We start from the raw sequence: 144,179 nt of genomic DNA, 5'->3' as shown, positions 1-144,179 counted from the left end.
GTATGAAAGGACTGACGTTTAGAGGTCATGCAGCTCATGGGAAGTGATGCCAGAATCCAAGTTTCCTGACCCACCATACAGGGCTGCCTTGCAATACGTCAGCAAACAAGAGAAATGCCTCCCACAGCAGAGAAAGATACAGAAAGAGATTCTGTGGGTCCCAAAGAGACAGCAAGCACATCTGAGTTGGGCTGAGGGGTCTGCATAAGGAACTAAGGAAAGCCTCTCGGAACAGATGACACCGAGGCTGGGATTTGGAAGACAGGTAGGGTTTTGATAATTCAAAAATTATGAGAGTTGGGATACCTGTGTGGTTCAATGGTTGAGTGTTTCTTTCAACTCAGGGCATGATCCTGGAGTCCTGGGATAGTGTTCTGCATCAGGCTTCCTGCATGGAGTCTGCTTCTCCCTCTGCCTATGTCTCTGCCTGTGTCTCTCATGAATAAATAAATAAAATCTTTAAGAAAAAATCATGAGAGACTCCATGAATCAGTTTGTCTTATCTCAACAAAGTCTAGACTTGGGATCAATGAGGACAATCTGATGGACTCTGGGTATTTAAAGGTGTGACCTGCTCTAGCCAGTCTGAGTTTAAGAGTCATGACAGGGGGATCCCTGGGTGGCTCAGCAGTTTAGCTCCTGCCTTTGGCTCAGGGAGTGATCCTGGAGTCCCTGGATTGAGTCCCACATCGGGCTTCCTGTATGGAGACGGCTTCTCCCTCGGCCTGTGTCTCTGCCTCTCTCTCTTTCTGTGTCTCTCATGAATAAATAAATAAAAATCTTAAAAAAAAAAAAAGTCATGACCCAGGCTTACACGCACTGGCTCCTCCCACTTGGATAGTCTCCACCACTCCTTGATGAAGCACTTCTGCATATATTATTTCATTTGATCTCTATAAAAGCTTTGGGGGAGGCTGTCATAGTTCCTATTTCATGGAAGAGGAAATTGAGGCTCCAAAAGGTTAAGTTAGAAAGTGATTATTGGAGACTGATGACTTAGGAGACAGCGGTGGGAGGAAAATCATGGTTACTATATATCCTTCTATGCCTTTTGAGTTTTTTGCTCTGCATGGACTAACGATTCACCAAAAATGGTTTTTGTAAATGAGGTCACATAACTTTTCCAAGGTCACAGAACTAAGAAGTGGTGGAACCAGGATTCCAGTTTCAAACATTGGGTTCCAGAATCACATTTTAGCCATAATGCTTTCTGCCCTCTTAGAATATGCTATTTTCCAGCTTTAAAAACTATGAAATGTGGACACAAATGGAAAACATTTTTATCATTATTAATAATAGCACAGGAGAGAGGACTCTGTGAGAAGCTGAGACTTGGGCCTGGCAGGAGCTGCTTTTGTCTAATCAATAATGGGAAGTCAGGCCAGTTAAAAGGAGAGGGGACACCATCCTTGCACATCAGGGAAGGACAGCTCCTCATCAGCCTGGTCCTGATCAAGCAAAGAAAGAGAGCAGGTGAGAGACAACTGACCCCTGAAACCTATGGTAGGAGTTGGGGTTCACCAACTCACTAGCTGGTTCCTAAATCCAGATTTCCTTCTGTCTTATTAACCTTCTGGACTTTATTTTTATTTTATTTATTTATTTATTTATTTATTTATTTATTTATTTATTTATTTATTTATGAGAAAGAGCAAGCTCGCATGTGGGGGTGGTGGGAGTGGAGTAGACAGAATCTTTTTTTTATTTTATTTTATTTTTTTTTTCAGAATCTTTTTTTTAAAGATTTATTTATTTATTTGAGAGAAAGAGAGAGTGAGAGGGAGAGAGAGAAAGTCTGAGCACGGGAAGGGGCAGAAGGAGAGGGAAAGGGGAAGCAGACTCTGCTGAATCTGGGGAGCTGGATCCCACGACCCTGAGATCATGACTTGAACTGAAACCAAGAATTAGATCCCCAATTGACTAAAGCACCCAGGCACCCTGAGCAAGAGCCCAATGCCTAACTGTCTGAGCCACCCAGGTGCCCCTATTTTGTTTAAGATTTATTTAAGTAGGGGATCCCTGGGTGGCTCAGCGGTTTAGCCTGCCTTCGGCCCAGGGCGTGATCCTGGAGTCCCAGGATCAAGTCCTGCATTGGGCTCCTTGCATGGAGCCTGCTTCTCCCTCTGTTTCTCTTTCTTTCTCTGTGTTTCTCATGAATGAATAAATAAAATCTTTTTTTAAAAAAAGATTTATTTAAGTAATCTCTACACCCAGCATGGGGCTCATACTTACACCCCCCAGATCAAGAGTCTCATGCTCCACCGACTGAGCCAGTCAGATGCCCCTGGATTTGACTTTTATTTTATTTTTTAAAAAACATTTTATTTATTTATTTATTCATGAGAGACACAGAGACAGAGGCAGAGACATAAGCAGAGGGAGAAGCAGGCTCCATGCAAGGAGCCTGATGTGGGACTTGATCCCGGATGCCAGGATCAGGACCTGAGCCAAAGGCAGAACTCTGAGCCATCCAGGCGTCCCTTATTTTATTTTTTATTTTATTTTTTTTTTTTACTTATGATAGTCACAGAGAGAGAGAGAGAGAGAGAGAGAGAGAGAGAGGCAGAGACACAGGCAGAGGGAGAAGCAGGCTCCATGCACCGGGAGCCCGATGTGGGACTCGATCCTGAGTCTCCAGGATCGCGCCCTAGGCCAAATGCAGGCGCCAAACCGCTGCACCACCCAGGGAGCCCTTATTTTATTTTTTAAAAGATTTTTTATTTTTAAGTAATCTCTACACCCAACATGGGGTTCGAACTCATAACGTCAAGATCAAGAGTGGCATGCTCCACTGAATGAGCCAACCACATGCTCCTGGACCTGACTGTTTTAACTTGTGACAGAGTGAATGGGTTTCTGCTCCTGGAAATCAACCCAGTCCTGACTGAGTCCCTGTATTAGGCACCTGCTGGGCCATTCACTTTGCTCTCACACTTGATATGCTTCTCTGGCTGGGATTATTGTCACAGTCTTCCAATTTCAGACCTTGCCACTTTGTTTATTCTCTGCACAGCAGCACACACAGGGGATTCTGCTAAAATGTCACCAGATCACATCATTCCTTTGCACAAAATGCTCTAGTGGCTCCATCTCACTCCAAGCAAAAGCCAAAACCCTTCCTACAGACTGAAAGACCCTGAACAATCCAGGTTTGATGCCTGTGACTTCATCTCCCACCACTCCTCCTTCATCCAATAACAGCCACATTGACCTCCTTCCTCCTTGAACACATTGACCTCCTTCCTCCTGTGTTCCTGTCTCAGGGTCTTTACACTTGCTGTTCTCTCCATTTGGAACCCTCTTACTCCAGAGACCTGTGTAACTCACTCCTTCACCTCCTTAATCTTTACTAAAGTATCATCTTCTGGGCAGCCCGGGTGGCTCAGCACTTTAGCACCACCTTCGGTTGAGGTCGTGATTCTGGAGAACTGGGATTGAGTCCCATGTCGGTCTTCCTGCCTGAAGCCTGCTTCTCCCTCTGCCTGTGTCTCTGCCTCTCTCTTTCTGTGTGTCTCGAATGAATGAATAAATAAAATCTTTTAAAAAAAAGTAAAGTATCTTCTCAGTGAGGCCTTCTAGAGCTACCCTGTTTGAAAACTGAACCTCTCAATTTTTGAAATCTTCTTACTTGCTTTATGTTTTTAACATAGCACAGAGTATTATGGAACATACCATATATTTTATGTTTATCCTAAGTCTTTCTTTATTATCATATAAGCTCTATGAAGATGGAGATTTTTGTCTATTTTTTTCAATATCCCTTAGTTATCTAGAGCAGTGACTGCTAAATGGTGTGTGCTCAATAAATGTACATTGACTTAATGCATTATCTAATTTAATCTTCACAACAAGGAGAGGAGGGGTCCCGTCACCTCTCATAACCCATGATTAAGTGGCTATGTACTTGTTGAATAAGTCCAAAGACATTGGATCAGAAAATTTTCCCTATTGATCTCTTCAGGAAGAGGTGAAACTATGTCTCAAATGAAAATATGTCACCTGGACAGGTCATAACCAACATATCATCAGTGAATCTTGGCAAAGATTCACTTATAAACTGTAATTCGGGGCACCTGAGTGGCTCAGTGATTGAGTGTCTGCCTTCAGCTTAAGTCATGATCCTGGGGTCCTGGGATAGTATACTGCATCAGGCTCCCTGCAGGAGCCTGCTTCTCCCTCTGTCTATGTCTCTGCCTCTCTCGGAGTCTCTCGTGAATAAATAAATACAATCTTAAAAAAAAAACCTGTAATTCAACTTATTGGAATTTTTTTCTTTTTTGGTACTTCTACCATATGGATAAGCTAAGAGCTATGGGAATTTCCTAAATGAAGCAAAAACATAGTTATTGAAGCAATAGCAGAGATAGTATTGAATCATAAAAATATTCAATCAGAAAGAAGGTAGGAGAGATGTTTGGGTGGCTCAGTGGTTAAGCTCTGCCTTCAGCCCAGGGTGTGATCCTGGAGTCCTGGGATCAAGCCCCATATCAGGCTCCCTGTATGGAGCCTGCTTCTCTCTCTGCCTATGTCTCTGTCTCTCTGTGTGTGTGTCTCTCATGAATAAATAAGTAAAATCTTAAAAAAAAAAAAAGAAAAGAAAAGAAAAGAAAGAAGGCAGAAAAATGAACACAGAAAAGTAGAAAACAGGGGTGCCTGGTTGACTCAGTCAATAGAACATGCAAATCTTGATCTCAGGGTTGTGATTTTGAGCCTCACATTGGGTATAGAGATTACTTAAAATCTCAAAAAAAGAAAAAAGAAAAAGAAAGACAGGGGGCATCTGGGTGGCTCAGCAGGTTAAGCATCCAACTCTTGATCTCATCTCAGGTCTTGATCACAGGGTCTTGAATTCAAGCCCTGTGCTGGGGTCCAAGCTGGGTGTTGAGCCTACTTAAAAAAAAGAAAGAAAGAAAAAAAAAAAGAAAACACATAGCAAGATGATACATTTAACCTCAAATGTATTGATATTTATTTATTTTAAGATTTTATTTATTTATTCATGAGAGACACATAGAGAGAGGCAGAGACATAGAAAGAGGGAGAAGCAGGCTTCCCCTCAATGTGGGACTCGATCCTGGACCCTGGGATCACACCCTGAGCTGAAGGCAGATGCTTAACCACTGAGCCACCCAGGCGTCCCTGTATTGATATTTACATTAAGTATAAGCAGTCTAAATATTCCACTTAAAAGGCAGAGATTGTCATTTTATTGAAAAAGAGGAAGAAATTCATGTTAGTTTTTTTAGTAATCTCTATCCCAGTGTGGGCTCCAACTTACATCCCTGAGATCAAAAGTTGCATGCTTTTCCAACTGAGCCAGCCAAGCACCCCTAGATGTCCACTTTAAATATAAAGATATAGGGATCCCTGGGTGGCGCAGCGGTTTAGCGCCTGCCTTTGGCCCAGGGCGTGATCCTGGAGACCCGGGATCAAATCCCACGTCGGGCTCCCGGTGCATGGAGCCTGCTTCTCCCTCTGCCTGTGTCTCTGCCTCTCTCTCTCTCTCTCTGTGACTATCATAAATAAATAAAAATTAATAAAAAAATTTAAAAAAAAAAAAATAAATATAAAGATATAGATATATTAAAAGTGAAACAATGGGAAAAGACACACCATACAAACACTAATCAAAAGAAAGCTAGATTGTGAAGATGGTTTTATGGGTGTATACATATATCAAAATTTATTTTTTTAATTTTAATTTTATTTTTTAAAAGATTTTATTTATTTATTCATGAGACACACACACACACACACACACACACACACACACACACACACACACAGGCAGAGACACATAGGCAGAGGGGGAAGCAGGCTCCAGGCAGGGAGCCCAATGCGGGACTCGATCCCAGGGCCCAAGGATCACGCCCTGAGCTGAAGGTGGTGCTAAACCGCTGAGCCACCCGGGCTGCCCTATATCAAAATTTATAACCAAATTGTATATTCTAAATATACAATATATTATATGTCAATTATACCTCAACAAAGCTGTTAAATTAAGATAAAACTTTGGGAACCTGGGTGGTTCAGTCAGTTAAGCATCCAACTCTTAAAATAAACTCAGGTCATGATCTGAGCATTGTGAGATTGAACCCCACATCTGGCTCTGTGCTGGGCATGGAGCATACTTAAGATTCTTTCTCACTACCTCTGTCTCTCCCCTCTCCCTCTCTAAAACTAATTAATTAATTAATTAATTAATTAAAATGAAACTTTAAAAAGACACTGAAGCATTTATTCATTATTTATTTACTTTTAATTTATTTTTAAAAAATATTATATTTATTTATCCATGAGAGAGAGAGAGGCAGAGACACAGGCAGAGGGAGAAGCAGGCTCCATGCAGGGAGTCCGATGTGGGACTCGATCCCGGCTCTCCAGGATCACGCCCTGGGCTGAAGGCAGGCGCTAAACCGCTGAACCACCCAGGCTGCCCTGAAGCATTTTTTTTTAAAAGACAAAGAATAACAAATATTACCAAGATAAAGAGGGACATTTCAAAATGATAATCAATTCATGAAGAAGATATAAGAATCCTAAATGTATATATACCTAATAATAGAGCTTTAGAACATATCAAAAGATAAAATGGAGAAATTAGAAGATCCATAATTATAGTTAGAGATTTCATTATTTTTCTCAGTAACTAATAGAATAAACAAAAAATAAGAATATAAAATAACTTGATCTAATTGATATTTATAATACGTCACTTAAGAACAGCATTATAGAAGTTCCTTTATAACCTATGAAACAGTCAACAAAACAGACCATATTCTGGACCATAATACAGTCAAATAAATGTAAAATGATTGAAGTCAGTCAGAGTATATTCTCTAACCACAAGATTTTTTTTAAAAGACTTTATTTATTTATTCATGAGAGACACAGAGAGAGAGGGGCAGAGACACAGGTAGAAGGAGAAGCAGGTTCCATGCAGGGAGCCTGACGTGGGACTGGATCCCAGGTCTTCAGGATCAGGCCCTGGGCTGAAGGTGGTGCTAAACCGCTGAGCCACCAGGGCTGTCCTCCATAAGGGATTTCAACTAAAGACCAATAAGAAAGATTTCTGGGAAGTTTTTCAAATACTTGGAAATTTATTTTATTTTTTATTTTTATTTTTTTAAATACTTGGAAATTTAAAGAACACTTCTAAATAAACCCACAGGTAAAAAACAAAAAACAAAACCCAAACCATAAAAAATCCAAGGGACATTAGGAAATATTGTGAATTGAATGAAAATATATCAAAATTTGTGGTATATAGCTAATGCAATGCTTAAAATAGAGCTCATAGTGGAAAGCCTGGCTGACTCAGTAAGTAGAACATGTGACTCTTGATCTCAGAGTCATGAGTCCCAGCCCCATATTGGGTGTAGAGTTTACTTTAAAAAAAAGGGGGGGGGGGATCCCTGGGTGGCTCAGTGGTTTAGTGCCTGCCTTTGACCCAGGGTGTGATCCTGAGGTCCCAGGATCAAGCCCCACATCGGGCTCCCTGCATAGAGCCTGCTTCTCCCTCTGCCTGTGTCTCTGCCTCTCTCTCCCAGTCTGTGTCTCTCATGAATAAATAAATAAAATCTTAAAAAAAAAAAGATTTGGATATGTCAACTATATCTCAATAAAACTGGGGAAAAAAGATTACAAAAATTCATAGCATCAAACACTTATATTTAAAAATCAAACGATCTTAAATGAATGAACTAAGTTTGTACCCTAAGAAACTAGAAAAAGAAGGGCAAATTAAATTAGTCCATGTAAAAAGAAGGAAACAATAATAATGTGGAAATTAATGAAACAGAAAATGAAACAAAAATTAATGAAACAAATAGAGAAAATTTATGAAATCAAAAGCTGAGTCTTTGAAAAGATGAATAAAATTCATAAACATTTAGATAGCCTGATCAAGAAAAAAGAAAGGAGACATAAATTATTTCTATAGAAAATGAAATTAAAGACATCAATGCAGATCCTGAACATTAAAAAGAGAATAAGCAAATATTACAAACAACTTTATGTCAATAGGTTTGTCAAATCAGATGCATTGTACAAACTCCTCGAAAGACACAAAATACCAAAGCTTATTTAGAAACAATAGAGAGGGCAGCCCAGGTGGCTCAACGGTTTAGCGCCACCTTCAGCCCAGGGTGTGGTCCTAGAGTTCTGGGATTGAGTCCCATGTCAGGCTTCCTGCATGGAGCCTGCTTCTCCCTCTGCCTGTCTCTGCCTCTCTCTCTCTCTTTGTGTTGCTCATGAATAAATAAATAAAATCTTAAAAAGAAAAAAAAAAAGAATCTATGGAACTCAACACCAAAAGTCAAATAATCCAATCTAAAAATAGGCAGAAGACATGAACAGGCATTTATCCAAAGAAGACATACAAATTGCCAACAGACATGTGAAAAGATGCTCTATAACACTCACCATTAGGGAGATGCAAGTAAAAAAACACAATGAGATATTACCTTACATCAATCAGAATGGCTAAAATAAAAAAAGAAACAAGTGCTGGCAAGGATGTGGAGAAAAAGAAACCCTAGTACACTGTTGTTGGAAATGCAAACTGGTGCTGCCACTGTGGAAAACAATATGGAGGTTCCTTTAAAAATTAAAAATAGAACTACCTGGGATCCCTGGGTGGCGCAGTGGTTTAGCGCCTGCCTTTGGCCCAGGGCGCGATCCTGGAGACCCGGGATCGAATCCCACGTCAGGCTCCCGGTGCATGGAGCCTGCTTCTCCCTCTGCCTATGTCTCTGCCTCTCTCTCTCTCTCTGACTATCATAAATAAATAAAAATTAAAAAAAATAGAACTACCATATAATCCAGTAATTCCAGTATTGGGTATTTACCCAAAGAATGTGATAACACTAATTCAAAAAGATATGCACCCTCGTGTTTATTGCAGCATTATTTACAATAGCCAAATTATGCAAGCAACCCAAATGTTCACTGATAGACAAATGGATAAAGAAGATGTGATATATATATATATATATATATATATATATATATATATATATATAATTCAGCCTAAAAAAATGAAATCTTATCACTTGCAACAGCATAGATTGAGTTAGAGTATAATACTAAGCGAAATAAGTCAGAGAAAGACAAATACTATATGATTTCACTCATGTGTGGGATTTATGAAATGAAACAACCAAACAGAAAAAAAAAAAAAGAGACAAACCAAAAAAACATATTCTTACCTATATAGAACAAACTGATGGTCACTAATGGGGACACGGGGGCGGGGGGATAGGCAAAATAGGTGAAGATTAAGAGTACAATTATCTTGATGAGCACCAAGGAATATATAGAATTGTTGAATCACTATGTTGTACAGCTGAAACTAATATAACACTGTAAGTTAACTACACTGGATTTATTTTTTATTTTTTAAAGATTTTATTTATTTATTCATGAGAGACACAGAGAGAGGCAGAGACACAGGCAGAGGGAGAAGCAGGCTCCATGCAGGGAGCCCGATGTGGTACTCGATCCCGGGTCTCCAGGATCACACCCTGGGCTGAAGGCAGCACTAAACTGCTGAGCCACCTGGGCTGCACCCTGGACTTATTTTTTTAAAAGATTTTATTTATTTATTTATGAGAGACACAGAAAGAGCGGCAGAGACATAGGCAGAGGGAGATGCAGGCTCCTTGGGGAGCAATGCAAGACTTTATCCCGGGACTCTGGGATCACACCCTGAGCCAAAGGCAGATGCTCAACCACTGAGCTACCCAGGCATCCCATAAAGATTTCATTTATTGTTTGACAGAGAGTGAGCAAGCACAAGGAGGGGGAGATGGAAAGGCAGATGCCCCACTAAGCAGGGAGGCCAATGTGGGGCTCAATCCCAGGACCTTGGGATAATGACCTGATCGGAAGGCAGAGGCTTAGTTGACTGAGGCAGCCCAGGTGCCCCAGCTACACTGGATTTAAAAGAAAATAATCAATCAATCAATCAATCAGGGCAGCCTGGGTGGCTCAGTGGTTTACCACAGCCTCCAGCCCAGGCAGGGCCTGGTCCCAGAGACCCGGGATCGAGTTCCACGTCACGCTCCCTGCATGGAGCCTGCTTCTCCCTCTGCCTATGTCTCTGCATCTCTCTCTCTCTGTGTCTCTCATGAATAAATAAATAAAAATTTAAAAAAATCAATTAATCAATCCTTCCTGCTGAAGTGCAAGACATATTAAAAACCATAAAACACTGCTGAAGAAAATTAAACAAGACATAAATAAAATGGAAATATATTTCATGTTCATTGGTTGAAAGAGTTAATATTGTTAAGCCAGCAATACTTCTCAAATCGATCTACAGCTTCAGTACAACTCCAGTCAAAACTCTATTGGCCTTTTTTACAGAAATGAAGAAGCTCATTCTAAAATTCATATGGAAATGCAAGGAACCCAGAATAATCAAAATCATTTTGAAATGGAAAAACAGGGGGCTCCTGGGTGGCTCAGTCTGTTGAGTATTGATTCTTGGTTTCAGCTCAGGTCATGATTCCCCAGTAGGGAGACCAAGCCCCACATTAAGTTCTCCACTAATTGGGGTATCTGCTTCCCCTCTGCCCTCTCCTCTGCTTGCCCTCTTTCTCTTCTCTCAAATAAATAAATAAATCTTAAAAAAAAAAAAGAAAAAATCAAAGTTGGAAGACAAACACTTCATGATTCCAGAACACACTACAAAACTAACAATTAGGGATCCCTGGGTGGCTCAGAGGTTTAGCACCTGCCTTCAGCCCAGGGCATGGTCCTGGAGTCCCAGGTTCAAGTCCCACGTCGGGTTCCCTGCATGGAGCCTGCTTCTCCCTCAGCCTGTGTCTCTGCCTCTCTCTCTCTCTCTCTCTCTCTCTCTGGGTCTCTCATAAATAAATAAATAAATAAATAAATAAATAATTTTTTTTAAAAAAACTAACAATTAAAGCAATGTGGTATTGACAAAGGATAGACAGGTCTATCAATGGAATAGAATGGACAGTCCAGAAATAAACTATATGATCAGTTGATTTTTTAAAGATTTTATTTATTTATTTATGAGAGAGAGAGAGAGAGAGGCAGAGACACAGGCAGAGGGAGAAGCAGGCTCCATGCAGAGAGCCTGACGCGGGACTTGATCCTGGGTTTCCAGGATCATGCCCTGGGCTGAAGGCGACACTAAATCGCTGAGCCACCCGGGCTGCCCAGATTAGTTGATTTTCGATAAGGTTGTCAAAACCATTCAATGAGGCAGAAATAGTCTTTACAACAAATGGTGCTGGGACAACTGGATATCCACATGCAAAATAATAAAGTTGAATTTCTATGTCACACTATATTAAAAAGTTAACTCAAACTAGATCAAAGATTAAATGTAATAGGTAAAATTATAAAACTCTTGGATATAAATGTGACCTTAGATTATGTAGCAGTTTCTTTTTTTAAAGTTTATTAAGAAAGATTTATTTATTTATTGTGTGAGAGACAGAGCAAGTGGGAGGAGACACAGAAGGAGAGGGAGAGAGAGACTCCCAAGCAGACTCCTCACTGAGTAGGGAACCCAACATGGAGCTTGATCCCATGCCCCTGAAATCATGACCTGAGCTGACAAGAGCCAGAGGCTCAACTGACTGAGCCACCCAAGCACTCCCACATAGTGGTTTCTTAATTATGATACTAAAAACACAAGCAACCAAGGGGGAAAAAATAAATTCGATTATTATGCATCAAAAGATACTATCAAAATAGTGAAATTAGAACCCACAGAATAGGATAAAGCATTTACAAGTCATGTATCTAGGAAAGGCCTACTATCTAGAATATAGAAAAAACACAACTCAACAATAAAAAGACAAACAGTCCAATTTAAATTTAAAAATGGGCAAAGAGGGGATCCCTGGGTGGCGCAGCGGTTTGGCGCCTGCCTTTGGCCCAGGGCACGATCCTGGAGACCCGGGATCGAATCCCACGTCAGGCTCCCGGGGCATGGAGCCTGCTTCTCCCTCTGCCTATGTCTCTGCCACTCACTCTCTCTCTCTGTATGACTATCATAAATAAATAATAAAAAAATATACTTTAAAAAAAATGGGCAAAGATTTGAATAGATATTTCTCTTAAAAAAGATATAAACATGGTTAATGTCAAAATCATTAAAGAAATGATAAGATATCACATCAATGAAAAATCACAATGAGATATCACTTCACACACACTCCTATGACTATAAGAAATGGGAAATAACAAGATGCCTCCTATATTTCTATTGGGAGTATAAAAGGGTGCAGGCATTTTGAAAAGCAGCCCTGGCAGTTCCTCAAGAAGTTAAACAGAGTTACCATATGAACTGCCAATTCTACTCCTAGGTATATCTAACCCAAGAGAATTGCAAAGACATGTTCACATGAAACTGGTTATGAATGTTCATAGTGGCATTATTTGTAATAACCAAAAAATGGAAACAACCCGAGCATCCATCAACTGATGAATGGATAAACAAAATGTGGTATATCCATACAATAGAATATCATCCACCAATAAAAATGAATGAAGTACTAATACATGATACTCATGGATAGACCTTGAAAATATTATGCTAAGTGAAAAAAAAACCAGACACAAAAGGCCACAGATCATGTTATTTCATTTCTATAAAATATCAAGAGTAAGCTAATACATACAAACTGAAAGTAGAAGTGGTTATACAGAGGATTGGGGGAAGAGGGAATTGGGAAGCATGTGGTTTCTTTTTAGGATAATAAAAATGTTCTGCAATTAGATAGTGGTGATGGTTGCACAATGTTGTGAATGTAGTAAAAACCACTGAATTATAAGCTTTAAAATGGTTAAAATGGTGAGTTTTATGTTACATGGAATTTATCTCAATATAAAAATTGTTTTTTTTTTTAATTTTATTTTTATTTTATGATAGTCACAGAGAGAGAGAGAGGGGCAGAGACACAGGCAGAGGGAGAAGCAGGCTCCATGCACCGGGAGCCCGATGTGGGATTCGATCCTGGGTCTCCAGGATCGCGCCCTGGGCCAAAGGCAGGCGCCAAACCGCTGCGCCACCCAGGGATCCCTAAAAATTGTTTTAAAGTAAACTGATTAAAAAAAATCTTCCCACAAAGAAAACTCCAGGTTCAGGTGGCTTCAGTAGTAAATCCTAATATTTAAGGAAGAAAGAAGTTCAGTTCTACACAAACTCCTTCAGGCAATGGGAGAAAAAGGTTCACTTTCCAGTTCATATTTTAAGGCCAGTACTAACCTGATATCCAAATCAAACAAAAGATTTAATTAGAAGATTACAAGAAAAGAAATGAATCCCTAATAAACATAGACCCTTAACAAAATTTAACAAATCAAATCTAACAATAGATAGAAAGGGAAATGAGGCATGTCCAAATCACGTTTATCCCAGGAATAAAATGTTTGTTTACCATTAGAAAATTAATCAATGTAATTCCCCATACTAGCACAATTAAAAAAGAAACTATGTGATCATCTCATTAGAGTCATAAAAATTTTGACAAAATTCAAAAGCCATTCAGCAAAAAAGAAATAGAAGGGAATTCTCTTAACTTGATAAAAACATCCTTTCTTTTCTTTCCCTTTTCTTTTTTCTTTTCGGGTGGGCATGGAGACCAACACAGCGCTTGAATTTAGCACCCTGAGATGAAGACCTGAGCTTAGATCAAGAGTTAGATACTCAACAAATTGAGCTACCCAAGTGCACTTGGGTAACTCAAGTGCCCTAATAAAGACATCTTTTAAAACTCTTTAGCTAGGGGTGCCTGGGTGGTTCAGTTGGTTAAGTGTTTGACTCTTGGTTTTGGCTCAAGTCATGAATCTCATGGTCATGATTTCATGGTTATGAGATTGAGACCCACTACCTCCATTATAATGTGAAAAAAAAGTGGTGAAGCAAACATGTTTGCCATTTACCCAATCTTTGGAGAAGAGCATTCAGTCTTTCACCATTAAGTATTATGTTAGCTGAAGATTTTTAATTTTTTTCTTTTCTTTTTGTTTTTAAAAAGATGTATTTGAGAGAGAGTGCAAGTGTGAGTGAGGGAAGGGGCAGAAGGAGAAAAACCTTCAAGTAGACACCCTGCTGGGGGTGTAGCCTGACACAAGGCTCAACTCAGGGCTAGATCCTAGGACCCATGAGATCACAACCTGAGCTGAAACCAAGAGTTGGATGCTCAATTGACTGAGCCATCCAGGTGCCCCTTACTGTGAAATTTTTAAGAACACCCAATAAAATGGACAGATATACCATGTTTATGGATTGCTAGACACAATATTATTAAGATATCAACTCTCTTCAGGACATCTGGGTGGCTCAGTGGCTAAGCATCTGCCTTTGGCTCAGGTTGTGATCCTGGGGTCCTAGGATCGAGTCCCGCATCAAGCTCCCCACAGGAAGTGTGCTTCTCCCTCTGCCTATGTCTCTGCCTCTCTCTGTGTCTCTCATGAATAAATAAATAAAATCTTTAAAAATATATATCAATTCTCCTCAAATTAAGCTATTTGTTCAAAGCAATCCCAATAAAAATTTCAGTTGGTTTTGTTTGGAGAAATTGACAAGCTGACTCTAAAATGTACATGGAAATAGAAAGTATGTAGAATATTCAAAACAATTTTATGGAAGAAGAACAAATTTAGAGGAGTTGTCACTTGTTACTTCCCTCGGGTGGCAACAACACCAGAACTCTAGCTGGGGACCCAGGAGCCTCCCTGATGTCTACTGGAACACAGCTTGAGTCACAACATGGTACTTTATATATTCGTTCACTTATTTGTCATCTGTCTGTGTCACGATTTCTAGGGGGACAGGGATCCTCAAAGCAAGCAAGTGACCCCAGTTTTCATATTATGAGCAATCTCGCAAGCCCCCCTTCTTCCCCTTAACCCTGTGAGTACCCTGGGATTCCTGAGGAGGAAGTCAAAGTGGAGGGCCAGATGCTGAGGCACACAGGTGGTTCAGGCTCTGGGAAAATACTTGAGCAGGGGGTGATTCATAAGTCTCATCCCACACAGTGAAACTGGAGACTAGGCTGCATATTCTTTTTTCATGTAGCTCTCAGGACTGCAGTATAGGGTAGGCTATTGTCATTTCCCAGATGAGGAAGACCCAGCTCAGAGTTTAGGTAACTTCTCCAAGGTCCCATAGCTAATAGATTGCAAAGCTGCTTCTCTCCTGCACCCAGTGTCTTTCCATGTTCATGCACACCTGCCAGGACACTTGGCAGGCTGAGCTTTAGAATGTGGTTTATGGCAGTCAGGTTTTTTCAGGACATTGGGGTGGGATGGTCAAGGTGAACTCTGATAGGTGTTCCTGTTAGACACCAGGAATCCTTGGATAGGAGAGGGGCCTGGGTTAGAGCCTGCTACATATGTAGGTAGCCACCTTGCCCTAGAAACACTGCTACTCTGAGGATCACATAAGAGCTGGCCAAAGGCAACAGACACAAGAGCAAATCCAGGCAAATGGAGGGAGGATCTTGTGACAAAGGGAATCATTGGCCAAAGACCTAGCTTGGAGCACCTCTGAACTCATAGGGGGTTTGGCACACCTAGTAAGTCATCAAATATAAAGCACTTGGTGCTGCAGCTGACTCATAGTAGGTGCTCAATCTCTGGTTGCTGTTATTATAATAACGACTTAATTTCCTTATACAAAAATTGAATTGGAAGCTGAATTTCCTTCTGAGCTGAGACCCAGAGAGCTCTTCAGGGCGAGGGCTATGGAAACCAGATGAAATTTGTCCCTAATGGGGGTTCTGTGGAAGCTCAGCAAATAGTTCTATCAAATTAGCAGGCCCAATGGACACAAGGGAACAGATTTCTTCCTGAGCCTGGGCCCTGCTATCCCTCGTCCCTTGGAAATCAGATTATCAGGAGGGCAGGGCCAGGGAGGAATTGAACTAACATAATTATGAGCCCTGGCTTGTCCACATCAGCCTGGGAATAGGGCAGGGAGGAGGGGATGCAGAGCCTCTCTCAGAAAGCTGCAAATCCAAGAAAGTAGATAGGATCAGCCTGTTCCTGCTGCAGAGCCCCATCTCCACCATCCCATCTTGGGATTAGTTGTCTCATCACCACACTGTTCCCATGTATGTCAACAACAGAGGCTTCTGTCCTCCCTTGGAGAGCAGTGTGGTCATTCCTTTTACAACTTTGATACCATCTAGTCTTGGCTTGAATCTCTCTAATGATGGGGTTTTTGTTACCCATTAAGGCCTTCTACTCCACTATTGATTCAAAAGCAGCCAACTCTAGGCAAGACCATTGATATCTGGTCTTATATTTGTCACAAACCGGACACACAAATTTTGGTCCCAATTTTCCCATCTACAAATGAAATATGTGGTTTTGTGGTAGGCATTGTGTTCATGTTCTCAATGTCCTTCCAGCCTCTCCCATTGTGAAGCAAGTTGTGATGTTCTAGGTGAACTCTGACTTATCAAAATACATCAGCCCAGCACCATGCCTTAGGAGTAATTATGGCCATTGTGGTCCAAAGAGAGAAACTGAGACTTACAGAAGTGGCATTTTAAAGTCACACAACTGGGGCACCTGGGCGGCTCAGTCAGTTAAGGGTCTGACTTCAGCTCGGGTTGTGATCCTGTAGTCCTGGTATTGAGCCCTGCATTGGGAGTCTGTTTCTCCCTCTGCCCTTCCCCCACCTAATGCTCTGTCCTTCACTTTTCCCTCTCAAATAAATAAATAAAAATAAATAAATAAAGTCACACAACTGGGGTATCTGGCTGGCTCAGTCAGTGAAGAGTGCAACTCTTGATCTCAGGGTTGTAGGTTCAAGCCCAACATTGGGTGTAAAGATTACTTAAAAAAAAAAAAATTTCTGGGCAGCCCTGGTGGCCCAGAAGTTTAGCACTGCCTTCAGCCCGGGGTATGATCCTGGAGACCTGGGATTGAGTCCCACATCAGGCTCCCTGCATGCAGCCTGCTTCTCCCTCTGCCTGTGTCTCTGCCTCTCTCTCTCTCTCATGAGTCTGTCATGAATAAATAAATAAAATCTTAAAAAAAAAAAAAGTTACACAACTATTGCTGGCAAAGCCAGGAAGGAAAAACCTGTCTTCTTAGAATCACACTGTTGACTAATGATAAACTATGTTGGTTAACTGACGTGAAGGCCCTGAATATGTCCCTTCTAACTTCCTTTTTTTTAAAAAAAAAAAAAAAAAAGATTTATTTATTTATCTATTCCTGAGAGACACACAAAGAGAAACAGAGACTTGGGCACAGGAAGAAGCAGACCCCCACCATAGGGAGCCTGACATGGGACTTGATCCCAGGATCCCAGGATCATGCCTGAGCCAAAGGCAGATGCTCAACAGCTGAGCCACCCAGGCATCTCCCTTCTAACTTCCATTGTGAGAAAACCCTCCATTTCAGTCTGGCTGTGAGCCACTTTAGGCAGAGGAGGAAGGCAGTGAAGCCAGTCAGTCCTGCCCTGGAATCAGCTTCAAATCAGATGTAGGGAGCCCTTGGCCAGTGTTGGGTTTTCAGGCCGGAAGGTCAGAGGCATGTGTGCAGCACTTTAGGGCAGTGGCCCTTGGGCAGGGTTAACATAGGTGAACCTCACCCAATTCCAGTATGAAACCAGAAGCACAAAGGGGAAGGACCCAAGGACAACCATGTGAGCATATTTTCTCCCTTCTGTTCTTTCTTTCTCTCTTTCTTTCTTTTTCTTTTCTTTCTTTCTTTTTCTTCTTTCCCTTCTTCTTTTCTTTCTTTGTTTCTTCTTTCTTTCTTCTCTTTTTTAAAAGATTTTATTTATTTGAGAGAGAGAGAGATAGCTGGGGGAAGGGCAGAAGGAAAGGGACTCCCAAGCAGACTCTGAGCTAAGTGCGGGGTCTAACAGGGAGCTCCATCTCAGGACCCTGAGATCATGACCTGTGCTGAAATCAAGAGTCGGGGGCTTCACGGACTGAGCCCTCCAGGTACTCCGTTTTTCTTTTTAAATATCTTTATTGAGGGGTGCCTGGCAGACTCAGTCGGTGGAGTGTGTAGCTCTTGATCTCCAGGTTAGGTTCAAGCCTGATGTTGGGTGTAGAGATTACTTAAAAATAAAATATTAGGGCAGCCTAGGTGGCTCAGTGGTTTAGCGCCACCTTCAGTCCAAGGCATGATCCTGGAGACCCAGGATCGAGTCCCACGTTGGGCTCCCTGCGTGGAGCCCGTTTCTCTCTCTGTCTCTCTGTCTCTCTGTCTCTCTCTCTCTCTCTGTCTCTCATGAGTAAATAAATAAAATCTTAAAAAAATAAAATAAAATCTTAAAAAAACCCTTGAGAAAAAACAAAAAAAACCCCGAGATAAAATTTGATGAAATTCATCAAATGAGATGAAACTCACCCATTTAAAGTGTACAATGACTTTTAGTATATTTACTGAGTTGTACTGTCACTACAATCTAAGTTTAGAACATTTTGATCACCCCTAGCCCTAGGTAACCTTAACTCACTTACCTTCTTTAGATTTGTCTATCCAAATATTTCACATTAATGGAATCATACAATATGTGGGGTCTTTGGTGACAGGCTTCTTTCACTTAGCATGATGTTTTCAAAAATCATCCATGTTGTACGTAGCACACATTTGTACATCATTCCTGTTTATGGCCTAATAGTACTGAATTTTATAGATATACCACAGTTTATTCATCCATTCACCAGTTGGTGGACATTTGGGTTGTTTCCACTTTCCGGGTATTAGGCATAATTCTGCTATGAACATTCATCTACACATTTTTAAAAATTTTTTATTTATGATAGTCACACACACACACAGAGAGAGAGAGAGAGAGAGAGAGAGGCAGAGACACAGGCAGAGGGAGAAGCAGGCTCCATGCACTGGGAGCCCGATGTGGGATTCGATCCCGGGTCTCCAGGATCGCGCCCTGGGCCAAAGGCAGGCGCTAAACTGCTGCGCCACCCAGGGATCCCATCATCTACACAGTTTTGTGTGGTCCTCTCTTCTCTTTGGGGGTTTATTCATCTGTTCATCTCATTTTCCTCCCTCCACAGGAATACATACTTCCAGTGTATTTAATGTGTATCTTTTGTGTTGATGATAAGTGTGTGTTCCTCTTGTGTGCATGCATTTTTAATTTGCCGGTATACTGTTACAGTTCTTATTCTGTTTCACTTTCTTCCCTCAGAGTTGTATTTTTAGGATCTATGTTGCCATGAGTAGTACAACCTGATCCATTACTGCCAACTGCTGTGTGACCCTCAGGCATGGCTGCTACCACATTTTGCATACCTACTCTCACAGGGACAAGTACTTCCCTGGCACCACACAGGAACTCACAATGGACATCCTGATACAGGTGCCCTTCAAGACCTTGGTGAGAATGTCTAGGACATATGTCCTCCACACATAGAATACATGCATACTTACTTTGAGTAGTGCCAGCAGGGAACAAGATCGGGGACAGAAGGAGACGGAATTGCTTTCATCCATTTTTCCAAAGAGAAATAAGAGCCAAGACATACATTTGCCATCCGGCCTTGCAAAACCTCAGGACCATGTCTACTGAAGGATAGAGATAGACCTTCATTTCTCATATCTTTTTCTTTCATGTCTCAAAGTTTTTAACTCCACTTAAATGTTCTGGTCTCATAAAGCAGGGTTGTTCTTTATCCTCGAGGGTTAAAATTCTGTCAGAAAACTACTGTTCTAAAGACTTTTATTGTGGTACAAAGATCTTTGACCCTATAATGACATTTTCTCATTTTGTAACTGGGGAGAAGGTGCTGGCAGGGAATCAGGTCCTGAAACCCTGGCTGGCACTCAGGAGCTCCAAGGAACGGGAAGAAAAGGGAGGATCCAGGTGATCCACTGGGAATTTTCAGCTCTGATTTCAGTGACTTCCTAAAGAGAGAGATTAACATCCTTATGGGCAGGGATGCCTGGGTGGCTCAGGGGTTGAGTGCCTCCCTTCGGCCCAGGGCGTGATCCTGGAGTCCTGGGATTGAGTCCCATATCGGGCCCCTTGCATGGAGCCTGCTTCTCCTTCTGCCTATGTCTCTGCCTCTCTGTGTGTCTCTCATGAATAAATAAAATCTTAAAAAACAAAAAAATCCCCATGGACATGGAACCTGAGAAATTCCTTCCATGGGGGAAATTCCTACATTTTGGAGCAAGCAATCATTCCGGCAAAGTTCAGGGTTAACAGATCACTGACAGTCTACTGAAGAGGAGTGGTTTCTTGGCAAAGTACTCACTCTGAGCTTACCTTACATGCCTGCACCCAAGGGTGCCTCTTTTTACACAGCAGATGGGCGTCATCAAAAGCCTTTTGCAACCAATCCATTTGTATGTAATGTGAATCCCTTTGTCCTCGTTTTGGTTTCCTAAGTTTGGATTTCTCCTGATTGGCTTTTCTGAAAGTGAAGGCCATACTCCTGCTGGACAGTCCCAGCAAGCCCCTAGGAGGGCCTGGTAGGCAGCTGGGAAAGGATATAGTGGCTTTGAGTCCCACCTGCTTCCTTGGCCTGCTGCTGCTTCTTTCCCCTCGTGAGCTGTTGCCTTTCAAACTCTACCTCTGTGGGGCGGCTTTTGTGGCTGGCTCTACTCGGAAGTATTTCAGACAAAAAGAGAACCCAGCATTTCCCAACACTGAGCTTTATCTTCAGTGTTGAGTTCTCGTAAATGCCGAGAGGGAATAGATAGGAGAAGGAGGTGACACCTTTGGAGAAGTCACCAGGACTCCCTACTTCTACTTGTCTTCAACATCGTGCTTAACACCAGCATCATGGACATGGGGTCAATGGTCAGCAGGTCACTGGACCTGAAAGAAGACATGATTATGATGACAAGTAGCTGCTGCCCTTATCCAAAGCCTCCTGCATGCTGGACAGGAGCTTTACGTGCACTTTCACGAGTCCACATGATAGCATTGCAAGGCAGTCCTCAGCTCAACTTTGTTAAGTGACCTGGTCTATGTCACAAAGCAGAGTTTACTGAAGTCTTTCTGGCTTTACTTTCTACTTCCCTGGGCTACCTTGGACCCCCACTTTCTACCCTACCCGGGGTCGTCATCTCTTCCTGACTCACTACTTCTGCTATTCTAAAGTGACTGGGCTCTGACTCAGAGCATGAGAGAAGGAGGTTTCTTGGCACCAGGAAGGGACATAGGGCTCAGGAGACAGTTTACAGATGGAATAAAGCTTGTTCCCTTTCTGCTGGAACTGAGGGGGAGCAACGGCTAGAGAGAAATACCCAGAAGTGGGCAGGGAGGGGCAAAAAAGAGTCTGGTCATAAAAAAGCAGGACCGATGCAGAAGCCGCTTCATGCCCTCTGACCCCGCTGCCCCTGCCAAAGCAGGCTCCACTGTGTGCCCTGGAGGGAGGCGGATTGAACAGCAGAAGCAGCCTAGGAAACTGGGCAGCTGAGCCTCTCCTAGGCTTTGAAATCACACTGGGACCAATAGGAAGAAAGTCACTGTGACCGTGAGGCTCAGCAGGTGTCACAGATTTGTGCTGGGCTCAAGTTTTCCCTCCCGTTCCCCCTTCCACCCCACCCACTAGGGCAATGACATGGGCTCCCAAGCCTGGCTGGCCATGGGGCTGGCTGCCCTGTCAGGAAAGAGGAAAGGAAGAAAGACTGGGTAGAGGAATGTGCAAAGCTTCGAGGAGAGAGCCCACAGTGCACTGGGCATGATGGCAGGGAGAGAATAAAGCAGCAGAAGGGAGGGGCTCAGGTGGCTTCCTTTCTGGACCAGGAGCTCCAGCTGATGGAGCCTGCAGGAATGTGGTATATAGGTGAGAGGTAGTGCCTCCCACAATTCAGGGAGGTATTATTCATGTAGACCACACTGGAGGGCAGCCCTCAGGGATAGGCACACCACAGGCATAGGCAGAAGCATAGGAGGGGTCTTGCCCTCGAGTGCTTAGTGATCATCCTAAGAGGCTTCCCATCATTCCAGATCCTGGGCACCCTATAGTTTGAGTACCGTCCAGGAATTGAAGAGGTCATCACTTATTGTGAAGTCAGGTATCTCCAGCAAAGGCCTGGACTGAAAAAGATCCCCTCACCCCACTTTATTTTTTTTAAAGAATTTACTTTTAAGTAATCTCTACACTCAACATAGGGCTTGAACCCACAACCCTGAGATCAAGAGTCACATGCTCTACCAATTGAGCCAGCCTGGCGCTCCCAGAGATCCCTTTCCTAACTGCTAAGGCCTTGTCCCCGGCCCACAGGCAACTAAGTCTGATGTCACAGAGTCTTTGATCTATCAGTAATGACAAGAGCCAATCTCAATTAAAAACAAAATCTAAATGATCTCGCTGGACACAAGCAAGCTGACCATCTTGAATGAAGACAGAGCTTGGTCTCTTGGGCCTGCTACCCCAACTGCTCCAGTGTATCTCATAAATACGACTTTTTCTGAAGGAGACCCCAGAGGCACATTCACCTTGGTCTTCAGCCTTTTGAGGCTCCCATTTGTCCTCCGGGCTCCCCCTTGCCCCTGTCCAGGGTACCAATATCAGTATCAGACCAGCCAACCCTCGTTTTCCCTCTCTTCCCAGAGGAATCCAAGGATTTACCCCCCCCCCCCGCCCAAGTTCTTCATTTGAAACATTAACATGAGGAATGAAGAGGCAAAAGCAGTGTAGGTGTTTAGCAGGCAGGAGGTCCAAACCCCATTCCTCAGGGCTATCTCTAGCATACCTGCTGGTCTTAGCGGGAAGGAAGGTTGCTACCTGGATCCTGAACCAGGGCAGGAGGAAGAAGTGAGTGGGTCTGGTGTAGCTGCCGACTAGACTCAATGGGCCTCACAAGCAATACCCTAGTTCAACAGGAGCCCATGCTTGGGACATCTCCATGGGTCTCTCCATAGAAGCACAAACTGGGGGAGCTGTAGGATTTGTACATGGCCTGAGCAGGAGTGCATGCTTGCCTTTATGCCATCCCTTGCCCCGCAGTCAGACAGACTTGGAATGAAGCAGTCTCTACCAGCCTTCCCCAGGAAGGCTAAGCTTGGGAGCTCCTGTTCAGGAAGTTCCAATCTGCTGTTGAGGAACTAAATGCAGGAATTTCCTTTGGCCAGGAAAGTTTAAAACAGGAATAAAGATAAAGGGATCTGAGCTGTAAGCTGCTTCTCCCAGTTCATTTCGGAAAAGGATCTCACCAGGATCTGACAGCTAAGAAGAGCACGGTGATTTGAACCTGTCTTCCTGGGCCTGAAGCTGGACAGACACTATTTAGAACGTGTTCCATCCTCTTTTGGTCCTGGAGTGCTTACAACTTGAAGGGGTCTGCTTCTATTCTTAAGTCCCTGCATACCTCAGACCTTACCACCTTAGCTCCCACCCTTTGGTTCTTTTTATATTTCCCTCCAGTTACCCAGCAAGTTATTACTTCTCTGTCAGTCTTCCAAGGGATTTACTGACATTTCCAGGGGTTGAAACATGAGGGTGGCCATTCAGCAATCTGTAGCTCAGGTGGGGGTGAGGGTGGGGTGGGGGGGAGGGGTCAAGGATGCTGAATGATGCAGGGACAGGTGACGTTAGTCTGAATCTAAGGGACCTTGTGTTGATTTTCTGGGGGTGAGGGTGGTCTGGGTTAGGCCGACCTGGTTATTCCTTTGGACAAGGCTTTCCTCTTCTCACTGTGCCTTCTTGCCAGCCATTTTCAATCCCTGCTGGTGCTGCAGAGTATATTATAATCAGAGTTTGGAGTCACACTGGGTGAGGGTGAGGAGATCAAGGTAGCTCCTCCACCCAACTAAAAACCACATTAAGAGCAGCAAGATGTCAGGGGAGTCCTAGCCTCAGATGCCAGGCCAAGCCATTTTCTCTCTCACATGAGGGGACTGAAATAGATGATGCAGCTAACTACCCCCCCACCTCCTTCAGGACAAGGTCAAAAGTGCTAATTTAGGCCTGAACACTTCCAGGCCCTCCCAGTCTCCCCGACCCTTGCTCTGGCTTCTCTTCTGGCAAATGTGTTCATTTTGAAAAGCTTTTTCCCCCAAGTATAATTCCACTGCCTCTTTCCACCAGCAATTCAAAACCCTCCTGTCTCATGTTTCTCTGCTTGTCCTCTCCAAGTGCCACGAGTGTGCTTAGATCCCTATTCCAGATCTGTCCTGGGGTTTTAGTGGGGTGGGGCCCAACTGTGACCCCTTTACCCCTTGGCCTCATCAGACCACTGTGGGCTTTGTTATGGCTTAGCTTCTCCTTGAATCAGATGTTACAGAATATTACACACACACACACACACACACACACACACCAATCCTGCATGGAAAACTGGTCAAAACTTTTCCTTGGCACAAACACAGAGCATTTCCATGGCTTGCCACTTTCCTGATTCTCCAGGGCTGATCCAATACCAGATTGGGGAATTTTAGCTCTGAAGGCCTGAGACAAGTTTGCTGTCCCAGCTCCTGAGGTCTGGGTCATCTCCAGCACCACCATACTAAGACTACAGTTTAGTGAAATCTGCCACTCCTTCCTATCCCCTGCAGACTTACTGTTGTAAGCAAGGAGATGAGGCCCCAGTCAGCCAGGCCTGCCCCCCACTTCTGCTTTTTTTGAAAGCTCCCAGCTCACAGGCATAGCCCTTAGCTGGCTTCCCAAATTGGAGGTATGTCCAAGCCCCCAGACTCCACTTTAGGCAGGTCTATTTTAATGGGGATAATGTATTCTTTTCTTACAGTTTCAGATTAATAAACAGTAAATTCTTTCTCTGAGAAACTTACTTTCTATACTCCTTGGCAGACCCCATTTAAGAAAGCCTCTACATGGTGTACACATTGTTAGCAATAAGCAATGAGAGCAAAAAAGAGAGGATGTGTTAATTATAGCAAACATTTTAGTGCTTTCTATAAATCTGGCACTGTTCTGAGCTGTATTTATATATGCTCATTGAATCCTCTATCAATGTGCTCAGACAGCACTCTCCCCATTTTACAGATGAGGAGCTTCAGGCTCTGAGCAGTTGTACAGCTGCCAAAGATCTTGGCTCACCGACTGTTTCTGGTAGACACTATAGGGATGTCTCAGGAATGAGAACTCCACAGGATGGGACCTAGAGAGCCCATGGAATTGAAGGAATCCAGTTTCAGAGTTGAGAGGGACCTTCATTTCACAGTTCCCAAGAGTTTGAATGACTTGCCCAAGTCTCATGCAGCTACTCTATTGAAGAATTAGTATAGAATCCACTACTTTTGCTAGTTCAATGCCATTTCCAGGCAACGCAAAGGTCTCTCTTTGGAGGAAAGGAAAATAAGTTAGCCTTAAGGATTTAAGGTAGGGTCCTGGAGAAACTAGAAATGTTAGCAAACATTGACATGAAAAGAAAGTAAGGGATGGCAGTAGGGGTGGGTCCTGAATATCATCACTAACCAGTCTAGGACTAGTCAAGATGTTTGTTATCCTTTGAAAGCCTATGCAATCTCCAAAAGCCACACACTCATCTGTTTTTTGTGCATGCTTAAGTGTGCTGGTGTTCAGATCATTACACTATTTCAAGGAATTTATGCATTCTTGCAGAGAAAATTTCTCTCAAACCAATCCTGCATGTTCTGACCTCCATTTACACTCTTATTTCTTAAGATTTTTAAGTAATCGCTACACCCAACACGGGGCTCAAACTGACAACTCTGAGATCAAGAGCTGCATTCTACCAACTGAGAAAGCCAGGCGCCCCTTGACTTCCATTACAAATTAAGGATTTTACTTGGGGATTTTGGAGAATCTTGATGACCAAGTGTTTTAGAGGCTAGTCCATGGCATGTTCAGTGCTAGTTCTGTGGATCTGGAAAGCTGCTGAACTCACCTAGAGTTTCATTTCTTCCATCACAGTCTTCTCTCCTAATGTCTTCCCTAGAACGGCTAAAACATCTCTTGAGCCTGAAGATCCTGGGTTGGCATCCAGTTATCTCAGGGGTTTATTGCCTTTCTCCAGCCTTGCTGGGGGGTACTAACAAGGCCAGATGAGGGAGACTTGTAAGCTAGCATTCTGTACTTCAACTGGAATATTCCATTAGCTCATGGCTTTGGGTTCCAGAAAGGAGCTCATTTCCCAACTTCAGTAATTTGAAATACTAGCTATCTCATTTCTTTACAATGTGACAGTTTTGTCAACAAGCACTGCGGGACCCTTCCGCACAGCTCAAGTAAACTCTGTCCAGTGGAATGGAGTAACTCCTCCTGCTTGTCGCTGGCCCTGTTAGTGCTGGCTCCAGGGAAGTCTCCCTTTGCCTCTGAGCCTCTGTTCTGAGAACCATCTTATCACCTTCGCCTTAACAATGAAATGCAATTAGTGTGCAAATGGCTCAGATTTCTTTTCATTTTCTTCTGTTGCATGTGAAAAAATTCAAAATTACTTCCAAGCCACTTGAATTCATGTGCTTTCATTCCAGTATGAGCGCTCAAAGCACAAATGAGCACTTCGCCTGAAATATGCCATCTGAGAGAACCGAACACATCATCCAAAGCCTCTGTGGTAGGCAAGTCTGGACTCACCGAACCTTACTTCACCTTAATGCTTCAACTCTGGCCCATTGCCTTGCTTAGGTCATAAGGGGTAGATGGCCTTCCTTTAGAAGTGTCTATTTTCCTCATGAGAGTCTTGGTTGGCAAGAATTTTTCAGTTAATTGAAAGAGGCAGCTTTACAGGCAGGATAGAGAAGGTCTTTTTTCCTTTTCCTTTTATTTTTTATTTTTTTTAGGAAAGCATTTGCAAAGCATGCTTGGAACAGGGCAGAAAAAGCAACTGGATATTTGGAACCATCAAAAACTGTCTTTGGGGGCTATTTGTAATGTTGCTTCACTGTATCACTCTCTCAGTTCCAACTAATAAAAGGGTCAATTCTAGGGTCTCACTGTCCTGAGTTCATGTAAGCCTGGTAAAGGAGACCAGGTAGATACCTTCTCCAACCCTCAGTTTTGTTGTCTATGTGTGACCTTTGTTTCAAACCTAGAAGAGGCAGTGACTACTGGCATGGATATGGAATACCAGTTTGTCTTCAGAATGGTTTTGAATCAAGTTTTAACTAGGCAAGAATTAAAACAGGAAAGAAATTAAGGATAGGGTGGAGGTGTCTAAGCAACCAAGTCTTCCCTGGAAGAGAAGAGGAAGCCATGAGAAGTGAATAATAGGTTTATTTGCATATACACAAGAGAAGAGCTAGTGTTGCTGGGAGTAACAAGAGGAGGGGCTTGTGAGGAGATAAGGCTTCAGCAGAGGAAGGCACCTTGACAAACAAGGGACTCCTGGCTTAGTAAATCAAGCACAATTGCAACCTTCTTTTGCCCCAAGCCAACTACTTATTTAAGTCATTTACTGCTGTCCTAGAGACACAGGAGTCACTTACAAAACCAGGCAGAAAATAAAGTGGAGAGAAACAGTTGTACCTATCTGGACCAGCCACTTTAAAATTTATGTACAGGATGCAGGAAAACAAACAAACAAACAAACAAACATAAGAGGCACTTTCAAATAGTTCTTAATGTAATCAGTGCCATCTGTCCTGCTAGTAAAAATACCATCACAGAAGAATTGGGGGATCAAACGTACCTCCAAAGTTGGGGCCTCAATTCACAAGGATTTTGGCAAAGGGACTCTAGAAGTGGTTCTTGCTAGGTTTGCACGTCCATGATCACAAGACAGGAGATTTCTGGAAATGAGAAAGGAGTGGCTAACACAGACAAACAGTTCTCAGCCTGCTCCAGTGAGTATTTTATGGGCTTATCTCCTGGGAAGTTGAACATGGGGTGCTGGGGAGAGTCTCTTGTTGCTAAAAAATGATCTTTCTTGAACACTAAAATTGAACCAGAATGAACTTTGACTTCTCTTTGGAGTACCCAAATGGGATTAAGGCTTTTAACATGAAAAGACTGTGTTCTGCATTTGGAAACAGTAATCAAGTGGCCAGCTCCCAAGGGAACTAAACTTCTTTTTCTCTAGGAAAAGTGGATTGTCCTTAGAGAAATCAGAAAAGGGTAGCTACTGATTAGATTAAATAAGCCAAAGAGATGAGGTAGGCTGACTAGGAGGGGGAAGAGAAACAGACACTGAGTGATTATATCTGTTTTTTTGTATATAAATGATTAAAAAAGTCCAATTTAATAAATTTTGGAAAAGCAAATGTAAAATGACTTGGGCTTATAAAACCAGAATTTACAATTATCTGTGAATAGCCAGAGACAAATCATAGAGCCATTGTGATTACAAATCCAAACTCATTCTAATAGTTACAGAATCACTCTCCCACTCCCTGCTGTGAGATTACAGTTGTTAAATCATAAGCATCCCCACTGCTACTCACACTCCTTCATCTCTTAAGACAGTGTTTTCACACCCAAGTCACATCAACATACCAGCCACGTCTTTCCTTCCACAAAGCTTAGCCAGATGATGTCTCCTTTTGGCTTAGATCAACAACCTTCCTTTTATAAATAATCCCTCTTCCTCCAGTGCCTAAATTCATCCAAGTCTTCATCCTCCACATGGTCCCAGGCCCAGTAGGACAGGTCCTTCCCTAAAAGGAAGGCTGAGTTGGAGAGGCCACACCATTCACAAATTCGGTTCTCTCTATGCCAATGTTAGCTGCACACCAAGTGGTCTAGCACCTTTGCACACAAGAAAGTTAGTGTGTGCTTCTCTTCTCTCTCTCCCTCTCTTCCTTGTTTCTTGTATTTTGCCTTTTCATAAAATCTATGATGATGGGATATCTGGTCACCTCTAGGTATTCCTGTCTTGTGCAACCCTTCATTCAACCCTTCAACCAAGCGACTCTAACGACCACTGTGATGCTGAAAATCTCTTGGTCTTCCCCCCCCTCAGTGAAATAGAGTCTCTTCTAGGAGCCAGAAGTCTTAAACCAGAGTCTCCTCTCGGCCTCTTGAGACCTCAACTCAACAGGAATCCGTTACTTCAAGATGGCCACCACTCTGCAAAATCTAGTCAGGACACCACAGCCTCTGCTAATTGCAAGTCTGAGGAATGATGCCAGTTCCTTCGATTTTGACCCATCATTTTGGGTTGAATTAAATGAATATAGTACCACATTCTGCTCTTCACTACACTTTTTCATTAACATACCTAGAACATCCACTTAAATAGTCTTGAGCACAAAGCTCTTGAGGGCCATCTTTTCCCCCTCCTTTCATCACATGGGGCCAAAAAGGTGCCCACTGGCCTTTAGAGGGCCTCTCAGGAACTAGCACCTAACTGGTGAAAGGGTGCCCCACAACCAGTCATATGTTATGGCCTCCATAGGCCTCCGTGCTGTAGCACGGCTCCATTTGCCATGGGCAAAATTTTTCAGGGACCTGTGTTCTCTGGAATCTGATCTTAGGTGCTAACCTCTTACTGGCTTTAAAAACACTTCACTTTTAGTATGTCCACGTTAAATGCTTAATTAAGAAGTACTACTGAGAGAAAACATGGAAGATTTCTTTAAGAAAGAAACCATGCTTTCCTTCCCAGCACAGCCGATGGGCTGAAGGCCTGTTTCATTCTCCCCTTCATTCTTTCAGCACAGCACAGCCGGATTCAGCAGGCACTCACCGTTAACACCTACAGCATGTAAACAAGGTGAGATGGCAAAAGATACTGATCCATAGATCCCTTCTCATGGAGAACGGAAAGAAAAGCCTCGGAGACAATGAGCTCACACGTGCCGGTGAACACACACAAGAACAAGTCAAACGTCTCAACAAGGATTTACTTTAACAAAACGCACAGGTACGCGATGCTCAAGTCTTACTAGAAAGGAGTCACTTGGATCTTTTTTTCCCTTTCCTTACACAGCACAAGCCAACGGCCAGCTAAACATTCAGACCCATTACTGAACAGAAGGGAGCAGCATCAGACACAAAATTTCAGGCCCTGGTTTTATGTGCCTTTAATACTTTTTTTTTTCCTTTCCTCTGTGTTCACTAAACAGGATTAAAAAATTTTTTTGTAAAGCTACTTTTCATAGCTTTTTGTTTTCCCTTTGTATTTATCATGTTTTTAATTTCTTCTCTGAGGAGGAATTCTCTGAATCTGTATCTTCCAATTCGACTCGGTGCCTTTTGAGGCCACTATGGCCATGAACAGCCCTGCTGCTGTCTGTGTCTGGGGTGTCAGTGGGGTCCTCTCTTGTTCCAGCATTGGGGGTCTCACAGGCCATTTCAGACCCACAACAATCTTTGTGTAGGAGTGTCCCTGTCAGGGACAAGTTATCATGGTCAGTGTCCGAATGTCCTGGAGAAGAGCAGGCTACTGCCTCCAGCTCTCCAAAGTTCTGCCCATTGTTGTGGGGATGAGGGGGGCGGGGGTGTAAGCGTCCATTGTTGTGGTTGGCACAGATGGTTTCGAGGCTCCTCTCCTCACTGTCATCAGACTGGGTCCTGGGACAGCTGCCAGACCCACTGCTCAGAGTGGAGCCAGATGCCTTGGGGACAGGAGGAGAGGGCGGCTCCTCGGCCCGGCTGCTTAGGGCCTTGCTCAGGGCCTTCCCATTGAGCTTCTTGGTTTCAAAAGAGTGTTCTACAGAGCCACCATTGTTAGTGTCCTGTGAGGGGTCCTCTGGTGCCTCTGCCCAAGGGTGGCTGCTGTGCTCCTGGCCTGGGCCATTGCTGGGATTTCTAGCAGAAGTCCCTTCTTTAAAAGCATCCTTGTTGCGACCTTCAGGGGGCAGGTCCTGGTTCCTCTGGGCTATAGTCATGCTGAGACAGGCTTCCTTACTAGAAGAAGGGGCTGGGTTGTCCTTGTGGCTGGTTCCCGCTCTCCCTTCATCTGCCTCCCCAGACACGAGGGAGCTCTCTCCATCTTTGTTATTTGAGTAGGAGATATAGGAATAGCGGAGCCACTTGTAAGCCTTATAAATCTTTCGCTCCACCGACTCTATGTCGGAAGTTGGAGATGCCCGGTTGGGCTGAATCTCCAGCGTGGAAGTACTGCGCTCAGGGGAGGAGGGAGAGGAAGAGGAGAGGTCATCCACTTTGATCTGGGGGTAATCATAGTTGTCTTCTCCAATGTAGGTATTAGCGGGCTTGCTTGGGGGAGTGGGCCTCTCTTCTCGGGGGGTCTTCTGCCGCCGCCGCATGGTATTCCGCTGCCGTGTGGCTGCTCGACGCTCATTCAGCTCCTCCTCATCTTCAGAGCTGCTGGAGCTGCTGGAACTGCTGGACTCATCTTCAGGGCTGGGAGATCGTGGTCGGGGGAAGAGATCTGTGTCCAGTTCAACCTCACAGGCATTCTCTTCGGAATCGGACTCGTTGGAAAGGGCCAGGAGGCGTTTGTCCTGGTAGCGCCGCAGTGCAGATAGGCGCTGCTGGCGAGAGGCTGCATCCTCACACGTGGGCGGTGGTGGTGGTGATGCCACTGTGTTGGCCGTGGTGACCCGTAAGGGCCCCAGGTGGAAGGCGCTGTCGGCATTCTCGTCCACTGTGGGTGGAGGGGAGTGGGGCAGTGAGGCCGAAGACTCTGAGTCAGTATATCCCGAGCGCTCGCTGACCCCCGCGTGCAGCTGGAGGATCGTGCTCTCACTGAGATCGCTGTCTGAGTCAGAGCTCCAGCCCTCGATCTCACGACGCACCAGGGAATCAAAGAAGGCCATCATCCTGGGGTCTTCCTGCACAGACTGGTTGGCGTAGTCATGTGACAGGCCACTCCCACTGTTCAGCACGAGGCTGATGTACTCTTCGTGGGTATAGAGGCAGCGGGAATCATCCTCAATCCGACCGTCTAGGTCTCCTGTACATCCTGGCTGCTTGTATGGACTCCAGATCTGCACAGAAGGCAAAAACAAAACCAAGGAGGCCTGATTGGAAAGTACTCTAAAGCTAGTGGTGATAAAGAACACTAAGGCAGAGCTTCTCCAGATCCTTCCTGTCATTTAGCCAGGACTTGCTAACCAGCTTTAAAAATACATTCTTTACGAAACTGGATTATGTGGGTCACATAAGCAAACAGAGGCTTCTAGAGTCAGCTGTTGGAAAAAGGATTGTCTAGGGCTTAGCATTAGCTTAGTGTCAAGAAATCAAAGTTTTATCTCTTGCCCCAGGATAGTCACACATTATCTCCCCTATGAGCCCTCTCCCCTTTAGCGTTCTCTGTTAGTAGCTTGGAAATTACAATAACCCCCTTCATAATTGTGAAGAATAGGGGATGACTTGAAGATTGGCCAATGTGTTCAAAACTATCAAAAGACTGAAGCTGTGCACAGAGAGGTACCACTTTTCCAAAGTGAAAACAGACCCAGCAGTCAGTCTTCTGTGGTAGTTAATATTTCAGCCTATAACTCCATTTCTCCCCAACTGCAACATTTCTATTTTTAACTAATGGGAATTGCTTACTGGAGCTTGATAAGAATAGCCAACTGCCTACACTGCAGTTCCTCTTGGACATGCAGGCATCAGTTACCCAGGAAACTGGGTTCTCTTAACCAGGTTGCTGCTGGCCTGCTCCCCAACTCTCCTGTTAGCTGCAGAAATAGGCAAGACACACACCCCCAAGACCGTGGCCCCATCCCTTGACATTCCTTCACTCTATCATCAGACACATGGGCCGATAGCCAAAGGAACTTGGCAGAGCTGGGACTCAAACTCAGGTCTACGTGACTGCAAAGGCCCAACTTTGCAAGTGGAATAAGTTATGCAAAATTCAAGTTCAAGGTAATTAAGCTGTCACTGCAGTTGAGAACAATTAGCTTCACCTGACTACCAGACTGGTCCACAGAGCAGCACACAGAAGCTCAGTTACATCAGCCGGTAGCCATGGCAACTCAGATGAAATTCCAGGCGATTTTCTTGCCTGACAGGCTGGTGTCTATCTTTAGATGGCACCCAACCCAGAAAACAGGGCTCCTCATTCTCTATCCTCTATCAAGACAATGGCTTTGCTTCCCTAAAGCTATCCAAGGACACATTCACCTCCCTGTGAGCACCTTCATGAGGCCCCTTCCCTCCTATGCTCTACTTGCAACTTCTGGAAGGTAGCACCTTTTTGGAGGAGCTCTAGTTCAAAAGGGGCTGGAAAAACCTAGGTTAGCTCTCTTAATCAATTCCCAACTCAGATTTCTTTCTCCTTTGACTCTGTTCCCTACCCACAACTCCTCAGGTGTTCTTCTCTCTCCATCCTCACTACATGACGGGGGGGGGGGGGGGGGGGCGGGCGCGGATTTAGGCAGTGGTTCTCCCACTTGGAGGTGCACAGGAGTCACCTGAAGAGTCCTAACAGTGCTGTCTCCTGAGCCCCACACTTTCTGAGGTTCAGATTCACTAAGTCACCAGCAGGTACCAGGGCTCTGCGGTTTTCACAAGGGGGAAGAACAACTTTTTAAGAATATAGTTAGAAAATAAAGAGAAAGAAAAAAAAAAGAAAAGAAAGAGGAGAAAATAAAGAATTTGTCTGAAGAGATTCTCAAGTTCTTTGTGAGACCCTATGTTTGGGAAGCAATTTTATTTACTTTTTATTCTTATTATTTTTTAAAGATTTTATTTATTTATTCATGAGAGTCACAGAAAGAGAGAGAGAGAGGCAGAGACACAGGCAGAGGTAGAAGCAGACTCCATGCAGAGAACCCGATGCGGGACTCTATCCCGGGACTCTAGGATCACGCCCTGGGCCAAAGGCAGGCGTTAAACCGCTGAGCCACCCAGGGATCCCCTGGGAAGCATTTTAGACATGGCCTTAAACAACAGGATCAAGGTACAAATGACTGTCAATTCAAACAAATGTCCAAGTGGATAAAAATCTGGTGGCTTAGAAAGGAAATTGAGGGGTCCCTCAGGACTTTTTGGGGTCTTATTCTATATTCTGGGCCAGATCTCTTACTTTCCCAGTTTAAAAATGGTAAAACGTTACCAACCATGTTGTCTAATATAAAGATAAATCTCTACAGACTTTACAGAAACACAGATTTTGTTAATAGAAGTAAAAAATATTAATGGTGGGATGCTGGTCCAACTATCCAACAAGCCAGTTTCTAGGTTCTAATCTACCATCCAGACCCTTATGTCTTCCCTTCAGGAATGAAAATCATTAACATGGAAAGCCAGCTTTCATTTGGGCTCTGGAATGTATTAAGCGGAGGGAGACTTTCATTCCTGAAGTGTGGAGTAATGGAACAAAATGCTGGATCAGGAGGCAGGGGACTTGAGTATGGGTTCCCACTCAGCTCAGGTTGACCTTGGATAAAGCTCAGCTCCCCAACCTAACAGTGGATTAGATGGGTCTCATCCAATCCTAAGGTTCAGAGCAAAACAAAACCATCATCCCAGACAGCTGGTTTTCAGTCCTCAAGGGATTTGTGGCCCAGAGCTGCCAGGGCAGGCAGAACGGGTAGGAACCCCAGCCCCACTGCCACATGTGGCCCTTGGCAAATGACTTCATTCTTGAATGCGTCTTCTCATCCGTAGAAATGAGATGGATGAAAGGACATAATCTCTACCATAGCACAAAAAGATGGAGTCCCAGGATGGAGTCCCACATGGGGCTCCCTGCAGGGAGCCTGCTTCTCCCTCTGCCTATGTCTCTGCCTCTCTGTGTGTCCCTCATGAATATATAAATAAAATCTTAAAAAAAAAAAAAAAGAGGCTTCTGAGGAAAAAGGTGCAGTTCAATTCTTATTCAAGCACTGCTGAAATGGAAGAAATTAAATAGCAAGTGTTCTGATATATACAGGTAACCATGACATGCTTGAATATAGCAGCTCTAAGCCCTCTCCTTTTTGTGCTATTGTACTAATTTAAGACATGTGACCGTACACTGAGAAAAATCTACGCTGATAGGGACCTAACTTGCTATTTAAGGGTTCTCCGCCCTCTCTAATCTGGCTTCCGAGGCCTTCTGGGCCAACCTCCTGCCCACATTCCTGCCTTGTATCTTAGTCCTCCCTTCTTGTGCTCTTCCCTTTGGCCAAACATGATCATTTTCTTAACAGGTCTTACGCCTCACTGCTTCTGAGCATTTATTAATAAGTATGATACCTGGAGCACAGTAGATGATCAATAAATATTTATTGATTGTCTCTACTTCAAATGTTTCTCATATTTTACACCTCCCTTTAGCAGTCTTTATTTTTCAAAATCTAGTTGAAATATTACCTGCCTGAGATTATTCCAGATGGGAAAAATCTTTCCCTCCCCTAGAGCATTCTGTTTCTATCTCTTGTGTAGCTATTGCATTTTTTGTTATCTTTATTTCTTGTCTCTCTTACTGGGGGTGACCTGCATTACTTTTTTTTGCCTTTATGTTCCCCATAGGGCCTAGCACAAAAGGCACACACAGGTACATCATAAATACCACAAATATCATGAATAAATGAATATTGGTCTTTGAGAAAAAAGGTCTGCATTAGCCCTATCTTGCCTCTATTTATTTGTTTACTTATTTATTTTTAAATATTTTATTTATTTATGAGACACACACACACACACACACACACACACACACACGCAGAGGCAGAGGCAGAGGGAGAAGCAGGCTCCATACAGAGAGTCCGATGTGGGAGTCGATTTCAGGACCCTGGGATCACGCCCTGAGCCAAAGGCAGATGCTCAGCCACTGCGCCACCCAGGTGTCCCACCTCTCCATATTTAACTATAAAACAAATCCTCTCTTTTGCTAAGTATGGACATTCAGGGGGCTAGAGACCTGTTATGGGTGAGAAGAGGGTGGCCCCAACAACCAGGATTCTTTTCCTCTGGGCTAGAACGGCAGCAATAAAGGACAAGGGAGAAGGTGGAACAAAGTGGAGAGAAAAAAAGGTCTCAGGCTGAGTGAGAACATTATGCTCTTTGAACCACTGATCCTCTCAGAAATTGGAAGCAGGAAAGTGACTTATTAAAATAATCAGAAATTGTCAGGCACAGGTAATTCACAAGGCACTTCTGGATGGCAAGTCACTGTTAGCATCCTCACTTGACAGATGGGGAATAGACTTAAAGAACTGTTCAAGGGTACCAGCTATACTGACCTAAGGTTTTTTTTCTTTTAAAAAAAATTTTTTTTATTGGAGTTCAATTTGCCAACATTTAGCATAACACCCAGTGCTCATCCCGCTGACCTAAGGTTTCAAACGGCTGAATGTCCCTCCTGATGGGTCCGGGTTCAGACCCCACTGGAACCTGGAAGCAGTGAGCTCCATATTTCAGTCTGGATAATCTCCCAGAGAAAATATTTTCTTCTCTTACTCCTCTGAGAACTTGGTTAGTTTCCAAACTATGACCTTAAGGGTAAGGACTCCAGTTGACTAAACAATAATTGGGGAGACTAAGTACAGAAGCATCTCAGAGTGCATAGCTGAGCAGGAATCTCTCTTCTAAAGGAGATGGCCAAGCAGAGCTCTCTGAGAAAGAGAATGACATCAACAGGCCTAGAGGACATGCTACCGTGCCAACCCATTACTCATAGGCCAAAGGAGAAGAGAAGGCAATTCAAGGGACAGGGCCAATTTCTCAATTGCCCACTGAAGGATGACAGAGATGACCACCTTCAGTAGAGGCCTCTGGCTGCCTGCTGCCTTCCCACCAGCATGGGGAGTGTGATAGGCCACTGGGAACAACAAAGAACAAGGCTCTATCCTAACTTTACCACTAATTAGCTGTGTAATTAACCCCAGACGCGTAGTTTATAATTGAAATCTCATCATCTTACAAAAAGAAAAAGCCAGTAAAAATGATCTAGAAGTCCTGCTCCAGCTCTGTGAGAAAATGTGTGCAATCATGAAAGTTAGCCCTGATCCACAGGATCAACAAAACTTACATAAAGGCATCTGGAATGAGAACAAATAAATATTGACCCATCCTCCAACATTACATTTCTGATAGCTTCCCTTGCCTCAGATACAACTTGGTTTAATTCTAGATGGTGAAGAAGGAGGAGGAGGAGATGAAGGAGGAGGAGGAGGGGAAGAAGAGGAAGCAGCAGCAGTAGCAGCAGCAGCAGCAGCAGAAGAAAATAGAAAACCACCAAATCATCACAAACCAATTTTTTACTTTTTTCCTGATACCTCCCCCATCAGGTTTTCAATGTCATTTTGGGGGGGGGGGGTGGACTTTTAACTTTTAGGGGAGATTATCATCTATCCTTACTTAAAAATCAAGTTATCACAGAGTTCCAAAGGATTCATCATTTACCCCAAACCTTCATTTTTGCAGATGTGGAAAAGGGTTACTAGCAACTAGAATGTGAGTGGCAGGCAGTGGGCCATCCTCCTGTGGACACAGGCCAGGCTGTGTCTCTTCATTGTAGGCTCTAAATACATTCCTTGGCCAGGTTAAGTTCATTCAGTTGATGTACAATTAATGCAAGCGTTTAGCCTCAATCACAACCACATGCAGTGGTTTTTGATATGTTCTGAGACAATTTAGCTATGGTTCTGGCAGTCACTTAGTTATGTCTGTGCCACATTAGCACAGCAATTAATGCAAAGTACACACCAAGTAACTGAATAGATGGTGGCTTTCAGATGATGTTTGGAAAACAGAACTCAGACTCAATATCAAAGGCTTCTGGAAATGTAGTGGCATACAAGTGGGGTCTAGTTTCAAAGCCTAGTGACTATTTTAAAAAGTGGTCTTGAAAGGATTTTAAACCATGCTTTTTAATATCAATTTTTTAATATTTTGTGTTATGTCAAAATAATTGAGAAATTTTTAAAGTAATCTCAATGCCCAATGTGGGGATCAAACTCAGGACCTCAAGATCAAGAGTCATATGTTCTACTGAGTGAACCATCCAGGTGCCCCAAAATGATTGAGAATTTTGATAGATCTTTAGTATGTTTTGGTATGAGGTCCTATAAATATTGTTCTAGTTTCTTCCAATTATGAATTGTTAACAATTTGTCTAAAGGACATAAGGGGAAGGTACCTCACCTTGATAATCTTTTCTACACCAGAAGAGCAGATCATGTAGGTATGAGGGTTAAATCGGACCTGGTTGACAATAGACCGATGCCCTTTCAGCACCATGAAGGCTCCGTTGACCACCCTACCAATGCCACCTGGGAAGACAGAAGGAAACAAAAATCAAATGATGAAATGAATAAAAGTAAATAGGTTCCAATAATGGCAGACAAACAGCTCTGAACTGGAGCCAAGATTTTTTATTAACTATGCCACCAGCAGAATGCTTGCTTAATCTTACAGATAAAGTTGCTATGGAAAGAGGGAAGATGAAATATTCTCTCAGCATATGTGCTCTTACCAGGAGCCTTTATTTAGCCTTTAAGCATTGCCCACGCCCACCCACTGCAATTCCATTGTCAATGAAGCCACAGCCACTTAAAACATTTCTCAAGTTTTTGATCCCCAAGATAGAACCCAAGTGTTACCTTAGAAAAGGCCAGTCATGAGCAAAATGAGACTGAACTACTTGGGAACAGTTAGGCATCTGAGCCAGGGACATGCAGAACCAAAAGCATATAATTACTTAAATGCATAAAAAATCTCTGATCCATTTGCCCTTGATTTCTATGATGAAGGTAGCAAAAAAAAAAAACAAAAACAAAAACAAACCAAAAAAAAAACAAAAAAACAAACCCAAACATACCAAAGCCACTGGGAAAATAATGAAGAAAAATCCTTTTGTTACCCTGATAGCAGAGAGAGCTAGAGATAAAGGAGATTTGGACCACTTTCTAATAGGGAGAGCTCAAGAACTGAGAATCTGAATTGGAGTAAGGTGCTTAAAGATACCATGTATGAATAACAAGAGGACGCTAAAAGAAATCTGTATTTATTTTTCTTTAAAGATTATTTATTTATTTATTCATGACAGACACAGAGAGAGGCAGAGACACAGGCAGAGAGAGAAGCAGGCTCCATGCAGGGAGCCTGATGTGGGACTCGATCCTGGGACTCCAGGATCATGCCCTGGGCTGAAGGCAGGCAGGTGCTCAACTGCTGGACCACCCAGGTATCCCAGGAAGCTATATTTTAAGGACCATTGTGTAGGCTTTCTTCTTCAGTGACTGAGAAAAGCATCAGATGCCTGGAACCTACAATATGATGAAGAGGTCATCATTTATAAACTTGGAATAACCTCAAAGGTTCAACTTCCCTGGTAAGGGCATCACACAGAATATATGCACCCATGTTCTGAACAAGGTCACTTCTGAGCAACCATCAATAGCTCAGTACACATAGGCCAACCTGTGTGCCCAGCCAACTGGTAAAATATGATGCATTCAGACATAAATAAGCATTCATTTATCTAAGCAGTGAGTATCATCTATCAGGAACATGGCAACACTAGGGCACAAAGTATCAGTAGGCAGTTACTGCTCCCTGCACCCCATTGCCAACTCCACTTTGTTCAAACATTCATTCCAGACATTTCTCATTTCATTTTTTTTTAAAAAGAAACAGACTCTTTTTTTTTTAATATTTTATTTATTCATGAGAGACAGTGAGAGAGAGAGGGAGAGGCAGAGACACAGGCAGAGAGAAGCAGGCTCCATGCAGGGAGCCCGACGTGGGACTCGATCCCGGGTTTCCAGGATCACGCCCTGGGCCGAAGGCACCGCTAAACCGCTGAGCCACCAAATGTCGGGCTGCCCGACATCTCTCATTTCAGTGTCTACAGGACAATGACCAGCACAGCATCCCTTCTCTAGAAATAATCTGGTTCTAGAGAAGGTGTCCTGTGCTTTTGGCCTCCTCACACAACTCCCCTTTTTGACTCAGACTATATCCCTCTTTATTGCCATGTACATGCACATCTCTGCTATGACAGCAAGAGCTTTCAGACTGAATCATAAATGGATTTGCCCACTTAGCCAGCACTAAGTACTTACTCTACTTTTGTCACTTGGTCAGTGACAAAAATATTCTTTGCCTAATCTTTCCACCATATTTGACATTTTTCATTTATTTGAGAGAGAGAGAGAGAGAGAGAGAGAGAAAGGAAGAGCAGAGGGAGAGAGACAAGCAGACTCCAGGCTGAGCTCAGAACCTGATGGGGGGGCTCGATCCCACGACCCTGACATCATGATCTGAGCCAAAATCAAGAGTCAGCAGCAAGCATAACCAACTGAGCCACTCAGGCACCCCTGATGTTATTAGTATTTGAATTATCCAGGATGAATAACACACTTAGAACTATCCATGTCTCAACTCAACATCATCAAGTTTGCTAATAAACCATAAAGGAGAATGACTAGGCCATAGAATTGATGTGTTCTCATGGATCAGGAAATGTTAGGGACTCCTAGGTAGCTCAGTTAAGTGTCTGAATCATGACTTTGCTCGAGTCATGATCTCAGGATCCTGAGATTGAGTCCTGCATTGGTCTCCGCACTGCGCATGGAGACTGCTTAAGAGTCTCTCTCTCCCTCTTTCCCTGCACCCCCCCCCACCTCCACCTGTGCTCTCTAATAATAAAAAAAAATCTTAAAAAAAAAAATCAAAGAAAAAAAAAAGGAAAGGTTAAGCACCAAAGTAGGCTGCCATGATGGGAAACCCTAGGTAGCCTGAGTATACTGGGTTCCTAGAGTGGAATGGGAGGAGAAAATAAAGGAGAAAATTAAGGAAATGAGATTCATGGGAATCTAAAAAGTAGCATTCCCATTCATGGGTCTCTTCTGAATTCTGCATTTCCAACATCCTATTCCTACCTATATCTGTGGTGGAGTAGTCACTAGCAAAGAAACTCTGGGTTAAACCTAGTACCAACCTCTTATTTAATCCCTCTGCATCCAAGAAAAGTTAAGTGACTCAGAGAATTTGAGTGACTTCTTCACAATCATACAGCTAGTAAATGATAGAGTCAAGATTTGAACTAGTCTGTTTGGCTATCATGCCCAATATCCTTTCCATTGGAACAGTGGCCTTTATGAGATGAAAGGATTTCAATAGGGATGGAGTCTGAAATGCATAAAATATTTTGAAACCTTTCTGGCAGTTAATGAGTTGGTTTTCTTTTTAAGCCCTCAACTCAAAAATGGGAAGGGGGGAGACTCTATCCAACGGTGTCCTGAGCACAAGATATAGTATCACCACAGGACATTTCATCACATTGCCAACACTAAATAGTTCATGAGAGTAAAACTGGCTCTCTTGCATACCTAGAACTGGGGGTGCAATGCCTGAACTAAAGTAAGTGTTCAGAGTAAGCACTTTTTGACTGGACAGTGTTTCAGGAGAGGCAATTCTAGAATAAGTACTACCAAAGGAGGACAGATAGAGGGGCTCATGTCTTAGAGAATCAACTATTCACAGAACTAAAGTTTATCAATCAAACTGACTTGTCAAAGGTTATCTGGAATACAATTACAGTAACTTTTGGACCTGAAGAAGGATTGAAGGGTATTAACATCTCTAAAATCAGACCACGGGAAAACGTTCTATTCTTCTTCCAGGCAGTATGACCTCATCTGGTTTCTCATCATGGCAGCAATTTACTTTATCTATTCATTCATTCAAATCATTTCAATAACCTAGTAGTGATTCAAAATATGGAAAGGAGATTCAAACTTGTTCCCTTAAGAGGGATGCTACCATGATTGCTTCACATAAGCATGATCAAAGGCAATAATGAAACCAGATTCCAAAGAGTAAGGGTGTTAAGAAGGCTTCAAGGCTCACAGGTTGAAGAACTTGGTTTTAGAAAGTCTCTGAGGGGTAACAGAAGAGACATAGAATTTAAGGGACCCTCAGAGAACAGGGCGAGGTTGCTGGGTCTTGAGCACCTTGAAGTGTTTTTTGATGGTGATTTGGTGTCAAGAGTATATGTCATCTGGGGAGAACTGGGCAGGATGAGCCAGATAGGTCTGTTGTCCTACAGGGTCAAGCTTCTTCAGCATATAGCCCTGGTCTCCCTGTTCACTGAGATAATATAGAGAAACACGACCAAAGCAAAGCCAGAAGCTCCAATTTTGTCTGCACATGGCAGCAGTTTTAATACAGGTCTTTTCTCCTCCTTCCCACCCAAACTGATACCTAGGAAATCCACAGAGCCAAGAGACTTATGGTGAAAACAGGTCCAGGGAGAACTGAGGCTGCCATTTGTTTAACGCATCCCAGGCTGTGTACACAGAATCAGAACAGTGAATGGGCTCAGGGAAGTTCTCTGTAGTTTCTCTCTTGGTTTCCGAGTTTCAAATGACTAAATACAGCTGCTATTGTCAGTTTAGATACAACAATTTTTAGAGAATAGATTTTTATCAGTCCTGGAGATTTGTGTAAATCGGACTTCTTCTATCTTAAATGGCTAAAGTCAAGATGCCAGTATCAGTAAAAACTTAGGGTCTCCCCTCTCCATTACCTAGCCAAACAGAAGGATCAAGCTGGCAGGAGTCAGGCAAGGAACACTTTTTCTAAAAACTACATAAGCTACAAAATCTCCCTTCAGGATCATCTCTAAGATTGTGGTTAGGGGCCTGATGAGGATCAACCTCAATTCATGGTTACCAAGCCGAGTCAAGCCTAATCACTACTAATGGATACCAATGACTAAAATAGCGCATACCCGGAAAGAACCACCTTACTTGTTTTTGAGCTGTCATTTGTTTATCCACGTCTGTACAAACCAATGCTCATTTCTCTGAGCCATCTGCTCTGGCTGGCCCACCAGACATGTTGGCAACACTTTGTGGAGTTTTTTTTTTTTTTTTTTTTTTTTGTAAGTCAAGTCCAAAATTCCTGTATCCCCATCTTTACTTTGGTGCAGATGGGATGCTAAGGAGGTGAGGAAGGCTATAAATCCCCTCACCTGTTCTATCGCAAGACCTTAAAAAAGGACTGGGCCATCTCATAAGATTCCAGTCACTGGACTGATTCACTACCATCGGGGGATTCTCTACAGTAGATAGGGGGCTAAGTGTAGAGTCCTCATTTCCCTCCCCTTTCTTTCCTATGTTCCTCTTTCCACAATATTCAGCCAGAGATTGGTCCCCTTAGGGACCAATGGCTAGGACACCACTCCCACTTCTTGCCAACTTCAGCTACTTCTGTTCCTTGTCAATTTTATTTACTTCAACAAAATCCTCTAAGAATGACTATGCTTTCAGCTCAAAAATTAAAAGCAACCTTGTCAAGATTTCTTGATGTTTTAGTCTAAGCACAACTTATCATATTGGGAGGAGGTCCTCAATGGCACTTGGGGCTATAGAAGAGGACATTTATGTGTTTCATAAGAAAATAAATCCCAGATCAACCTGGATAAAATGCCAGCATGATTTTCCAGTCGAGTTTTTGGATTTTCCCCCCTTTCCATTAATTAATGGGTAGGACAAACACCTTTGTGAGAACGGGATGGGGAAATGGTGGGTGACACTGAGATTAGGGAGGGTGAAGTATGAACATGGTAGTAAGGGACCAGCAACAGGTCCCAGATGACTGGAAAGGGCTGATGGAAGACAGATTAAAATGGCAAGAGATAAATTCGCATTTCCAAGCAATAGATATCAGCCTTCATGAAGAGGATAAAGATCCTTAATCTTCCAAGATTTATGCCAGCATAACCAAGAAAGTAATAACAAAATTGGGCATATAAGAAGGAGTTAGCAAATGATTGTTATATTGAAATTAGTGGAGAACATCCCTACACCCATTGTGGGGCTCTTGACCCTAGGATCAAGAGTTGCATGCTCTTCCGACTGAGCCAGCCAGATGCCCCTGGAGAACACTGTTAAGAGTGGTATATATATATACCTCAGGTAAAAATGATAGATTATCGTAAAGGAAATGATTTTAGCATTTCCTCTAGCATTCCTTTTTCATTTAGCATTTATCTGGTAGGCTCTAGGTTGGAATATCAAACAAATTCATGCGGAATGTATTAATAGGGCAAGATGATGAACAAACACATAAAGGTGGAGAGAAATTGAAAAAGCAGGTTACAGTGGTTACTCAACTGATACAATGGAAATCAAATCTCTATAATTATGTAGTCCTTCTCTAAGCAGTAAGATTTGGGCTTCTGATACTCACCAAAGAATTCAATGGTTTAATTCAGTCCTCATCCTATTTATCTGACCTATTAGCAAGATCCAACATAGTTGCCGCCTCTTTCTTCACTGCCTTCCTAGGATCACCCTCTCTTGGTTATCCTGCTACCTCACTGGTCACTCATTTTTGCATTCCTTTTTGGCTGCTCTCTCTGACTTCTTAACACTAGAATGCCTGAGGGAAATGAGGAATGCCTTAGTCTTTGCTTTCCTTCTCTTGATTAGCTATACTTACTTGCTTGGTGATCTCATCCAGTCTTGTGGCTTTAAATCCTACCTATATGTGACCGAAACTCAAATTTTTATCTCTAGTCCAGAACTTTCTCTCGAACTCCAGAACTGCATACCTCTATATCCAAACTGTTTGTTCAACATCTATCTCTACCTGTATTTTTTTTTAAAAGATTTTATTTATTTATTCATGAGAGACACACAGAGAGAGAGGCAGAGACACAGGCAGAGGGAGAAGCAGGCTCCACACAGGGAGCCCAACGTGGGACTTGATCCTGAGACTCCAGGATCATGCCCTGGGCCAAAGGCAGGCACTCAACCACTGAGCCACCCAGGCGTCCCTCTACCTGTATGTTTAAGAGACATCTCAAACTCTATCTGCTCCCTCCCTTTCCCCCAGTCAAATCTATTAGGAAGGGCAGCCCGGGTGGCTCAAGAGGTTTAGCACCGCCTTCAGCCCAGGGCCTGATCCTGGAGACCTGAGATCGAGTCCCGGATTGGGCTCCCTGCATGGAGCCTGCTTCTCCCTCTGCCTGTGTCTCTGCCTCTCTCTCTCTCTCTTTCTCTCTGTGTGTGTGTGAATAGATAAATAAAATCTTTAAAAAAAAAATCTATTAGGAGATCATGATCAGGATTTACCTTCAAAATACATCTAGACTGAAAAAAAAATACATCTAGACTGAAACCTCTACCTTCGTTTGACCCACCATCACCACTTGTCTGTATTATGGGAGACTCCTATTAGTTAGTTCTCCTCATTCCTATCTTTGGCACCCCACTCCCACCATCTATCCTCAACTCTGCAGCCAGTGTGATGCTGTTAAAATGAGTTAGATCATGTCACTCCTCTGCTCAGAAGTCTCTAATGGCTCCCCCATTTTACCCACAGTTAACAGCCTACAGGGACAACCGTGTGTTCCACTTACCCCTACTATTCCCCTCTTCCTTACTCTGCTTCAACACATTGATTTTCTTGTTTCTCAAACACACTAGGCACACTTTCACTTCAGAACTTTGCACTGGTTCTACCTAAAATTTTCTTCCCCCAGATTTTTGCATCGTTAACTCCCTTACCACTGACCTTTTGCTCAAATGTGATCTCAAAGAGATCCATACTGAATGTCTGATCTAAAAACTTGCATTTCTCTGACACCCCAATACCACTTCCTATCCTACTTATTCCACTCTATTTTTTTTCCTATAGTGCTTCTAACTTTTTACATATAATGATTTGTGTCTGTTGTTTATTATATGCTTCTCTTAGTAGAATGTAAGCTCAATGATGGCAGGGGTCTTTTGTTCCTTTGCTATATATGTCCCAAGGCTCTAGAATAGTGCCTAGCATGGAGTAAGTTTTCAATAAATGTTTGATAAATGAAAAGATGTGAGAGTATCTAACTATAAAATATAAGCAGACTGGACAAAACAAAACCCAATCTCCTTTAGTGAGCTCCATCATCCAATGTGTGGATTATTCAAGTGTTTCTCCATCTTCCTTCTATCAAATTTGGATGTTTCTTTTATAGCATTTTTACTATAATAAGAGCAGAGAAATAAAGGGGCTAAAATCCTACCTATCCTTCACGGTCCTCTGAAATGCTAATTCCATGAAAACTTCACTGATCCCCAAAATCTGTTTAAGCCTTCTTTAATTATCTTTTCTATGGGCTCTGGAACAAACTTTTAAATTTAGCATGTGCACACACATCCTTTTCTCATCTTTTTTAGACTAGAAGTTCTTAGAGGGCAAGAAAATATTGATTCTTTCAGTCACCCATAGGACTTTGTATGTCTTTTGTTAGGATACTCAGTAAGTGAACAAATTGAAGTAAATTCCCCTCATCATTTTCTCCGGACAAGGCTTGAAAGTGAAGGCTAAACTATTATCTACCAAAATGAGGTCTGGCAGGTACCTGTTGAAGCAATTAATCTATTTCATTCCTAAAACCACTGGTAGAATTAAGGGGTTACTGCTTTGAGGGACAAGGGACTACTTATTTTCCTTACTATATCTCAAAGAGTTGTCCAAATAAACTCAGTAATTCACTGGACCAAACATTCCCTGGGTCTCTAAGTTTCAAACTGTAAGAATTAAATTAGAGTACTGATAATACAGAGAGCAGTGGCTGCCTCTTGGGGATCACATAACCACCTAAGAGTTTAAAAAAAAAAAAAAAGTCAGATGGGGATAGCCAATGCTGTCAGTAAAGCTCAAAGAACTCCAAAGACAGCAATGCTTAATTGCACAAAAAAGTCAATTAAATCAGTTCTTTTTTCATCATCTGTACTTCACATGTGTTTGCAACCAACTACTTGTGACCAATTAAAAATAGCTGTCCTTCCAGTTACACAGGAGGACAATGTAGATGCCCAGGCCCAATCCACTGAGAGTGAAGGCATGTCTAGAAAAAGGAGGAGAGATGGAACATGCGTACACATAAGGCCTGTGAAAATGCATTTATAGCTGTTTCCAGCCTACTCCATTGGCCTGCTGGCAGTAGGGGTGGCTACAGTGACTAGGCAGTGAAACTGCATGTTTTTCCCCTCTATTCAGGGAAAAATCTGTCACAAAACTTTCCCCCTTTTAACTACTGATGAGTCAAGAGCAGCCTTCATGCAAGAACAACTCAACCAGCCATTCATGAGCACACCAGAGGAAGACAATGTCTTGGATTCTAAGGAGTTTTTCAGAGAAAAGTTAAAAGGAAGAAAGCTTTCTTCACAAAGAATAACAATTATTGTAGAGAAGCTACTGAATACCCTCAACAACATCCCTAAGAAGGCAGATATTATTAGTATGGTTCTATTGTTTATATTGCTAATATTCTTGTTTTATAGATGAAGAAATAAGTTTGGCAAGATTAAACAATTTTTCCAAAGCCAAAACTAGAAGACAAATGGATCAGGGGTTTAATGCAGGCCTACCAACTCTATTACATTATGCTTCTTTCCATAAATAGTAAGGTCTTAGCATAGAGGCATATCTCAAGGGAAGCAACTTTATCTGTGAAAACCCTAAGCCCTTTCCAACAAGAATAGAGGAAACAGAAGAGAAGGCAATATGAAGATTTCCCAGAGACATCCATCTCTACCAAATGCTGCCAAATACATTACTACCATACCTAAGTTCTTAGGGAACAAATGATTGGGAAATTATGGATCTGTGGATGCTGATCTTACTATACAGAGCACTAATGTCTTACATTTGAAAACACGGTTTTCAGAAAGCTCCCAAAACTGTTAAATCATTTCATGATATGGGGCGTTGGGAGGGGAAGGATTTTTACAGAAGAAACTAAAGCTCAGACAATTGCTGTTATGTAACCTGCCTAGAATCACTCAATCAGCTAGTTAGTGGCAGAACTGGACTTGAATCCAGGTATGACTTTAAGCCTAATGCTCTTTCCAATATACCACTGGCTCTATACATAACTGTTGGTATGTTTATTTTATCTTCAGAAGCACCACATTAAGACAGATGCTCTTCCTACATACTTCAGTGGTATAAAACGTTCTGATAGGCTTTTTCTTTGCCACAGCAAAATTCTCAGTTCAGTTTCTTTAATTTTGAGAGAGGTTTTCAGAAAATGAGTTATTATTTGGCATCAATTAAAAAACTGAGCCTAATCTTGCTAGGTAGCAAATTTTATGGTAGGTAGTAGGTTTCACCTCTCAAAATGATTTCCTCAGCCTACTATGAAGCACTATGCAAATTACTTAGCCGATTTGTTAAGTCCATACTGTTTACAAAATAAATACATTTCATCTCTTTGGAGTTTGGAACTGGAGTTCCCCAGTGATTTTTGGGTCTTTCTGAAAAGGAGTGGAGACAAAAACGATGCCCTTGCTTTTGGCTCACACTTAGGACTGTTCTCCATCTAGTTCTCTCAGCATTTGATATGCACTGTAAAGCACACAGCAGTCATGCAATAAATGCTGATGGCTTGTCATATCATTAAGGCATATAACAGCAAGGCAGCTTCCCCATATTAGCCTGCCTTAGTGGGATCCCTGGGTGGCGCAGCGGTTTGGCGCCTGACTTTGGCCCAGGGCATGATCCTGGAGACCTGGGACTGAATCCCACGTCGGGCTCCCGGTGCATGGAGCCTGCTTCTCCCTCTGCCTATGTCTCTGCCTCTCTCTCTCTCTCTCTCTCTCATAAATAAATAAATAAATAAATAAAAAATAGCCTGCCTTAGTATCTTCTGTTCAACTGGCATGTATTGAAAGAGTGAACTCAGCCTTACTCCATATTTTGTTTAAATAAGAGAGGAATACGTTAGAGTTGGAATTTCCTCTAAAACTTTTCGTCATCTAAGCATTCAGAGCTAGAACCCAAGGGCCACCTCTAGTTCTCACGTTTGGCTTGCTGAATATTTTTAAAATTATGAATTATTTGCCAATATTTAAATATAGAAAGGTAGGGATCCCTGGGTGGCTCAGTGGTTTAGCGTCTGCTTTCGGCCCGAGGCGTGATTCTGGAGTCCCAGGATGGAGTCCCACATCGGACTCCCTGCATGGAGCCTGCTTCTCCCTCTCCCTGTGCCTCTCTCTACCTCTCTTTCTGTGTCTCTCATGAATAAATAAATAAAATCTTTAAAAAAAAAAATATATATATATAGAGAGAGAGGTGTTACATATAAAAATGAGAAGTGCTAAGTATCCTTGAAGACAGGTTTAAGGGGAGGGCCCTAGCCAGGAGGAATTGAAAGCCTGTATAAAGAGCAGTAATGCCATTATACTTCTCTGAACACATATGACCCATTCCCCATATAGGCAGAAACCTAGGGGTTGCCAGCTGAAGTTGACCTAAAGAGGTTTTGGACTGGAGACACCAGGTGCAGTGGAGAATGGGACTAAACAAAAACCTGTGTACAAATCTATGAGATTCACAGCTCTATTCCCCTATTTGGCTTTTAGAATCATGGCTCAACTGCCAGGCAAATACCTTCCAGAGTCCCATTCTGGAAAGGTAGCTGATCTCAAGAGGAGAAAGTCAATAGAGAATGTCCAAAATTGAAAATTCAAAAATATCATGAGTTTCAGGAAAAGAAAGGAATTGTTATATTTTTAAAAACTAAATTTTGCAATACGAATTTGATTTAAAAATTATGTACCTGTTTTATTTTGATAACAAGGAATACTTAATTATAAAAATAGTGAAGGTTATGAAAAAAGAATAAAAGGAACAAAGAAAAAGGAAAGATATATGAACAAGGGAAAAGAAAAGAATGTGAGTGGGTTTTCAGAAAAGTGGCAGAAAAAAAAAAAGTGGCAGGAAGGTTGAATTACCCAAACGAGCCAAGGTTTATGAAAAATAATCCAAAAAGGTGCTTAGTTACATGCAGAACAAGATGATGATCAAGGGGACAGACTTACTGTGATAGAGTGATGATGCAATGTTGAAGGGTAATACAGAGAAAACAAACCCTTCAATTACCAGTTAGTGAATCCAACAAGAAAGATAATCACAAGGTCCTGTTCTTGTCTTGTGTACAAAGAAACCCAAGCATCAAGTAAAGAATGGGGATCCAGGACCAACCACAGCCCATGTGAAAACCATGGGGCTCCTAGCCAACTCTTAAGTATGAGCAGATCATGGGTTCTGTGGCCTCCAGAAACAGGTTATGTGATCCCGAGTCTATTTCCTGAAACACTTTGTAGCATACTTAATATCAGGGAGCCAAGATTTTCTCTGGTCTAGCCAGACTGTACTATATGTTGAGCTTATTCAGTTAATCCTTAAACAAGGGTAGAACAAACCTGGAGGAGAGAAATCAGTACAGCAAAGAAACTATAACATCATTTTGTTTAGGAACTGCTAAACTGATGTGGGGGGTGGTGCTATCTCTAGAGAAAAAATCTAAAAGGAGACATGAGAACTACCTTCAAATGAGCAAAAGGCTACGAAGAGGAAGAGGGGCCATTCTCAGTAAGCCAGCACTTAACTACTGGGAAACACAGTAAGACTTATGGAAGAACTTTCTAATCACTGGAGTTTCCCTGGAGCAACAAGCACTTTATCATGGTGGACATCCTGGCAGAGGTTTAAGTTATTCCTTAATAAAAGTATACTTTAGTATATATAAGTTATAACTCAAGAAAAAAAATTATTGTGGGGGTGGGTATGTGAACAGAGAATTTTACAGAACAGTGATCTGGCCAACTACCCATGTAGTATCCCTGGGATGAATGCCAGGATGTCATGTTTTCCTCTTTATTTAGTTGAGAAAATTGTATTCCTATTGTGACGTATTCTTTGACCCATAGTTAGTTATTAATTTTTCTTCTTCATTGAGAAATTTTAGAAAGATACAGAACTCAGCACAAAAAGTGGAGCTTAAAAATGTTTTATAAGGTGAACACCCTTGTAACTGACATCCAGGTCAAAAAATGGAATTTTTTTCTGGCCATTTTCATGCCCCCTGTGCCTCATTCCAATTTTCCTCCCTCTAAATGAACTATTATATTGATCTCTATATTAATCATCTCTCTGCGTTTTTAATAATCTTATTCATCCAAGTATGCATTCCTAAATAGTTTTGCCTGGTTTTTGTTTTAATATGTCTTTTGCATCCTAAACAATAGGTTTCCTCTTGTCCATCCTTTCCTTTTCTCATTAGAATATATTTACTGGAGAAAATGGGCTATCTGACAGTCTGGATTTTGTGGACTAATGCTCACATGTAGTACAATATGCTCCTCTGTCCTCAGTGCTTCCTGAAAACTGAAAGCTAGATCCTAAGGTTTTATTCAGAGTTGTTTTATTTGGCAAGCTTATTAGTAGTATTGTGTTCTTTTTATCAGGAGGTACATAATGTCTAATTGCCTTTCTTTTTAAGATGTTGGCACCTGTCACTGCTCAGTATTTAGATGCATTAATTCATTGAGGGCTGCTGAGTGATTGCATTAAAATTCTATTAATTTCTTTTTTAAAAGTGTCTTTGTTAAATCTAGATTTTTGGTAGATATCTCCCCCCGATATAGAATTCTAGGTTGGCAGGTTTTAATTCTCTAAGCACTTTAGAGATATCATTCTATTATATTCTGGTTTCCATAATTTGGCCATCACTCCTATTGTTGCTCATTTATAGGTAATTTGTATGTTTTCTCAGGCTGCTTTTGGGCTTTTTCTTATTATCTTTTGTTTCTAATCATTTGACTTATGATGTGTCTAAGTGTATTGTATTTATCCTGTTTGTGGTTACTGAGTTTCTTGAATCTGAGAATTAGTCTAGTTCATTTGTTTTAGAAAATTCTTTAGCTGTTATCTCTTCATATATTGCTTTTGCTTCATTTTCTCATCCTTCTGGGACTTCAATTTCATATACGCTAGATCATGTGTTCAACTTGACTCACACCATTCTGCTCTTTCCATTCTTTGTTTTTATTGTTCTTTGATATCTTTTATTGACCTCCCTTCTACACACCAAGCTGTTGGCTGTAGGTTAAACCCATCCAGTAAATTCTTAGTTTTAGATAGTTTTCAGGTTACTTATTTATTAAAAGATTTTATTTATTTTTTCATGAGAGACATAGAGAGGGGCAGAGATATAGGCAGAGGGAGAAGCAGGCTCCCCAAGGGAAGCCCGATGTGGGACTCGATCCCAGGACCCTAGAATTACTCCCTGAGCCAAAGGCAGAGGTTCAACTGCTGACCCACCCAGGGGTCCCTAGTTTTCAGTTTTAGAATGTCTACATGATTGTTTTCTTTTTTTTTTTTAATATTTTATTTATTTATTTATTCATGAGAGACACAGAGAGAGAGAGAGACAGAGGGAGAAGCAGGCTCCATTTTAGGGAGCCTGACTTGGGATTCGATCCCAGGTCTCCAGGATCAGGCCCTGGGCTGAAGGCGGCGCTAAACTGCTGAGACACCAGGGCTGCCCCATGATTGTTTTCTAAATAGATTCCAATTCCCCACTGAAATTCTCTACATTTTTTTCTATTTTCTTTATTATATTTATAATATTTAAAGTCCTTATCTGTTAACTTCAATATATGGATAATATTGTGGGTTGGCTTCTATTGATTATCTTTTTCCCTCTTGATTACTGGCCACGGTTTCATGCTTCATTATATTTTACCATGTGCTAGACATGGAGTATAAAAGAACCATAGAGACTGCTATGGACTGAATTGTCTCCCTCAAGTACATATGTTGAAGCTCTAATTCCCAATGTGACTATATTTGGAGATAGGGCCTTTAAAGAAGTAATTAAGTTTAAATGAAGTTATAAGGGTAGAACTCTAATCCACTAAGACTGGCATCTTCCTCAGAAGGGACACCAATGATGTGTGTGCACAGAGAAAAGGCCATGTGAGAACACAGTGAGAAGGTGGTCATTTGCAGGCCAAGGAGAAAGGCCTTAGGAGAAATCAAACTTGCCAGCACTTTGCTCTTGTCTGTTTAGCCTCCAGAATGTGAGAAAATACATTTTTGTTGTTTAAGTGACCCATTTTGTGGGATTTTGCTATCGCAGCCCTACCAGACTAACACAGAGACTAACGCTGATTTCCTCCATATGGCATTTACCCATTGTACTCTTGAGAAAATAAGGTAAGGGGTTGATCATCCTCAATCTAATCATGAGGAACTAGGTCAGCACTGGGTTGCTTCGCTAGTAGGAATACATCTACCTCTGGTTTTAGATGTCTCAAAGATAAGACCTGAGGGTGGCTTGTTGCATGTGCCTTTCTCTAACTGGGGTTTGGGTCCTAAGCACAAGGAAATGACAGGATAGTTCACCTGGCCTTTCTGGTTCAGCATCATCCATAAGTGTAAGCCTCCTTTATTAAATAAAAATAATAAATAAATAAGTGTAAGCCTCCTGAGTTTTTTTTTTTTTTAATATTCTCTATGTCCAATGTGGGGCTCGAACTCACAACCCCAAGATCAAGAGTTGCGTGCTTTACAGACTGAGCCGGCCAGGTACCCTGCCTCTTAGGCTTTTAATGAAGAGTCTGGCAAGTCTCTGTTGTCCTCTGCTTTGAATGTTCCATCATCTGGAGATTTTAAGCTCCACTCTATCCTCCTTTCCCTGGGCACGTTCAAAATTTGGCAAAAGATCTGTGGAGCAGGCCCCCTCTCATTAAAGGGACTTTGTCTCCAAAACACTGTTTTTAGGTGGGCCTTGCATTCTGCCCCTCCAGCCCAGCACCATAGCTCCCAGGACAACGTCAACACTCAGCAAATGTCGTACAAGGAAGATGGACCATGTCATTGGGGTATATCTAGATTCTTTTTTTTTTTTTTTAAGATTTTGTTTATTTATTCATGAGAGAGACAGAGAGAGAAAGAGGCAGAGACACAGGCAGAGGGAGGAGCAGGCTCCATGCAGGGAGCCTGATGTGGGACTTGATCCTGGGTCTCTAGGATCATGCCCTGGGCTGAAGGTGGCGCTAAACCACTGAGCCACCCGGGCTGCCCGTATATCTAGATTCTAATGTCATATCAACTCACAGGGCCACTGCAAATTCTGATTTCTTCTGACCCCAGCATCCTGCCTGTGGCAGCCCAATCTACAGCCTGTGCAGACGCTCCTAGGAAAGACGACAGTCAGCACCTTCCACTGGGCTAGGAAGGCTCTCCTTCAGAACTTGAGCTCTTTTAGCACACTTTGTTGTCACAGTTCTGACACCTTTATGGCTTTTGTGATGTCATTTTTGTAGTTATTGTGGCAGGAGCCACCCACCGCATCCTCTGTGGGATCTGAATTCCTACAAGTCCTTTTCTAACAGAAATTTTACATTGTTCTTTTTTCCTCCTTGAAATAATATTTCCATATTACCTACTCCCTCCCTGGTTTCAGCTTAATAATTTTTGCACCTTGGAGTTTTTTACATCTCACAGCAACGCACCATGTGCTAGGGTTCAAATGGTCAGAAATCTATGGAGTATTTTTGGTTTTCTGGGTTTTTGTTTTTGTTTTTTAAAGTGAAAGAAGGGTAAAGGGGAAGTGGGAAAGGAGAATGGGTACTTCCTTAGGAATACTGATTTTATAAAAGAATATATACAGAATTTGAGAATCTAGAAATTGATTCCTTTAAAGCAGCTTGCCTAAAAAACCTTTGGAAAGTCAAGGTATCCATTTCCCAGTTTTAATATTGGAATCCTAAATCAGCTATCAGGTTCCTACCAACCCAAAGACTGTACAGATAATCATCTCTACTTGAAAAGTCAGCCCAATGTGGCCCAAACCTTAAATCAGTACAAAAATGAGCTAGGGGAGGTAAAAAGTCTATAATACTATTGCTAATTTTTCCTTATTCTCTATACAAACATGAAAAAGATTCCAGAGAATAGCCCCAGGGGAAGAGGGTTATCCACTTACTTTTGTTTTTCTTTCTTTTAAAAGTTTTATTTATTTATTCATGAGAGACACACAGAGAGAGGCAGAGACATAGGTAGACAGAGAAGCAGGCGCCTTGCAGGGAGCCTGATGCAGGACTCAATCCCAGGACCCTGGGACCATGACCTAAGCCAAAGGCAGAGGCTCAACCACTGAGCCACCCAGGCACCCTGGGGTTATCCATTTTCTATTTTAAAAGTCACATTGACTTAATAATTAAAGCTTTTTAAGATAAGGTAAAAGAGATCATTAAGCCCAAAGATTATTTCTCAGATAATAAATCTAGAAGACTGGGGGAGTGGGAAAGCTAATACATAACTACCTCTCAGGGACGCCTGGGTGGCTCAGCGGTTGAGCATCTGCCTTTGGCTTAAGGCATAATCCCGGAGTCCAGGGATCAAATCGCACGTCGGCTTCCTACATGGAGCCTGCTTTTCCCTCTGCCTGTGTCTCTGCCTCTCTCTCTCTCTCTCTCTCTTTCTGTGTCCCTCATGAATAAATAAATATAATCTTAAAAAAAAAAAAAAAAAAGAACTACCTCTCATGCTAGAATACCACTTTTGTTCAGATAGACTGCTGCTGTCCCATCTGGTTGTGCTTCACAGGTAAGCTGATTCACTTAATGCTTTCCAAATTCCAGAAGAGAAAAAAAGGCCTTTTGCAAACTGTTTAGTAACCAGACCACAGTAATAGGACAGTTATGTCAAAAGTGGGCTTCAACAGTTTTAAATGTTGTTTGGGAACAATATTGTTAATTCAGTAACAAGCGAGCGAACAATTTCCCTAAACTCTGAGCACTGGGCAAAATTTATGTAATACACTTGGCATAGTCCTCTATTACTTTCCTAATGGACATTTTCCAGTTTGATGCCATGTATCACCTGGAGCAGATGGCTATATTGAGCTGTCCTGAGAATAAAAAATAGACATTTTTCTACCAGTAGGAAGCAACCAGTGTAAGATTCAACTGAGCACGTGAGGACACTATTATCAAGAATGAAGAATGAGGGCAGCCCGGATGGCTCAGCGGTTTAGCGCTGCCTTCGGCCCAGGGCATGATCCTGGAGACCCAGGATCAAGTCCCAGGTCAGACTCCCGGCATGGAGCCTGCTCTCCCTCTGCCTCTCTCTCTCTCTCTCTCTCTCTGTCTCTTCATGAATAAATAAAATCTTAAAAAAAAAAAAGAATGATCCATGTTGTTTGAAAGCTCAGATGGCCTAGATCCAAATTTATGTAAAATTGCAGACATTTTTCAGAATATATCTAGAAAAAATGCAGAAATATTTCTTCCTAATTTCTCTGATATCTGGGGTCAGCTAAACCCCAGGGAGTGAACCTGTCCATCAACAAAGTTTCCTTTTAGTTAACATCATCAGGAAGGCCAAAGGAAAGGAAAGGAAGAGACCTAACAACTCTTTGTAGAGTAATAAACAAGAATGTGCAAATGGATAAGAAAGGAAAGCCAAGATAAAAATATTCTAGGTATGAAATTGGAGAGAGGAAAATGAACATAATAAAGATCTATGAAGTCTAAGAAAAGTTCTTAGGAGAAAAAATCTGAGCATCACAATGTCAATAAGGGTCTGTATGAAGGTTAATAGTGAAATCTGGCTTCTAATTTTTGTTTAAATTTCCCTTGGCCACTTTTCTGATAAACTTACTATATTAAAAGAAATATCATCCTCTATTGCTACAGATCAGTCCTTTCAGGGCACAGCATGCCGAAGGTCAATAGAGCCAACATTAGCTGTAAGTTCATAGTAGGGATATACTCACCTGCTTCTGGATCTGCAGGAATTCTCCACATGTACAGGTTAAAGTCATCAGAGCCTGAAAGGATATACTGTTGGGATAAAAAAAAAAAAAAAAAAAAAAAAAAAACCACACACATTATTTATGTCTTGATTTATAGATAAAGTATCTACATCTATCTACCTATCCATCTAGAGAAAGATTTTTTTTTTAAAAAGATTTTTTTTCTTTATTCATGAGAGACACAGAGACATAGGCAGAGGGAGAAGCAGGCTCCCTGCAGTGAGCCTGATATAGGACTTGATCCCAGGATCCCAGGATCCGACCTGAGCAAAATGCAGATGCTCAACCAACTGAATCACCCAGGCGTCCCAGATTTTTTAAAAATAAGTGAGACAAATGGGCATATATATATATTCATAAGGTACCACAAAGCAAATACCTTTTTAAAAGTATCTGCCAATTAAAAGGCTCGTTGGCGGGCAGCACTGGTGGCTCAGTGGTTCAGCGCCGTCTTCAGTCCAGTGTGTGATCCTGGAGACCTGGGATGGAGTCCCACATCTGGCTCCCTGCATGGAGCCTGCTTCTCCCTCTGCCTGTGTCTCTGCCTCTTTCTCTCTCTGTGTCTCTCATGAATAAATAAATAAAATCTTTAAAAAAATTTTTTTAAATAAAAAGCTCGTTGGCTAAACTTCAGCAACAAAACCCCAAAGAACCTAATTCAAAAATGTTAGGTAAAGGACTTGAACAGATATTTCTCCAAAGAAAATATATAAATGCTTAATAAGCACATGTAGAGATGCCCAGCATCACTAATTATTAGGTAAATGAAAATCAAAATCACAATGAAATACCACTTCACAGTCACTGGGATGGCTAATACCAAAAAACCCCCAAACACCCAACCAAACAAACAAAAAAAAAACCCCAGATAAGTATTGGCAAGGATGTGGTGAAATTGAATCCCTGTGCATTGCTGGTGGGAATTTATAATGGTGCAACCACTAGGAACACATTATGGAGGCTCCTCAAAAAAAGTTAAACACAGAACTACCATATGATCCAGCAATTCCACTCCTAGGTATATGACAAAGAACTGAAAGCAGGAACTTGAGCTTTCTATACACTGATGTTCATAGAAGAATACTTAGAATAGCCAAAACGTGGAAATAACCCAAATGTCCATCAATGGATGAACAGATAAATAAAAATGTAGTATGTACATACAATGGACTATTATTCAGCCTCAAAAAGGAAATTTCATACATACTACAATATGGATGAATCTTGAATACATTATGCTAAGTGAAATAAGCTAAATACAAAAAGACAAATATCATATGGTTCAATTTATATGAGATGCCTAGTCAAATTCATAGAGACAGAAAGTAGAATGGTGGTTGCCAAGAACTAGGGAGAGGAAGGATTGGGAGCTGCTATTTAATGGGTATGGAGTTTCGGTTTGGGAGGATGAAAAAGTTCTGAAATTGGATGGTGGTGTTGGCCATACAACAATTTGAATGTAGTTAATGCCACAGAACAACACACTTAAAAATTATTATAATGTGAAGTTTTGTTATGTGTGTATATATATGTGTATATATATTTAAGATTTTTATTACTGAAGCATAGTTGACATACAATGCTATATTAGTTTCAGGTGTACAACATAATGATTTAACAATTCTACAGATTACCCAGTGCTCACCGTAAGTGTAGTTACCATCTGTCACCATATACCATGACGTTATTTTTGACTATATTCCCTATGCTATACTTTGCATCTCTCCGTGACTTATTTATAACCAGAAGTTTGTGCCTTTTAATCCCCCTCACCAGGCAGCCCTGGTGGCTCAGCGGTTTAGCGCCTGCCTTCGGCCCAGGGAGTAATCCTGGAGTCCTGGGATCGAGTCCCACATCAGGCTCCCTGCATGGAGTCTGCTCCTCCCTCTGCCTGTGTCTCTGCCTCTCTCTCTCTTTCTCAGTCTCTCAAGAAAAAATAAATAAAATCTAAAAAAAAAAAATCCCCCTCACTTATTTCACCCATCTCCTCAGTCTCCTTCCCTCTGGCAACCACCAGTTTGTTCTCTGTATTTATGAGTTCGTATCTGATTTTGGTTTTGGTTTTTAGATTACACATATAAGTGAAACCTTATGATATTTGTCTTTCTCTATCTGACTTATTTCACTTAACATAATACCCTGTAGGTTCGTGCACATTGCTGCAAATGGCAAGATCTCATTCACTTTTATGGCTGAGCAATATTCCATTTTATATATATATTACATACACCACATATATGCCACATCTTCTTAACCCATTCACCTATTGATGCACACCTGGGTTACTTCTATAGCTTGGCTACTGTAAATAATGCTGCAAAAAACACAGGGGTGCATATATCTTTTCAAATTAGTATTTTCATTTTCTTTGGGCAAATACCCAGTAGTGGAATTACTGGATCATATGGCAATTCTATTTTTAATTTTTTGAGGAGCCTCCATACAGTCTCCACAGTGATTGCTATGTTATGTATATTTTATTATAATTTTTCAAAAAAACATCTAATGCAGAACGAAAAATTAGGAGCTTCCCAGAGGTCTTTTTTTAGCAAGTATAAGCATCCTTGCTGTCAACTGACATCTTTGCACAAGAAACCATCACCAACCTAGCCATGAGTTAGTGCCAAGAGCATAAGCAATCCCCTTTTATGTGGCAGCTTCGAACTACTTGATCTCAGATTTGACACTGAGCCAAACTGATTCTAATTAGGACTTATAAAAGCATCGTCTAACATTGTCTAACAGCAACAAGTCAGTAACCCTGACAGCTCATTTATTTCCAAAGATTAACAAAAGTGTACTTTAAGTTGAAGTCAGCACTACTTCCTGCCTTTTGGTGTCATCTTATTTCCCTAGAAAAAGAAAGGCCTACAGTTTTCTTTTCCCTTTTTTAAATTTTTATTTAAGAGAGGCGAGGGGATGAGGGAAAGAGAGAGAATCTTAAGTAGACTGCACACACGAGGCTGGATCTCACAACCCTGAGATCATGGCCTAAGCCAAAATCAAGAGTCAGATGCTTAACTGACTGAGCCACCCTACATCAGGGTACATCAGGGCCTACAATTTTCTAGAGAAAATTTCTTACTTAAAAATGACACTGTGAACAATTCCAAAAACTGTTAAGTTCAACATACACACAACCTCATACCTAACGTAAATACTTTACAATAATTAGAAATCAATTCACCAGTCCTCAAAATACTTGTAGGAACATGAGAAAGGAGCAAAGAAAGGTATGTTTAAAAGATAAAGAAAATGCTATCCACAGAGTTAGGTGATTTAGCCCAGGGCACAGTGAGAAAAGAAATGGGTCCAATTTCCTCATCTGGTTGCTCTGCTCACTGTTATTGTCTGAATGTTTGTGTTCCCCACCAAATATACATGTTGAAATTCTAATGTTCAGTGATGGTATCAGGAGGTGGGGCCTTTGGAGGGTGATTAGGTCCATGAACAGAATTAGTGCTTTAAAAAAAAAAAAAAAAAGATTTAATTTATTTATTCATGAGAGAGAGAGAGGCAGGCAGAGACACAGGCAGAGGGAGAGGCAGGCTCCACGCAGGGAGCCCGACGTGGGACTCGATCCTGGGTCTCCAGGATCACACCCTGGGCTAAAGGCAGGCGCTAAACCCCTGAGCCAGCTGAGTGTCCCAGAATTAGTGCTCTTAATGAAAGACCCAGCAGAGGTCCCCAGATGCCTTCCACTATGTGAGGACACAGAGAGAAGTCTGCAGTCTGCAACCCGGAAGAGGGTCTTCACCAGAACCCAACCATGCTGGTACCCTCAATTTGGACTTCCAGCTTCCAGAACTGTGAGAAAGAAATTATTATATTTATAAGACACCAATCCATGCTATTTTGTTCTAGCAGCCATAATAGACTAAGACATTCTCTGAAGCTCACTTAATTCTAAGATTCCATGCTTACTCTCCGAAGGAAGGGTGGCAATCAGATCAGAGCTAAAAGTATTTAAGCTGCTGGCTCATGGTTACCTGACAAATCACTACATAAATACCCTCAAGATAAGGAAACCCAAAGACAAATCCTACAGGACTTCAATTTAAAAATTTCCTTAACAACATCAAAAAAACTTGATTTTAGGGACGCCTGGGTGGCTCAGTGGTTGAGTGTCTGCCTTTGGCTCAGGGCATGATCTTGGGGTCCTGGGAACATCCCACATCAGGACCTCCACAGGGACCCTGCTTCTCCCTCTGCCTATGTCTCTGCCTTTCATGAATAAATAAATTTTTAAAAACAAAAAAACCCATTTGATTTTAAAAATGAGCAAAGGACTTGAATAGACATTTCTCCAACGAAAAAAATACACAATGGTCATATACAAATGGCCAATAAACATATGAAAAGATGCTCAACATCACTAATCATTAGGGAAATGTGTATCAGAACCACAATAAGATAACTATCTCACGCTCATTAGGGTGGCTCATCCCTAAAAAACCAGTAAGTAGTTCCTCAAAAAATTAATAAAGTTACCACATTATTCAGCAATTCCACTTCTAGGTAAATATTCAAAAGAACTGAAAAGAGGATCTGTATGAGATATGTGTACATCTATCTTCATATCAGCATTATTACACTAGCCAAGAGGTGGAAGCAACACAAGTATACATCAACAGATGAATGGATTTTAAAAATGTGGTATATACATGTAATGGAACATCATTCAGCCTTAGAAGGAAGGAAAATTCTGACCTGTGCTACAACATGGATGAATCTTGAACATTAAGTGAAATAAGCCAAGCACAAAAAGACAAATACTGTATGATTCTACTTATGAGGTACCTAGAGTAGCCACATTCATAAAGACATAAAGTAGAATAGTAGTTGCCAAGGACTGAGGGGAAGAAGGAATGGGGAGCTGCTGTTTAATGGGTGTGGAGTTTCAGTCTGGGAAAATGAAAAACTTCTGGTGAAGGATGGTGAAGATGGATTATACTATGTTGTGAATATACTTACTACAACTAAAGTATACACTTTTAAAGCTTCCTTAAAATAAGAAAAAAAGAAAAAGTGAATCCTTGCTGCCCTGACTTTAGGATTCAGCTAGTAACTCCCTGTAGTTTATGACACTTTCCTCATTTTATGTTAGGAAGCTGGAATTTAGGAGCCCAAGGGCTTTCCTCTCAAACCTGTTTACAAAACTACCTACTAGTTAGGGGGCAAAATTCATTGATTGCATACTAACTGGGCACTATGTGCCACATACTCTGGGACTTATGAAGACATGTAAGGTAATACCTTGGTTTCCAAGGAACTTTTTTTTTTTCTTTTTACCAAATAAGCCATTATGGTTTTTTTTTTTTAATTTTTTTTTATTTATTTATGATAGTCACACAGAGAGAGAGAGAGAGAGAGAGAGGCAGAGACATAGGCAGAGAGAGAAGCAGGCTCCATGCACCGGGAGCCCGACGTGGGATTCGATCCTGGGTCTCCAGGATCGCGCCCTGGGCCAAAGGCAGGCGCCAAACCTCTGCGCCACCCAGGGATCCCTCCAAGGAACTTAAGGTAGAAAATATACATGTAGGTACACAACTACCATGCCAGGAAGTAGAAATCACTAGGTGCCATTATGACAAATAAGATGCCTGGTGATTTACAAAAAAGGCAAAGCAAAATAGATTTGCACATTGAGCTGACCTTGGGTAAAGACATGAAAAAGTGGGCACCTGGGTGGCTCAGTGGTTGAGCATCTGCCTTTGGCTCACGGCATAGTCCCAGGGTCCTGGGATCAAGTCCCACATCAGGTTTCCCATGGAAAGCCTGCTTCTCCCTCTATGTCTCTGCCTCTCTTTCTGTGTCTCTCATGAATAAATAAATACAATCTTAAAAAAAAAAAAGGTGAAGATGATGTGAAAAAGGTGAAAGGAAGGGGCAGAGAGAAAGCAATGGGTGTCGTTTCAGCAGAAACAGGAAGCATGGCATAGCTCAGTCCTTGAGACTCCGCTCATATTCCTGGAGTATGTAAGAAGCCTTACTGCTTCATATACGCTACTTGATTTCCAACTGCCAGTATCTAAATCAAGGCCTAGGAGACCGCAGGCTGCTCTGATGAACAAACACTTCTTGGAAGCACCACCAACCAATGACTGATGGAAGTGGGTGTGTCGATATTCTAGCTTCCTTGTTCCCAGGTGGATAACTCTTGACGTGTGTGTTGAATATTCTCTCCTCTCAGGATCAAACTCCAGTTGCCCACAGTTGTTGCTGGCTCACTAGATCACCCTTCCTTTCCCTATCTTATTTCCTCACTCTTCTAGTATTTCTTGCATTTCCAAATTAACTGTGTGCATCTGAAACTTGAACCCAAAATAAGACACATGGGGAGACAAAACATAGGAGAACTATCCACTGATTATTTGTATATATGATACGTACCTTACTTATTACTACTCAGCATCTCATTTCATGCTCTATGTTTAAATGAGGCTTAAGACTTTGTATAGAAGTCCTGCTACCCTGGCCCCCACCCAATACCTTTCTCTAACTAAAACAAAAAATAAGTATTAAAAAAAAAGTGGGGAAAAAAAAGTGAGACAAGGCTAGGTTTATCAGAGGTTTACTATTTATAGTGAAGGATCAGCGCTTTCCATTTGCTCAGTTATTCAGCAGAGAAAGTCATGAAAAGGTAAAAGGGGACTCCCAGACAGAATGCTGACTCAGAAGACTGCCTTAGAAGGAAGTAAACTCCCACAGAGTTAAGGCCTCTGGGATTTAATAGGACAGCTCCTAAAATATGTAGAAAATGCATACAATGTACAGGCTTCCCCTCAGGGATAAGGGCAACTCCTGACCCTCTCTTCCTCTTGGAACCATCACAAGGGAACAGCTTGGGATGCTTTCCAAGGCAGGGGTCTTGACCCACTGCCGTCTAGTCAGACCGTTTAAGTGTTCACACACACTGGAATCACAAAACTGCCCTGGAATTCATTTATGGCATGTCATGGTTGTCTGCTGGGTCCTTTCCAGCATTAAAAGTTGGCTGCCTGGGATACTGCTGACTGTGGGAGACTGAAATAAAAATGAGTTCATCTTTTATTCATTAAACAAATATTTATCCAATGTCTACTACGTGTTGGGCACGGCTCCAAGGAAAGAAATATAGAATTGATCAAAAAAAGATGCTGTCCCTGCCCTCATGAAGCTTCTTACATTTTATTGGGTGAGGAGAGAAAGAAATTACACGCACATGTAATGTGAGAAGAGAGTGGGGAGAGGGGAAAAAAAGTTAAGAATATGCACCCCGATGTTTATAGCAGCAATGTCCACAATAGCCAAACTGTGGAAGGAGCCTCGGTGTCCATCGAAAGATGAATGGATAAAGAAGATGTGGTCTATGTATACAATGGAATATTATGGAATATTACTCAGCCATTAGAAACGACAAATACCCACCATTTGCTTTGACGGGGATGGAACTGGAGGGTATTATGCTGAGTGAAGTAAGTCAATTGAGAAGGAAAAACATTATATGGTCTCATTCATTTGGGGAATATAAAAAATAGTGAAAGGGAATAAAGGAGAAAGGAGAAAAAATGAATGGGATATATCAGAAAGGGAGACAGAACATGAAAGACTCCTAACTCTGGGAAAACGAACTAGGGGTGGTGGAAGGAGAGGTGGGCAGGGAGTGGGGGGTGACTGGGTGACGGGCACTGAGGTGGGCACTTGACGGGATGAGCACTGGGTGTTATTCTATATGTTGGCAAATTGAACAATAAAAAATAAATTTATAAAAATTTTAAAAAAAGAATACGTATCTGTGTCTGATGGTAATAAGAGTTATAAAGGAAAATTAAACTTAAGAGGTCAGGACGTACAGAAGGTGCTGGGGGTTGGTTATTTCTGTTTTATATAGACTGGTCACAGAAGGTCTCTCTGATAACATGGCATTTTTGAGAAGAACTTAAATGAGAGAACAAGTTGTATGAGTATCTGGAAGAAGAGTCCTCCAAGAGAAGGGACAGAGTTCTGGGCTAATTTAAAATATACAGTAGCCAAAAGAGCTCTTTTGCCTTTTTTTTTTTTTTAAGCTTTGCAAAAATACAGATTATTTCAGGCAGGCTGAATGCACAGTATGTTTAACATCATTAGAGCTGTTGAAAATGCTCCCCTCTTCTAAGGCTGTGTTGGAAGGGCCAATCTTCTCCCAGGCCCTGCTAATGGATAGTGTTCAAGAGGGCAATTTGGGGCACTGCTAGTCTTGATTGGCCTTCTCACAGATATTTAAATATTTGCTGTGGGATACAAGGAAAAATGAGCAAGAAAACAAAGAACAAGTAGTGTCAACACCAATCACTATCAAAAGAAACCCAAAGTGCATAATTATATTCAAATTTAGAAACACTATAATTATTTGAATTAACCAGAAAATTGAACTTCACCTCAAGTGGTGAATTGAAGGTACAGGGTTTTCTCCCTCTTTTCCTTTTCATCTTGATAGCTAATTTCAAATAGTCTCTGCATATTCTTACCCAGAGAATCTGGTGTTGAATCTGAGCTGACCTGGAGTAAAGGCTTCTGGCCTAGATAACAGAATGGTTCAGCAACAGATAATCCTTTAAAAACAGGTAAACCATAGAAACATAACAGAAAAAATGATTGCACCAAATTCTCACACTTAATATTTACGCTCCCTTTTGTGATAGAAGACTTCACAAGCAAAGTTCACATTATTTTTTTTAAAGATTTTTATCTGAGAGAGAGGGAGAGAAAGAGAGAGTACAAGGAGGGGGAGGGGCAGGAGGAGTAGCGGTTCCCTGCTGAGCTGGGAGTATGATGTGGGGTTTGATCCCAGGACCCTGGGATCTCGGGATCATGATCTGAGTCGAAGGCAGATGCTTAACCAACTGAGCCACACAGGCTCCATTTAAAACACTACCATGAAAAAACTTTAAGATTGTTCAATTTTTAAAAAGCAAAAACTATAGAGGTGATATTAAGTTTATGGCCAAGTGAGGACATGAATATAAAGAATTACTTTCTCTCTTAGTTCTTTTCTTTGACTTTATTCTAAACAGTGAGGGGGTAAATGACAAATTAAAAACTCACTTCATATGAATCTTTTACTTTATATCCTAACTGAGATGAATAGGGCAGGGCTCCAAAGAAGGAGAAAAAATATTTTAGATAAGTCTATTACCTAGGCAATTAAAGGTCCATTTCCCAAAATGCTCTAGATTGCAGGGGAGAGGTGGGAGATCCACACGCTATTTCAGCTCAGAGAGGGGGAGATAAAGTTAATTTTAATTTGGTTTCGTAAGATGGGTGACACCAATATAAAAATGAGCGTTAAGTTGTACGGGTTCATATCATCCATAATCCTTCCCAGCTGCCCGCAAAGGTTAAAGGTTGCCTACATTCTGACCTATCTCACTGTTCATTCATTCTGTAGTCCAAAAGGACAGCCTGTTTACGGATCTTGAGGCAGCCTAGTTCTAAATAGAGCTAACCTGAGGCCAGTGCATTTTACCTAATCCTTTTATCTAATCCACTATCTCTATGGAATTTTAACTTGGTCAAACAGAGGGACACAATGACTATTCTCAACAGATTTCAAGAAGAAACCACCATCAACATGAAAGATTACTGCCAGCACTCTGTCACTGTCTCATTTGCCCACATATCCTTGTCAATCCATTAACCATTATAGAAAATAGCCATTTACCTAACACTTCCACTCTCTAGTAGGCTGCTGCAATGTCCAGTGTCCCCTCCAGAAACTCCTGATGTTTTCATCTCTTAGCATTCTCAAATTACACAAGCTTCGAGAAAGATCTTTTTCTATTTGCAAAGGCATTTTGTTAACTGAATACCCAAAGAAGCCCACGCGCCTAAATACAGAGACCGCCTTTAGAGAGTCACCAAGTCACAGGAAATTTTAAATAACCTAAAGGTTCAAAGAGGGATCTAAGCATGGCCTGACCTGTCACAGCAAAACTTCTTACTAAATAGAAGCTTCTTAAAAAAAAAAAAAAAAAAAAAATCGAGGAGGGAGATCCCTGGTAGCTCAACAGTTTAGCGCCTCCCTTTGGCCCAGGGCGTGATCCTGGAGACCAGGGATCAAATCCCATATCAGGCTTCCTGCATGGAGCCTGCTTCTCCCTCTGCCCCCACCCCTTGTCTCTCATGAATAAATAAATAAAATCTTTAAAAAAATCGAAGAAAAACAAAAGAAAACCCAAATTTATTAGTTATCTTCTAGCAAAGCAACTATTTTTTTCACCCTAATGCTTTTATTTAAACATGTTACAGATAACCCTATTAACAGTATTCTAAGGCCTCACTGGGTTTAGAAACATAAACAAAAACTGTCTCCTCCCTCCCAGCGAAAATCCACATAAAAACAAGAAAAGGTTCTACATGACAGGACGGATAGATAGGCCATAACCTGATGTGCTCCAAGAATAACCCATTAATGTCTTAACAGGTCTTTTGGTAACAGAAATCTCTTTCAGCTTCACATATAGTGAAAGAAATCTCTTTCACTATATGTATGTGTAAGTGTGTGCCTGTGTGTTTGCACAGCATGTGATATTCCCAAACATCTGTTGATAAAGAAAGGAACATATCAATCAGTTACCCCTCACTGAATAGTGATCAACTCACAGTTCTCTCCAAAGCTCCTCCCATAGTAATTGATTAATTATTCTCCAGTAAATGGCATGCCTGTCTAATTAACTGTATTGGATAGAAAAACCAGATGATTCTCTCTAGCCTAGATTAGTAACAGTAGAGAAACTGCTATTTAAATCAAACACAACTCTTACTTCTCCTTGACCTTTTGCCAGAAAGGGAAAAAAAAGTGAACAATTTTGTGACGTGCTGCTTTCTAGAAGACTATTTCCAGAAACAGGTTTGCAATTAGTATATAATATTTGTATCATTTATACCCAGTACCTGCCACAAATGCCATCCAAAGCAATCAGGGCAATTTTGCTTTGGAAATGGCCAAAGCCACAGGCTTATTTTATTTGTGGTAGGAGAAGTAGAATTCCATTGGCTCCCAAAAAAAGAATACAAATATGCATACCCATAAGACTACCACTATTTTTTGCATGTAAAGTTACATGACTCTTGCTTCTTTGGACCACTTGCCATTTCAGCTCCATTAGGCTCCTGGAATTCTTTGGTTTATTAAAATAACTAACTCTTATGGGTTCTAAGTAGGATAAATTCTATTAATAAAGAAATGTTCTATAAAGAGAGCCAATAATAGTCAAATAATCAGTAGGAAAGAAATGTAAAAATGCTCTAAATCTCCAACAGCTGCTTATAACAAAGTAGCTTGCCTTACTTAAAGATGGATTTTTATTTGGCAAAACTCTTTTGGAAAACTAAGCAAGATGACAGGCAATCAACTCAATGGCCTTCAGCACTGATCTCTCTCCTCTGTGGGCCTCAGTTGTTATATTTGGGGCCTGGGCAGTGTAGAGATAGCATCACTTATTTCTGTCCAAATTTATCACTCATTTCAACCTGCATATGAGTATTTATACTCTTCATTCAAGCAGGGGTCTCCAAATATTCACAGGAAGATACATTACTTTCCTTTTTCTCCAAAGTTTGAAAATACTTGAAAAAGAGGCAAAGGTACTCAAAGTAAAATCTCTAAGGAGGATAGGGCAGGTAGAGCAGGAAATATTATACTCTGTTCTCTTCATGAATATCTACCAGCAATTTCCAAGTACAGCCCAGCCTCCAAGGCAGGAACTATACATTAAAGGAGAACTGTCATATGTTGTGTCACCAGATCACATCAATTCCTTTTGTTCCTAAGAAGAAATCAGCTCACCTGTGTTCCTTCTCAGCTAAACATTTATAAACTAGATCATATGTAGCAGACCTGCTATACTCCAAAACCTTTTTAGGCTTTGCATCAGTAAATGGACTAAAAGATCTAATCCATGGGTTAAAATCTTAGTCCAGGATTGCTAACACCCAAAACCTCTAGGTTTCAGGAATTCCCTGAACTCTTTAATTTCATATACAAAATGAGGTGCGTATGTACATCTTCCTGAAATAATTGTTCATAGCTTTTAGATTTTCAGAGAGGCTCGGGATTCAAAAAGGGTTATACACATGGCTGATTTAATAAGTTATTTTCTTTTTTCCCCAAGATTAAATGATAATTTAAAAAAGCGCACCACACAGTATAGAAATCAACATTCTCTCCCATAATTCTGTGTATCTGGGACTATAGAAATGTCACTGTCCCTGCCCCACATCTTCAAATTAACATTCTCAGGTCACAACAATAAGTCTTCCCAAAAGGGACCTTCCAGAAAAACAAGCTATTTCCTCAGCTCATATTTTCCTCTTTTTGTAGCATGTACCAGCAATCTATCCAAGAAGTATACATTGGGGAGTAAGGAGGGGATTCACCAGCAAGCCCACAGTTGTTGACAGCCATAATATTAGAGACAAGCACAAAGGGATAGGTCAACATACTGGCAAAAAATCCTGTGACAGCTTGGGAATAACTCATTTCACTCATGGTAGAAACCCCACTGTCCAGTGCATAGGTACTGACGAGGTAGGCCAGTGAGTTACAGAGCCACAAAGAAATGATCTCACCTAGGGGACAAGGAATAAGACCTGCAAAAAGTCCTAGGATGCCCTCTTTGCGATAGATGGTTACTATGGAGTCATAAAGTCCACAATACTTGGATTCTCTGCCAATGAATTGTACCATAGATCTCAGTGTGATCACTGCAGAAGAGAGTAAAGATTTTTAAAACTACATTGAGATAAATTTTGACAGCCCGTAGAAGGGATGTGTGATGAGGGTAGCAGCAGAACTGGCCATCATTTTTCAAGTTGTCTCCTTGATAACTTGGTCGAAGGAAGGTGTGACTTCTTTCTGTACATTTCCAGAGCCTAAATCCTCAACCTTGTCACATTCCTGGTAATGCTATAAAACTTTACCATGGACCACAGTTCCAAGGACACCTGAACACAGTCTTGGGAATTAAGCCTGTGAACAACCCATGCTTCCCATCGATGCTTGCAATGTGCTGAGCATAACAAAACGACCAGGAAGCTGATATACTTGCCACCCAAAAAAATATATATTTTTTTAAGATTTTATTTATTTATTCATGAGAGACACACACAGAGAGAAAGGCAGAGACACAGGCAGAGGGAGAAGCAGGCTCCATCCAGGAAGCCCGACATGGGACTTGATCCCAGGTCTCTGGGATCACGCCCTGAGCCAAAGGCAGACGCTCAACCGCTGAGCCACCCAGGTGTCCCACACCCAAAAAATATTTCGTCCTATTGTTGGAGGAAGAGGCTCATATCCCACCTGGATGAGCACCTTCACATACATGAGCGGCTGGGATAGGATGCTGAGGCCAGAGCCCAGGAGCACCTGACTGGCTGCGTCCGCCATGATGGCGGACGGACAGACAGACTGAGCCACCAAGCGACCGAGCCACTCCCAGATCACGTGCCAGGGCCGTTGGCTTCACTGGCCCTACCGCGGCACCCGCACTCACACGCAGGGGTGGGCACCTCCCTGCCCAGGCCCTGCCCACCGCCCCTAATAAGTTATTTTCATACTAACTTCTCTCTATAAAGTAAGTCTTCTAAATAATTCACCTAAATAAAATATACTACAAGGAATTCCTTTTCCTCCTTAACCCATGGAAGATGCTACTAAAACTTGCTCTGTAGAACCCAGGTGGCAGCATGTCTATGAGGAAGAGAAGAGAGCATGATCACAGGCAAGAGACTAAGTCTGGTCCTCCTTCTGTGACTGATGATATCTGCTGTTTCAAACACTCTAGGCCTCAGCTTCTCATAGGAGTGAAGTCTGTCACTGGGAGGATTCAACATGAAATGAAAGTGCTTCAGAAGCTAAAAGGCTAAAAATATACAAGATACAAAAGAAAGACGAAGAGAAGAAAATATTGCCTCAAGTCACAAAGCAAGTCAAAGGATAGATCCCAAGCGTGTACCTTTATTTCAGATAAAGAACATATGGCATGCCACACCCCCAGTGAGCTTAATCAAAGCTGCACGGAGTTATAAAAAAGAGCAAAGTTAGAACTTTATAGGGTGCTTCACTGGCCCAGAGCACACTTACTGGTGAATGCCTGCACCTCTGCTATACCCATATAATGTCAACACAGAAAGCTGAGTGATGATGTAATGTCTGAGGCCAGGCCACGTATTCAAGGCCATTTTGTTGGACTCACAGGTTACAAGTCAGCTCTTCTCTCCAGGGGATGAGTTAGGATGATTTCGTTCTCATGATTTTGGGGACCTTGCCATCTATCAAGTTTAAAAGAAAGACCTGTGTAAGTGATCCCAGTGCTCAGACCCTCCAATGCTCAGCTCTTTTGAGAAAACTTTTTCATACTTTCCCTTTCCTTCGGCATCCCATTTTCAGCAAAAGACAGGAATTATAAGGCCAAGCCTTAGGTAAGACCAAAGCAAAAGGAGATTTAAAAATTACCACACTGTCCATTTCCAGGCCACATATACCTGTTAGCCTGAAAGACTTACTTCCTAGAAGCCTGAGCTCTGCTGGACTTTCACAATCTAGGGCAAGAACCATATAAGGAATTGTGAAAGAAAGGGAACAAAAGCCGAGTGCTGCCTTACAAGTGTGTGCCAGAAGAGCTAGCAGGTGGAAAATTGGCCTTCTTTTTTAACCCTGTTGAGATTGGCTCACTGAGTATGCAGAGGGGAGTCGGAAACCGGAGAGACAGAATGTACCCAGTCAGCCTTCAGGGAGACAAGGAAAAACAAAAAATCCAAGTATGATGGTGATAGCAATGAGGAGACCCCTTGGGTTCAGGCGGCCTCCAGAGGAAAGAGTGCTATTTTATTTATTTTTTTTTTTAAAAGATTTTATTTATTTATTCACGAGAGACACAGAGAAAGAAAGAGGCAGAGACACAGGGAGAAGCAGGCTCCATGCAGGGAGCCCAATGTGGGACTTGATCCCAGTACTCCAGGATCACACCCCGGGCCGAAGGCAGATGCTCAACCACTGAGCCACCTGGGCGTCCCAAGAGTGCTATCTTACTGCAAGATTCCTCAGCATACTTTAAGACTATAAGGTGGGCTGGTTTAAAAAAAAAAATTAGCTATATTTGGGCTAATTGTTTCTGTTGATGCTCAGCCAATCTGACGTCACTTAAGCCACTTTATCTGATGACAGAAATTATTAAACTTGAATAATAAAAAGATTATACTAGAAATAAACAAACTGTATTTTTGGCCAAAAGTAGGGAAGACAGATTGTATATAGGGCTTTATTTATTTATTATTTATTTAGTTTTAAGATTTTGTTTATTTATTAGAGAGAGAACACAAGCTGGGGGGAAGACAGAGGGAGAGAGAGAGAAGCAGACTCCCCACTGAACATAGAGCCAGACTGGATGTGGGGCTGGATCCCAGGACCCTGAAATCATGACCTGAGTCAAAGGCAGATGCTTAACCGACTGAGCCACCCAAGGACCCCATATATAGGACTTTAAATGAAAATCCTGGGGCCTCTGGCTGGCTCATTCAGAAGGATGTGTGACTCTTGATCTCAGAGTTAGGAGTTTGAACCCCACGTTGGGTATAGGGATAAATAAATTTTAAAAAATTAAATTTATTATTAAATTTATTTTTTAAAATAAATTTTTAAAATTATTTTATTATTAAATTTATTTTAAATAAATTTTAAAAAAACTTAAAAAAAACTCAAAGAGGTTATTATTATCTGGCAGTCATATGTCTACCATAGCATCTGACACACAGCAGATGCTCAGTAAATATCTATTTTCTTAATTTAAAAGATAGGGGGAGGAGGAGGCATGACATAAGGGTTCAGTAGGAGACAGGAAAAAGGAACTTGTCTCCACTCACCTATGAATTAGTGACAGACCAAGAAACTAAACATGACAGAAAAATATTATGCAGAAGCCAGTCTCTACTGCTTCTCAGTTGTCTCTACTGACAACTCAAAAATCTGGGTTCTAGTCTTGGCTCAGCTACAAACATGTATATGTCTTATGTCCCCAGTGTCTCTGAGATTCAGTTTTCTTTCTTGTCTATAAAAGGAGGGTTATACAAAATGATCTCCAATAGCTCCATGATTAGAATTCATCTACAATGAAAAAAAAAAGAATTCATCTTTTTTCATCAATGACAGCGGTGAGCACAGGGGAGACACAAAGTAGGCTCAGCCTATTTCACACCCTATATTTCCAGAGTCCAATTTTCTGAAATGTCAATTTCATTTTGAGGCTGAAGAAGTACCTAGTGAACCTAGGCTAGTCTAAAAGGAAGTATAGGCTCTCTGGCACAGTTTCTGGGTCCATTTGTGTAGAAAGACTAATCTCACTGTAATTAAAAGCCAGAAGACTGTCTTAGTGTCTTTCTTGACCATGTTCATTCCTATTATGGAAATTCTCAGATTCCTCTCTGGGATGGTTACCCAGCCTATGACTAAATGAAGAGTTCCAGAGCACAGAGCCTCCAGCTGTGGGCGTACTCGAAGTATACCAGAACAAGTGCAAATATAAAGACCAATATAAGGAAAGAGTAGGCTTTGGAATTTGAAAGCCACAAAAAAGATCCTGTCTGGACTAGTCAAAGAATATACACGTCAGTCCTGCAGATCATACTGTAACAGTGGCAGCTGCTGCCACTGAGTGTGGAAAGTCAGAGCCTATAAATCATTCTGAGAGACATGTTCCAGCAATGAGACTGTAAGTTTGGCCTCTTGTGAAGCACTTAGACAGTATAAGCTCAGTAGATTAGTCTCATTGAAAATTTATTACTTAATTCATCCTTATAAAGCCCCTAGAAGTTGAGCAGGAAAAAATGGTACTTATCTATTCTGATTTATAGTTAGAGAAGCCTTAGGCCCAAAAAGCTAAAAACCACACATTGACCAAAGTATTCAAGATCTGCTTCAACAAATATTTATTGTACTCTCACTGTATGCCAGGTACTGGAGACAAGACAATGATGAATTAGCCACATTTCATTTCTTAGTCCTCAAGGAATGAACAAATAGCCTAACATAAATCTCTGCACTTTCTGTTCCCTAGGTTATATACTTTTGATAATCTATATGGGGACTATGAACAGACTTGAAAGATTCCACCTCTGAAACGGATCCAAAGTTAGATTCAATAACTTTGCATTCTCTGTCACAGAAAACTACATAAAAAAACAAAAACAAAAGAACTATCTAGTTTATAAGAGAAGTTATAGTATCCATAGACTTCTCCCATAGGATAAAAATCACACATAAGAGGCGTCTGAATGGTTCAGTTGGAAGAGTATACCACTCTTGACATTGGAGTCATAAGTTTGAGCCCCATGTTGGATGTAGAGATTACTTACATAAATATTTTTGTAAAAACACACAATAAATTAGTCAAGTCTGAATAGAAAAATTCAAAAGCCAGCCAATGTTTTTACCATTATATATAACCTTAAAGGCAAAAATAACTACATCTGATTGTACAACAGGACAACCTTCTCTGGTTCTGCCTATGGCAATACCTGTCCCAGTGTATCTGGGCAAAATGGGTTATTATAATCTAGGACAGAGGTTCTCAATCAGGGGAAATTTCCCCCAGAGGACACTTGACAATGTCTGGAGACATTTGTGGTGGTCTGGGGATGACTGGGGGAGACATTACTGGCATCTAGTGGGACAGGCCAGGGATGCTACTAACTATCCTGTAATGCACAAGAAAGCCTCACAAAACATATAATTATTCAACCAAAATGTCGATAGTGCAGACGTTAAGAAACCATGGTCTGGGTGTTCTATACATTGGCTAGAGGCCTATACTCTGGGTCTTTTAAGGGCTCCATGCAGACAGGTTTTGGCTGCTAATACAGCAACTAAAAGAAAATTAACATCTCTTTTCCTTTACATCTTTCACCTTTCTCTCAGCCCCCATAATTCTGGTAGTAAAGCCTAATAAACCATTACATTTAGTGCCTGCTTTTTATTGGTTATTGAAATAAGAATCACATGCATTAAGAGACTGACAGAAGACAGAAAATCCATGTAAAAGCAAGGAAGAAAGGCAAGAAGGAAGAAAGGAAGGGAGAAAGGGAGGGAGAGGCTTGGTTGTCATTTCCATAGCTAAATGAAACTAATTCAACCAATCTAAAGAGTAGACAATGATCTGTTCTGTTGTGAATCTGATCATATCTAGAAACTGCTTCTTCCCACCCAAGAAAACAAATAGCCTATAAAAACTAAGTCATTCAAGCGTTATGGCTTCTTTAAGGAGACATCACTTATATAACTGAGGCCACCTAGTGGTTTCCATTGTGGATCACAACTAAGTGGGCCTTAGGATTCTGCCTTCAACATAAATTCTGATTTAGATATATATTCTCTATTTACAAAAGGGACATCCCTAGTCTAGACAACTTAAAAGATATTTTCAGTTTCTTTTTTTTTATATTTTTTCAGTTTCTTTAACATTTAACTCAATGCAACAAGCATTTATTGTGCTCCTATTGCATATATTAGTCTAAGTTCTGATATTGGGGAGCATATAACAATTCCAGTTGAGGAAGAAAAATCTTAGCTTCTGCCTTCAAAGAGCAGGGTCTTCACAAGTTGCCCAAGAACTGTTTTAACGTCCCTCACCCACAAAAAAACTCTAAAGAGGGGAGTACATCATGTGAGAATTACATCACAGATGATGATGAACCCAAAGAGAACACTAAGCATCAGCAAGAGACTAAGTTCTCTCTTTCCAATCTAGACGTGAAATAGCATAAGATTTGTTCTGTTTGAAAAGAAAAAAAAATCTATTTTTTTATTTGATCAATTCTTTCTATGTTTGTCTTTACTCAGTTTGATTATTGAGACCAGTCTAACTGGTCCACTCACTGACACCCACTTCAGAACTTCTATGGCCAAGACAGACAGGTGCAAGAATGCCAAGCATGTTTTTATACTGCCAGCTCTAAGTCAACATCAGTATCTCAATTCCCAGTGAGACTGTGAAAAGACTGGAAACATAGCTGGGTTCTCCTTCCCAGTTGTGATGCTGGCAATAAAAAGAAAAAGAGTCCGCATCTGGCTTCCTCTCAAACAAAGCTGCTCAACCCATCTCATCCAAGAGAAAGATGCCATCCCAAGGGGCCATTCAGGATGATATATATCTCTTGGATGATACTTAGGGTGTTTCATTCATCATTGTGTTTTATTGATACACACAAAAAGTCTTCTTTCGGCAGCCTGATTTTCCATGGACTCCCTCCTTTCTTTTGAAATGACACATTCTTAGAACCTTAAAGTCTATTCACAAACATGGAAAAGTGAGGTTACTCAGAACTATACTGTGGCCAACCTTGGTTCATGGTATGTGCCTAATATTAACCAATGGCCAATAAAGTGCTAATAAAGAAACTCACTATTATGCTAGAGTGTCCAGAGACACTGTGTGCCTCAATTGTTTCTACCTGACACAATGCTAAAGAGAAATACAGAATCACATAGAAAGAGCAATCTGAAGAAAGCATGAATATGGGATGCAGGAGACAGAGGGCACCTACCTGGTCACGATCCCCTGCAAAGCAGCAACTTTTCATGGTGCAAGAGTTGAAGTAACCCTGATTGTCAAACTGGAACACGGGCAGGCGGGAGTGGATGTCATAGAGCACAGGGGGCAGGCGACGCCTCAGGGCCAGGAGCTGGGTGCCGTTGCTGTTGAATCGCACGCTCATAGCACTCTGGAGGGATAGATTGCCACCATAGCGCAGAAGAGAACTGGAAGGCAGGAAGCATAGGGATTGGGCATGAGGCAGGCAGGACAAGTCTACAAAATGACTTTTACTTCTTCCCAAAATGTGTCCAGAATCTCCCGTCAGGCTTGTACATCTGAATTTCAACAGAGAGGTCCTAATACTATACTGTTTATTCTGGATACTTTTAAAAACAATAATCATTTTATTACTGGGGCACCTGGATGGCTCATTCGGTTAAGTGTCTGACTCCAGCTCAGGTCATAAACTTGGGGTTCTGGGATCGAGCCCTGCATCAGGGTTCCTGCTCAGTGGGGAGTCTACTTGTCTCTCTGCTCCCCCTCCCCTTCCTCATGCTTTCTCTTTCTCTCAAAATATTTTTTAAAAATCATTTTAGGGGATCCCTGGGTGGCTCAGCAGTTTGGTGCCTGCCTTCAGCCCAGGGCGGGATCCTGGTGTTGAGGATCAAGTCCCATGTCGGGCTCCCTGTGTGGGGCCTGCTTCTCCTTTGTCTGTGTCTCTGCCTCTGTGTGTGTGTGTGTGTGTGTGTGTGTGTGTGTGTGTCTCATGAGTAAATAAATAAAATCTTTTAAAAATAAAAAAATCATTTTATTACTTAAGCATTTATTTTTGAATTTTTAATCTGTTCACAGGAACTTTTTATATTCTATATAACTAGATGGTAAATATTTAAAAATTCCAATTTAAATGCAGAGCAAGTAGTGTAACAATTAGAAAAGCAAGATGACTTGTTTTCTTATATAATTCCCAACAAACTTATATGTATTTGGTTAAAATATTTGGTTACTATATTTATCTAGCTTCACTTGGGAGAGTGATATGCCCTGGTTCACCTACCATTCTTCTGTAGTCTCATAATATTCCTAACACACACACACACACAAAACTCACATGGTAGGGTTCCAAATAATTTCTTTTGAGGACTCAGAAGATATATTCAAGTTTATAGTGAACCAGGATGGCCATGAACATTAACAATTATACAGTACTAAGTAAAAAAGGCCATATATCTGTGTGTGTATTTTATCTTTCAGTATCCTTGATTGGCTAGACTTTATTTTATTATTATGAAGGAACGAACAACTTACTGACCATATCATAACCAACTTCTTTTGTATTCTGGGTTCAATTCTTGCGAGTACTGAATTACTGACAGTGAAGTGAGGTTAAGTATATATTGAGGGTGGTATAGAAATTCGTGTGACATGAAGACTACAAACTCATTTTGCCTCACACAGACATTGTTGTCCTGGAAAGAAAATAATCCTAGTAGTTTTAGGTAAAAACAGTTTAGAAATTCTAGGGAATCACAGAGCTGGAAAGGGCCTTGAGAAACCTAAATTAGAGCCTGGCAGATTTAACTGAACATTTTTAAGGAAGAAGTTTTAATAGCATTTTACCAAGTGAAAACTTAAAGAGCTATATGCTACCAGAAGAGATTTAATATTGAATGAAGACAACACATTTTCTTTTTCTTTTTTTGGCATGACAGTGATGGGCAAGATGAAGGGGACAGGAAAGGAGATATCCCATGGGAAAAGGAGCCCCTGGAACCACGTGCAAAGGCAGCTGCCAACCTGGCCTAGTCGTAAACACTAGCGCGGGTCAGTCCTATGTCTCCCAGAGCAGTCTTCTCACCAGAGGGAAGCATGCTCTGATACTGCAGTTCTGTGCAGAAACAGGGTTTGGGGCAAAACAGGCTTTAATCCTTTTGGATTAGAATGAACAAAAATAGAAGACTTAGGAAACAGACCCTAGTACTCCAAACATCAAGGAGAAGGCTGGTACCTCTACATGCCCCAAGTAATAATCTCCACAGAGGAATGTTCTTATAATGGTCCTAAACAGAGGCTAGCTACACTCACTCACAGAGAATGAATGACAGGGCTGTTACAGTCCAGGCATTTCCTTTACAGGGTGCCCTAGCTGCTGCAGGCATGTGGTGTTATCTAAACACTGAGTTCAAAAACAATAAGAGGCTTTCAATCCAAGATCAGCATGGAGTGTACAAATAAACCACCATCTGCAGGACTGAAGAGGAGTTGGGGGTGGAAACAAGACTCAACAAAAAGAAACTTGGCCAGCCCCACCCACAATAGCAGCAGGGGTTTGCATCAGTTCAGGCCTCCCTGACAGGAAAGCTGGGGCCTCTGGAAAATGCCCTTTCCATGGGTTATACCCAGAATTTCCTCTGCTGATTCTAGTCAGACCTGTAGAAGTCTGCCCAAGACAGGCATCACACGCCCACCCCACCCCCATCCAAGCTCCTTACCTATCTTTGCAATCCAGCTACTCTACAGAGGCCTGTTTGTGGGCCCCAGGAGAATCACTAACTTCTCTTGCCTGTGCTTCTGGGTAGGGAACTCCTCTCTCACACATAGGGTAGGTATGTAGGACTTGCTCCTAGAGCTAAAGAGCAGCAACTGCTAAAACTGAATACTTCATGTTCGGGCACAAAATTAAATTCCTTCCAAAGGGCAGGATGATACCTGAAATCCAGAAAGTGAGTTGTGTTAGCTATAATTTCTCAGCAGGGGTTCTATAGCTGGCTCCTTCTGATGAGAATGGTAAGAATGATAAGAAGAAAAAGCTTAGAAGCAGTTTGCCCTCAGAGTCAAGATATAAAGATAATGTCAAATATGTTGTAGTTTATGGTTCCAAGTATAATGTACATGAGAAATCATCTAAACTTTTACAAATGTGGATTCTCTGGATCCACCCCCAAACATTCTAATTCAATCTGGGAAGTGGGCCTGGGAATCTGAATCTAACAACTCACAATTAATTCTGATGCATGTGACTTTCAAACCACCTTGAGAAACATGGTTCCGTTTTGGAATTTTGGGGGAAATGAAGCAGGAATAGAAGAGGGAGTGGGGCCAGGGGGAAAAGAAGGTGGAGAAAAGGCAGATTCCCAGAGGTTCAACAAAAAGCTAATCACACAATATGGCACTTTTTACAGCCCCATGTCTTTCTGCACGAAAGACTCTAATTCCTTTTAAAAATCAGAGTTCTTCTCTACCAACAATCAATGCCTGAAATGCCTTTTTCCTGTCATCAACACATTCTCCCAAGGAGAAGTTTCTCACTTCCTCTTGGAGAACTAAGGATAGATTGCCTCAATCTTGATTTGCTTTCTGAACTCTGATCTTGATAATGGAGATGCCACTATCCCCACTCTTCAGAGAAATGGCCACCACTACGTACCTAAACAAGATGAGCAGTATCTTGAAAAGACAAGCAGTAAGTTAAAATGAGTTCAACTCAAAATATCCCCATTTAGAAAAATAAAAGCAATAAATCTATTCCCAACCTATCTCCAGCCAATGATTTGCCACAAAATGCAACAAGACTGGGGTTGAAGGTAATCCAAGGGTCAGCATGCAAAAGATCCAGGACAAAAAGCAAGAGAACCACAGAACAACAAGAAAATATTTCTCATTAGTGTGGTCTCCTGGATTTTTCTTTTTTTGCTCCCTCTCATTCCCAGTATTCAAATGGACTTCTTTATTGTTCTGGCAGAGTAAAAAGAACATTTTTTAAGGTACTTGGCCAAGGGCCTTGGAATAGAAGAGAAACAGGCTAAGGCTGTTTCCAAGGAAAGTAACTGGGAGTATCATGTTCAATATAAAACAGGGCATTGATAAAGTTTCCAAGATTAGACACCATGAACCTGGACTTCCATTAATTCAGGACTAAGTAATTCACCTGATGGTACCAACAAAATGATTTACCAAGGCCCACCAGCATGAATTTCCTTATGGTTTCTAAGTGAAAGCTTCAATAACACCTGTGAAATGCACTGTTATTCCAAATCACAGACATCAGATGGTACGGCACAACCAGAGTGGCAAAAATCAAGGTCCTATAGATGGGGGGGATAGATACCTCCCCGTCCCTTCTGGTTTCTGCTTTAGGAAGGGATGACCTATAAGGAATAAAGGACATTTTGTACTTGCACAACCCATAAAATATGACAAATCCAAGAGGACACTGGAATTAGATAGAAAGCAAACAAGTTCAGGGAGTCATCACAGCCCACACCAATCCTATTAAAGTGTTCAGGGTCCCAATACCCTTAACCATTTCTTTTATGTGATTTGGCAGGAGAACCTGGGCTTTCTCGTTTGTTTTTTTCTAACACAATCCTCAATTCCAAGACTGAGACTTCTCTAGATGAAGCCAGAACTGTTAGACAACTAGTATGAGAAGATACATTGTGATCTCTGTCTAAAACAAACTCACTTTCCTCAGAACATGATTCACTGCCAAACGTCTCTGGCTTGAAATATATAGATAGATTCAATGTACCTGCTAAAATTTCCTTCCCTTCTTGAACCTCCAGAAATTTAAGTTTGACTGAAGTTGGCAGAAGGGTCTGATACATTTCTGATAGGGAGATTTTTAGATAGGGGCATCTGGCTGGCTCAGTCAGTAGAGCATGCAACTCTTGATCTCATGGTTGTGGATTCTAGTCTCAATCTGGGTGTAGAGATTACTTAAAAAAAATCTTTTTAGGGGTACCTGCATGGCTCAGTGGTTGAGAGTCTGCCTTTGGTCCCTGGGGTCCTGGGACTGAGTCCCGCATCAGGCTCTCCCCACAGGGAGCCTGCTTCTCCCTCTGCCTATGTCTCTGCCTCTCTCTGTGTGTGTCTCTCATGAATAAATAAAATCCTACTAAAACAAATCTTTTTAAAAAGAAGAGAGATCTTTAGATGATCAAATGGCATATCCAATCCCTACATGAAGCAAATGTGGATGGTAGGCATTGCTGTGTTTTTAATCATCATCTTCCAGAATAGGGACATCCCCAAAGATAAAGTGATCTGGAACCTAAATTTTTGTGTTTGACCCAGAGATCTCAAAAGCCATGCAGAACTGAACGAGATCTCAAAATAAATTAAGAGGTACTGCCATAACAGATTTGTTCTAGGATACACATGAATTTCCCATAGAACTAAGGACTCAACATTTAGTCATCTCAGTTCATCAGATGGCCTGGCTTATCAGATACCCCTTCACCCCAAACTGCAGAAAAGAGAGGGGTTTTCTGAGCAGCAATTTAATATTCACCTTACAACTAACTACTCCTGGTCCTACCTTCTGACAGATATTACATTAGCATCAGCCCTGACCTTACAGTATATAAAACTGGAAAGGGAGTTTAATGAACAGTGCTTGGTAAGAGGCAGAAAAAAAACAAGAGAAGAGGGAGGTTGGGATGACAGTTGCTACAGCAACAGTAACAGTGCTGCAAGAGGGGTTGGGAATATATGCAGGTAAACAGGCAGTCCTTGATGGCAGGAGAGGAAACTGGGGTGGGTGCACTGGCTATTAGGGTGGAAGGCCACGAAGCTGAAGGAATGTGAAAGAGGAAAGAGGTAAAGTTTGGAAAAAATCCTAAGCAGAAAAGGGTCTGAAAACAAAAATCAGAATTTGTCAATGTCTATGAAGAACTCCTATGCAAACAGTTGAAAACAAGAGACAGAGGAATGCAAAGGAAAAGAAGAGAAGGCCAAACTGCTGACTGATGAGACACAACTACAGGAAGCCAGTCTGTTTCTCTAGGAGCAGCTCACTGAGAATGTATCCAAACACCAAAGTCCCCTCTAGTTGGCAGTAACTGAAGTGTCTTAGAATAATGGCTTTGAAACTTTGATAGCAACCCTTGGTAAAGTACATTTTATACTGCATCCTGGTACACCCACATTTTTTCAGCATAAATTCATTAAACAGTACTTACCACCTACCATAATGCTACGCCCTGATTTTGTATTCTATATTTTTTTATTTAATAAACACTTGTGACCATCTAAGTTGATTTCATGGCCCACAGAATTATTGAAAGAGCTTTCTACCTTAGCTTCCTTGCTTCTACTCTTAGCCTATGCTTCATTTATCCTGAATAACACAGTCAGAGGGATGCTGAACCAAGAGTCAGAAACATCATTCCTTTGCTAAAGATCTTTCAGTGGCTCCCCATTTACACCAGAGTAAAAACCAAATTCTTTATGAGACCAATGAAACCCTAGACAACCACCTCCCGATCCCTGTATCTTTGACTCTACCTCCTAGCACTCTTCTTACCTTACTCTACTTTAACCATATGATGCCTCCTTACTGATCCTAGAACAAGTCAAGCATGCTTCTGCTTAAGGGTCTTTACATTTGCAGATCCTGCTGTCCAGAATGTTCTCCAGATTATGTCCATAGTTCATTCACTTACCTCTTTATTCAAATAACCTCCTCAATCAGGCCCTTTCTGATATCCTGTATAAAAGTTCAAGTTCCCCAATACTCTGTCTCCCTTGCATGCTTTATTTTTCCAGGTACATGAATTGCCATCCTACATACCATATATTTTTATGTATTTATTTTGTTTCTTATTTGTCCTTTCCCACTAGATTACTAACTTTTATATCCTTTCCCTATATATCTCAGTGCCAGGCATGTAATAGTCACTCAATAAATAGCCATTGAATGAATGATCTAATGGATCATGAAGCAGCAGTTTCAAAAACCCTGACTTTAAACATTAAAAAGAAAAATGGGCTCTGCCAAAGTTCACATGGGTCCTGACATTTGTCTACACGTGAAACCCAATCTGAGAGACAAGAAGCAAAGCAGCATAAAACTGGAGAGCTATTAAGAGGCTTGAAGATCATCTGAGTCCAAGTCCTCTTGAACAGGCAAAGAACCAGCCCCATTTTCCAATGACCACTCAGGCAATCCCCCATCTTTGTGTGACACTACCACACATCCTTAAAATAAATTAAATACGTCTACCTGCTAATAAGTGGCCAACAAGAAGGAAGAGATTAGCAGGTAGGCAGGTGTCTTAATTATATCTTGTATATTTTATTTTATTTTATTTTTATTTTTATTTATGATAGTCACACAGAGAGAGAAAGAGAGGCAGAGACATAGGCAGAGGGAGAAGCAGGCTCCATGCACCGGGAGCCCGACGTGGGATTCGATCCTGGGCCTCTAGGATCGCGCCCTGGGTCAAAGGCAAGCGCCAAACCGCTGCGCCACTCAGGGATCCCTATATCTTGTATTTTTTAAATTGAGTTTTTAATACATGCAAAACAAAAATTCAAAAGGAAAATTAATAATTACATTTGGGGAAATGAAGTTAAAAAAAAAGAAAATTCATCTGTTAGATATCAGAAAGGGGTGAATTCTACAGGTTTTGAACCTATGCCCTATCCAGTGATATTTATGAATGGATAAACACTCAGACTGATGGATGTATAAAGACCAACAAGAAGATATATAAATGAGACTATAGGATTTAGGTAATTTTTACTTTTTGTGCCTTTCTGTTTTGTTTTTCCAAGTTTTTCTACAATGAACATGATTTTTTTTTCCTGTAATCAGGAGAAAATATGTTATTTTAAAAATACCATTTCATATACAGATACTTTTTAACTAGGGGACGCAGAAAATAGCTTTGAAAAAAATATGAGTAGGGAATTTAAAGACCCTCTTAATGAAAACTTCAAATAATATGCTGCCCCATAGGATTCTGGTATAGATGTTAAATCTGAAATTAAATCATTACTTTAAATTCATATAATGATAGTCAAACAACTATCTGAAAACAGTGTCTCTTACCATCTTTCTCAATGAGAGCAAATAATATCCCTCCTTTGGTAGGTTTTCAAGTACTAAACAGGACTACGTTGGTTAGTATTGAACACAGTCATCAAGTTAGGTCTAAAATGAACTGTTTGATTTCTTTCTGCAGATCCACCATCCTACTTCCAAAGCACCCATAAATAAATGGCAAGGTCATATTATTGGAATAAAAAATAGATTTAAAAACATAAAATATTTTATGCAGAACCCAGAAACATTGGCAATGTTTTTTGGAAAGTCTTCCATATATAGGTAAATTCATGAGTAAATGAAACCAAAATGATTAGAGTATACCGAGAAATCCCTATCTAAAATATGTGACTCACAACAGATAAAACAGAAGTGGTCATCTGTTATCACAACGTAAAAAGTTTAAACTATGAGGAATTCACTGAAGGAATAACATCACAACAGATACTCTTGAAGGAGCAAGAAGTTCATTAAATTTAGTTTACAAATGTTTGTGTGTACACTGTATCGTCTAATCTTTTTTTTATTTTTTTATTTAATTTTTATTCATGAGAAACACACACACAGAAAGAGAAAGAGAGGCAGAGACACAGGCAGAGAGAGAAGCAGGCTCCATGCAAGGAGCCTGATGTGGGCCTCGATCCCAGGTCTCCAGGATCAGGCCCGGGGCTGCAGGCGGCGCTAAACTGCTGCACCACCGGGGCTGTCCTGTATCATCTAATCTTTACAATAATTCCCCTATAAGGTAGACAGTGGGGATGATATTATTCTCATTTCATACTAGAGGGAACCAAAGTCCTGAGCAGTTACATGATTTGGTCCTGAGCACACAATAGATAAGCACCAGGTACAGGACCAGCAAGTTTTTTCTGCTTCTTGGCTCAACAAGGTTTCACAGAAGGGTCCCTGGGTGTTGCAAATGGTTAAGCATCCAACTCTTGGTCATGATCTCAGGGCAGTGAGATTAAGCCCTGTGTGGGGCTCTGTGCTCAGTGCAGTCTGCTTGAATATGTCTCTCCCTCTCCCTTCCCCCCACCCAATAAAAAAATAAATCTTAAAAATTAAAAATAAATAAAACAAATTACAAAAAAAAAAAAAAAGAAAACAAGATTTTACAGGACACATGGTGGAAATGGGTTATTCCACTCAGCAAAGAGAGTAGTATCAGATGACAATGCATCAGGGCCAGAAGGATTCATCTAAGTTGTTCACTTCACACCCTTCTTGTAGTTTAATTAACTCATTTACTCATGCATGCATTTACTGAATAAACATTTATTGAATACCTGCTAACTATTATAGATACTGCACTAGGCCCATGGATTCAAAAATGAAATAAGATGAAGGAGACACCCTCGAGAACCAATTAGTGACAAGGAAACCAAGAGTTTCCTTCTATAGCATGAATAGTGTTGGAATAAGGGGAACATGTGTACTGAGAGACATAGGAAGAACATCTACCCTCTACCTGGGAGACAGGGGTGGGAGTGGTCGCAAAAGATTTCCTAGAAGAAAAACTCAAGCTGACTCAACAGAAAGAGAGAGTTGACTCAAATTCTCAAGTGGCAAAAGACATGAGATAAATTCAGGTATGTTAATATATGGGTAAATTCCCAACACATACTGATGAGTAAAAGGTCAAGTTGTAAAATAATTGCACAGTGGTACATCATTTTGTGTGGAAAACATACTTATGTACAGAGACAACATCGTATGTTTTCTGTGGGTACATATATAAGCACATAAAAGCAAAAAAACAAAAAGTTCTGGAAGCATATGCTATGAACTCCTATTCATTACCCCCAAGAGAGGGGTGGGCAGGGGACCTAGACTGGAAGAGGCAGTCAGCAGGGACTTTAGCTTTAATTAAAGTTTTAAAAGGAGAATGTTATTAACACAGAATTCGTGTTTAACTTTTAATTTTGAAGTAATTATACATTCAGAGGAAGTTGCAAATGAATATACAAGAAGGTCCTTTATACCTTTATCCAGCCTCTCCCAGTGTTACCATCTCACATAACTATGATACACTATTTGAAACCAGGAAATTTACAGTGGTACAATCTAGAGCTTATTTTGATTTTTGTCAGTTATACATGCTCTCATATGTGTGGTATGTGTGTTTGTAGCTCTATGTAATTATATCACATCTACAGCTTCATGTAACCACCACAATTAAGATACTTATGTGTACCATCATCACAAGACTCCCTCATGCTGCCCTGGTATAGCCACATTCATCCCTACTCTATCCCCATTGCTAACACCTGGCAACCACTAATCTGTTCTCCATCTCTTCACATATATTAGTTTGTGAATATCATATATATGGGATTATGCAGTATACACCCTTTGAGATTGACTTCACACAACATATGGTAAGTTCGTTTTTAATTTTTAAAGGAACTACCAAATTATGTTCCAGAGTGGCTGTACTATTATACATTCCCACTAGTAATGTAGGAGTGATCCAGTTTCTCCACATCTTCATCAGCACTACTTGTATTTTAAAAAGCTAAACTAAGAAGTCGGTCATTATATTTTAAAACAAAAGGAAAGATAAAACTATACAACTTTATCTTCCTTATGGATATACCTAACACCAACTATGAAATATTTTTGTAACAACAACAAAAAACCCAAAAACCAAAATTACCCACCCACAAAACTGTTCAAGTCCCTAAATCTAAAACCAATGTATAGGAAAAACTGGGGTCAGAAGGAATATGCTAAATGACAGTATAAAAATGCAATCACTATATTAAAAAATGTGAGAGATTCCACAAGATAATCTATTTATTAAAGAAATAATTATAATTTAATAATAATTATTATTTCTTTAATAAATAGATGGCAAGGAAAAAAGGGGAGAGGCAGGAATATTTGTAGATTAAAAGAGACTCAGCAGCCCTATTAACTAACTGCTTTGTATGAACCCTATATAAATCCTGATTCATTAAAAACCAATTGTAGCATTCATGAGACAATTAAGGAAATTTTTTTAAGATTTTAAGTAATATCCACACTCAACGTGGGGCTCAAACTCATAACCCCGAGATCGAGAGTTACACTCTCTACCAAGTAAGCCAGCCAGATACCTCGACAATTAAGGAAATTTAAACACTAATCAAATATATCCAATGATATTAAGAAGTTATTAAGTATGATAATGTTGGGGTTATACTTTTTTAAAAGATTTTATTTATCCATTCATGAGGGACACAGAGAGAGAGAGAGAGGCAGAGACAGAGGCAGAGGGAGAAGCAGGCTCCACGCAGGGAGCCCGATGTGGGACTCGATCCCGGGACTCCAGGAACACGCCCTGGGCCAAAGGCAGGCGCCAAACCACTGAGCCACCCAGGGATTCCCTGGGGTTATACTTTTTTAAAGAATTATCTTTAAAAAAAAATTATCTTTTTTTTTTAATAGTTTTTTTTTTAATTTTTATTTATTTTATGATAGTCACACACAGAGAGAGAGAAAGAGGCAGAGACACAGGCAGAGGGAGAAGCAGGCTCCATGCACCGGGAGCCCGACGTGGGATTCGATCCGGGGTCTCCAGAATCGCGCCCCGGGCCAAAGGCAGGCGCCAAACCGCTGCGCCACCCAGGGATTCCCTGGGGTTATACTTTTTTAAAGAATTATCTTTAAAAAAAAAAAAATTATCTTTTTATGGAAAGTACTCTGGCAGTTCCTCAAAAAGTTTAACATAGGATTACCATATGATCCAGCAATTCCACTCCTAGGTATATACTTGAAAAAACTGAAAACAGGTACTCAAACACATATTCACAAATGTTAATAGTAGCGGTATTCATAATACCAAAGAGTGTAAACAATTCAAATGCACATCAATGGATGAATAAACAAAATGTTGTATATCCATACAATAGAATATTATCCAGCCATAAAAAGGAATGAAGTAATGATACATGCTACAATGTAGATGAATCTCAAAAACATAAGTAAAAGAAGCCAGACCAAAGGTCACATAATGTATGAAATATCTGGAACAGATAAATCCATAGAGAGAAAAAGCAGATCAATTGTTAACCAGAAGCTAGCAAGAAAAAAGTACTTTGGGGAGTCATGGCATAAAGTGTGTGAGTTTTATTTTAGGATGATGAAAATGTTTTGGAACAGATAGAGGTGGTAGTTGTAAATCATTATGAATGTGGGGCAGCCCCGGTGGCTCAGCGGTTTAGCGCCACCTTCGGTCCAGGGCATGATCCTGGAGACCGAAGATCAAGTCCCACGTCAGGCTCCCTGCATGGAGCCTGCTTCTCCCTCTGCCTGTGTCTCTGCCTCTCTCTCTCTCTCTGTGTCTCTCATGAATAAATAAATAAAATCTTTTTTAAAAAAATCATTATGAGTGTGCTAGATGATGAATTTTTCACTTTAAAATAGTTAATTTATGTTATGTGAATTTTACCTCAATTTAAAAAAATTATCTTTCAGTGATATATATTAAAATATTTACAGAGAAATGATATGTTACATGGAAATCGATTCAAAATAATTAGGGAGGGAAGTCACAGATGAGGAATAAATGAAACAAGATTGTCCATGGGTTAATTACTGAAGCTGGGTGATAGGTATGTTAGAATTAATTTTACTATTGTACTTTTATTTACATCTAAAATTTTTTTACCATAAAAAGTTTTTAAAAAGAGAAAAATCAAGATTTGATTTTAAAATAAAAAAGTCCACTTGATTTATTAGGGATTTGACAGTAACTCTTTCTGAATAACAACACTTGAGGAGTATTAAAAAGGAAGGATATGGATTGGTACATGCTTCTAGAACTTTCATCCATTCATGAGACATTCCCCAGATATTCTGGTCTGAAGTCTCTTGTTATAAAAGCCACATTTCTGCTTTGTGCAAAGGAATGGACATGGGGAAGCTCTGACCTAAAGTCCAAAGACCCTGAGTCAGAATGAATACAGTACTCAACACAGACCTTTTAATAACCATAGCTCCCATCTTGCAGGTTACGCAAAGTTGCTTAATTACCTGGAATATCTGTTTCAAATGGCAGATTCACAGGTCCTGCCTCAGGTCTCAACAATTCAATCTCTGGATCTGTCCTTCAGGAAGGAGTATTTTAATAAGATTTCCAGGAGATTCTGATGCCCTCTAATGCTTGAGAACCACTAGGTTAGGACAGCGGGGCCTTAATGTCTTCCAATGGACAAACCTGATTCTAGAGCTCCACCACGTGGCCTAAAAACTAGACAGCACCTTCAGGAGAATCCCTGGCTTCCCCACGTAACCCTAACTGACAGGCAGTCAAAACCCAGCAAGAACTCTTACAACCTTCCCTAAGGATTTATCCCTTAAAGACATGTTTTGATCCATGCCATTACACTCAAGCAATTAACAGGCCCAGAAAACATTACAGAAAGCTTGCTTTGAAAATGCAGACTATTTGGAGGTAAGTATAAAACTGCATTCATTCAATATTTACTGAAGGTACATAATATTCTAAGTACTGTGCTAGGCTCAAGAGATCAGAGATAAAACAAGGTCCTGTCCTTAAAAATCCATAGGAAAACATGACAAGTAATAGCACAGATTCAGACAAACACTTCTTTTCTGAGAAGCAAATCCTGGGCACTGGGAAGGAAATAAAATAATCTAATACTGATCTAGTTGGAGATAAACACTCAAAAGATGACTAATGATGGCAAAAGCAGCAAATGAACCAAGCAATATGCATGCCACAGACCATAAGTACTTTACAGAGACTCTGACTAGAGAGATCTCTTCCTGTAGAAGAGAAGGCTTCATTCATTCAGCATATATTCTGTGTCCAAACTGTGCTAGGTGTTGGGGACACACTGAGTAAAGGAAGCTTTAAGACTATGGGAGCAAGGATGCTTTTCCTGATGGGCTATCAATTTGATTGTGGACCCTGAAAGGTAACTAAAACTTGAATTGACAAAGAAAAGCAAAAAAAAAAAAAAAAAGAGAGAGAGAGAGAGAGAGAAAGAGAAATTCTCCTCTATGTGTGTTGGTATATAGAAGAGAGTACAAGGGGAGAAAGAGCAGACTGTTTGCTGAAGGAGTTTTTATTTTATCCAGTAAAGTAGGTCATACATTCATTCCAAAACACATTTTCTTACAGCATCCCACATACAGGTTCTAGGGATAGGGCCATGCACAAAGATGACAAGAATCCACTAAAGCTCCCACGTAGGGGAAGGGCAAGAGTGATATTTAAGGATATGCGCTATATGGCAGAAGCCAGAGGCCAAGTTAAGAAGCCGGTGTAGCCAGTCCCTTTCAGAAATAGTCTTGTGGGCCTGATAAGGAGCCGGAGCTTTGAGAACTGAAAATAATGGCCAGGCACTAACACAGAGCAAGACTGGTTATGGCAGAGGGTCAGAGAGACAGAAGAGAAAAATGGGACTCTGGGATTTTGGCCAGGATGATTGTGGGAGTGATGGTGACATTGATAAAAACAAAAAAGCAATACAATTCTAGGAAGAAAGCAAGTGTTCATTACAGATTTCAGTATATGGAATGCTTGCTTGTATATGTGTGTAATGATGACTGCGTGGGGGAAGAAAGAAAGGAGTGCCTAACCGGAAGCCATGTCCCCCAATTAGAGCTAATCATTCTGACAACTAAACTCCAATGATCTCCAGCTTTTCTCTTGCAGTTTTTTTCTACAACACCATCCAAACTGCTGGGTCTTCCTGACTCTCCTCTCTTCCTTTTTTGTCTGTTCAAATCATTCCCTAAAGAGCTGGTGATATTACTACAACCACTGGAATCACAGGGAAGGCAAATACCCATGTGAATATAATAGGGACCTTAGCCTTTTAGAATGTACTTTAAATACATTAAATATACTTTAAATACAGTAAAATGCATTAATTCTAAGTAATCTAAGTATATAGCTCAATAATTCTTTTACTAAAGTATATACCTATGAAACTACTACCCAGATATGAAACCCTGGAAGCTTCCCTCATGCCTCCCTAAGTCATCAATAAATACCCTTCCCAGAGGTCACTACTATTCTGACTTCTATGGCCTGCCTGTTCTTGAACACCATACACTTTTATATCTGTCTGGCTGCTTTCATTAAACGTTATGGCTGTGAGATCCATCCATGTCAAAATGTGTATCAATAGTTCTTTCTTTTTAGTCTATGCGATATTCCATTATATGGCTATTCTGCAGTTTATTTATCCATTCTCCTTCGATGGATTTTTGGGTTGTTTCTAGCCTTTGGCTATTATGAATAAAGCATCTGTGAATATTACTGTACACATCTTTGATGGAAGTCTGCACTAATTTCTCTTAGATATACCTAAGGGTGAGATTACTGGGTCATGAAGTCACATGTTGAGTTTTAACAGATGTTGACAGAGTTTTCACAAGTGGTTGTACCAATTTACTCTAACCTAAAATGTATGAGAGTTTCAGTTGCTCCATACCCTTGTCAATACTTGGTACTATTAGTCTCTTTAATTTTAACCATTCAGTATATACAGTGATACCTTATTGTGGTTTTAATTTGCACTGCCCTCAGGAGTAATGAAGCTGAATATCTTTCAAATGTTTATTGGCTATTTGGTATATCTTCTTTTGTGAAGCACCTATCCAACATGTCTGCTCATTTCAAAAATTGAGTTTTCTCTTACTTACTGATTTATAGTTATATTACATTCTAGATAGGAATTCTTGTTCAATACATGTATTATGAGTAGTTTTTTCCCAGATCACGGCTTATCTTTTGGCTCATCTTTTCACTTAAACAGTGTCTCTGATGAACAAAAGTTCTTAATTTATCATCATTTTTCTTTCATGTAGAGTGCTTTTGGGGTTGTGTTTAAGAAATCTTTGTCTAGGGAGGATGCCTGGGTGGCTCAGTGGTTGAGTGTTTGTCTTTGGCTGAGGTTGTGATCCCAGGGTCCTGGGACTGAGTTCTGCATCAGGCTTTCCCCACAGGGAGCCTGCTTCTCCCTCTGCCTATGTCTCTGCCTCTCTCCTGTGGCTCTCATGAATAAATAAATATTTTTTTAAAAAAAAAGAAAGAAATTTTTGGCTACCCTAATGGCCTTGCATTCTGGTCTAGACAGCCCCCTTCTTTAAAGTTTCAACAAACATCAGAGCACCTTTTCCAGCCTCTGAAATTGTACCCTGAGCTCTACTTTCCCATGATAGTATAAGCAACCCTCAAAATGCAAGGTGGCAGTGTCTGGTTTGCTCAGAAGGCAAAGAGTTATGCTTAATTTGGTCTCTACAGAAGCAGGATTGATAGAGGCCCCACAAAACAGACATTTAACTTTGAGGCCCTCAAAGCCAGGTCAGGTCTTAAGAGCAATTTCTTTTCAATAGTAGGAATTTGCACTCATTGTCCATTTTCAGATGTGTTATTTACACACCACGTGAAAGTACCATGTTATAAGGTTAAGTCTTTACAGGAATTCCTGGCTTGCCCTAGTTTTATTATTGAGTGGGAAAGAATCACTCTCTTTATTATCCTTGTCAAAGCAAGACATTATTACCTGTCACAGAGCTAAGAGTTTCTGACAGGAAGTGACAGAAATTAAAGATATGAGAAGGGAGAGAGGTGGTGAGTGAGCAGTCAGGTGAAACAGGGAATGAAAAGGATGAGACAAGCAGAGTAGTATCAGGGGAATCTTTACTTTTCCTGAACTCTCTTGAAGTTAGAGGATCACAGATCTGAAACTTGTTCAGAGGCAACTGCACCAGTCCAAGTAAGACATAACTGGGATGCTGGCAGTGACCAAGGACAGGGTAGTTGTAAAAAGACATCTCCAGAAGTAATCCAAATGAAAGGAATAACACCTAGTCCAAACATGCAATGTATATTTGTGTATGTGAAATTTTCTCCCCTACCCATTCACCCTATGGCCCACTCATTATTACTATACTCCCTAAAGCAGACCTTTCCAACTCCAATGTCTATAGGGCCAGGCAAGTAATGTAAATGAAGGAAGCACCCCTGGATAAGACATCAAGGAGTGGTAGAACACATCTACAAGGTTTGAAGAGGAACTCATGATGGCTTTGATGGACTGTTGCCACAGAAGAATAAATACCCAATGATACCGGATCTTTTCGCTCTTTCAAGAGGCATTAGAAATTATGATTTTTCTGTGTAACGTCCCAAACACCATTAATGATGTAGGCCAAACAAAATATCTCTGTGGGTGGAATTTGACCTATGGGCAGATAATTTACAACCTCTGTTCTAAAGCTTTGCAACAAACTAAATAGCATGTGCAGGTCTCCAGGATTAAAAGAGCAAGGAACTTGGAAAACCAGCACGTAGACAGGGGCTGAGACAATGCAAAGGGTTTAACTTTCAGAGGCAGAAATGTCTAAAGGCCTCGGACTTCAGAATAGGACATATCTGTATTGGAAAAATTGGGGAGGAATTCTGAGAGTTCTACTGTAAGGAAGCATAGATGAAAGAAGACTAAATGTATAGGGGCCTTGTTTGCTTTAAAAGAGGGGGTGGATATGATACCCTCATATACACAAGCTATTTCAACTCTCTGTGCCTTGATTTTCTTATCATTAAAATAGGAATAAGAGAACCTACACTTCATAGGGCTGTCATAAGGACTAAATTAGGAACTATTTATGTAATTGTCATTATCCCTTGCAAGTAATGCTTGATAAATATTATCTATTATTTATTATGAGCCACTGAGAGGTTAAGTAACTTACTCAAGATCACATGGTTATTAAGGTATACTATCTGGATGTGAAACCAGTATAATGGCTTTAGATTCTACACTCTAAACCACCAAGCTCTTCTGCCTCCCCTTAGCTTGCTTCATCTGTGTAATGAGGAAGTCAGATCAGATGTAACTAAAGTCCCCTCTAGAGCTGACATTTTATTCAACCAGCCAGCCCTCTAATTAACTTATTTCAGGACAAGAGGGGGACACACATGACCTTGCTCACATTCCTACAGACTACCAACCTAAAGGAGAGAGATACAGCTTAGGCTTGGGGTAGACCTGAGAAACCATTTCAACATGGAACAATCTATAGGTTAAGCCAGGAAGAAAAAAAGTGTTCATTGTGAGGCCCCTTTATTACTCTATGAAGATCATATTTGTTTCTAGGAGGCCAGTAGGCTTCCTGAGTAGGCCCAGAATTCACTCACATGCCCAAGCTATTATAGGCTGAAAACTGCTTATAAGCCCGCTAAGTTCCACAGTAGGTTCTAAATCTGGAATCATTAGAATGCTGAGCAACTTTTTCTTCTTGGGGGTCAAAGGTCTGTATGAGAACCTAGTAAAATTGTCCCAATCCCTAGAAAAAAAATTGACATGTGTGCTCAGTTGAATATACAAGTACATATAATTTTACCTGCAATTTTAAGGGGTTCACGAATTCCCTAAAATCTTTCTGTAGACATTAAATATCCCTTGGAATAGATCTACCTTGCTCCAGGGCTGTCCTCCCAGGGGATTCAGAACTGCCTCAAGATCTAGGCTGAGGTTTCTAGACAGCCGTGTTCAGGAAACAAATCATCTACTACAACTCAGCATAATCAATCCTACATAGAAAAGACAAAGGGGGGATCCCTGGGTGGCGCAGCGGTTTGGCGCCTGCCTTTGGCCCAGGGCGCGATCCTGGAGACCCGGGATCGAATCCCACATCAGGCTCCCGGTGCATGGAGCCTGCTTCTCCCTCTGCCTGTGTCTCTGCCTCTCTCTCTCTCTCTGTGACTATCCTAAGAAAATAAAAAAAATTTTAAAAAAAATTAAAAAAAAAAAAAAGAAAATACAAAGGGCCCTCTCTTCCTCTCCCACAGCAATTTGTACTGAGAGAAATCAAACAGATAAGATCTGTAATTTAATCCCAAAATACCAGCAGATGAAGACTGGGACCCCAAGATTATTTCATGCACCTTGTCTGCCTCACTCCCACAGAACCACACAGAACCTTAGAAGAGTTCAAAGAAATAGGTAAAAACATCCTAGACCATCCTTTTATTCTAAGAAAGGAATCAGTCAAGATTACCAATTAGCCTTATTAGAAGACTTTTCTCACAGATGGGCTTTGAAAACTACAAGTTACCAAAGAAACCATATAACCTCACCCATAATGAAAGAAGTAATCAAAACAAGAAGATAATACTCCCCCCCATAAGGGAGTGTAAGTGTTGGCAAGGGTCTGGACAAATGTGTAGTCTCATGCACAATTGGTAGGCTTGTAAATTAGTGCCGCCTTTGGTGGTAGCAGGACAATGTGACAATTTTTATCAAGTTTATAAAAGTATACACCTTTTGATGCAGCAATTTCCTACAGATATGTTTGCAAAGATAAGCCAAAATAGATGTGCAACTGGGCTCAGTGTAGCACTGTTTATAATAATGGCCCAAACAGGAAATAAGAAGTCCTGGCTGTTGGGCACATCATATAAATGGAATACCATATAGCCATTAAAGAATGTGCTAGGGGAGGTGCCAGGCTGGCTCAGTCAGTAGGGCACACGACTCTTGATCTCGGTGTTGTGAGTTCGAGGCCCATGGTTGGTGGCTGGATTACTTAAAAATGAGATCTTAAAAAAAAGAAAAAAGAATGTGCTGTCTCTGTAAGTGCTGATAGGAATAAAGTTCCAATGCATATTATTAATTGAAAAAAGAAGTTGAAAATAGTGGGTTATTAATACATGGTTCCTTTAGCCCAAAGTTTGTTTGTTTATGAGAGACACAGAGAGGCAGAGACACAGGCAGAGGGAGAAGCAGGCTCCATGTAGGCAGAAGGAGAAGCAGGCTCCATTGTTTGTTTGTTTGTATTTATTTATTTATTTATGAGAGACACAGAGAGAGAGGCAGAGACACAGGCAAAGGGAGAAGCAGGCTCCAGGCAGGCAGAGGGAGAAACAGGCTCCATTCAGGAAGCCAGACATGGGACTAGATCACAGATCTCCAGGATCACACCCCGGGCTGAAGGTGGCGCTAAACCGCTAAGCCACCAGGGCTGCCCTAGCCCAAAGTTTTTAAAGTATAGATATACATGCTAGTATGTGCATTAAATTATGTTCTGGAAAGATACATAAGTATTCATTATAGTCACTTTTGGAGAGAATGACTAGAAACCAAAAGGGAGAACCATACTGATGTACAAATATGTAGAAAATGTACCTAACAGAGATAATCTGGAGATGAAATTTTTTTCCTTTTTTTTTTTTTTTTTGGTTTGCTTTATTATATTTCTCAGGATATAAACCTTAAATCTAATAAATGTTACCTTAAAAATGAAACAATCTCACTTAGATTTAAAAAAAAGAAAGAAAAGAAGTCACCTAACATGACTTCTTTTCTTTCTTTTTTTTAAATCTAAGTGAGATTGTTTCATTAACCTCTCTCTCTGTGTCTCTCATAAAGGAGACAAGTAGAAAAGGGAGGAAAGCCCAAATACAACACAGAGTAGGCAACTGATAGGGGGAAATTAGGAGAATTAAAACATTCAACCTCTCTCTACTCTCAAGACAGTGCTCATGCCATGCACTACTGAAGCTTTCCACTAGGGATGAATAGTTTAGGGCCCCACTCCAGTCGCTAGCTATTCATTACAATAGTAGGTATGGGAGGTAGAAGGTTCGGAGAAGGCTGGCATAGTTAGTCCAATTCCTGTCCTTTGTAATATGGATGAGGCCAAGCAGTTGTTCTTAAAGACTCTCAAGCGGCAGAGAATGTTACAGCTGAACACAGGGAAATACAGGCAGTGAATGAACCTCTCTAAGTGCACAGTGTGAAGGCACAATAAGGGTCTTGCCACTGTATGCATTTCAGTAGGGAGGAAAGGCAAGAGCTGGGGAAATCTCTGCTGCCCTGCGGAGCCTCAGGGAGCCCTGCTCAACACCAGGAGCACCCCTCTGGCCTATACCGATCTGCTGCAATAGTTCTAGATCCCTCTGACTGCCCCATGGAGAAAATTTGCTAGAACTAAAAATCACCAAGGGAGATAATCCTCTGTATTTAATTGTCCCTTTCATCTGAGGCCCATGAAATAAATCATAACCTCACTACCTTTCCATGATATTCTTCTGCAATATTGCTTTACAAAGTAGGAAGTTACCCCCATGCAGAATTTTCAGAAGATGCATGTTAAGTCTTTTATAAAGCAAGGCTAGCTTCAAGTACAGTGCCATAAAAAGTCGTCCCTTCACCACAGAATATAAAGAACATAAAAGAGTCTCCTACTCGCCCCTATGCACACATTTCCCTTAACGATGCCTGAAATTCTCCCATTAGTCATGTGTAGCATCAGTTGAAGATTGTTCTAAGTGTGCTCTTTTAATCACGTAAACAGAAGGGAAAATATATTAGGTGCTTAACACTATAGTGTGATGGCTCTTACCCTTTATTGTCTTAGCCATTGTTCCCTTTGAAAAACTGAAAAAAGCAAACTCCCTTTGCAGAAAAATATACTTAGATGGATACATAATATAATTTCCACACAATTTGGGGATTCACAGTTCTCCTGAAGCCTGTGTAGAAAAACCCCTTGTGCCTGGAGTTAAGAATCCCTGGTTCAGTTGCCACAAGTTTGATAAATTCTCCACATCTATCACCCCTGCAAGAGCTCCCAGGCATCTGGAGAACCCTGGGCCTAAAGAGAGAAGGCACTACTGAAGGGAAGCTATCCTCTATTTGCCTAGAATTGATGTATGACTCCCTCGGCAAGGAGTATGCATTTCTCACACTGTCTATCCCTTGGGGCCAGGGCTCCCTGGCTTCACAGGCACCAGTATATGTTAGGAGATGGCCAACTGAGATCAATGACCAAAGAGGCTCTCAAAACCCTTGCCGGCTGATCACATTACCTGAGAGTTGAGGCAGGGGAAAGTTTTAACACCATATGAATAAAGGGGGCTCACCTCTGAGGTTTTCGAATATCCCAGAGTCCCACTCCTTCCTTTGAATTGGCTGTGGCCAATAACCTGGGCTCCACAGGGTTAAACATGACACTGTGAAAGGCTGACGGATAGTTTGCCAGGCAGAAGGGCTCTGTGAATAGAGAAATGACAATCAGCCCCATAGCTCTCGTTGGGTGCCTCTGGGCCAGAGGCAGGCAAAGCAGGAATGTGACCCTGTAGTAACTGTTGTAGTTGCTGGAGCCCCAAAGCACTCCGTCACCCAGGGGTCACCCCTGCCCACAAGGACTAGCACACACATCTCTGCAAACATGAATTCTAACACATATAAGCAAACTCGAAGCTATGATACTCAGCAACACGGAGTATTCTACCTCTAGATCCTGTGACAAACGGAAACGGTCACAGTAACTGGGAAGGTAGGCTGTTTTACAATAAGATTGAATTCCACGTGAGCTGAAAAAATTTATGACCAATTACTGGTAGAATTATTGTACCTTAATCCAAATGTATTAGCTTTAGAAATTAAAAGTTTTAAAACTACACAAAGATTTAATGAAGACAAAGCAAAACAATGAGAAAACTGAAGGCAAGGAAAAACAATAGCACAGTCTTCACTTCTCTCTAAATTGTTCCCTAAACTGAAGAGAAAATAGTCTCAGTCTAGAATTTTATGATTTCATTCCCAGTATTGGAATATTACAAAAAAGAAAAAAAAAAGGCACCTAACAAACTCTTGCATCCAGCCAGCTCCCAATCAACTTCACTTAGAAACCCTGCAGCCCTCTGCCTATATTCATGGGCCCCAGGTGAGGAAGGAATCTCTCTGCCACCCAGAAGAACATATTCCTCTGGAGACTGTTTAGAAGCAATAGACAGAAAGCACTCCCCACTCTAGGATTTCCACATGGGACACTGCACGGGCCTCTGGGCAGTCCAGACAGAGGAGAATCCCCCTGACCCAGCACATGGTGACTCAACCACAGTTGCTCCTTGCAGCTACCTTATCTGTCTGCCTCTAAGAACAAGCTTCTCGTATAGCCTGAATCTCCACAATGAGACACAGTCCAGCATGTTAAAATGCTCTGAATATAGAATAATACAAAGGATCTAGATCCTGTTAGACAAGACAAGCAGGAAAGTAACTCTGTGTACACAGGTATGATCATGACAAAGATGTACTAAAGGTGGGGGCAGGGGTGACACTGAGGGTAATGCTGGAAGAAAGAGTCTTTGAAGACAGGCAGATATACAGAGTGAACTCTATTCAGGAAACAAGCTGAAAAGATGCATTTCCTCAAAAACTTCAGATAATTCAACAAAACAATTCTTCATTTTCTACTTCAGAAGCTCCAAGAGCACATCTGGAGGAGGAACTCACCTGGACAATTCCCCTAAACAGAGGGCATTTGCCATCATTTTCAGTTTCTATATACATGTCTGAAAAGAGGACACAAGTGCAGAATAGCCCCATTCTCTATAAATAACCAAGAATCTGTGCATGTCAGAATCACACAGAGGTAGCCTCTGGTAGCTACCTCTACAATGAAATGCTCATCTTCTATTCTTTGGGGCCACTAAACACCAAAGTATTGTGGTGTTTATGACAGGTACAGGGTTTGTGGAGCCTCACAAGTGGCTAGAGAAGGCCTGAGAAAGGCAACTCCCTTCTGGTTTGGGCATAGGATGGGACATCTAGTGACACATATCTGTGCCCCACCATGAGAGTTGCTTCACCCTTTCTCTCTCTCCCACTCAGGTTACTCAGGACATAAACTCCCTCTGAAATGAACTTGACATCAAACTCTTCAACACAATCCAACAGCCCTTAGGCCCTACCTCCATGGGGAGACTCCCGGATATCCCAGATGAGAACCCGGCCATCATCCGAGGAGCTGGCAAAAATGTTGTCATTCACTGGGCTCACTGACAAGCCATATACCGCATCTTCATGAGCAAACACATCCAAGGTCTCGCTGCTAAGAGATAGAGAGCAGAGAGAGGCAAACAGGCACACACATGCACACAAAGTCCCAGCCCTAGAGTTCCTCATGTAGTACTCTCCCTCATTTCCAGTAGAAAGTCAATCCAGCAAAACCCAAAGAATATTGTATTTCCTTAAAAAGTAGATATTCAACTTTCAGGTAAAAAATAAAAGTTCTATTAGAAAAACTTTTTATAGATTTCATGGTGAGTTTGTTTTTTGCACTAAAATAAACATAGTTGAAAGTGACTCAATAGGTTAGCTTAGTGTTTTCACTTCCTGCAGAATGCATCTGCTTCTATACAGATATGGGGGTGGTGCTTGATTTCCAAAAACAAGGGAGCACTTTAAAGCAGCCAGCTATTAGCAGGAGTAGCAGAGAGTCGATCTGGCAGTCTGGCATGTGAGCAACAGCGTGGCCCTAGGGCCAGGCAGCCTAAGTTCAGATCCTAGCACCACCTGACCTTAAATTACAAGGATCTTCTTCATCCACAATGAGACCAGAATAGTATCACTTCATGAAATCATTGTGAGGGTGAAACTAATGAATACATGCAGAGCACTTAGAATAGTACCTGGCACGTAAAGATTAGCTATTACTATGTTGTTTCCTTCTCTTCCAACCTCTCCCTTTAAATTTTCACTAAAAAGTATAAGCTCATTCCAACTTTACAAATCCTTTTTTTTAATCAAAATTTTATTTCAAGATTATTACAGATTTCAGCTCAGGCTGTGATCTCAGGGTTGTGGGATCCAGCCCAATGACAGGCTCCGAGCTCAGTGGGGAGGCTGCTTGAGATTCTCTCTCTCTCCCTCTCCCCCTGCTCACTCTCTCTCTAAAATAATATCTTAAAAAAAGAAAAAATTATTACAGAAATCTGTTTCAGAAAAGGACAGCTGGCTTCATGTTATTTCCTTCAAAAAACAACAACTATTTTGGTCTAAAGAGATATTTGCCTCTCTTCATATGAAAACCAGAGTCAGTCACCTTCACATACCAATAATCAATCTATTTACCTTTCGACATCGTGGAGGATAACTTGTTCATCATTTCCTGTAAAGGAGAAAAGCAGACATTTGGTAATTCCTACAAAATGCTCCCTGTCTATATTATAATATGAAATTTTAAAGTTTTCAGGAAGCATATGAACAAGGTCAATGTTAATATAAATTAGGAATATTAGTTAGAAAAGAAGTTTTATAAAAATAATTTCAGAAGGGTATAAAGAATTTTTGAAAGCCCAGTAGCAACTAGGTATAAGTTTCCAAAATGAATTATTCAATGGATTATATACACATATATATATAAAAACTACAACAAAAAACCTGTGGCCATTAAGAAAAAGAATAAAAAGAATAAATGACCATGGGCAAATTAAATTCATCCAAGTTAGCTTTTTTTCCCTAAGCAAAACCCTCAACTGTGAGACTCAGAATACAGATAATCTATGCCCCAGTGTTTTATCTATAAATAGGAATAAGAATTGTACCTACTTCGTAGGGTTATTGTGAGGATAAGAGTACATTTGTAAAACCATTCAGAATGGGGCTGAGTGCTTAGTAAGCCCCCAATAAATGTCTGTTCATATTCATATTGTTATCATCTCATAGCATTAAAATCCTATGACTGTGTGATTATAAATGATGGGAAAGTTTTTATCCACAATTTTTTTCTCTTGCATTTTTCTTTATTCCTTCAAGGAATCTAAAAATACTATATTCACAATATGTGTAGTCCTGCCTTCAAAGTGTTTATATAACCAAACATAAAAACCTGAATATGGAAAGACAGAAGTAAAAAAAAATCCCACTCTACACTGAAAAGTACACCAAGAGTCACTTAAATAGAAAGTAATAGTAGCAGTAGAGATGTGGCCCAAGTCATCTTAAGTCCCTGGCTATAAACTCTATTGTGGGTGCATACCAAGTAAATTAAACCCATACTAACGCTTTCTAGGTAACAGGCACAGCCAAGGTGCTAGGATACAAGAAAGGTAGAATTCTGTCCAGCCCTTGAGAAACTCCCAGTCCAGCTACACAAACAACTAATAATGATGAAATGGGTTATCTTGTTGTAGTGATATGCTCTATAATGGGGACACAGATAAAGAAGTAATTTGTTTCCTTCAGGAGCAGGCTGAAAGTACATGGCAGAAGAGGAGAATGTTTTTATGGGGAAGAAGACATTTGAACAGAAACTCCCAACAACTCAAAGCTCTTATCAACAGAAGACTTAGGGGAATTGTTGGGGACTGGACAATTAATCATGACCCATGAAGGAATAATAAGAGCAAACAATACAAGGGCACCTAAGACGGCAAGTGGTTTAGTGGGCCAGATAGAGTACAAGATGCAGGGGAGGGAGATGAGGCTAGAGAGGTAGACTGAAGTTTAGACTTTGTCCTGTGGACACTGTAGGGTCAAAGGTTCACAGGGTTAAACTTTCTTTTTAAAAGAAAACTTGTGATGAATTAGGAGGGTTAGATAGAGACTGGTTGCAGAAATCACAAAAGCCACTGTAAAAGTCCAGATCAAAGGTAAGTACCTTAACCAGGGCAGTACGTATAGAAAGAGAGCAGAAACTAAAGGATGAATATGAGAGGCTTTCAAGTCTGTTGGTGAGTGGCAAGATATGTAACTTAAAGAAAAGAAGGTGTGAAGATGACTTTAAGATCTCTATTAGGCTGTACCATACAGAACTGTCATTTTTATAGATTTAAAAATGCTTTTGTATTAGCAGTTTCTTAAAGTTAAGGCTTATAGCTAAAATCATTATATGAATGTTGATAATAACTGAGAAAAGGAATCCAGGGAACAAGAGGAAATATTTGTGCAGGAGAGGAGGACTAATAATTTTGGTTTTAGATCTGCTGCACTTAAATTGCTTTTAGAACACACAGGTAGATATTCCATGGGAAAATCTGCAGTGTAGCAGATAGGTCAGGGCTAGAAATGTGGTCAGAAAGGAGTATAGTTGATGGAAGACATCACTAAGAGGCCGGCTTGAGCACAAACCATCCCAATTATACCCTAATACAATGTTTTTCAAACAGGAGCCATCCACAGATTATGACATCAACATGAATCACAACCTTTAAGATCTTTAAAAATGAAATAGAATTTTTAAAAAATCAGAATGTACCACACATAGTACGGTTAAGTACTATTTTAAATATGTATATGTGTTTCTGTATGCCAGATTGCAATGTATAAAGTTTTCTAGGGCAGCCCAGGTGGCTCAGTGGTTTAGCGCTGTCTTCAGTCCAGGGTGTGATCCTGGAGACCTGGGATCAAGTCCCATGTCAGGCTCCCTGCGTGAAGCCTGCTTCTCCCTCTGCCTGTGTCTCTGCCTCTCTCTCTCTCTGTAACTGTCTAAACTGCTATAATGCAGAGAAGACAAGCTATGGGAAACCGGTAATTCTACAGCTTGGTGAAATAAAGGAAGAAAAACAAGGAGTTACTTTATCACTCCTTTATCTAAAATCTCAGCTACAGTGAACCAACCAAGGTGGAAATCTCCCTTCTTCTTACCTCCAGAGAATACTTTGGTGTTCCCACTGTTGAAAGCCAGGCAAAAAATGTTGGAATGGTGCTCTCCTTTCAGCTGTATGGGCTTGACTCTAGAGTGGATAGCTTGCTCCATGTGCCATAGCAGAACCCGACGGTCATCTCCTCCTTCAGAGGGGAATAAGAATAGAGGGTTAATATGGCTGACACTTCAAGACTGACTCTCAGTTTTGCCAGCTTTGAATCCCATCCTTCCCAAAACTGCATTTCCTCAACTCTGATGAAGCACATAAACCCAGGACTCCACCCCACTTCACCATCTGTAGAGACATGGTCTCTGGGCCACACACTTTTCCCCAGGAAAATGAACAGACATATAGAAATGGAATGGGATGAACACTGATATTGAAACCCTCAAAGCCACCCTATTCCTGACTTTCCAGAGACTTGGTTGTTTAAACATTTCACTTGCTACCTAAAATCCTTCTATAATGCCCCCTCCTCACCATTTTTTGTCTAACAGAAGCTGAGTTGGTTTCTAATGCTTGCAACCAAAGAACTCAGTTGTGATACTTCTAGCATACTAGTTTTCAAAGCACTCTCCTTGATGGGATCTCACTAACACGATGGCATACAAATAACAACTTAAGGAGCTGCCTATCATAGCACAATCTAGAAGAGCCTAGCTCTCATGAAGCCCAGTCCAGCTCTTTCCTCTGCATAACTCACAAGAGTCTTAATTAAATGATCAGTATTGTACTGCATGAGCCAGCTCCTAAAGAATGAGACTATGTATGTTCTAAGTATCTTTTTGTATTTGCAGATGCATTAAAAATGCCTGGAAGGATAAATAACTTCTAAGTGCTAACAGTGATTTAACAGTGGTTACTATTTTCAGGGAATAGGATTAAAAGAGAGGGAAGAACAGATTGGAGGTTTTTTACCTTTATTTGATATATTTGGCACTAACTTTTTATAACAAGCCTATATTATTCTCCTAAGAAAAATTTAAGTTACAAGGGGGCAAAGTCAAGCAGCAAACCACAGCAATCTCTTTACCTCTTCTCCCCTCCTCCATTCTGTACAACAGCCACAAATTATATCCATATAAGGACATAGCATGCAGCTATGAAATCAGTAAATCTATAAGAACTAATTTGGAAAGATGTCCAAAGGTCTTTGTTAAGGGAAAATGTAGGGTGTAAAACAGTATGTGTACCAAAATACATTTTGTATAAAACAAATTTATAAAAAGCTCCATGACTGAAGGAACCTTGTCAATTTTGTACACTGTGCAGTACCCAGCACCTAAATGAGTGCCCCTAAAGAGTAGATTTTGAACTCATATGCTCATACTTGCATATCTATGCTTATATTTGCCTGTCTATATGGCTATAAAAGAAATGGTTTATAGTGGACACCACCTCCAGGCTAGAGTTGGGAAACTTTAGTGTGGCAAAATACATATAACATGAAAATTTACCAATTCTAACCATTTTTAAGTATACAATTCTGTGGCATTCACTATATTTGCTCTGTTGTGCACCCATTGCCACTGCCATCCCCAGAATCTTTACATCATTCCAAACCGAAACTCTGTACCCAAAAAACAATAACTTCGCCCATCCCCAGTAACCACCGCTCTACTTTCTGCCTCTATGAATATAACTGTTCTAGGTAATTCATGTAAGTAGAACCATACAATCAACAGTCGTCTTTTTTCTTCTGCCTTATTCATTTTGCATAGTATCTTAAGTTCATCCATATTGTAGCAAGTATCAGAATTCCATTCTCTTTTAAGGCTAAACAATATTCCTTTATACATTCACACCATATTTTGTTTTTCCATTCATCCACTGATGGATATCTGGGTTGTTTCCACTTTTTAGCTATTGTGAATAATGTTGCTAACAATACTGGGTGTACAGATATCTGCTCAAGTCCCTGCTTTTAATTTGTTTGAGTTTAAACTATTGGGAAACTTTTATATTTTAACATTTACTTTATACCTTCATGTAGTACTTGACTTTTTGCCATAAAAACATTACCTTTTATAATAATTTAAAAAAATCAATAGACGATACAGTGGCCAAGTCAAATTTATTTCCCCTCCCCTAAAAAGAAGTTACCTTTGCTCCTTCAGTTTCTTCTTTCTTTCATTGTTGGTCAAAATCAAATTCTGCGTCCTCCTCCAAAGTGTTTCATTGTCTACCAAATTGATCCCTTACGTGTGGCCCAGTCTCCTTTGTTTGTGATTTCCCTATTTCAATTGCATTCTCTGGCCTGGGATGGTTATCTAAATTCTACATTTTGGGGCACCTGGCTGGTTCAGTCAGTGGAACATGTGACTCTTGATTTCAGGGTTGTAAGTTTGAGCCCACGTTGAGTGTAGAAATTATTTAAAAATAAAATCTTAAAAAAAAAATTCTGTCTCTTTTAAGTTAGAGTCATAAAAATAAAGGCTTGGGTTTTTATTGTTTTATTTTAATGAATAGTGACACATAGGAGTTTTTTACCCTGTGTATCTATTACTACAGAATTATTTCTTTGACCCATGTCTCATCAAAAGTGTAAAATTAAAAAATAAAGAGGCCCAACATTTCTTCCACTTATCCCTGTTTCTAATCTAATCTAATCTCCCTGAGCCTGAGTTTCATTAAATATAAAATGGGGATCATAACAGCTCTACCCTCAGGGTTTTACAGATTATAAAGCCAAGCACAAGACGATTAAGTAATTTACCATGGTCACAGAGTAAGTAAAGTGGTTGAGCTAAGATTTAAAAACAAAAAGTTAAGACTCTATAGCCCCCATTCTTAACCTCTACTCTAGGTTGCCTGCCTTACAAAACCGAAAATAAACCATAAATGACAATGTAGTTCATCTAATGGACAATTGAAAGGATTCACCACCTTGGAAACATACCTCAAAAATGTGTAGGTTAGAATAAAACAAGGGAGCATAGGAATAAAAATAGAAGCTGACTGAACCTGAATAAACTGACAGACCAGAAACAGGGAGGGAGCAGGAAAAGATGGCCTGAATTCAAGCAATATACAAAACTGACGATGGTTTAGTATCCAAAATATACAAAGAATTCCTACAAATCGGGCAGCCCAGGTGGCTCAGCAGTTTAGCGCCACCTTCTGCCCAGGGCCTGATCCTGGAGTCCTGGGATCGAGTAACTGCTTCTCCCTCTGCCTGTGTCTGGCCTCTCTTTCTGTGTCTCTCATGAATAAATAAATAAAATCTTAAAAAAAAAAAGAATTGCTACAAATCAATTTTAAAACCATTAAGAAAACAAACAAACAAACAAACAAATAAATAAATAAATAAATAAATCCATTTAGAAAAGAGGCAAATATGATAATTCACAGAAGAGGAAATCCAAATAGCCAAAAAATATTACAGGCTCTCAATCTCTATAGTAATCAGGGGCATTTAAATACATTCTTTAAAAGTGGCACAAGGAAATGTACAAGAATGAATGTTCTTGTAGAATGAAGAAGTGAAGAATGTTCACTGCATCGCTGTTTATCATAGCAAAAAGCAAACCTGTAGACAACATAAATATTCATAAATATAGTACTTAATAAGTTCTACTGGAATACAAATACAAATTAAATCTAAACCAAATAGAATACCATACAGTATTAAAATGAACCAGAGATATGTGTACCAACATGAATAAATCTTAACCCAATGGTAAGTAATAGTTTCAGAAGGATATGTAAAAGATAACATTATGTATATATTTTAAATATACAAAATAATACCATATATTGTTTGTAGATAAACATCTAGTAATACAGAACTTCACTTATATCTGAGAAGTTTTGTTTCTTAAAAAAATACAAGCAAATTTAACAAATTGTCAACATTTTGTCAAATCCAATTACTTTTTTTTCTTTTTTAATTTCAAAATAATTAACATACAGTATTATATTAGTTTCAGGTGTGTAATACAGTGATTCAACAATTCCATACATACTCAGTGCTCATCTCTCTACTTTTATGTTTATGATATTAAGGAAGTATTGTTATGTCCCTCTTATTTTAAATAAGCCCCACGCCCAACTTGGGGCCTGAATTCACGACCCTGAAATCAAGAGTCACAGGCTTTACTGGCTGAGTCAGCCAGGCGCCCCAGTATTGTTACATCTCTTAAGTATAATAATGGCATTGTGGTGCTATGAAAAGAGAAAAAAAGGCTTATCAATTAATTAGAGATGCAGACTGAAATAGGTGAAATAGTATGTCTGGAATTTCCTTTAAAATATTCTAGAAAAAAAAAAGGCAGTTATAGGTGATTACTAAAATGTTGGTAATTATTATAGATGAGTATACTATACATTTGTGAATGCTTGAACATTTCCATAAAACAAAACATTTTGGATTTTTAAAAGGTTCATGATAGAGGGGCGCTTGGCTTGCTCAGTCAGAAAAGCATGTGACTCTTGATCTGGGGGTTGTGAGTTTAAGCCCCACATTAGGTACACTGGATGTAGAGATTAATTAAGCAAAAAAAAAAAAATTTTTTTTAAGTTCATGATAAAAAAAAAGGAAAATAAGACTCCCCAGGATGGGCTGGAATACTCATGGCAAAGAAAGAGAACAGATGCCTCTTTATTGATTCACTCAGATCTATGGCAGGCAGCACAACCTCTCTTGAATTGGACCAGCTTTAAAAAAAAGTTTAATAAAAAGGAAAATAATATCTACACCTATCCACTTAAAGACACAACCATTCTTACCTAAGGGTCTTCCCCCATCATCTAGACAGCATTATCTTTAGTGTTCATTCTAGATATTTATAGGATGATTTAATTTTGCCAAATAAAAGCTTAGTAATATAAAATGCATGGTTATTTGTAGAACGCCTTGGGATCATTTAAAATGATGTGTCCTCAGTATCTAACACAATGATGACAGCCCATGTCCATAGGAGATTGGAATCACTGAGGTAGAAATTATGGCCATGGCAGGGCCTCCTTCTTCTACTTTGCCTTAGAGGTTAGTGTCAGAAGATGCACGGTGCACCCCCTCCTCCTACACACACATTTCCTTAGGCAAGGTATTGAGTTCTGTGCAAAGATAACACCTTTCAACCATGTGTTGGCAAAAACCACAGTGGGTGCAAACTAGGGCATCACCCGAAATTGCTGGGCTGCTTTTAAGCCAGTAGAGAGGGCATAACAGCTATGGCCAAATCTCTGACCCCACAAAGCAAAGGTGGGCTGGTGAAACCAGGATAAATCAGTTCAGAACCCGAAAAAAACTTGATAGTTCTCCTCTCTCTGTGAATCATCTAGTCAAATTCAAAAAAGCAGAGATGTATTATATGCTTCCACGCAGAAAGGCTGTCAGACCTGGAAATAATACAAATGAAGAGTTTGATCCTTTAAGCAAACTCTGTGAGCCTGGCAGTTGGGTGCTTCCATGGGGCTGGCCCCAGTCTCTCTAGGGCTTCTCCGGAGGAGCACAGGGACCTCGAAGGAAGGCAAGGCCTTTGTGCGTGGCACCATGATGAGGCAAGTGACAATCAGAGAACAGGGCTTCTAAGTCTGGTTTCCTCATGATTAACTGCTTAGCTCCAACTCATCTGAGAATCCCAAAGGAACATAGCTACTCTGATGCTGATCATTTTGGGTTGATATAATTCTGCACTAAACTCACCGACTCATCCCAAAATGTACTATAATCACACTGTGGCAGCAGTTTTGTAGTTACAAAAAAATCTTGATATTTAAAGCCTAGGGTGCCTAGGTAGCTTAGTCGTTTAAGCATCTGACTCTATCTCGGGTCAGGTCTTGATCTCAGGGTCATGAGTTCAAGCCCTGTGTTGGGCTCCACACCGGGTGTGGGGCCTACTTATAAATAAGTAAATAAGTAAGGAAAGAGTACTCTTTCTCAAAGGGTACTGAGCTATAAGCAGAAACTATACAAGCCCTCATACCATACTATAACAAAAGTAATTTAAAATTCCTCTTATTTTATGCCCCCAGAAAAGCTGAGGTTCAGAAGACAAAGAATTTGTTTTGGGCTTCCTCAGAAAGTCAGCCAAGCAGAGGATGAGACTGAGAGAGCATTCCAAAACTCAGGATCAAATACTCCTGTAGCACATTATTTGAAAAGCAAGAGACTAAACCATTTAAAAGTCCATCAGTGGAAGTCTGGTTAAAATGACTGTTCAGTGAAATAAACCAAACACAAAAGGACAAATACTGTATGAATCTATTTATATGAGGTAACTAGAGTAGTCAAATTCATAGTGACATAAAAGTAAGTGGTGGTTGCCAGGGGTTTGTGGGGGAAGAGGGCAATGGGAAGTTGCTGTTTCATGAGAACAGTTCTTGCAAGATGAAAAAGTCAGGAAGGGGGAATGGAGAATAATCCTCACCTCCCTGAAAAAGTCCTGGAAATGGATGGTGATGATGGTTACATAACAATGTGAATGTACTTTATGCAACTGAACTATACAACTAAAAATGGTAAATTTTGTGTTATGTATATTTTACAATAAAAATGCAAAAAAGTTTATTGTTCATGTATGTACTATGTGTTATTATACCAAAAAAAAAGGGAGGAGCATGAGGCAGTTCTGTCTCACTGACATAGAATAATCACTAAGACAAAAAAGTGGGGGAAAAAAAAGGTTTTAGTTGCTGCATTAACTATTCAAAACACTATTTTCTTTTAAAAAATGGCAGAATGAATTAGATCCAGGATTTTGGGTCTCAGCAAGAGTGATACAATAGAAGGGCACAGGAAACACAAGCTCAAGAATAAAAGTGCCTGGATGCGCCATTCATGTGTCCTTGGGCGAGTTATTCTACTTCTCTAATTTCAGATTTATGACTGTAAAATGAAGAAAATGCCAACTATCTCACAGGATTGTTGTGTGTATTGATATAATATATATATATGTAAAAACACTTACCCAGTGTGTCATGTATTAGTTATACATATCCCTTAAAACGCTCCAGTTTCTTGTACTATCATTCATAAATTTGTCCTAATCTTTCCAACTCTTGTTTTAGGTAGCATAAGAATTTAAATAGCATGACACATTTTTTTAAGATTTATTTTAAGGGGCGTCTGGGTGGCTCAGTTGGTTAAACATCTGCCTTTGGCTCAGGTCATGATCCCAGGGTCCTAGAATCGAGCCCCACATTGGGTTCCCTGCTCTGCAGAGTGACTGCTTCTCCCCTCTCCCTCTTCCTCTCTCTCTCCCTTCCCCTACTCTGCCCCCACCCTCTGCGTGCGTGCCACATACCACACACACATACACACACTCTCTCTCTCAAATAAAATCTTTAAAAATAAAAAAAATATTTTATTTTTAAGTAATCTCTATACCCAATGTGGGTCTCAAACTCACAACCCCAAGATCAAGAGTCACATGTTCTCCTAAGCCAGCTGGCACCCTGATACATTTTAATAAAACAAAAATATATGCAAATTCGCAAATTTGTACATGAAAAGGCAGATACAAACTTGGCTAATAGAGGTCACCTCTTGGGAATAACAATTTTAGTTAATACTTTTATATTGCTGCAGGTTCTTTTTTTTTTTAACTTACAAAGACTAAAGAAAAATTATTCAGCCTGGCCTTCTTTTCAGCCTATTTACTCCTTTCCAGTATATATACTTGCTACTTCGTAAAGCCAAACTTGTTGTGTGGACCATACGTCTCATGAGTTCTAAGAGGCAGCATCAAGATACAGAGGCAGAGGGGCAGCCCAGTGGCTCAGCGGTTTAGTGCCCCCTTCAGCACAGGGCCTAATCCTGGAGACACCCAGGATCGAGTCCCACATCGGGCTCCCTACATGGAGCCTGCTTCACCCTCTGCCTTTGTCTCTCTCTCTCTCTCTTGTGAATAAATAAATAAGATCTTTAAAAAAATAAAAATCAATAAAAATAAAAAAAGATACAGAGGCAGAGATGTGTGCCACACAGCCCAGCCACTTCAATGAATGGGAAATAAAGCCTGTTTTGCTATTTTTCCAAAGATGAAAATATTTAGCATTTGTACAGAAATTTATTCACATACATCTTTGCTTGTAAGGTAAGGATTATATAAACTCTTTTTCCAGATGAGGATCAGAAAGACATAATAACTTGCTAATAATCCAAGGAGTTAGGTATAGAGCCTAAAACCAAGCTGTATCCCTCCTACCAAAGCACAGAGGCCTTAGAATTTTAAGTGAGTCTGTCCTACCACATGCACAGGAAAGAAAAGCAGGTTTTTTTTAATTTTTTTATGATAGGCATACAGTGAGAGAGAGAGAGGCAGAGACACAGGCAGAGGGAGAAGCAGGCTCCATGCACCGGGAGCCCGACGTGGAATTCGATCCCGGATCTCCAGGATCGCGCCCTGGGCCAAAGGCAGGCGCTAAACCGCTGCGCCACCCAGGGATCCCAAGAAAAGCATTTTTCATTTTGTTTCCATTTCTTTTCCTAGAGATGCCTAGCATTTTGCTGGCTTTTTTTTTTTTCTTAAGCCATTTCTAAGTGTAAAGTATGGAATGAAATACATTATTTTCACATTGTTCTGCAACCATTACCAACACCCATTTCCAGAACTTTTTCATCTTCCCAAACTGAAATTCGTTACCCACTAAATAATAATTCTCCATTCCTGCCTCCTCCCTGCCCTTGGCACCACAATTCTAACTCTAGAGACCCTATTTCTGTCTGTAGGAGTTCAACTACTCTATGTATCTTATATAAATGGACTCATACAAAATTTGTCCTTTTGGGGAATCCCTGGGTGGCTCAGTGGTTTGGCGCTTGCCTTTGGCCCAGGGTGCCATCCTGGAGTCCCTGGATTGAGTCCCACGTCAGGCTCCCAGCATGGAGCCTGCTTCTCCTTCTTCCTGTGTCTCTGCCTCTCTCTCTCTCTCTCTCTCTCTCTCTCTCTATCATAAATAAAAAAATCTTTAAAAAGATTTAAAAAAAAAACAAAATTTGTCCTTTTATGATTAGCTTATTTCATCATAATGTCTTCAAGTTTCATCCATATTGTGGCATGTGTTAGAAATTCCTTTTTAAGGCTGAATAATACTCTATTTTATGTATATGTCACCTTTTGTTTATCCATTCATCTTGTTGATGGCACTTAGCTTGCTCCTACCCTTTGGCTATAGTGAGTAATGCTATTAAGAATATGAGTGTACAAGTATCTGCTCAATTCCCTGCTTTCAGTTCTTTGGGGGTTTATACCCAGAAATGAGATTCCTGGATCATATGGTAATTCTGTGCTTATTCTTCTGAGGAACTGCCAAATTGTTTTCCACAGAGGCTGTGCCATCTTACATTCCCACTAACCCTGCACAAGACGTCCAATTTCTCCACATCCTCACTAACATCTGTTATTTTCTATTTTGTCTTATCTTGTTTTGTTTTTAAGTAATACCTATTCTAATGGTTTGAAATGTTTGCTGGCCTTATTGACCTTCAAATAACAGACTAAAATGATTCTCAAGTCCTTACTGAATATCTAGAAACATATCATACAGTCTGTTATTTTTCATTTATTTTTTTATTTTACATTTATCTACTCTGAAAGTCAGTAATCAGGGGCACCTGGGTGGGCTCAGTCAGTTTAGCATTCAACTCTTGATTTCAGTTCAGGTCCTGATCTCGGCTTAGGTCCTGATCTCAGGGGTTGTGAGCCTGAGCCTTAGTTGGGCTCTGCTGGGTGTGGAGCCTGCTTGAGAGTCTCTCTCTTTCTCTCCCTCAGCCCCTCCCTTCCCATGCTCTTACACTAAAACAAAACAAAGCAAAACAAACAAAAAAACAATGAAAGTTCTGGTCACTCACTCCACCCAAAGAGAGTTGCCAACAGTTTATCCTTATTGGTTTGGTGTTTTACTACCAGAAGGAAATGATGTCATATATAAATTTAAGACATTTATATGCATACTCTCCTGAAATACTTACAAAAACATTAAGGGCACTTATCACCATTTATCCAAGCCTGCCATTTCTGTAATTAGGCCAATTTTAGAGGTAGATGTAGTGTGAGGTAGCACAGCATTCAAAACCACAGGCTTAGAATACAAGTGCATAGGTTCAACTCTCAATGTTGCTACCACTTACTAGCTGGGTGCCTTTGGGCAGGTTACTTAACCTCTCTCAACTGTATCTTCTCATTTGCAAAATTGAGAAAATAACTCTACCTGTTTTATAGTGTTATGTTAGGATTAATGAAAGATCTGTGTGGAGGGCTTGGCCCATTGCCTGATAGATACAGTATGAGCTACAAAAATGTTAGCCAATGATCTACTGTTTGAGCTCCAACAATAGCTAATTTAGCTAAATTTCTCTGGGCCAGGGGCTATCCTAAAGGTTTTACATTTAGTGACTCCTCTAATCCTTTTAATAATTGTATGAAGTAGGTATTGTTGCTATCCTTATTATCTAGATAAAACTACAGAAAAGCTAAATATCCTGAAGGTAGACAGCAATCAAGAGTGGGCGCTGGGATCTGAATCCAGGTAATCTGGCTCCAGACTGTGCTCCTTACCATGATACAATTCAGCCTCTCAAATAAAACAGAGGCCAGGAGGCAAAGCAAATGAGTGAAACCTCCCAGAGTAAAGGGCAGACTGGAAAATATACAACCTTTTTTAAAGAACAGGCCACTACTCAGCTCTAGCCAGGTATTGCCATAGAGGAATGCAGGCTCAAGGTTGCATCATCTTTGAATTTTTCAAGAAAAGCCAGGAACCTAAGGGAAAGGCTTTAAAAAAAAAAAGATTTTCTTTATTTTAGAAAGAGTGTGCCTGTGTGTGCACAGGGGCGGGGAGGAGCAGAGGGCAAGGGAGAATCTCAAGCAAACTCCCCTTACTTGGGGCTTGATTTCATGACCCAAGCCTAAACCAAGAGCCTTAACCAACAGCCCATCCAGGCATGCTACAGACTAATGGATTTTAATGTAACAGATTATGAAAAGTTCTCTGATATGGTTTCAGATTCTACACTGCAACTAATCCTTAAGAAACTTCCACTTGTTGAATTTTAATACAATCTCAAAGAATATGCAGTTATCTGATAAAGCATTAAAATACCCTCCCCTTTTCTTTTTTTAAAGATCTTATTTATTTATTCACAAGAGACAGAGAGAGAGAGAGGCAGAGACACAGGCAGAGGGAGAAGCAGGCTCCATGCAGGGAGCCCGACATGGGATTCAATCCCAGATTTCCAGGATCACACCCTGGGCTGAAGGTGCCGATAAACCGCTGAGCCACCCGGACTGCCCTACTCTCCCCTTTTCTAATTACATACCCGTATAAGGCTGAATTTTCTTCATATATGTCACCTAAACCATTATTTCACAACATATTAAATGTAAATGCCTTCAGTATGTCTTTTGTGACATTACAGAGTTGGAAAGAGGTAATAATGTTACTCCACTATTTTTTTATTTTTTAAAATAATTATTTCTCATTAAAATACTATTATGTTAATATAAGGCTTATTATTCTATTCTTTTTTTAAAGCTATGTCTTTTTTTTTTTAAGATTTTATTTATTTATTCATGAGAGACACACAGAGAGAGGCAGAGACACAGGCAGAGAGAGAACCAAGCTCCATGCAGGGAGCCTGATGTGGGACTCGATCCTGAGACTCCAGGATCACGCCCTGAGCCGAAGGCAGGTGCTCAACTGCCAAGTCACCCAGGTGTCCCTTATTATTCTATTCTTAGATGTATTTTTAACTTTATCAGTTTTAAATTCTAATACAATAAAAACTGATAAAAATGACCTACATAAACTGGAGTTCTTTGAGGGTTTTTTTTTTTTTTAAGATTTTTATTTATCTAGTCATGAGAGACACAGAAAGAGAGGCAGAGACATAGGTGGAGGGAGAAGTAGACTCCATGCAGGGAGCCCGATGCAGGACTCTATCCCAAGACCCCGGGATCACGACCTGAGCCAAAGGCAGATGCTCAACCACTGAACCATCCAGGTTCCCCAAGTTCTTTGAGGTCTTAAATGACTTTTAAGAATATAAAGAGGTCCTGAGACTAAAGAGTCTAAGAATTTTTTATTTAGACAGTGGTTCTCAACCAGGGTGATCTCCTGCCTGGACCATTTAGCAATGTCTGGAGATATTTCTGGTCATCACAATGGGGGAGGTGCTAGGCATATACTGGATAGAGGCCATGGATGCTACTAAACATGCTACAATGCACAGGGCAGCCCCCATAACAAAGAATGACCCAGCCCCAATTATCAATACGGTTGAGGCTGAGAAATTCTGCTTTTGAGGAATATTCAATGACATACCAAAATAATGTTAACATTAAGTAAGTTACAAAGCAGCAGAGATGATGTAATTCCAATTAAAAAAAAATTAAAAAGATTTATTTGAGAGAGAGAATGCACAAGCAGGAGAAGGGGTCAAGGGACAGACGTTGGGGGGGTGGGGATCTCAAGCAGACTCCCTGATGAGCAGGCCCAGGACTCCATCCCAAAACCCTGAGATTATGACCTGAGCTGAAATCAAGAGTTAGACACTTAACCAATGAGCCACCCAGGCTCCCCACCCCCCAATTTTATTTTTAAAATATGTACATATGCATACAAAAAAGTCTAAAATACGTCCCATGTGTCAAATATGGTCATCCTGAGTAGGTGGTATATTTCCTTTCTTTAAATATCCTTTTATTTTCTGAATTAATACATCATATTAAAAAAATATGAGGGGATCCCTGGGTGGCGCAGCGGTTTAGCGCCTGCCTTTGGCCCAGGGCGCGATCCTGGAGACCCTGGATCAAATCCCACGTCAGGCTCCCGGTGTATGGAGCCTGCTTCTCCCTCTGCCTATGTCTCTGCCTCTCTCTCTCTCACTGTGTGCCTATCATAAATAAATAAAACAAAAAAAATTTTAAAAAAAATATGAATAAGTGAAAAGTCTGTCTTCTAAGTGCCCTATTCTATTGACTTGCATGATTCAACAGGAAATTCTCAATAGTAAAGTATGGAATTAGTGAAATGTCAAAGAACAAAAGCTCCTCAAATAGAGCTAGGAGAACACTAAAAAAGATTCTTGGATCTCAACATAGTAAGGATTTACAAGGAAGCTATTAAGATAGTACAATGCACTATATAAGGTACTCCCAGACCACAGATTATGTCCAGTCTCAATTCTTCTACTATACAGAACTAACCTGGACACTATGCTCTCCTGATTCTATCACAGACACTCTCTTCATTTATTTATTCTGAGTGCTTTCTGATATTTTGGTTTTTTAAAATAGAACACTGCCTGCCTTTCGCAAAATTCCTTGCATAAACAACATTAACAACATAATAAAGCTCTCTTTTCTCTTCTTGAGCAATTCTAAAAGGTTGAAGCAATGCAGGCCAGATGCTTTTTAGTCCTTTTAGGAAGGCATCCGATACCCACCCACAAGCAGGTATAAACAGAAATGTCAACCCCGAGACTCAAGGGCTGCTTGAAGCAAGTTGCCAAACATGTAAATTTCAGTTGTTTCTTGCCAATATATGGAAGGCAAAAACACATGCCTCGGACATCTATGGCAGCTAATATCTGCACTAAACCATCAAGCATAGTTAAAACACCTAGAAAGAGGGATCCCTGGGTGGCGCAGTGGTTTGGCGCTTGCCTTTGGCCCAGGGCGCGATCCTGGAGACCCGGGATCGAATCCCACGTCGGGCTCCCGGTGCGTGGAGCCTGCTTCTCCCTCTGCCTGTGTCTCTGCCTCTCTCTCTCTCACTGTGTGACTATCATAAATAAATAAAAATTAAAAAAAAATTAAAAAAAAAACACCTAGAAAGAAAGAGAAAGAAAGAAAGAAAGAAAGAAAGAAAGAAAGAAAGAAAAAAGAAAAAAAAGAAAAACAAACAAACAACAATCCTCAGAGGCTCCAATTAGTCACTTGGCCTTAAGTAGTAACACAAAAGATACAATTGAAATTTAGATACAAGACTTAAATGGAAATTCAGAATGAGAGAAATTGTATAATAAGATTTTGACAGGCATCTAGATTTGCAGAAACTCCTTCCTCCTGAATAATGTTCTTGGAAAGAAACAGACTTTCCAAAGCAAGGGAAGTATAGGCAGGCTAAGAATTAAAACTGGAGACTCAGCCAGAGAGACAGTCTGCCTCTAACCTGGAAAATCTCTACTGACTCATCTCTAAAATAATAGGCACTGTCAATTTAAACAAAACAACCATGTCTAGGGACAATAAAACTACAGATAGAATGTAGTGGCAGAGGGGCCTCTGGTAACTTAGTAGGTTAAGTGTCCGACTCTTGATTTCTGCTCAGGTCATGATCTCAGGATCCTGGGATCAAGCCCTGTGTTGGGCTCTACACTGAGCAGGGAGTCTGCTTGAGGATTCTCTCTCCCTCACCCTTTGTCCTTCCCCCTGCTTGCCCACACACTCTCTCCTTCTAAAATAATAATAATAATAACAATAATAAAGAATTAGTGGCAGAGGAAGCCAACAAAAGAGTTGAACACTTTACCTGAGTAAAGTCCTTCAGAAACACTGAAGCTCGTGACTTCCCCTACTGAGAGACCAGATCAGAAGACCCAGATTCAGATTTTAATCCCGACTATACTACTTACTAATTGTAAACTACTGGGCAAATCACTACTTCTTTGCTTGTCTGTGTTCTTATATGTAAAATTAAAGGCTTCAATTAGATGACCATTAGTCTTTTCCAGCAATAAAATTCTGATTCCACAGAGACAGAATGTTAGCAGTGTAAGATCACAGTGACAATGGTAAAATCAGGACTCTAGGGATCCCTGGGTGGCGCAGTGGTTTGGTGCCTGCCTTTGGCCCAGGGCGCGATCCTGGAGACCCGGGATCGAATCCCACATCGGGCTTCGGGTGCATGGAGCCTGCTTCTCCCTCTGCCTGTGTCTCTGCCTCTCTCTCTCTCTGTGACTATCATAAATAAAAAAAAAAAAAAAAAAAAATCAGGACTCTAACCCAGATCTCTTAAATTTCTTTACTGATGTCATTTCACAACATCAAAGACGTTCTAGAGCCAACTGGCCATATACCTGAAAAACTGCAACTCCTGAAAACCCTTCCCAGGGCCAATCTATATATTTGAAGGGCCAACTTTTCCTTCAAATATATTCTGGTACTGGACAGATAGATACTCCATAAAACTAAGCCTGTAACATGGTTTTAATATCAATATCACACCCACTTTTGGGGAAAAAAAATACCTCAGGAAAAAAAAGTCCCAACTCAGTAGGGAATCATTTGTCAAAACAGATTTCCTTAAAATCAACTGCAAAAAATAACCCACAGGAATACTTTTTAAAAGGGAGGGAGGAAGAATATACAAGTGAACAGTAGATGGGTAACTATAAGAGGAGGTATATACAAAGAAAGAGGTAACTTACTGGGCTCTAGACATAGAATTTTCTTAATGATTATAGCTTCCTCTCCTCCTTTCTAATAAGAAGAGTGGGGGGGGGGGGGACGACAAATGACTAACCAATCACTCTGCCTCTCAGGCTCAATCCAGTACCTTAAAGGTGGCAGCTGAAAGACCTGACAGGAGAACGGAGGCTTGATGGCTTTCTCACCAGAAGCATTCAATGGTGAATAGGAAGAGCTAAGAGAACAGGGCTTTGATTTTCCTGAGTACCAGGCAACTCAGAGGATTAAGAGTAGGGGGCCGTATAACTTATCAAACTAGAACTTTAAGAATGAAAGGAGTGCTAATAATTGCTAATTGCACTAGGACAATGGGGGAATTGGGATGGTCCCCAAAAAAACAGGATATATGGTCACCTTGTTATAAAGGACCCCAGCAGGCAGCAAGGTAGGCAGGGAACCTACAGAGTTACCTTGTCAACCATGTAAGATAATTTTACCTTGCTTTATCAAGGGGTATAAGCCCAGCAGAGGCAAAAACAGAAGATGGGAATCAGTCTTTCTACCAACATCTCTGCTACCAAAATCTGTTATAAGCCTGTCAATTTCCTCAGATCCCATTTTCTCATTGATTCCTACTTGCCCCAGCCTTCCAGAATATAACTTCCATTTTCAAATTGGCCCTAATAAGAAAATAATACTCAGAGCACATGGACTTGATCTCCAATCCATATCAACTCTGCATCCTGAGAGGTATGTGATAGAATCTTGGGTATTAACACTGCAAAGTACAATGACTGAGTAAGGTAGCAAGGAAAAGTGTGACCGTGAAGGCATGGGAAGAACAGATAGCAAAAGTGACAAACTGCTGTTGTCAAGTCTTTTCCTGAATCCCTGACTTAGGATAACTGATGTGAAGAGCAAGTGGAATCTAACCCTCCTTGTTAACCCAATCTGTGAATAATCTTGGAAATGGAATAGCTTCTTTTTCACAGAAGCAGAATGAAGTTGCTGGTGAAAGAAGTAAATTTTATTTGCAAGAATGCTATAGTTCAAGCTCATTAAGGATTAAACAGGCTTATCACCTGTCTAGGAGTCATACCTTCCTTTATGATATTTTATCTGTGGCAAAGTACTTCCAAATGACTTACCAGTGCTCTCTGGGCAAATAATCCCATGTTATATTGTTTAAACCTTCTTCCAAAAAACACTATCATTATCCATCTATGTCCTTATGAGGAGGCATCTATTTCTTTTGGCTGAAATCAGCAAATGTACTCAATCAGCATACTTTCAGCAGGTATCAAACTCAAATTACAGGCTCAATAAATACATGTATGTTGTTTGCACTTTTGGTTGGGCTAATAAAGAAGAGGAACCAAATTGGCAACCAGAATACACCCTATACCCACTCCTAATTATATCTTACTAAAGCAGGTGAGTTTAACCCAGTGTGAAGTTATATGGTTTATGTAAGCAAGTGTGGAACTCGCAAAATTTAAGGAAGAAGGAGACTTTAAATGACTGCCAAGACCAAAATCCAGGTGAAGTGATTTCTAGCACCAAAAAAAAAAAAAATCTGCTGGAGAAGTGAGTATGGTAGCTGTGACCAGAACTGTGTTTATTGGCTCAAATCCATCCCCACAGCTATACCCTCCTCCCTTCATTTACAAAGGGGGAAAAAAAGCAGTTAGTAAAGTATCAAGAGTGATAGCACCAAGAGAAGAAAATGTAGGGGAAAAGTAAGGTCCTACAGAACAGTCTAAAAATTTCAGAGCAGTTAGCAGCGTGTCTCTGCTGTTCCAGCAGACCAAGGCTGCAAATCCAGCTCCACCGCAAACTACAAAAGCCTTCACCGTCACTTAACTTCTCTAAGTTTTATGTAAAATAAGGATAATAACACTAACCCTACCTTAGGAAAGGTTCCTTTAAGTATTAAATGTGGTCACATATATAAATGGGCCTAACATATGAAATACCCCAAATAATACTTGATAAATGAATGACATGCTAAAAAATTAGCTATTTTTATTGTTAACATTTATCTTTGTGAACAGCAATATCTCAGTTGAACGTCGGGTGAGGCATTCTTAATTTGGTGGGCACTGGGGAGCACTGTGGATTTTTGAGGGATCAGCAGATGTGAGACCATGAGAGTTAATAAGTTTTAGGAAGCTTATGTTGGGGGATCCCTGGGTGGCTCAGCGGTTTAGCGCCTGCCTTCAGCCCAGGGTGTGATCCTGGAGTCCGGGGATCGAGTCCCTCATCAGGCATGGAGCCTGCTTCTCCCTCTGCCTGTGTTTCTGCCTCTCTCTCTCTCCGTGTCTCTCATGAATAAATAAATAAAATCTTAAAAAAAAAAAAGGAAGTTTATATAGGCAGTAATAGCTAATAAGTATTAAAGCTGAAAAGAACTAAAACTTGGGAAGCAGCTAACAAAGTCCAAGATAAAAGACCAAGGTAATAAAAATCTTTTTTCACCCCTCAAATTATATTTCACTTCATTTTAACCAGAAACAATGAATTCCAAAATCTACTCTTCCACTAATGCCCTACCAATTCTCTGCATTACAGAACCCTCAGCAGTCATTGATCAATGTCCTTTCTTGATTCTTTAGCACTTAGTTATGACGATTAATACAAAACCTTCAAACACTGGTCTTTCTAGACTATAGGTAACACTGGCTATTTTCCAAGTGGCAAATAAGACATATAAAGTGCTTATTAGCAGAGAGCCTGGCACACATTGTAAGCTAAATGAATGTTAAAAAAAAAATCCTGTAGTTATTAAGATTCAAGAGGCACACATAGTATGTTACCATTAAATATTTTTAATGAATAAATATACATAAGATACCTGTGTGGAACAAGTTAACTTCATTTACAGCAAAACAGAGAAATACAACTTATCATCTAAGAGGAGCAACTAGAGTTGCATATGTGCTCAGAAACTGCGAATTTTTCAGCTTTCAATTTTTAGAAGAGATCCAGAAAAAGTGTGAATTAGCCTATAAGAAAAAAAAAGAAAGAGGGGATCCCTGGTGGCTCGCAGTTTAGCGCCTGCCTTTGGCCCAGGGCACGATCCTGGAGTCCCGGGATCGAGTCCCGCGTCCGGCTCCCGGCATGGAGCCTGCCTCTTCCCTCTGCCTGTGACTCTGCCTCTCTCTCTCTCTCTCTCTCTCTCTCTCTATGTCTATGTCTATCATAAATAAATAAAAAAATCTTTAAAAAAAATAAAAATAAAAAGGCAACTTAGAAACAGCATGTGCCTGGGAGCAACGGACCCTACTTGGCCAGCTGACTGCCAAAGACTAACAAGGCAGCTCTGGGCAAGTCATCTTTTGGCTTGCTCCACTCCCTTTTCCATAAAATGAAGATCTTTCCTTCTCTCTAAATCAATGAGGAAGAAAGAAAGATACAAAAAAGACTACCTAGTGCAATATTTCCCAAGCTTTAGTCAATCTTGATCAACTTTTGATTTTTGCCATATCCATGTAACACATTCACCATTATTTTTCTTTAAATGGACTTTTAAAAATTTTAATCTCACCTTACGCAATAAATTCATTAAAAATACTTTACATGTGCTAGTTAACTTTTCCATATATAAAAATAAATGTACTATTAAAATTTAAATAGTTATTTAAAGATCACCTAAAATCAGCTTACATATCCACAGGCAAATAGTAACCTAACACTTATAACTTAAAATCAAAATTTTAGGCCACCTGTGTGGCTCAGAGGTTGAGCATCTGCCTTCGGCTCAGGTCATGATCCGGGCTCAGGTTGTGATCCCGGGATCCCACATAGGGCTCCCTGCAGGGGGCCTGCTTCTCCCTCTGCCTATGTCTCTGCCTCTCCCATGAATAAATAAATAAAATCTTGAAAAATAAATAAATAAAATCAAAATTTTAAAGAAAACAGAGAATCAAGTAAAAAAAATTCAATTTCACATTCACAAAGTCATCTAAGGTTAATCCTAACTGATAAATATTCGGTTCTTTTTTTTTTTTTTTTTTTTTTTTAGATTTTCTTTATTTACTCATGAGAGACAGAGAAAGACATAGGTAGAGGGAGAAGCAGGCTCCCTATGGGGAGCCCGATGAGGAACTCGATCCCAGGACCCCAGGATCACAGCCTGAGCCAAAAAAGCAGATGCTCAACCACTGAGCCACCCAGGTACCCCAATATTCAGTTCTTTAATTTTAAGAGACAATACTTATAATGTAGGGGACCAAAAATTGAAAACAGAATAAATTCTTTCTTAACCTACGTAATCTTCATTTGAATTAGGACTTAGTTCCTTTAAATTTAAAAGGCTTTAATTCTACCCTTGAGTATCTAAATTCAGACTAAAACAATTAAAGGCAATTGCTTCTTTCTTGAAACCATAAAAAAGAAAAAAATTAAAATTAAGTGCTGTTTATTAACAATGGAAGTGCTCTTCGCCTGGCTCAGTGCATGAGAAGATAAATACATCTACTTCTTAACTCATAATTCAGAAGGCAGCATCCATCTGTGTTTCAAGTCTTACTGGTCAATAAAGTTTCCCTGATCTAAATGATTCTAACTGTATTTTACAACCAAATCTATCAATAATCAGTGAATGAGTGCACATTTGTGGTCCCCAGGATACATGACTGAGGGCTACTGCTCCTCTTAGGAACTCTATGTAATTAAAAATACATTGGCATTAGTTAAGTCAGTGATGATCCTTTGAACAATACAGAACACCAATACAACTTTTTGCTGTGCTAATAATGTTTAATAAGACTGGTGGTCATCAGTTCAACCTCACTAGTTTATTTTAAAGTAAAAGCAACAAGCCTGGACATAATTCTAAATTTGCAGATCTTTGATAGGTATCAATTAGCTGACTGAAGAACAAGTGGGGAAAATAATATGCATCTATAAATATCCATGTTACCTTATCCTTTTATGACACGATCTCTGTAATTTATCACAGCAATGTCCTCCAAGGGCATCCCTATGAGCCTTCTTTCTTTCCCACTAAAACTCATAAGCAAGAAGATTATTTGCTAAAGTAGAACTGCAAACCAGAAAAAAATCAAGTATCTGCAAGCCAGAGAAAAATCAAGTATCTATTAAAGTATCATAAAGCAGAGGGGGAAAATTTTTAAAAGGACCATGCACTGTTACAAATGATAAGTAAATGTTCCTAAAATACAAGCTTGAGAGCATGGTTTATACCAGATTCATCATTTCTGTTCTAATCGCTTCTGCTTTATAAACTATGCACTCAGAAACTATTTGTTGAACTAATTAATAGACCAAAGGATAAAATTCAACACCTTCACAGCAATGGATTATCAGTAAATAGAAAAGCCCAGAAGAAAATCCAACAATTGACTCCCTAATCATCTTATTGAAATGTATGTACTATGAAAGCTTTTTCAAGTCAGAAATCTGCTCTACCACTGGCCATATTTTCCTGATAAACTAACCACTGGACCAACAAATCCATTCTACATAAACACATGGGAAGTTCTAGTAAGTTAGACTTTATTCCACTGGCTAAAGCCAAACACTCTACCTGTAGATAGATTAATTTATTTACAAATCAATTGATATAAAATTGATAGAGCTGGTGACTGGGAAACAGGAAATGATCACTAATTAATAGGTTCAAATTGAGCATATGGTTACTATCACAGCTAGAATTTGATGCTTAAAAATATACTTTGATGACAATACTGGGGTTAAGCTTATTTACAAAGCCTATTTTAACAGTCATCTCATTAAGATCTTTCTCAATTTTTCACATTGCACTGTGCTATGTGCAAATAAGTGTTAGATACTGAACATGTCAATCTCCTAAAACCTTTGGTGAAGTTCAAGCTAAATAACACTAAGGGTTGCAGCAGTGGCATGGCAAACAGAGCAAAATCACAAGGTAGGCCCTGATGCTATGAACTTTACAAGTGTTATTTCATGCAGTCCTCATCACAACCCTGTGAGGTATTACTGCCCTTATTATATAGCTGAGAGTGAGTGACTTAGCAGAGGTAACCCAGTTAGCAAGTAGTTGAGTTGATACTCATCCCCAGACAGCCTGACTCAAGAATTCATGCTATTAATTTCTATCTAACTTATGGTAATAAAGTCAGAGACCCATATGAAATAGAAATCAGACTACATAGTTATCTCAGTTATAAATAGTATGACCAAGTAAGTATAGTTAAATGCTTCTCCCCATTCACAACTCCTATTAGCTAACACTCCAAAACAGTAGTTATGGATGCTACTTGAAAAGCTTCTAAAGGTGCTTTTCCTACATTTAGTCATAAGCATCAAGAAAGAGATCATAATCTCTCACTAAAACCCAAAACTTCATACTAATGGGCTATTAATCTGCTAGCTCTACAAGTTCTAATATCAATTAGTCTTAAATATCAATTCAGGGAAAATAATATTATTAGATGCATTAGATGCAAGACTTAAAGGGTAAAACTAGGATATCCCTCAAATAATGTGTTCTAGCATAAATTCCTTGATGTTGGTAGGATCTCTTATGAGTAGCACTTTAACATATATTGTGCCTTCTCATTCCACATGAAAAAGTCACAAAACTATCCTGTCTGCCCTATTTGCACAGGTCTGTTACCAAAACTATAAGAACAAGTGTCAGCTAATAATATCACAAGTTAAAAGCACAAAAGGGAAAGAAAACAAGCTCAGCACTTTCTCTGGGAGATTTGGCACTCAGTTCAGCATACAACCTAAACTACCTAATGTAGTTCTCATAAGAGCCCTTCAGGTAAGTGCTGGTACATCTGGAAACAGACTCAGAGGCTCAGCAACTTGACTAAAAGGTCACACATTAAACACAGCAGTGATTTCAACCATTTGTATTCCGTACCACACTGCCTTATAGGATATCACAGTAATGCCCTTTTCTGATCAACAATAAAGAAAAATACTTTTTAAGTTAAAATATTTTAATGTTCTAAATATGAGAAAACCACCATCCTCCCACTTGTTGCTATCTCAGTCTCACTGCCCATTAGAACACCTTTTCTCCTTCCTGATTTTCTCTGGTTTACTCTTAATATCTGCTGGCCTCATTGAGCCCTGGGAAAAGGGCTAGCTGTTAGAACAAAACAGCAATGATGTATTCTTAGCAAACTGCATTTTATAAGGCCACAGGAACCACCCAAATATCTCTGCCCTAGGTCTAATTTAATTCTATCAAATAGTTATGTGTCAGTTACATGAAATGTGAGCCTGCCCAAACAATTAGGAAATGAAAACAGTGAACAAACCGTGAATACACTATCATTTTAATCACCACTTTTCTTTTCATTTTTTTTTTTAAGAATTTATTCATTTATTCATGAGAGACACAGAGAGAAAAGGAGAGGGGCAGAGACACAGGCAGAGGAAGAAGCAGGCTCCACGCAGGGAGCCTAATGTGGGACTCAATCCCGGGACTCCAGGATCACACCCTGGGCAGAAAAGCAAATGCCAAACCGCTGAGCCACCCAGGGATCTGCAGATGCCAAACCGCTGAGCCACCCAGGGATCTCCCAAACACCACTTCTAAAATCTTTAACCAATCTAGACAAGATATAAGAACAACAACAAAATGATAAAAGTAATCTTGTTACCCTCCCAGAGTCTGGCCTCCCACCACATTATTGTGAAATATCAGGGATAGATAGCATTAGCCTCAAAACATTAAGAGCCTCTCCCCTCAGGTGTTAACTGCTAAAGAAAATGATAGATAAGAAAAAATGTAAACCTGACACTTTAAATAGTTTTAAATTGGGTAAGATTATTGAAGGACTTATCACAACAATATTTAATTAACTTTAACAAGTTAAGGTGTATTTGACTCCCAGAGGGGGGCTTCCTTATCTGAAGCAAACAGGAGGAACTTTCTGTTAGCATAAATTGTACTGATAATGGAAGGTGAATAGCTAAAGGCTTTTAACCAAAAGTATGATCAGGAAATAAGAAAAGCTAAGTGTATCTGAGCTAAACTTGGGGGGGGGGGAGGGGTTGGTAGCAGGAGCCTGCTACATGGACTAGGAGGAGTAGATAGGAAACAGGAAGGACCTAGGTAGAGGAAGTGGGAGGGGAAGAAGGGGGAGTAAGGAGCAAAGAAGACTGAAACCCAGAAAGCAATGATGGAGATGGGCAACTCAGGCTTAGAAAAATAAGGGAATAGATGCCTAAAACGGGGTTTGCCAGGGCCTGCCCTGTGGAAAGGACTCTCCTTTTCTACAGACTACAATTAAGATAAAGGAAATTAACTGGCCAAGACTAGACAAAATGGGGTTCATTTGAGAGACAGGGGAAGATCCTGCACAAGGATAACTTACTGAGAAGGGAGGACACATTATAGTGTCTTTTAGAAAGTGTTAACTTAAAATGGGTGAATTGTATGGCAGGTGAATGATTATCTTAAATGAATCTTGTTATTTTTTAAAAAACTGTTAGCTGGGCAACGCACCACTGTACTTAACGATTTAATTCCCATGATTAGTTCAGCCTATTACATGAGTAACCCCCCCAATCCCCTCACCCAGGAGGGAGCGTTTACTTGTGTCTGGGGACATCTCTGTTGGAAACATCCGTCGGAAAGGAGACTAGAATATAAAGAATACAGAAAGGGGGGGGGCGTGAGCTCTTTAAAGAGATCTTCCCCCATTTTTCCCTTTGGAATTTTCGGCAGTGTCGGGGAAAGAGGCTTTTGTTTGGGGGTGGTATGCCTTGAAGTAGAATATCAGGTTTCTTCAGGGGGGTTGAATGATCTCGGGCCAAAATCTACCTAAGTCAAAGAGAAAATGATCTAGGGTAGAAAAGGCAAGTCGGGTCTGGAGAAACCCCAGGAGGCTGATTCGTGAATGGTCACACCCGGCTCCTCTCCGCTACCCCTCGGCCGGACTGCTCGCCCGTGCCACTTCCGACTGCTAACTCGCCAAGAACGCCGCGGCTGTGCCGTGATCCCAGAAGTTTCTGGCCAGCCGCCCACTGACGTAAATTAGGAACCATCCGGGGGCTGGCCGGGGTGAAGCGGAGCGCCACGTTCAGCGCGGGGCTCCCGCTTCCCTCCCTCTCGACGCAGGAAAAGGGACCCGCGCAGGGTGGGAGGCGAGCGGGAACGCCAGATCGGCCGGCGGCGCCCTCCTCCCCTCCGCCCGCCTTCGCCGAGCCGCCCCCAGCGGACCGCATCCCCGCCGGGGCCCCGAGACCCCCGGGGTGGGGGGAGGAGGAGGAGGAGGAGGGCGGCGGCCGCGAGCGCCCCCACGGGCAGCAGGCGCACCTCCCCCGGGGCAGCTGTCGCCGCGGCCCGCCCGCCCGGCCCGGGCCTCCCCGGGAGCAATAGGCTATCGATTCAGCGGCCTGTCGCTAGGAGCCCCGGGAGAGCGAGGCCTACACCGCCCGGCCGGAGCCCCGGCCTCGATTTCGCCACTTTCCCCACACCAGAGGGGGAGCCCGGGGGCAGCCGAGCCCAGCTGGGCGGGAGGAAGCAGGCGCGGAGCCCACCTGCCACGGCAGCGGCCGGCCGAGGGGGCGCAGCCAACAAGTCCCCCGGGGGTCGCCCACCCGCCGCCTCCCAAGTTGCGCATTCAAGTTCAGGCCGGTGCCCCTCTGCCTCCTGAGCCCACGGCGCTGCCCACAGCGTGAGGAAAACACGACGCGGAAGAGGCCACCACAGCGAAGGGAGGTGGAGCAGGGCCCCTCAGGGCGCCGAGGGGGCGGCCCGCCGCGGCCCCGCTCCTCGCCCACCTCAGCCAGGCCCCCGACCCCGCGGCGACCCGCCCTGTCACCGCCGGGCCCCGGCCCCAAGGCCCCCTCCTCCCGGACGCCGGCGCCAGGGGCTCGGGCGCGCCTCGGCCTCGGCCTCCTCCTCCTCCTCCTCGGCCTCCTCCTCCTCCTCCTCCCCGCTCCAAGCCCCAAAATGCCCCCCGCACCTTTCAAAGTACACGGAGGAAGAGTTTCCCATCAAACTTTGTCAGGCGGTAATCTCGCCCCCACCCCCCTCCCCGACCCACACTCCCAGGGCAGTCATCCCGGAGGGATCACTTCGCACTTGGGATAAAGCGAACTGAGGACCTGTCAACCATTTTAGGTCTTTTTTTTTTCTTAACCGAAGACATCCTCTCCTCCAACCCCTCCCTCCCCCCTGCAAGGGTTTGAATTTGACACCAAACCTTCCCACCGCGGAAGGGGGGGGACTGAGGGGGGAGGGGGTGGGGACGGAGGGCAGCAGGAGGGTGGCGAGGGGGAGAGCGAGAGAGGGGAGGCTGGAAGGGGACCCGGAGGCGCGGCGCGGCGCGGCGCGGCGCGGGGGAAGGGGGTTGATTTACCTGAGACCAGCCACTGGCCTCCATTGTTGGAGAATTCAATGGCATTGACACAGCCGAAGTGGCCGAGGAGGTCCTTCTTGTAGAGGTTTCTGCAGCCCCGCAGGCGTCTCCTCTGAAAGTCCTGAGTGAGCAGGGGGTCCCCATGCAAGCCCCGCTGGGACAAGAAGCCCACCACTGACCTCATGCTGCCCCCCAGGCCAGCTCTCCTCTTCATGCTGGAACCGCCGCCGCCGCCGCTCGCGCCGCCGCCCCTCCCTCGGCCTCACGCGCGGCCGCCGCTCCCCCCCCGGCCCTCCCCCCGCGCTGCGATCCGGATGGTTCTTTAACCAGCCATGGCAGACGGAGCGAGGTGTGCAGACGCTCGGTGGCGTTCGCGGCTTCCTGAGGGTCCGCTCCCTCCCTTCCCCCCCCCCCCCCGCCAGGCTCCTCCCTCTCCTTCTCCGCCTCCTCCAGCAGCTGATCCTCAGCTGCGGCCGCGCTTCCGCGACGCGCGGCCCTTCCGCCGGCCGCCGGTGCCGGGCGAACGCGGGCGGCGGCTGCCCCTCCCCCGCCGCGGGCTGCTGCCGGCCGGAAGACCGCGGGCGGCTGGCCTGGAGACCGCGGGCGGCGGCGCGGCTTGCCCGCCCCGCGCTCGGGGAAGTTGAGGGCGCGTAACCACCGGAGCGGCGGCGGGCTGCGGGCTGCGGGCTCCGGGCTCGCCCTCCCCCCGCGGCCGCCGGCGCCCTCCGCGCCTCCCGCGGGCCCGCCGCCGGGACGAGGCCGCTCCCCGCTCCTGCTCTGTGTCTTTTTTAAAAATTAATTAATTATTTATTTATTTATTTATTTACCGGTGGGGAGGATGCAGCCCGGGGTGGCGGACGGTGGAGGGACAGGCTCTGGTCGCCCTCCCCCAGTTCATCTCATCCTGGGGCCGCCGAGCCCCGTCCGAGGGAAGGGAGCCGGGACTTCGGACGGGCCCCGGGGTGAGGCCGCCGGGAGGGTTTGTGAGTGCACCCGGCCCTCCCCCACCAAGTCCACCGTTCGTCCTCCCCCCCCCCCCCCCCCCGGTTCAGGTCTCCCTTCCTGCAGCCATCCAGTCAAAAGGCTAAAACGTTCCGTCTGGTAGGTAGTAAGCGTGGTGTATGGGGAAGGCGCGGGGGTGCGGGTGGGGCGTGGGGGTCCTTAATAAGTAGGGAGACTTTTTCCCACACTGAGCTGAGAAAGCTCAGAGAAACAAAGTACCGCTGGCCCACAGGTCCAGGTACGTTCGCCAAGGCGCGAGAAGCTGTATCCGAAAATAGCAATATCCGTTATTTAATTGGGTGCAGTGAGCTGCTCTTCAAGGCCTTGAGTGTGCAGCTCAGAGGCTGTACAGCTGTTACCCAGCAGCTGCGCTCCAGGCCAGAAGTAGCTGGGGAGCCTCGGTGTTGACCCCAGTGACAGGACTGGGTGTTAAGTGCTTTGGAACTCTACCAGATACAGTAAAAGTCCCCCCCCCGCCCCGCCCCCCGCCAGTGTGTTGGATTTTTTTTTGTCTTCCTCCCAAGAAGCTACCCTCTGTCGTTGAAATAAACCGTGGCTTATAAGTTAAAATAGGCAGGTGTCAGTTTCGCCTTTTCAATTTAGCGGGAATTCCATCCTGTTGTATCAAAGGTAGCACACGGGGGCGATTGAGTATATGCACCCGTGAAAGGCGGGCTGAACGTGGCAGAGGGCGGTCATCAAGCAAAATCACCCACTTCTACTTTTCACAATAAGGTTATTTATACTAATAACATATGCAAGTAAGTGTTTAAAAGTCAACACCAGGACAAATGCTGCTGAACTTAGGTATTCAAATTTCAGAAGTTATGGCTTTGATAGAATATTATTTTCATAAACAGGACAATTTGTAGTGCTGTCTTTTATTTTTCTTTTTAAGATTTCGTTTATTTATTCATGAGAGACAGAGAGAGAGAGAGAGAGAGAGGCAGAGACACAGGCAGAGGGAGAAGCAGGCTCCATGCAGATAGCCCGACGTGGGACTCGATCCTGGGTCTCCAGGATCACACCCTGAGCTGAAGGCGGTGCTAAACTAAGCGGCTGAGCCACCCGGGGCTACCCCTGCAGTGCTGTCTTTTAGAAAAAGTTTTGTTTTCAGGATGCTTTGTAAGTGTGTATTCATTGTAATAGCCCCATAAAGATCAGTAGTAGTGTTTCAGCTTGATAAATGATTTTTTTAGCACCCAGTGTCTTTTTTTTTTTAAGATTTCATTTATTTATTCTTGAGAGAGGGAGACAAGAGTGGGAGGGCAGAGGAAGAGAGTATCTCAAGTAGACTCCATGCTGATTGTGGAGCCCACCAGAGGGCTGAAGCCAAGAGTTCCTCATTTAACCAGCTGTGCTACCCAGGCACCCCCAACATCTTTGTTCATAGCAATATCATAGTGTGTAATTAAACATGTATTTTTGTGATTTTATCAGAGTACCTGGGACTCTGCTGGAAGCTGGAAGCAGGGACCATGTCTTTCTGCTTCTGGGAATATATCCAGAGCCAGTACATGCTAGCCCTCAATGGCCACTTGAATATTGGTTGAAGATTTGAATGAGCTTAGAGCATGGGGAGAAATTTGGAAGGGAAGGTAATGACTTCATTTATGGAAGGATTAACTGAGATATCTGTGCTTCATTCCAGTGGAGTTGATTTCAAGGCCAGTTTCCCATCTCACTGTTCCTTTGCTTGACGTACTCGATCCACATATTCAAAAACGGGAGTCATCTGGCCCCTTCAATTAGCAAGACATCATTTATACCTACCTTATTTGCTTGGGATGGGAGAGATGGACACAGTAATGATGTGGCCTTTACTGTGGCAATATATGACACACTCTTGAGCTCTCCCCTCTTTAAACATATACCTCTTCTCCACAACTTTAAATATGACTTGCTTTTCCCCAATCCCTGGAATAACTGTCCCATTTACCGCAGCCTAAAAATAAACCAGGATCTGATCACAAGCCAGCCCAATTCTAGGACTTTGCTAGAAACTTCCTTAACTGTTCAGTAACCAACCAGAACAAAAATAAAAATCACTCAGTCCATTTATCTCCTACTGCTAGTCAGTACAGCTTTTTGCAAGGCGACTGCAAAAAATTTCTCTCTCCCTTGCTTGTCCCATAATTGGGGTTGCCAGATAAAATGCATGATGCCCAGTTCAATATGAATTCCAGATAAACAGTAATTTTTAGTATGTGTGTTTTCTGCACAATATTCAGGATATACTTGTATTAAAGTAACCACTCATTGTTTTTCTGAAATTCAAATCGAATTAGAGCAACCTGTATCTTTGCTAAATCTGGCAACCCTACCTATAATAGAATCCAACTTCAAAAGATCATGCCCCATGATATTTATTTGCTTTTATTAAGAATTTAACATAGTCTCGTGTCATTTATTGCAAACTAATACTATCATGCATAACTATATAACATTTAATCAACTTCAATGATCATATGAGTTTGGCCTTTCCGATATAGGCACTTACAGAGCAGACTCCAGTGTACTTAGCTTAAAAATAGCAAATGAAATTGCACTTGGGGGATGCCTGGGTGGCTCGGTGGTTTAGCATCTGCCTTCAGCTCAGGGAGTGATCCCAGGATCCGGGATCGAGTCCCACATCGGGCTCTCTGCAAGGAGCCTGCTTCTCCCTCTGCCTATTTCTCTCTGCCTGTCTCTCTCTGTTTCTCATGAATAAATAAATAAATCTTAAAAAAAAAAAAAAGAAACTGGACTCGAATAATCTACCCACTGCATAGAATGTAAGGAGGAAAAAGAGTGAAAATTTTATATTTTTTTCTCACCTAGGCCCAGAAACTACATATTGACACCATTTTGAATTTCGTTCTGGAAAAACATTATTTTGAAAATTCATTCCGGAAAACCAAGATATGGAAATTACTTAACATGGGAACCCTTACTCCTTGCTCCACCATGGGTTGAATACTGATCAAGCATATAGTTCCCAGAAATTCATTTGTTTTTTGGCTTCTATTTTGTTTGGCCCTAATACCACTGAAGGAAAAGTAAAATATCTTTAAAAACAGACTCCATACTAAGGATATGCTCAAACATTAGAAATAATTTGTTTTAAAAAAAACAGCTAAGAAAATACGATGCCCCTTCTCACATATTTACTAAATTTTAGCTTATTATAAGAGCTACACATGGACACTAACATCCTCAAAAACGTTTCGCTTAAAAACATTTTTGGGACGCTTGGATGGCAAAGCAGTTGAGTGTCTGCCTTTGGCGCAGGGCATGATCCTGGAGTCCTGGTATTGTGTCTCACATCGAGCCTGCTTCTCCCTCTGCCTATGTCTCTGCCTCTCTGTGTGTCTCTCATGAATAGATTATATCTTTAAAAAATTTTTTTCAACTCTAAAATAAAACTGCTACTCATATATGAGATATTTATTCAGAAAAGATCAACATCCTAAATATACATATAATTTATCATGTAAATTTTAAAGGGTGCTATTGTCCATTTCAAATAGATAGCAGTCAATTTTAATTTTGAAAAAAGATCTATTAAATACAAATTCCTCCAACAAGATCTATAGAATCAGAAGTTATAATTTTTAGTTTTACCTCTTACATTTAGGTCTATGATCTATTTTAAGTTACCTTTTTTTTTTTTTTAAGATTGATTTATTTATTTTAGAGAGAAAGAGTGTGTGAAAGAGTGAGCTGGGGCAGGAGCAGAGATCAAGAGAGAATCCTCAAGCAGATTCCCCGCTAAGCAGGGAGCCTAAGATCATGACCTGAGCCGAAGTCAGCTGTTTAACCAACTGAGCCACCCAAGTACACCAAGTTAACTTTTGTATATAGTCTGAGGTAGGGATCTGACTATTTTTTGCATGTGGACATCCAGTTATCTAAGCACCATTTTTCTAAAGACTTCTTTCCCCCATTGAATTGCTAGTAAATAGAAATGGAATAGATTTTTGTATATGGACCTTGTATCCTGCAAACTCTCCTAACCAGTTTATTAGCTCTAATAGTTTTTCGTGTGTTTCTTAAATTTTCTTTATACAAGATCATGTCACAGGCTCATAGAAATAGTTTTATTTCTCCCTTTTCAATCCAGTTGTCTTTTATTTCTTTTTCTTAACCCAATTGCCTTGGCTAGAACCTCTGGTACAATGTTGAGTAGAAGTATAAGAGTAGACATTTTGTCTTGTTTCTGATATTAGGGGGAAGCTTTTAGTATTTTAGTCACCACTAAATATTTTTTTTTCACCACTAAATATTATGTTAGCTGTGGGTTTTATATGATTCCCTTCCCAGGTTGCAGGAGTTCCTTTTAATTCCAGTAGTAGTAGAATGCTTTTATCATGAAAGGGTGTTAGATTTTCATCAAATGCTTTTTCTTCGTCTGTTGAGATGATCATATGGTTTCCTCTTTTCTATATTATGTTGATTGATTTTGTTAAACCAGTCTTTCATTCCTAGATAGATCCTATTTGATCATAATATTTAATGCTTTTTATATGTGGCTAGATTCACTTTGCTAGTATTTTGTTGAGGTTTTTTGTGACATAGGGTTGTCTTTAGTTTTCTTATGATATTTTTGTCTGGTTTTGGAATCAGGCTCTCCATTGAGCAGGAAGCCCGATGTGGGGCTCAATCCCAGGACCCATGACTACGCCAAAGGCAGACGCTTAACTGACTGAGCCACCCAGGCACCCCAAATAAAGCTGTTTTTTAAAAAGAATGTTGTTTAAATAAACATTTGGGGGCAGCCCGGGCGGCTCAGTAGTTTAGCACCGCCTTCAGCCCAGGGCCTGATCCTGGAGACCCAGGATGGAGTCCTGCATCGGGCTCCCTGCATGGAGCCTGCTTCTCCCTCTGCCTGTCTCTCTCTCTCTCTCTCTCATGAATAAATAAATAAAATCTAAAAAAAAAAAAAAATTTGGTAGAATTCACTAGAGACATCACCTGGCCTGGGCTTTTCTTTGTGGTAAGGTTTCGATTACTGATTAAATCTCTTTACTTGTTATAGTTCTATTCAATTTTCTGCGTCTTGATTCAGTTTTGGTAGTTTGTGTGCTTCAAAGAATTCATCTAGGTTACTTAATTTGTTGGCATTTGATAGTATTCCTTTACAATTCCTTTTCTTTCTGCAGGGCTGGTAGTAATATCACCTTTTTGATTTTAGTAATTTGAGTCTGCCATCTTTTTTTTTTTTTTTTTTTTTGGTCAGGCTAAAGATTTGTCAATTTTGTTGATATTTTCAAAGAACCAACTTTTGGTTTTGTTTATTCTATTGTTTTTGTTGTTTCTCTATTTCATTTTTTCTTCTATTATTTTCTACCTTCTGCTTGCTTTGTGTTTAAACTTCTTTTTCTAATTTTTTTAAGTTGGAAGAGTTGTTATTGATTTGAGATTTTTTTTTAATGTAGATGTTTACAGCTGTTCATTTCTATTTAAGCACTGTTGTAACTGCATCCTATAAATTTTTGTTATGTTGTAAGTTTTCATTCATCCCAAAGTGTTTTCTAATTTCCCTTGTAATTTCTTCCATGAGTCATTGGTTATTTAAGAGTGTATAGTTTAGTTTCCACACATTTGCAAATTTCCTTCTATTCATTGATTTCTAATTCTTTTTTGAAGGGGGCGCATTTTTCACAGGTCTTGAAGTGAGTTCTCAGGCTGTGTAGTAATTGAATTCAGTAAAGTCAGAATATTATTTGTTACTAGAATTTTCAAATCATATTCCAACTTACTTTCCAGACATTTGGTTCAAGTTTGCTGGGCATAATTCTTCATGATGAATGAAATCTAGTTGAAATAACCTTTATGGAGTGAAAGTGGACAGAAATTCTCAATGGCCGGATTATTCATTTGGTATTTACCCAGTGACATTTTCTTTGCTATTCTATACCAACCATCTGGGTTTTGTATATTCAAAGTTTTCTTGACAAAATCATCATGAGCCAGCTGCTTTTACTTTTTTTAATTTTAGGCTTCCACATAATAGTGAGTGGCATGAAAAACTGTTAACAGTTATTATTTATTGCACCAGGTATGTAGTCATATAGCCAAGGTTTCTTTTCCAGAGATGTTCCCATAGATTTATAATGTTTATTGAGCATCTTTAGTATGCCAAATATCATTTAGAAAATAAAATTGGGCAATTACCTTTCCCCAAAGTAAAATACACCCAATGAGAAGCAAGAAGATTCTCTGGTACAGAAGTCAAATTTATATTGTCTTTATGGGTTTGATGGTACTCAAGGACTAGCTGCTGGAAAATGAACTGACCACAGCATATGTTAATAAACTTATTCCCCCTTCCTTCTGAATAAACTATATGAGCTCATAATATAAATATAATTAACATTCTTGACTACAGATCCCATTTAAGTTGGAGCAAGGGATGTACCTGGTTATCTATGAGGTTGCAGGAAGATTATTATTGAAATCCAAAATGATAAAGCTTACGGGACCTCAGAAATCACCTGGTCAAATCCCTTCAGCATTCATGGTTTGTTTTGGTAACCGTTGAATCTACATCATTAGGAAGAGTTCCCTGATCACTTGTTGGGTAAAGGAATCTTCCTGAAATGCCTCTGCTCAGGACTCTCCTTTTTCTCTTTCATGTCAAATTCAGACTCTTTTATCTGCCTGTCAAGTCCCTTGGTGATTTGTCTCCACCATATCTATAATTAGATTTTCTGTTACTCATCATCATATATCCACCAGGTAGGCTTGTAGCCACTTCTTCCCTATATACCTCTATGTACTCTCCACAAATCTCTACATACTTTGAGGTCCACTTTATCCATCTAAATCCAATACAACCATGAACTCCTTCTCTGACAAATCTAACCCACATTAGTTTTTTCCCCCTTAGATTCTTGTTATGCTTACAGTTAGCATCATGGTTTACCATTTAAATGTTTAACATCTCTATATCCCTATATAGTTTTTATTTTTATTTATTTATTTTTAGGGATTTTATTTATTTATTCATGAGAAACAGAGAGAGAGAGAGACAGGCAAAGGAAGAAGCAGGCTCCATGCAGGGAGCCCAAGGTGGGACTTGATCCCAGGTCTCCAGGATCATGCCCCAGGCCCAAAGTGGTGCCAAACCACTGAGCCACCCAGGCTGCCCCCTACATAGTTTTTATAAGTAACTTACATACATTTCTTTTAGCCTTATAACAATCCTATACAATTGGACTTGAATTCGTTATTCATTCATTCATTCATTCATTCATTTAAGAAATGTTTATTGAGCACCCACTGTGTGCCACTGCTGTACGTAGGCATAAAGGATATAATAGTGAACAAAAAAAAGACCTTGACCAATGTTCAAGTACTTACAGGACAGACACAGACTTTAATCAAATAATCATGCAGTAAATGTAAGATTACAACCAACAATACAATTGCTAACATTTATTGGACATTTATTATGTGGCTGGCACTGTTCCAAGTCTTTTACAGATATAAACTCATTTAATGTTCTCAACCACCTTCTGAAGACAGTACTATTGTTCCATTTTGCACATAAGGAAAATAATAGTTGTGGTACGTAAACATATTCAATGCCTCAGTTTGCACATGCATTCAATGGAGTTGTTAAGATAAATTCTTATTGGTAGAGCCCTTAGATCAGTGTCTGACTTGTATTGGCTACAGTGATGATGGCAGTGAGAGATTAAAAGAGGGAATCCTATCAGAGACATTAAAGAGAATTGTGATCTGAAGGACAGGTAGGTTGGAATGAGGCCAAGTGGATGATTGGAGGTGGTGGTTCAAGCAAAGATAGCAGCACAGGCAAAGGCTCTGTGGGGAGAAAGCTGGAAGGGCCATGTGACTAAAGGTAGGATGGAAACACTGTATCAGGTGAGAGTGCAGTTAGATCACTGCTAGATTCTGCAGGGACCTGGCCCCATTTAGGATTTCAATCTTTACCTAAGAGTCACTGGAGGGTTTTTAAACAGTTATGGAGGACAGTTATGTGATCAAACATGCATTTGAGGAGTGCCTGCCTGGCTCAGTCTGTAGAGCATGCAACTCTTGATTTTGGGATTGTGAGTTCAAGATGCTTTGGGTGTGGAGCCTACTTAAAAAAATAAACAAACATGCATTTTATAAGATTATTGCAGCTGCTATTAAGAAGAAAGAATTGGAAGTGGCTAGGAGTGAATTAAAATAACATGATTAGGAAGTTTTACCATAATACAAAGGAGAGAAGAGGGTAGCTTAATCAAGGCTATTGGAAGTGGAGTTGGAGAGATGTAGATGGATTTACTATAAAAAGAATCTGCTGATGGATTTGAGAGATAGGGAATGAGGGGACAAGACATCAGGAAATGCCTAAACTTTTTACTTATATATGCATTGAAATAGAACCCCTGGAAAAGGTTAAATTTTGAGGGGAAACCAAGAGTTCAGTTATATGCATATTGAATTTGAGATGCCTCTGAGACTTCCAAGAAGAATTGACAGTAGCCTGAGCTCAGATATATGATCAAGGCTGGAGTCGTTAAAATAGAGGTGATGGTGAGGTCTTAGGCTTGGACAAGAATATTCAGAAGTTATCAAGTGGGAAGAGATACAAAGGTCTATGGGTCTATTAAACCCAAAGATGTTTGGGTTTAATGCTTGGGTAGGGGAGGATATACTTACAAGGAGTTGGAATAGCCAAAAGTATAAGAAAAGTGGAGTCGTATTGTTATGGAAGCTGGGACAAGAGAGCATTTCAAGGAGAGAGTGATCAATTGTGTCAACTGTTGCTGAAACCAACAAGATGATTGAAAAATGTTGGATTTGTTGACACCAATATTTCACTAGAAAGACACCTACGATCTCCATCAGAGCTTCTTCAGCGGAGGATGGGCTGTTCAGTGAGTGGAAGAAAGTGAGTAGCTAGAAGGGAACTTAGGATCCAGGAAGGATTTTTTTTTTTTTAACAGGAAAAAAAAAAATCAAAATGTTTAAAAACCATTGAGAAGGAAGGACCATATTCAGAGAGAAAAGTTGAAAAAAATACACAGCTGAAGCCAGACTGGGCAATCTATAGGGAGTTCTGACAAGGCAGGGTGGAAGAGATACAAAGCACAAGAAAATCATTTGGCCCTAGTTAGGAGGACAGCTCCTTCATTAAAATAGGAGAGAAGGAAGACAAGTTGGGCACAGGTGAAGGTCAGATTATATATTTGCTAGGAAGAAGAGTGCCCATGTGATGGTTTCTACTTTTTTTCTGGCAAGGAAGACAAGGTCATCTATTTAGAGTATAGGGCAAGAAGGTAGGGGGAGGGGAACCAAATTTCGATGAGAGAGGGAATGATTGAATTAACAGAAAACTGGAGAGTGTGATGACCCAATTTGTTTTTTTTTTTAATTTCTTAATTTCTTCTTTTTTTATTTTGTTTTGTTTTGTTTTGTTTTTTAAATTTTTATTTATTTTATGATAGTCACACACAGAGAGAGAAAGAGAGAGAGGCAGAGAATAGGCAGAGGGAGAAGCAGGCTCCATGCACCGGGAGCCTGATGTGGGATTCGATCCAGAGTCTCCAGATCGTGCCCTGGGCCAAAGGCAGGCACCAAACTGCTGCGCCACCCAGGGATCCCTGATGACCCAATTTGAATGATGTTTAGGGCTCATTTGGAGATTCTCTGGAACCAATCTGCTCTGTTGTATAACTTTCTTTTTTTTTTAAATATATTTTTTTTAATTTTTATTTATTTATGATAGTCACACACACAGAGAGAGAGAGAGGCAGAGACACAGGGAGAGGGAGAAGCAGGCTCCATGCACCGGGAGCCCGACGTGGGATTCGATCCCGGGTCTCCAGGATCGTGCCCTGGGCCAAAGGCAGGCGCCAAACCGCTGCGCCACCCAGGGATCCCTGATGACCCAATTTGAATGATGTTTAGGGCTCATTTGGAGATTCTCTGGAACCAATCTGCCCTGTTGTATAACTTTCTAAAGCAGTGTATAAATCACCCATAACCAGAGCCATAGAGAAAGCTGATAATTAAGTTTTTTCAGGTTTGGGGATTTTCCAGGTAGATAAAGTGAAAAAAGGAAAGAAAGAAAACCATAGAGTTTAGGGTTGTTAAGTTTGACAAAACAGCGAAATTATAGATCTGGAATCTAACCTGGGTCAAGAGGGAGAATTAAAAAAGGAATTGAAAGAAAGCTGATGAGAGTCAACAAATGAGGGTCCAAATGAGTTTGAAAAAAGCTGTAGGAGTAGAGGCAATTTGAAAAGAGGAGATTTTAGTTAGAGAAGATGCTTAAATTAGAGATTCTGAAACAGTTACAGATGATGACTAGGTCCAAAGGATGATGGAAGGAGTGGGTGGCTCCAGTGAAGTCAAGGATGTTGAGATCAAAAAAATGAGCAACCAGGACCCAAGTGGATGGATCACCTTTTTGATTGTTGAAGTCACCCAGGATAATGGCAGGGCTTATGATAAAGAGGGCTAATAGGCCAAAGTCTTTGCTTAAATGAGAGGGGAATTACAACGGAGAAAAGCAAGGAGAAAAAGAAAAGAGTTGGGTGGGTGAGTGACATGGACTTCAGAGAAGCTGACTGTTCTTTTTCTTTTTAAGCACAAGTGTAAGAATAATAGCCAAGAAGTAGCAATGAGAAGCCAAAATAAAAACAACAAACCAAAACCAAAAACAACAAAACCCACAACCCCACCTTTGTTAGAGGAAAATTTTTTAAAACTATAAAAAAAGTTCTGACATACAGATATAAAATAAAATGTATTAAAGGGTTTAGTTACCCATTATTAATAAGAAAACTGGTAAGATGTAAATCCACATTTATAGGTCAGGAAAATTGAAATCAACTTGAAAATGTAAGCAAAATTGGCTTCTACCCATATTGAGGGGGCAAGTCCATTGAATTTCCACTGGACAGAATTTATTGCATGTCTATAGATGAGAATTATTTTGTCTTAATATCAGTTCTCTACAGTTAACAGAAGTTGTAAAATACCTCAAAAGCAATAAAAGGCTAGATAACCTGGAAAGGTCTGTTCTGAAGAATGCATAGTTTGTTTTTTTTTTTTTTAAGAATGCATAGTTTTCCATTGGAAATACTGGTTATAGTTTTTGCTTATTCCAAATTTCCACACATATCTCATCTCTGAGGTATGTGGAACCTGAAAGTATAAATAGCACCTTTTGGGTGGGTTAACAGGGAAATCATGTCTTTAAGGGAGAGTCAGTAAGATTTTGACAAAGATAAATTGAAGAGAAAGCTTGACAAAACAGACTTCTGCAGGTTATGGATGATGAGGTCCAGAAAGCACAGTGGAAGGAAAATTTGGAAGGTAGGATGAAGCTGAGAGAGAGGCAAGGATGTAGAGAATCCAACTGTGATTCCCAGTGGGAGAGCAGGGTTGCCCTTCTTCCTTAGGGCTGGTAGATAAAACACAGGAACCTGTTAAATTTGAATTTCAGATAAAGAAAGAATAAGATTAAAAATAAGTAGTCCCTTTGTTTTTGTTTTCGCTTTTTTGTTGATTTGCTAAATCTGACAACCCTACCCTAAGGGGACCTTTGTCACTGGAGAAGTTTTAGATTAGCACAACTGCTTGTGTGGGGGCCATGCTATTGGAATTTAGTAGGTTGAAGCCAGGGATACTGCTAAATAACTTACAATATAGGATAGTCCTCACAAAAAGAATTTTCCAGCCCAAAATGTCAGTAATACTCAGGTTGAAAAACCTGGTATTTGAACCATGATCAAATTTTTTGTTGTCACAAACTCTCTTTCAAATATATTTTTAAAAGATTTTATCTATTAATTTGAGAGAGAGTGAACAAGGTTGGGCAGGGAGGTGCAGAGGGAGAGGGAAAGGCAGACTGCCTGTAACAGCTTGATCCTAGGACTCTGGGGGATCATGACCTAAGCGAAAGGCAGATGCTTAACAGACTGAACCAACCAGGCACACCTCCTTTATTTATTTATTTTTTAAAAGATCAATCTGCTTTTTTTTTTTTTAAGACTTCACTTGTGAGAGACACACACACACACAGAGAGAGAGAGAGAGAGAGAGAGAGAGAGAGAGAGAGAGAGATGCAGAGACAGGAAGAGGGAGAAGCAGGCTCCCTGCAAGGAGCCTGATGTGGGACTCCATCCTGGAACTCTGGGATCATGCCCTGAGCCAAAGGCAGATGCTCAATGGCTGAGCCACCCAGGTGTCCCAGCACACCTCCTTTAAACACTTTTTAACATGAGCTCCTATTATTGATACATTGTATACATGTAATAATGTCCTGATATATTGTGTACATTTTTAAATCACAAAAATGTTTTAAAATTTAAAAATTAAAGGATAAAATGAAGATGAAAGAAACAACATTTTAAAATACAAAACTTTGCTTATTATATATGCTCCCAAGAACTTTTTTGTTGTTTTTTTTAAGAAGGCTCTACAGCAAATATGGAGCTTAAACACACAACCCTGAGATCAAGAGTCACATGCTCTACCAACTGAGCCAGCCAGGCACCCTGAACTTTTTTTTAAAGTAAGAGCAATCTGATTTTGATTCATTTCTGAAATGGTGGCTTAACATAGTATGATACTATGATTTCCAATGTTTGTATCTATGATCTATTACTTGGTTTTAACAGAAATGAAACTCACAAAAATATAAATAATTCAAGTGGAAAAATACTTGGCTGAGTTTACTCAAACATGAAACTAATTTTTAGGTCCCTTTCAATTTTATTAAAGTTCAGTTGATCAATTTTTGTCTTCCATGACATCAATCGGTGCATTTTCAAATTAGTAAGAAGATGCTTATATATACATATTTATATTTATATATATTTTATTCGAGAGAGAGAGAATGAGCAGAGGAGGAACAGAGGGAGAGGGACAAGCCAACTCCACACTAGCATGGAGCCCTACTTAGGGCTCAAGCCCACAAATCCAGAATCACTACACAAGCCAAAACCAAGAGTTGGACCCCCAACTAACTGAGCCACCCAGATGCCCCAGAAGATGTTATATTTTTAACAGATTTAAAATCTCCTGAATCCCTTTTATTTGGAAGATTCTTAACACAGAAGAAAAGTGTCTCCAAGGTTTTATCTGTGCAAATATGAGCTTTTTTTGTAAGTGACATACTTCTAACAAGGTGCCTTGTAAAATATATACTTTTTTTTTTCATATATACACATATTACATCTATGTTTTTTGGCCAGAAACACCACCAAAGGGATCCCTGAGTGGCTCAGCGGGTTTAGCGCCTGCCTTCGGCCCGGGTGTGATCCTGAAGTCCTGGGATTGAATCCCACATCAGGCTCCCTGCATGGAGCCTGCTCCTCCCTCTACCTGTGTCTCTGCCTCTCTTGCTCTCTCTCTGTGTCTCTCGTGAATAAATAAATAAAATCTTTAAAAACACATACACACACACCAAAATTAACATTGCTTTTCAAAATATTTGTTTGTAGTAGCTTTCAAAAACCAGTTGTTTTCTCATTTATTACACTATCAACTTTAGCTTGAAGGAACAGCTGTAAAACATGTTTTTGTAGTATTTATAAAGTAGCGTATTACTGACAGCTGCCTTATCATCGAAAGAGTCAGCAAAGTTTGAATGTTTGTCTTTTTCTAAAAGAAAAGTCCAAGTTAATTTATCAGTTCTGACAACTATTTTAATACTTGGGCCAGAAACACCTAGCAAATCTGAGTAAAGCCAGATATCTTTGTCATCAGTCCCCATTCCATCATAGACCACTGTTTTAAAGATTTGGCTACATGAGTCTTGTTTCTACAAAAATAAACACATTGATGTCATCCCATAAGAACCAAAAATAACATGGGCGAGCACCACTACCAGTCCATCTGCACCATGGAACTCCTATGTCTCCCTCAAGATACCAAAATGACTCACAACCAGCTGGCATCCAGACCAAATAAGGATGCCAGTGTCCATCTGTATATTAAATAGTAGCAAAGCTGAATTTCTTTAATTCTTTTTAGATTTAAAATGTAAATAGGAATCTAACATTTTCTTTCAACATCCCAATGGACCATCGTGTACATCCTGCATGTGCCCATCTTATTCCACTTTATGGATCATTCCTTTAGAGAATGGAGTAGCGTAGGTCCATTTCTACATCATCGATGAAGAACGTGAGGTCTTGATAGGTTGCAGTAAATTGAAGTCAGAGAGGCCTGGGTTAGATCTCACTCAAATGGCTCTGTCATTCATCAGCTATGTAGTCTTGTCTTGCACATTACATAATCTCAGTCCTTCTGTTTCTACATTTATAAAATGGAATAATATTGTAAAATGGAGATAATGCCTTGTAGACTGATGAGAGGATTAAATAAAATAATTTTGTTATAACCATAATACTTTTCTTAAACCATCACAAATTC

At 40.9% G+C, this 144,179-nt stretch overlaps 2 protein-coding genes and 1 pseudogene across 3 annotated transcripts; all 3 read right to left on the bottom strand.

Moving 5' to 3' along the window:
- Positions 1-29,680: 29,680 nt before the first annotated feature.
- On the bottom strand, positions 29,681-129,067 carry DCAF5 (DDB1 and CUL4 associated factor 5). 2 transcript variants are annotated; one of them, XM_055303740.1, is made up of 9 exons: positions 128,793-129,067; positions 103,098-103,241; positions 100,584-100,620; positions 99,422-99,561; positions 97,586-97,715; positions 75,874-76,087; positions 56,278-56,344; positions 37,845-37,972; positions 29,681-31,750 (listed from the first exon to the last, which is right to left on the bottom strand). In XM_055303740.1, the coding sequence occupies exons 1-9, from the start codon at positions 129,004-129,006 to the stop codon at positions 29,981-29,983; spliced, it is 2,844 nt and encodes a 947-aa protein (XP_055159715.1). In that variant the 5' UTR covers positions 129,007-129,067; the 3' UTR covers positions 29,681-29,980. The 2 variants fall into 2 exon arrangements, with proteins under 2 accessions (XP_055159715.1, XP_055159716.1); XM_055303741.1 differs by having other exon boundaries at positions 128,972-129,049.
- On the bottom strand, positions 41,483-41,869 carry LOC129495957 (H/ACA ribonucleoprotein complex subunit 3-like; annotated as a pseudogene).
- LOC129495956 (mitochondrial carrier homolog 2-like) lies at positions 68,633-69,025 on the bottom strand. The gene has a single exon (XM_055303742.1). The coding sequence runs from the start codon at positions 69,023-69,025 to the stop codon at positions 68,633-68,635; it is 393 nt and encodes a 130-aa protein (XP_055159717.1).
- Positions 129,068-144,179: the final 15,112 nt, after the last annotated feature.

The sequence above is a fragment of the Nyctereutes procyonoides genome, unplaced genomic scaffold, assembly GCF_905146905.1.
Source record: "Nyctereutes procyonoides isolate TBG_1078 unplaced genomic scaffold, NYPRO_anot_genome, whole genome shotgun sequence".
In the NCBI taxonomy this organism is placed as follows: Eukaryota; Metazoa; Chordata; class Mammalia; order Carnivora; family Canidae; genus Nyctereutes; species Nyctereutes procyonoides.
Note: the sequence above shows the minus strand (reverse complement) of the source record. Positions and strands in the feature narration are given on the sequence as shown.

What these genes read in the sequence shown, in the direction of transcription:
- LOC129495956 (XM_055303742.1), bottom strand. Translation starts at nt 69,025, where the DNA reads ATGGTACAATTCATTGGCAGAGAATCCAAGTATTGTGGACTTTATGAC.
- DCAF5 (XM_055303740.1), bottom strand. Translation starts at nt 129,006, where the DNA reads ATGAAGAGGAGAGCTGGCCTGGGGGGCAGCATGAGGTCAGTGGTGGGC. An exon ending in CACCAAAGTATTCTCTGGAG is followed by an intron (nt 100,621 to 103,097) that starts GTAAGAAGAAGG and finishes TCTCCTTTACAG; the next exon opens with GAAATGATGAACAAGTTATC. An exon ending in ATCCTCCACGATGTCGAAAG is followed by an intron (nt 99,562 to 100,583) that starts GTAAATAGATTG and finishes TCTATCTCTTAG; the next exon opens with CAGCGAGACCTTGGATGTGT.